Consider the following 133,341-nt stretch of genomic DNA (forward strand, 5'->3'; position numbering starts at 1 on the left):
TTCTTCTACCTTGATTGTTTCCTTTGTTGTGAAAAACCTTTTACATTTCATACAATCCCATTTGTCAGTTCTTGCTATTATTCCTGAGCTGTCAGAATCCTATTCAGAAAGTTACTGCCTATTCCTAGATCTTGAACTGTTCTCCAATAGAAACAAAAGCATCAGAGTAAGTGGGGAACTACTTGGGAAGACGAAGAAAAGGAACGCAGACAAGAGAGGGTAATAGAAGCATGAACATGATCAAAGTACATTATACTCAGGTGTGGACAGGCCGGAACAAAGCCCATATTTTGTACAGTTAACATAAAGGAGAGCAGATAAGACAGATAAAACAGAGATCTCTGCGTTCTGGAGAAGGTTTTCCAGGCCCCTTTGATCCAATTGGGTCCTCTTTCTGGGACCACATAAATGCCAATCCTCTCCCAAACCTTGAGTCTTGAGTTTGGTGGAGCTGAAGATGCAGCTGCCCCACCACTACCATGTTCATTTCAGCCTTTGCTCCTAAGCACAAAAGTGCTACTTCAGCCTGGGTTGGAGAGTCACTCAAGGGACCTATTCTAATGAATACCCAGAATGGCAGGAACATATTCTCAAGTGTGTAAACAGTGCCTCTGAAATGTTTGAGGGAACTTGGAAATAGCTTCTTCTCCTGAGTATCCTTTTCAGTTCAACAAAATAGAGCAGCTCTAACACTGCTTGTTAGGTGGGGGCTAAAGAAGATCCAGTAAGGAGCCCTAAAGTAGCTAAAACTGCCATTGATAGTTTCCAAGGAGGTCTAACCCGAGTTGAAAGCATTACAGATCTGCGTGACTCCCTCCCCATCCCAAGTGGAAATTGGGTGGGAATGGCCTGGATAGAGCACAGGGCAATGGGGAGTCTTGAGAGGTGAGCTTGGATTTCTGCAAGGCTCACTTAAAAAAAAAAAAGTGGGCGGACTTAGGCAAACACATGGAGTGGCAGTGCTTGAATTTCTAGAATGTGCTTCCCTTCACCCTCAAAAATGTTTCCCTTTGCTTTGGAGACCATCTTTCTGTCATCCTCTTGGAATGGAAGGGGTCTACCACCAAAGCCTTCCCCCTTCAGGCCTACCAATCAAAGTGCAGCGGCCTAGGACCACCCACCCAGGATGAAACTCAGGATTTGATGAACTCATGCACTTTGTTACTTAACTGTTATTTTGGAACTGGACCATCTCACGCCCATTGTCTGCTGGCTGCACTTACTAAGGATGACTCTTGTGAAGTCACCATGGAAAGTAACCAAATTGAATCAGTGCCTAGGAAGAGGCTATTAAGACCCTCCTGTGACTGGAAATGCATTTAGAGTTCTTAGAAAGGCTCAATCAGAATTTTATTTGAAAGAAGGAAAAAAACAGGTAGCAACAACAGTGTTTCCCTGTGCTCTGATTCTATGCTAATGAAGCAACTTTACTAGGTTTCTCAGCTACTGAAAAACCAATACTCAGTATATTCTGGTCCCATAATGAATGCCTCCCTAAGGCATAGTAAATGAGATTTATGGAGTCTGTGCCCATCTCAGGTGAATTGAGTTCGCCTGTTCCCAGGAGTGCAAGCATCACTGTGCATACAGGAAGTATGTAGGGGAACCTCCTAAACACCAGCTAGTGCAACAGCTTTGTGAGCTGCCTGTCCATTAGGACCCTGCCCCAGCCACCACTCCAAGACTCAAATAAGAGGTGTTTCTGCAACTTGCTCACCTTGGAGGGAAAAACATCTTAGTACTAACAGCTTAGAACCTTACTCTTAAGGGGTTTGGGGTGTAGCTCAGGTGATAGAGTGCTTGCCTAGTATGCATGAAGCCCTGGGTTCACTTCCCTTCACCACATAAATTGGTACTGTTCCACTTGCTGCTTATCGGAACCTGGCCTGAGATAGAACACTCTGTTTAAAACACACACACACACACACACACACACACACACACACACACACACACACACACGCACGCACAGAGTAGGGCGTGGTAGCACATGCCTGTAATCCCAGCACTCAAGAGGGTCAGTCAGGAAGGCCTCTGTGAGCTTGAGGCCAGCCTGGGCTACCTAGTGAGAGCCTGCATCAAAGCAAAGTTGTCGGAAGAAAGGAGCTATCAGAGTGAGTTTAGGGTTGATGAAGCTGCTGACATGGCGGGGCTTGGGGACCAGCTTGCAAGGACAGAAGAGAAGCAAAAAGATGAAGTGAGAGGTTTCTCTGAATGTGAAACACACGCTGCTGACCTGGACTGAGGCGGCGGCGGCGGCAGCAGCAGGAAGAGAGAACAGTATTATGGACACGAGGTGTAGAGAATTGTTTCTATGGAGTGTAGGACGCAACAGGCCAGAGGCTGAAGAACTCAGGGGGAAAAAAAATCCCTCACTTGGAGTTGGAGAGATTGCTCAGTGGTTAGGAGCTGTGTGTAGGGTTCTTGCAGAGGACATTGTTTCAGGTGCCTCCCCAACAGCCTGTAATGCCAGTTCCAGGGATCTGACCCCTCTGGCCTCCATGGTAACTGTACTCAAGTGTACATACCCACAAAAACATAAATAAAAATGAATGTTTTTTAAAAACCAATATCCCTCACTTCAGACTAGTAGTAGAGTGATTGCCCAACATGTATAAAAATCCTGGGTACTGTTCCCAGTACTACAAAAACATCCCTTAAATTCTCCATCAGGTAAAACTACAACCTTTGAATATTATTTTTTTAACCTCTGAGATAAACTAAAATCAGACCTGGGGGGGCGGGTGTATAGATAATCCTAGGGGAAAAAAAACAAATGGGAAACTACAAGGAAAGGGGGTCAGTGGCTAAGGGACAAAGTGTGAATACACAGATTATTTAAAGTATAAATGCAGTTAAAATGTAAATAGACATCATCACAATGAAGTCAGTAGCAAGCCAAGCGTGTCGACAATGTTGTTGCCAAACTCAGAATATTTGCTTGATAATCACGAGACAGGAGGAGCCTCACAGGACAATGTAGGGAGTGCTGGAATGCTATCTGTGTCCTTCTTCCTGTAATTCTCCAGCAAAGAACTGTTTAACTGCATGCATAGCCCCCCCTCTTTCTTCGTGTACGCATCCCACACCTTTTCAAGGAAAGCCACGAGTCTCAGCAATAACAAAGTCTAGATCCACATTTGAAAACAATATTAATTTTCCCTGAATTCAGACTCCCAGTGGATTCTGAGTTTTCTGTCATTTGCACAGCAGTGCCCTTCTTCTGTCTCTACTGATGCAGAGACCTGAGATCCACACTACAATGCCTTATCTAAAAACAGAACCGAAACCCCACTGACACAAACAAATAGAAGCCAGAGCGAGGAAAGGCAGTATCTGTTGGTTTTGCTCCTTTCCCCATGTTCTTTCTACTTGTATTCTTTGGGCCAGGTCAGATGTTTAGTATTAGTGTACACTAATCACCACCACCACTTATTCATGGGGAACACATTTCAAGGCCCCCAGTGGATACTTGAACCTGATATATATATAGATATATAGATATATAGATATATAGATAGAGAGAGAGAGATATGTATGTATATATACATACATATATATATATATATATATAGAGAGAGAGAGAGAGAGAGAGATAATGCCATCCTCTGTACATCACACCGTGACGAAGTTTATAATTTATGTGTAGTAAAAGATTATCAATAGTTAGTACTAAGGGAAAATTATACATTAAAACAAAAATTAATTAAAAAGTGTAAATTCTTCTATAACTTTTTCATGTAGTAATTCATTTTAGTATCAAACTTTGATTGATTGAAAGTGTAGAAAGTAAAGTCACTGGTAAGAAGACATTACTGTAATTTCACGCCCCGCCCCCACCTTGAACTTAGAAGATACGCTGTGGAACAATCCTTTTCTGCACTATGAATATGTACTACTCTCATTGGTTAATAAAAAGCTGACAGGCCAGTAGCTGGGCAGGAAGTTAGGTGTGAAAGCCAAACTAAGAATTCTGGGAAGGAGAAGGGCAGAGGCAGGAGTCACCCGCCAGACACAGAGGAAGCAAGAGGAGAATACCATACTGAGGGAAGGTGCCAAGCCACATGGCTAGACATAGGTAAGAAGTCTCCAGGGACCAAAACAGGGAGAAGAGAAAAAGTGCTGTCGGAATAGACAACAAAAGCTAACAGAGGGTTTTCTCTCAGTCTCTGAAATAATGCATGGAATCTTCTCCAGATAATTAGTAGTGATCATATATTACATTTTCTTCTGTATTGTATTTTAATGAAAACAAATCAGTATAAAGAACCATTATGTCATAAGAGATTCATCAAATTAAATCATCATATTTTTCTGCAAAACTGACTTGTTATTTTACATAGTTATTGTTATTTTTTTCATACAATATATTTTGATCATATTATGTCCCCTCCCTCAAGTCCTCCCAGATTCTCCCTGCCTTCCTACCCACCCACTTTATGTTTTTTCTCTCTGGAAGAAAAATTCCAAGAAAATAAGACAAAAACAAAAAAGGCAAAAATCACCAAACTATAACAAAAAAAGAAAAAACACACAAAAATATGAAGTCTGTTTTGTGTTGTCCAACTGCTCCTGCACCTAAGGCCTGATCTGGTACGTAGTTAATGTAGTCAGTGTCATTCCATGGGAGCAAACTGAGTTTCCCTCCCTCAGCAGCTATCAGCTGCCACTAACTTCTTGGTTAGGGGTGGGACTTTGTGCTCACTTCCTGTCTCCATTCTGAGATTTTTGTCTGACTTGAACCTGTGTGGTTCTTTTGCATGCTGTCACGGTCTCTGTGAGTTCCCACGTGTTATCAGACTTGTTGCGTCTGGAAGACACTGTTTTCTTGGAGTCATCCACTACTGCTGGCTCTTATAATCTTTCCACTTATTCCTCCACATAGCTCCCTGAGCCTTGAGGGGAAGGGTTTAATATCTGCCTGTACCAAACATTGCCTTAAGCGCTTTGAATACAGTACTAAATTTTATATTCACTTAGTCCAATAAGTATTATTATATTCTATTATAATAATTAATATATGGTATTATATAACAATATTCATAATATAATTATGTTATCCACTATAATATATAATATACTATTGTAATCCCCATCCTACAGATAAAGAAGCTGGTGTACGGTAGTGGTTAATAACTGGCCCAAGGGACTTAGAGACTTTTCTTTCAAGAAGTTTATATAGGATGCAAAGAGAGAACAGGAACTCACAGAGGAGCAGGGTGTTCAGCTCTTCTACCACTGTTATTGTCAGTATTGGATGCCTTTGTGATTTGAAGAAAGAACGTAGAAGGAGAGTGGAGATGCTTGATCTCACCAAGAAGGCCAAAGGGTATATCAAGAAAGCATATATATTCAGCTTTTTCTAAGAGAAAGGTACCTTTTTTTCTTTTTCCTGATTTTAATAAGTTATCATAATATTTTAAATTCATTTTTATTTTACTAAACTGCTATGACACTTAACCATCTAAAAGTTATTAGCTTTAACCCATCTGTTTAGTATCTATCCATCTGCTTTCATTTTCCCTTTATTGAGAATCTCATTCATATATGTAATGCATTTTGATTAACTCCACCCCCTCCCTCCCCTCCAACTTCTCCCCTATCCCCCGACTGCTTTTGATTCCCAAGTTCATGTGCACTTAAAAAAACTCACTGAGTCCTCTTAGTGCTGCCTGTATGTGTGTGTGTAGGACCATCTACTGGGCAAGGGTAGCCTCTCACGGGACTAGGCTCTCATGGGGCTAGCCTCTCAGGGGGCTAGCCTCTCAGGGGCTGCAATTCCTGAAGAAAACTGACTCTCCTTCCCCGAGAAACTGTCAGTTGTCAATAGCTCCTCAGCTGGTAGTGGAATCCCATGAATCCCCTTCTTATGCATACTGGGATTTTGGCTGACTTGGTCACGTATGCAGTCACTGCTGCTGTGAGTTCATGTGTACAATGTTGCTATCATGTCTAGCAAACACTCTTTCTCTACAGACATCCACTACCTTGGGTTCTTACAATCTATCTGCCCCTGCTTCCCCAGTGATCCTGAGCCTTAGGGGAAGGAAGTGTGATATGGCTGTCCCATTTCAACCTGAGTGCTACACAGTCTCTTAGTGTCTTCACGCTGACCAGTTGTGAGTCTCTGTATTTATCACCATATACTGTAAAAGGGGGCTTCTCTGACATCTCTAGGAGATGAAACAGCACACTTCTTGTTCCTCTGGCTCTTAGGATCTTTCTGTCCCTCTTCTGCTATGATCCTGGAGCTTTAGGTGCAGGAATTGCATTGTAGATGTTTCAGCTGGGGCTGGGCACCATACAGTCACTTGTCTTCTGCATTTTGATTGGTTGTGGCTTTCTATAATGGTCTCTGTTTGTTGAAAAGGAGCCATGTTTTTGATGAGGAGTGAGAGGCCACTTACCTGTTAGTATAAGGATAAATACTTAGAATGTAATTAGGCCTTGTGTTCTTTTAGTAGAGTGGTGGTTGTAGGTTCTCCTCCGAGATCCATGACTTCACTAGCTCTGGGTAGCTGGCTAGGTTTCCAGTACCAAGTATGATTTACCTCTAGTTGAAAATGCTTTAAGTCCAATCAGAGAGCTGTTGGTTACATCTAGGTTTGTGTGCCACCCTTGCACCCTTAGGGATAGTTTGCCATGCTGGTCGTTGTTTAGGTTCACGGGCATCGTAGCTGTATAGGACTACTGATTGCCTCCCTCCCTTGGAAGTCTGTACGACCTTTCTAGTGCCTTGAAATCTAGTCCTCAGGGAGGAGGCTAGAACCAGCTCAGATTTTCCAGGTCCTTCATTCAAAGTACATGGTGTCTTCAGTAGAGACTTAACCTTTCACCTCTTGAAGGCAACCTGGGGCAACTGCAATAGCTTAGAATGGTTTGGGACCTTCTTGGACAGCTCTGACAAACAACTCAAAAAAGAGCTTCTTGTGCCTAGTGCCTGGTATTGGGGGAGCATTGTCAGCAAAGAAGAGAAATTTTCATTTAGACTATGTATGTATATGTATATATAATTTAGGTAGATATATAATATGATTCTTTATGGCTTTTAAAAATGTCAGAAAAAAACTACACTTATGAAGTCTCATCAACCTGACTGCCTAAAAAAGACCTGAACAAGGACAACATCAATAGTCATGCTAACATGGAAGAAGGAAATCTCATGGGGCCTCAACCCTAAACAAAGAAGTACAAGCACTAAGGCAAGAGAGCTAGAGAAGTACTCTTTCCCAGGGAAGAGCCTCACCAACTGGTTATCCAATACCAGGTGACGAGCCCTGAAATAATAAATGCACAAATAACTTGCCAACTGAGAAGGTTGTGCTTATGTATTTATAACTATATATACATATATGTAACAACAATTAAATAAATAGAGACCATGAATTTGAGAGAGAGCAAGGGGTGATGCATGGGAAGGCTGAAGGGCGGGGAAGGAGGGAGGGAAAACAATGTAATTACACTTTATTTAAAAAAAATAAGGACATATATGGACTTATAAAAGGAAGCTTCTCTGGTGAGAACTGAATGATGAACTAATCTATGGGTATAATGATAAGAATTTAGTAGCAGTTTATTAATATGTCATTTAGCAGAATAACAGTATGGGGGTCTCCCCTAAGGCCTACGTGTTGCATTTTTTTTAACTCTGTGAAGCTGCGTTATTGTGCCTGTCTGAAACACCTGATGGTCTAACAAAGAGTGGAATGGTCAATAGCAAGGCAGGAGAAAGGATAGTTGGGGTTGGCAAGCAGAGAGAATAAATAGGAGGAGAAATCCAGCAGAAAAAAAAAGAACAAGGAGTGAGAAAAGAAGGGGCCAGCCACACAGCCACACAGTCAGACACGGAAAAAGAAGGAAAGAAAAGATATGCAGAAATAGAGAAAGATAAAGACCAGAGGCAAAAGGTAGATGGGATAATTTAAGTTAAGAAAAGCTGGCTAGAACTAAGCCAAGCTAAAGCTGGGAATTCACAAGTAATAATAAGACTATGTGTGTTTTTTGAGGGGGGGAGCTGGGTGGCGGGCTCCCCGCAAAGAGCAAAGAGCCAAAAGAGTAAAAAAAAAAAATCAACTACACCTATGACCTAGCCAATCATAGGTTTTTGGTCAGTTAACAGTACCAGACATGAGTTCTGTCTTGTAGAGTGGACCTTAAATCCAATAAGAAAGCTTAGTTATTCCCATAACATTTCTAACACTACTGCAGCAGTGGGGCATATCTTGTCAGACCAGTCATTATTATAACATTCCGGGTATACAGCTGGGTAGGTCTGTTATTTTTAATTGTGTGTGTGTGTGTGTGTGTGTGTGTGTGTGTGTGTGTGTGTGTGTGTGTGTGTGTGTGTGTGTATTCCATTTTCTTTATCCATTCATCTGTCGATGGATACATAGGCTTCTTCCACAAACTTGCACTGTTGTGAATAGTGCCCCATTAAACACGTGGTATGCTGACTTGGATTTCTTCTCGCATATATCCAGAAGTGGTATAGCTAGACCATAGTTAGTGGCTGCACTAGTTTACCACCCTACTGGCATCATATAAAGGGTCCTTTTCCCTCATCTTCACCAGCATTTGTTGCTGTTTGTTCTCTTAATGATAGCCATCTCGACTAGAGTGGGATGAAATCTCAATGTAGTTTCTCTTTGCATTACCCTGGTAACTAAGCATGTTGAACATTTTTTTGTATATTTACTGACCACTTATATTGTACTACTTCTTTTAAGACATGTGTGTTAATTCATTTGTCCATGTATTAATTGGATGCTTTTTTAATTCATAGATTCTAACTATCAATAAATACTCCATTGTGTGTATAGCTAGCAAAGATTTTTCTCCTGTTGTGTAGGATGTCTTTGCATTCTATTGTTTCCTTTTGTGTTCACAGGCTGTTTGATTTCATGCAATCTAATATTTTAGTTCTTCAAATTATTTCCTGTGCTATTGGAGTGCTTGTCAGAAAGTCATATTTATGCTTATATCTTGATTTTCTTTTCTCCTGGAAGTTTCAACGTTTCACATCTTACATTAATGTCTTTGATCCGTTTTGAGTTGATTTTTGTACAAGATGAGAGAGGGAATCTAGCTTCATTTGTCTACATGTAGCCATCCAGTTTTCTCATCATTATCTGTTAAAGGTGTTGTCTTTTCTCCATCTTTTTTTTTTTTGTTTCTTCATCAAAAATGAGTTCGTTGTAGCCGTGTGGGCTTATCTGTGTCCTGCATTCTATTCCATTGATGAGTATGCCTGTTTTTGTGAGAAGACCATGTTGTTTTAGTTACTAACGATCAATCACCACAACCTGCATGGCTTTGGCTTGGTCCTGGAAACCTGACTCCGGTGGCAAGAGAGTAAAGAAAGAACAGACACACACGTACAGAAAATCTGGGGTCAGGTGGGACATGTGCACTCTGTTAGAGTGCCACCGACTATGGCACAACAACATGGCGCCTCAGGCATTTGTTATGGACAGCACAACGGGAGGAGTTAGCTAGCCTTGGCAGGAGGACTCTGGAGGAGACCAATCTCCAGGTGAAACATCCAGAAGGAGAAAGCTGAGGTTGCTAGTTTGGCCCATACTGGTCAAGTGTTCACGAACCCTTGCACACAACGTCAGCATTACAGTTGGACTAGAGGAAGGCCTCACAGGGTGGAGGTGGGGAGGGGGTTGCCATTCCCATGGGTCTGAGGCACTGGTCATTGACATGGCTGTGCCCATGTCAAACAGTACATATTTACTCAGGACTTCACTCTTCACTCATTTACTCCAGGCGTCCTAGGGCCCCCACAGTCAATAGTTAAATTTGACGTCAGATACTGTGACGTCATTTCAGCATTGCTCTTTTTCATCAGGGTTAATTTGGCTATTGAGAGGTTTTTTGTGTTTCAGTATGAATTTTAGGATTGTTTCTTTCTCTTTTGTGGAGAATGCTATTAGAATTTTGATGGGGATTACATTGATTCTGTAGATCCCTTTCAATAATATAGCCATCACACAATATGGATTCTGTTGGTCCACGAGTATGGTATGTCTTTCTGTCTTCTAGTGTGTTCTTCAATATCTTTCTTCTTGTTCAGCCTTTCCTTTCGTTTCTTTCACCCTGAAAATACTCTGAGGTATTTTATTTGTGTGCAGCTCTTACAAATGCTTCCCCTTAATTGCTTTCTCATCAGGATTATTACATTGGTAAGAAAAGCTCTTGATTTTCGTGTGTTGATTTCACGGGCTCCCTTCCTTGCTGGCCCACCTAGGGTCCCTGGTTAGTAAAGACAGTCACTGACAAGGAATGTTGCAGTATGGAGCTGTATGCGTGAAGGAAGGCAATGTGGGAGTGCTAGGAGACAGGCACGGTACTGCTGCTGGAGCCTCCCTTGGGAGGCTCCGATACCAGTTACTAAAAAGACTAAAATATTCAAGAGAGACTTGGTTGATAAAAAAAAAAATCGCTTAGGAACCAACCAACTGCTTCAAATCTGCCTTGTTTTGCCAAAAGTGGGAAGCATCAGGTTCTGAACGAGTCCTCAGATGAACTTAGGTGAAGAAAGGCCTTATTTCTAAGGTGAGCTTCCTGGGGCACGCACTTAGAACCAGGTCTCCAGCCCTGGGACCAAGCTGCTATTGAGACTTTTGGTCTCTCTTTCTGTAGCTTTGCAACTGAATCCTGTTCCAGGTTCCAGTTAAGGGGGACAGAGACAGGCTGCGGAAGGAGCCAGAACCCAGGACTCATAAGAAACAGTTGAAGAGAAGATTCAAAGCAATGTAGTTCATACAGCTATGAAGGGGTGTTGGAAGTCAGGATGATCAGATGGTGTGTGATGGATGTTCGAGGGACAGAGTCAGGACCCATAAGCAGCTAGACACTATAAGGAGATATATTTTAGCTCAGTACCGGAAATTTACTTTCTAATAAAACTGATGGACCATAAATCAAAATGGACTTTTTGTGAGATGAAGAGGTCCCTAACTCTGGAGGAGTATACGCTGAGGTGGATGACAATTTTATAGCAAGGCATCCCATTAAACTTCGTAGCTAAAACATTCGTTCCCTGTGTTTAGCAGCGTAGTTTCATTCCATAATCCTTGGCTTTTGTAGCCCCGGGCTTTAAAAGGCTACTTTAACATCTGGTAACCAGGTCACATCTAAATATAACCAGGAAATGGATGTTGGGGAGCACTCTTGATTTTCCCATAGGCCCCAATTAAGTCCGTACATGTCTCTCCTTTCTGCTACCATCACCTCTTCACTCTCAGACTGCCTACAAAGTAGGACACCGTGCTCTAGTTCCCCGCTTTCCTGTCCGCCAAACAAAGCCATAGATTAGGATTTGGGATACAGAGTCATCAATAGATGACAAAACAGCCAACATGAGCAGGGAATCCAGAAGACTGAGAACTCTGACCAAGTTCCCAGAGCAGCTGTCCACGCACTAAACAGATGCTCCTTCAATTTCCCTGCCCAGGGATCTCATTACCATGCAGATTCTGATTCAGGACCTGGAGATTCTGCACTTCTAACAAGCTCCAGGCAATGCTGATGCTGCTGGTCCATGAATCTGATTCACATCAATAACAGGGCCATTATGGCTGCTATAGTTAGCATGGTGATTATCATTCCCTGTGCTGTGGCAGAATTGTAAAATGCTCGCCTGGAGAAGCATAAAGAGGTAAGGGAAAGCTCAACAGTTCTTAGAAGGGCATGAAAGGGTGAGCTGCTCTTCAGGTGCCTCTGGACTGACTCCCTAGGCCCCATCTTATTCCAGCCCCATTTCCTCCCCTTGCCCAAGTGAAGGCTTCCTTAGCACTTTTCTCACATTTCCCCCTTCAAAACAAAGGGTTTTTCTTCATTCAACATAAGCAGCGGAGGTGGGGGGGGGGTGAGGGGAGTCTGTCTCAAACCCTCCTCCTCACAAATACACCAAATAAAACGTTTGCTGTCATCATTTTTGGCTAGTAGGTTATAGGAACAACCCCACACTGAAGTGTGCTTCCACAAGAGACCCATCCAGTAAGAAAAAATGGTGATATTGGAAACAGCTTGGGCCTAAGTTTATCATCTTTGATAGGGACCCCACGGAATTGTCTTGGTGTCCTTGAAAAGTAGCTGTGGAGAATAGATCCCAGCTTACTCTGTAGAAGATTGACATTGCACTTCATTGTCTCCTACTCTCGGGCCCTCTTTCATAATAGAGCACAAATAGCTCCCCAGAAACAATTGTGTTAACTTTCAAGAGTGGGCACCTCATCATTGCACACAGCCTGCCTGGGCTCAAAGCCAACAAGCCTGCTGTGGGAAACACCAAGGATCTCAGGAGGGGAAAGGTTTCTGAGAACGGGCTGCATCCCTGGGGGAAGGAGGAGCTTCCCCGAGGGCCCCAGGACAGCACCCTCTCTTGCCTTCGTGCTGTGTTCCGTACAGTGGAAAGGTGGTGGACCTCCAGTCCAGTGGCATGTCCTGTTGAAGTGGCTGTGAGACCCCGTGAACTTTTCAGTGGCCTCCCCTTCACATTGTACTTCTGGGCTGTGTCAAACTTTTGGCTGGCTAAAATTTAGAGGTGCCAAGCCCTCTGCCAGCTGGCCCATCATAGATGTGCTGAGGGTGGTGATGGCAGCCCTAGCTTGGGCACGAAGGTAGGCACAGAAATGAAGACATGCCAGGACTTTCTGGTGACCGCTGCTTGATAGGAATATCACAACTGTCGCTGAAATGTTGTATTGAGTTTTAGCAATAGCTTACTTGGAGAATTAATCAGATAAGGTTGGAATTCCAGCTCCCCCATTTCCTAGGACTAAGACTTTGAGAAAGTTACTTTGCTGCTCCAGACCTCAGTTTCCCCATCTGCAACCTACTTTCTAATTGCATGACAAGGATGTAATGCTGTATCTGTTTACGAATACACTCATCACAGTGTATGTGCTTTGTCCTTTCCCTTGATGTGGAAAAATCCACTTATTACAGAAAGCGGAGACAGAGAGGCCAGTTGTAAAATTTGGACAAATGTCAAATTGGGGGCCTCTAGATGCCATGCCCAAGAAATAAATATTAAGGCCAGAAGATTAGACAAAACTTTTCTCTGAAGCTGGGCACAGCAGTGCACGCCTTTAATCCCAGTACTAGGGAAGCAGAGGCAAGCAGATCTCTGTGAGCTCGAGGCCAGCCTGGGCTACAGAGTGAGTTCCCAAACAGCTAGACCTAGAGAGACCCTGTCTCGAACAAAACAAAACAAAACAAACAGACAACAACAAAACGCTTCTCTCTGCCTGCTTCACAGTGTGACAGTGTGCTGTTACAAACAGCTAGTCTCCTTGGTTCATGAGCAGCTCGGGGAGGGTTCTTTATAGTCTGTCTTTCTTGTGAACAAAAGTCACTTGCAAGCCAGCTCGCCTGAGGAAAGTTTCCCATGTGAAGCTAATTAGGCCAGGAAATGTTTTCAGCTCTGCTCCCCCACACCTTGAGTCTTCACAGATCTTGTTCTTTGGTCCATTCCTATTCCCTGCCCTTCACCTGGCCAAGTTCTACAGGCTACCACCTTAAATGGCATTCAGACTACTAAACAGGCCTGGATACTTGGGCTTTGCCTCAGCACTGCACACACCTGCATGTAACCAAACCCTTTCCCACTAGAACGAAAGCTCTTGGCTGAAGGACAGTGACTATTTGTTTATATCATGTGCCTGGCATATGGTATGTGCTCAAAATATTTGTTGACTGTAACCTTGGCAGTCACTTTGAACTCTGAGCTTCTAGAGTAACAAGGACAGGCTACTCTCTCTCACACCCAATGGAACTGCTACAACTAAGCAACCGGAGTCGAGTCTGGAAAGGTCTTAGGAAACTGAAATGTCACATTCTGTTTCTTCTCGCCCTTCCTCAGTACATCCCTATTGAGGCAGTGACAGAATCCTTAACAGCCATTTGGCTTCCACAGCAGCGAAAAAGAATTAGCTCGCAATCATGACAGCTCTTTTGGGTTCTGACAAAGAAAGCAAGCCAATACGAACAGAACACCAGCCCTGGGAGATTCTGATCCCATCCAAAAGGTCCTAAATCCTGGATGACAAAGACCAAGTCTAACAACTCCAGTCTGGCATATATGTTCACAGGTTGGCAGATGTGTAGGAAAGGCCTAGATTGGGGAGTCAAGATGACTCTGGCTCTGACTGCCAGGAGAAATGAGGTTTCTGAAGTTGGGGAGTCAAGAAGTCTCCCTCCTGCTGAGTGTCAGAGTATCATTCCAGAGTGAACAGGAAGTACGAAGAGAGAGAGCCAGCCCAAGAGGTAGGCCTGAAGGAACCATCCATCAGAGGCTCAGATTGCAACTGCTCTTCTATGCATTGGCTTAAAAACCAAATTCCATTCTGGACAAATTTCCTTAGTGCATGCAAGCTGCTCTAATTTCAAGAATGTCAAATACACGGCCAAATGCAATTACATTTTAAGCACAGCACTCACTTGAAATATAGCACAAATTTCTAAACCAATTTTAATCACATTACAGAGAGGGCAGACATGCTCAGCAATCTGAAATTCCACCTTATCCAGAGAGCTTTCCCTGATTAGTTAGAAGAGTGGCCAATTCACTGTCTCTGCCCTGCCTAGCCTCCTGTTCACTCCACACTGTCAGGTACACACTTAGCCTTATTCTTTGCATTATGGACACTGTCCATTGTGCATTTCTGCCCTAGTACCTGCTCACTTGATTCTTCACGTTCACATGATGTCTGAGCAGTATCTTGGCCGTTTCACTCCAGTACATCTCTATGAGCACAGGCTTGGCCTTGGATTCCTTTTGTGTCAGGCTTATCCCATCCCCACCTGGCCCAGGTACCGAATAGAAATTATTTAAAAATGAAGGCTCAAAGATCCATGACCAACCTGGGTATGTGCTGAGACAATGGTATGACAAGTAAATCCAAGCCCTCTCCCAACCTAGATGTATGTCATTCCTATGAGGACAGTGTTTTAGAGTCAGTGTGCTTCCGAAGACTAGTGCAGCATTACCAGAGCTGTTTGGGAGCTCTTCAGAAGCCAGCATTACCAGAGCTGTGGGCTAATTCTAGGGTCTGAGACTTCCCACTGGGAAATTTAGGTTTTGTTCTTGGTTTGCCCAGAACATGTCAACATCGTCATCTAGGCCAGAAAGCACTCCAGACGGCCCACTGTTGTCTGTCATGTCCACTTCTGCTGGCTTGGGCTTAGTTTGTTCTTTTTTTTTCCTCTCCCTCTCCCTCCCTCTCCCTCTCCCTCCCTCTCCCTCTCCCTCCCTCTCCCTCCCCTCTCTCTCTTCCTCTCCCCACCTCCCCCTCTCTCCTTCTCTGTGCATATGTGTACCTGTCTCCGCCTTCTCTCGCTCCTCTGTGACTGTCATCTCTGGCTGCATCTCTTCATCTTAGTCCTCCCCTCCTCCTCTTTCCCCTGTGTCAATCCATGTCTCCCTCCACCCCCACATCTCCCTGGGTCCACGGTGTGTTCCCTCTCTCACTCTTCTCCTTCTCCTGTCCATCAGTGCGCTCAGATGCAGAAATGTGCATTTCTCCTTTGGTAAACCCACAACCTTAGAAAGGTAGTTTCACTTAGAAATTAGGAAAAGGTGGGCTGGGGAGCCGGCTCAAACTTGAAGAGTGCTTGCTGCTCTTGCAGAGGCTTGGGTTCAATCCAGAACCCACATGGTGGATCACAACCATCTGTAAGGCCAGTTCTGGCAGGGGGGTCCAATACCATCTTCTAACCTGAACAAGAAGTAGGCACGAACATGATGCCCATATAAACATATACATACGATAAAACAAATATTTTTTCAAGTTTTTAAAGGAGAAAGTAACACAGAGCACATATGTCAGCTTCGGTCAGGATACTAACGCAAGCCACCTCAGTTCTTCCCACATGTGCTGGGGTCTCACCGCCTCTATTCTTCCCATGTACACTAGGGTCTCAGGGCTCCAGCCCCCAGCTCCCCAAAGGCCCCGCTGGGCTATTCCTGAGAAAGATGGTAACTTAGCCAGGGCTCTAGCACAAAATGGAGGAAGAGTGGCATGGTAAGGCAGACTAAAGGAAATGGACAACTTTTCAGGTCCATCCCTAGATTCTGGGATTTTACAATTTTGACATTCTTGAACCTGAAATGACCAGACAGAATTCCATTGTGAGCATTATACACTAAGAGGAACAAACTACAATGTGTCCAGGTCAAAGTGAATAGGATGAAGCAAAGGCTGGAGACCTTGTCTTTGTCTCAAAATCAACACGAATTAAGTGCCCACATGCACTAGATAGCAAGCCAAATAGTAAGCATACAGATTAATGAGGTATAGACTTCTGATTTCAGAGAACTCAGTTGAGTGACCAATCCGGAAATGTCAGTTTAATACTAACCATTTACCAAGTGCTCGCCCATATGTCACCCGCTGCTCTAAAGCTTCTGCGTGTGTTAGTTGTTTTAAACTCCATTTCACAGATGAGAAAACTGAACAGCAGAAAGGTTACATTTGTTGACAGCATAGTACCATGAAGACTGATTATTGAAAGAGTTGGGGGTGCCTGGAATAGAACATTCAAAGGAATGCTGAGTATCTTGTCCTCAGTCTTCTGTCAGAGCCCAAGAGAATGGATGTATCTGCATTGGGAATCTATTCCCAACTGGATTCCTGGGGGACAGAGCTGGAACCCAAGACAGTACAAAGAGAAAAAAAACACATCTCTCTTAGGAGTCAACATTGTCTGTGGCTAGAACAGGCTGCCAGGAAAGGAAGAGGTGCCTAAGCAGAGGCTGGATGGCCACTCAGGAAGAGAAGAGGACTCTTGCAATTCTGAGGAGCTATGTGTTTCCATTTTCTGGTGGCACATTGTCTCGAAGACCCATAGGCCCTAGGTATCAACCATATGTTGACTGACAGATCAGCCTGCCCACTTCTGTACATGGGAAGGTACATGGTCTCCTCATGCTCCTCTTCCTATGTATATTTCCTATTTCTCTTCCTGTATTCCCTTCCCAAGGAGTTTTAGGCCTTGTAGGAGTTCCCGCACAGCCTTCTGCATCTCCTGCTTAGGCCTAGTGCTGATCTTATTGCTGTGGACTTGTAAACCAAGAGACAAGCAATAGTTGTTTCTTAGTGGGGTGCTCAGTCCACAGCAGATAGCCAATCGGCCAGTCACCACTGACAAGATCCATGTAGCCTAAAGGTTCATGCCTTATACAGGTATACTGTAATCACCTATTAGTTGGGCCCAGGAGCTCTTCCAACTGCCAAGGTACATACTCTGTCCTTTTCCCATGCTTGGCATACTCACAAACTCATATTGGAACTTAGCAGAACAGTGGTGAAAATACTCTAGAAATAACCAAGCTTGTGTGGCCAGACATTGTCCTCGAGGCCTGCAGGCTATTAGATCCAAGGCCCAGATTTGAGGGGAATAGAGCAATGGCCCAACTGAAAGCTCCTCAGCTTGTCAGAATAGTCTACAGCATTGGACTTCTGCATGCAGGGAAGCTATGATCGAGAGTTCTCAATCTCACTCCTCTGCCAAGAGAGCTTCTACGCAGAGAGCTGTAGGCCTCCAAAGGGGCTATGGTCAAGCCAACACTGACAGAGATCCAGGGATCAGTGGCGTATTGTGAAGATGTCTGAATTATACAGTCCTAACTTGTTCCTTTGAACGCTCAAATGCTTCCCTAGAGGCTTAGAAGGGGAGGAGGTACCACCAAAGGGCTCTACTTGGTACTCCGTGTTCCCAGCACAGGTGCGGTCCCTGTCTTGAGTTCACAGCTCCCAGCCTGGGCATAATCTCAAAGAACCAGACAGGCAGAACTGAAATAAGACTCTTCTGGAGATCCAGAGATACCAAGGAAGGACTGTGGAGGGGTAAAAGCTGGCTTCGGAACTGGTGATGCCATGAGGAGACAGTTCCAGGCCATCAGCTGAAGGGCAAGAAGCCTACCAAAAATGTTTCTTGGGACTGCTGCCAGCTGGTTTTTCTTTAGGTCAAGTTGGACATGCCAAGATAAAGACATTCCACTCAAGTTGAATGTTGTCTCATGACTGTGCCCAGTTCAATTCCACTTAGTCACCTCTGGGAGCCAACTGGCAGTCATTCAAGGTAGAGATAGGGGATTTGATTTTAGAGGCCAGGTAGTCATCAGACAGGTTAAACTGAACTAGATGGTTGGTGGGGATAGAGGTCAAAAGGTGTTCAGAAGCCAGTTCTGATTCATGCCTAACTCTAGAAACTGGTATGACCCATCCCACTTCTCATCTGAAGGTGACTACAGGCTACTGGGGCTCAAATGGAGCTGCCACAGGTTACAGAGGATGAAGATAAAGATGAAATAAAGGAAACCCCTGTCCCAGGAGACCTTGTGCAGCATGGGCAAGCCATCTAAGGCCTCTGCCTCAATTTGTAGAATGCCCTTATTGTCCAATGGCAAAGATAAGCTCCAAACTGTCCCAGGTACAACCAGACCATCAGGTGATTGTCTGAGGGATTTAGACTCTCCAAAGAACAGGGTTTAGCCACCTACTCCCTAATCAAGCCATCATCAAGGCAGTTTGGGAAGGTCTAGAATCCAAAGGTGACACAAAAACTGAGCTGCTCTGTGGTTAGCCAGAAGAGATGGCCTAGAAAACTGGGTGCTAGGATGAGGGATCAGAGCCAATGAACTTGGTGAAGGGCCTTGGAGACTAGAAACTCCAGCTGATTTTCTCTGAAGTTCAAGCACTGAAGCCTTGCTGTGGCCTCAGTGGTACTGCCTCCCCTTGCTCCTAATAGGAGTTAAATAGGTTGTGCTGCTCCGTACTCCGTGGGAGCCCTGCCAGAGAAGTGTGAAAGCCAGAGGTCTGGCAGAAAATATTCACCCTGGCTGTTAGGACAAGAAAGAGAGAAGAGTACCCTTGAGCTAGAGAAATAGTGGAGCAGAATTAAGGAGGAAGCAAGGAAGCTCAGTTCATGCAAAAGAAAGGCCTTGATCACCCCCTACCCCGTGGTGCTGCCAAATGTTTCCTCGCTCCGAGAGATGGCATGTGGGTTTTGCCTCATAGATGAAACAGAAACTCTGAGAAGCTAAGTGACACGGCTAGTGTAGAGGACTTTAACCCGAGTCCAGCTGATTCAACGCCTATGCCCTTTCTACTATTTATCTTGCCTCCCTGAGTATATCTTTTTCTAGCTCAAAAAGCTCTTGTTCCCTATGGCAACAGGAAATTTGTTTCTATCCACAAATGAATCAGGTGATCCTACAGTGCAACACAATTAATACGATCCTTGAATGCCTGAGCTGGAAGTGGCCTCAGAGGCCATTTCTCTCTGACGGGTCTCTCATTTTATAGCTCGAACAACAAAAGGGCCAGAGAGGGCTTGTCCTGTCTGTAGGAGAGCAAAACTGAGTTCCTGCGCTCTAGTTGCTCACTGGCTGAGGAAGGAAAAAGATACCGCTAGTACAGCGCATCCAGCTCTCATCCCTTGGGGTGGATGCTGCCTACCAATAGCCTCATTTCCTTGGCGATTGGGCACTCACCCAGAGCACAGAGAACGTACTTCTAGACTTTTCCTAAGGAGGTTCTCCTCTCCCAAGTGCCCATGAAGTAGGACTTGCTGGGTAAAAGGGGTCTGAGGTAAAAACACACACTTTAAGTCCTGAGTTCATCAACAACTAGCCTAATAATCTTAAACAAGCTCTGTGACGTCCGGAGCCTGCTTCTTCCTGGGCAAAATACAATACCCACTTCACATCATTGCTATGAAGAGTCAGCAGAGACATTTGTAAATAATTTACTACAAAACTATGCATCTATAATCATTGTCCCTTTCTTATCCCCTGAAAATTTTCACGTTTTCACCCTGGTCTAGGTCAGGAAGGTAAATTCTGGACCTTGTGGCACAAAGGCCAACTTCCTCCTGCTGCCTGGTTGGGCTCCTTTCTCCTAACTGTGAACACAGGACACTATGTCTTGGGTACTTTTTCTTTACAGGGATGTATTTGTGCCACGGGGCACACGTGGAGGTCAGAAGACAACTTGTGTGAGTTCTTTCTTTCTACCTTGTGGGCTCCAGGGATGGAACTTGGCCTTGGGAGTAAGCACCTTTTTCTGCTGAGCCATCCCACCTGTCCTGCCTTTTTAAAGAGGCCCATTTCAGGGCAGAAAGTGTTGATACTGGATGGAAAAAAAAAGTAGAGAGACCAGCATTCTCCCAGCCCCCTCCTCGACCCCCAGGTGTGGAATACAAGAAGGGTATAGTAAGAGTAAAGACCTTTGAAAGTACAGACGGAGCGGGGAGAAGTTACTGGGCTTTCTCAATGGGGTCAAAACTTGGGGAATTAAGAAATGAACAAACTGGAATGTCGTCTCTGGCTGCTCTGAAAGTTCCCTTAGTCCTTGAAGACTATTGTTAAAACAAAAACAAAAACAAAAAAAAAAAACCGCTATTGAAAGGAAACCCAAGCAGCTCTAAGTAAAAAATTATCATGGCATTCTGGCTCAGAGATGCAGGGATGTCAGAGGATAAAGAACCAGGCTGAAGCCAGGACAGGCCTTGGCATGTGGGTCTCTCCCTCCACTTCCATTAATCAGTGCTAGGCCCCATGGGCAGCAGGAGATCCCCAGCTCTCATCCAGATTTTAAAAACCTACACCAAAGCATGATTCTACTTTCTTATCTGCCTCTAGCTTTTCTCTGTTTCTCCGGTGGGCTTTTGGAAAAGCTTGCTGATGGATTTCATCCTCTGACAGCAAAACAAAAACAAACAAAGCAATTCATGAACTGCAGCCCTTCATCTCCATTCACACTGTAACTCCCCTAATCTTTCCCCAGCCTCCATCGTACACCTTCCCAGGCAGCTGGACCCCCAAAGGCATCAGCTGCAATCACTGCTTTCCCTGTTTAAAACTTGAGAAGTCTCCACCACGGCTTGGTCGAATTTGGCCTCTTTCACCTGGCACATGAAGCGTTACAATCTGGCTCCTGTGCATCTGTCTGTCTATACTTTTGCGTTTCAGTCATAATTATCCCCAGTTACGAAAATGGCTGAAAACAGCTATGGTTTCATACCTCTATTTGCATACCCCATGCTTTATTCCCAGAATACTCTTTCCAGATTGACTAGCCGGCATAATCTGACCTGTCTTGCAAGTTGCAGCTGATAGGTAATGTGTTTGGGGATGGAATTCCTTGACCTCTGACTTTTTCTGGGCTTCTCCCTTCTGGTCATCTTACTGGCACCATACATACACTCCCTGGCCAGTTCCTACCATGTCTCATCTTGTTTATTCTCATCCTCTCTCCAGATTTTCTTGAATTGAACCTTATTCTATACCAGGCATCCTGCCAATGTTGAATCCTCACACCTACTCTGTGAGTGTAGTGCTATGATTATCCCCATCTTGCAGCTGAGAAAACCAAGGCTTGATGATCTAGGTCAGTTGGTTACCGTCACCCAGAATGCAAGATTAATACGTGATGTGGTGTAGAACTTAAATTTTAACCGAGGTGCTGAAGAACTTAGCCTTTACTCATTTGAGGGCTACAGTAAATCTCAGAGGAGCTTGCTGGAAAGGTGGAAGCCAAATCTCTTTAGGGCCCCTTGTCTTATTGTCCTAGAGAATGTAGATAATTACCTTGAGGATATCACAGTGGCCAGTATCTGTAGCCTTTTCCATCTGAAATAGAGAACCCGGTGGAACAGGAAAAAAATCAGAACTTTTCTAAAGAAGAAAAAAAATACAAAGCTTCAGGTACTGATGGTGCCTAAGTTAGGAGTCTGAACAAAAGCAGTGAGCCAAACTTAAGGTGAGGATGTTAAAACAATAGAAAAAACAAACAGTCCTGGGCACCTGGGCTGGGCCGACTCGTGCTTAGAGAAAAGCTTGCGGTGAAAGGTTGGTGTGCAGGCAAAGCCAAGGGTGGAGATTCAGAAGTTCAGGCTGCAACTGCCATCTGGTGGTCAGCCTTAGAGAAGCAAATGAGTGGGTCTAAGGGTACATGTTTAAGGCACAAGCCAAGGAAAATGGGCCCTGGCTCAAGGCATTTATTCATTCACTTACTCATCTACCCATCTATCTATTTATTTCATTTCTTTATTCAAGAAAGGTGTTTTATAATAGACATATTCTGAAAACTAAGAATACAGCAGTGAATCATGAAGGGAAAAGCCTCGTCTCCATGAGCTCACATTGTACAGGTGAGAGACATACATATGAGATGCTGTGGTAGATGGTGAATGACGGAAAAAAAGAAAGGGGAAAGGCAAAATCCTCTCCATTCTAAATAAAGACCTGCTGAGAAGCTGCAATTTGAAGGAAAAAAAGACTAAGACTAGTAGGAGGTAAAGGAGGCAGCCACGATGATGCCTGGAGGAGACTGATTCTAGGTGAGAAAACAGTCTAGGAAAGACTTGAAGTTAGCAGCAAGTGTAATGTGACTGAAGAGCGAGCGATCAGGAAGCCAGTGTGGCTGGAGCAGAGGGAATAACATGAAAAGCAGGAGGATAGGTAAAGGAACCCCAATGAAGTGGGCAGAGGTTAGATCACATGTGATTCTGGAGGCCCATTCTTTTGTACTGAGTGAATGAGACAGGAAGCTGTGGGTGGTAATTTACTCAGGGCCACCTGATCCAGCAACTGGCATGTGACACTCTGTCTCAAAAGTCTATGTTCTGTAGTACTGCTAGAAATAGACACACAGGTAGAATAGAAAAGGGAACCCAGAAACAGACCTCCACACATTTGCCCAATTGATCTTTGTCTTCTGCAAAAGCAATTCCATGAAGGACAATCTTTCCAAAAAAAAAAAAAAAAAAAAGAAAGAAAGAAAGAAAAAAAAAAGGAAAGTAAATCAACTGGGAAACCAGAGTAAAAAAAGAAGCTACAGAGATTGTTCAGCGGTCAAGAGCACTTGCTACTCTTCCTGAGAACCCAAGTTTGGTTTCCAGCACCCACACAGGGTCACCACAAGCACCTGTAACTCCAGCTCCGGGGCATCAACACCACTATCTTCTGACCTTCGAGGACATTTGAACACAGGTGGTACACACACACACACACACACACACACACACACACACACACACACACCCCACATGCACAAATGCACACATACATTTTCATTTTAATGTAATATAATATTAATTTAACAAAAATTAATATTTTAAAAATAAAATAAAAATAAATCTTGACTTAACCCCATACTTTGTACAAAGATGAATTCAGCATGGATCATGCACTCAAAAAGTAAAATGTGGGCCAATCAGATGGTTCAGCAGGTGAACACATGAGCCACACAAGTCTTACACCTTGAACCCATTCACCAGGACCCATATGAAGGTAAAAGGAGAGAATCAACTCCATAAAATTGTCCTCTGAATTCCACACACATGTTGTGGCACAAGCATCTACATGTACACACACACACACACACACACACACACACACACACACACACACATCTTGCACATGCACAAAAATAAATAAATACATTTTTAGCGCAAATATACAGAAAAAAGCTTTGAGACCTAGGGCAAGGTTTTAGGTGATATCAAAAGCACAATCAATAAAAGGAAATTGTGATGCCAGATTTCATCAAAATTAAAACAGTTTTCCAGACAAGGTAGCACACACCCTTAATCCCAGCACTCAGGAGACTGAGGCAGACTGATCTCTGAAAGTCTGAGGACAACCTCGTCTACATAGCAATTTCCAGGACAGACTTTGTCTCAAAAAAAAATTAAAAAGTTTGCTCAGTTAAAGACATGTTTTATTCATATAAAAACAATACAGAAGCATAGCAGCTTTATTCTTAATACCCTAAATCTGGAAACATCCAAGATGTCCTCCATCAAGTGACTAGGTCAATAAACTATGGTATATCAGTGGAATGGTGCTCAGCAATAAAAAGGATCAAGCTATTGGTACATTCAACAATTTGAATAAATCCCAGAGCACTGTGCGGTGGGGCGACGGTGGGCGGGGGAGGCAGTCCCACAAGGTTACATACTATGTGACTTGATTTACAACATTCTTGAAATAATAAAATAATAGAGATGGAGACAAGAATGTTAGTTGCCAAGGTTTAAGAATGAGGAAGGAAATTGGTGAATGTGGTTACTAAAGGTCAAAACATGAAACCAATCCTGGTGATACAGTCCTGCAATTCTAGCTACTCAGCAAGCTGAGGCAAGAGAATGCCAAGCTCAAAGCCAACTCGGGCAATTTAGTGAGACCCTGTCGCAAGATAAAAAGTAAAAAAGAGCTCGGCGGTGGTGGCGCACACCTTTAATCCCAGCACTCGGGAGGTAGAGACAGGCGGATCTCTGTGAGTTCAAGGCCAGCCTGGGCTACCAAGTGAGTTCCAGGAGAGGCACAAAGCTACACAGAGAAACCCTGTCTCAAAAAACAAAAAACAAAACAAAAAAAAAGGAAAAAAGAAAGAGCCAGAGATGAAACTCAGTGGCAGTGTGTGTGCCTAGCAACTGTGAAGCCCTGGGTTCAATTCCCATTAGCAATAAATAAATATATAAGTAAGCAAGCAACACGAGAAATATTTGTGATGACTCAGTTCTGCATCTTCACTAGGGCCGTAGGTACTTGAATCTCCAGGTATGGTATTGTCACACAGTGCAGGGGTCTCTATGACCACCACAGCCAGCAGTATAATGATCTGTGGGAGGCAAGAAGATATTTTGGTTCAACATGACTTAGCCTGTGTTGGTTCAGACTTCGTGAGTCTGACCTCAAGTAGTTTATATTAGGCATATTTAAGCACAATTTGCTGAAAACTTTCCTGGTGATAATTAACTCAATCCTGTGTGCACAATAAAGCTTAAGACATGACTACATGTGATACTTTTCATAAAGATAGGTTCTATAGATTGACAAGCTAACAATAAGGGTCTCGGAGAGGATCTGGTGTGCTCTTAGTCACACAGATATCAAAAAGGTCATCAGGCTATTAACCATGTCTGCTCCCAGCCTTCTGGGTGGATAATAGGTTATGAATCTCTCCCTTTGAGAGGATAACACTGTGTGTTTAATGTTCCTGTTTCCCCTGGTGGCTCTCACAACACAGAATCACACCAGCATGCACACCCACACACATGAGTGAGTTAATATAAAGCTGATATAATTGCCACAAGCTCTATGGATTGTAAAGGTCAGCTGACTGGTTTTGATATTGGCAAGAAGAGGGTAAGGACAGGACCTCTGTGTAACTTTCTGTGAACTATTTCCAAGCCCGAATTTAAGACAAAAATACTGCATCAACTGGGCTTGGGTCCCTAAACCCTTGTATTAGGACAGGCCCATAGGGTAGAGGAAACTGGCTCAAACCAGTTGCCAAGGTATGCACATAACATACCTCCTCGTGAGCCAACCTGGAGTCTGCCTGAGGGCCTCGCAACAGGTGCTGACGGAGTTCCTGATTGCCGTCAGAGTTCCTGACCGTGCCCAGCCAATGAGGGACAACCACACAATGCCACTAGATTGGGACACAGACTGGGTGCTGGGAGGAGGGTGTATAAGGCCTTCCCCATTATTGAATAAACGAGTTTGCTGTTTGCCTTCAACTGACTCCCGGTGTCTGTGCTGTTGACACAGAGCCTTCTCACCCCCTCCCCTGAGGGAGCCGTCAGGATCCAGCGACAACTGGCTAGAACAAGGAATGAATGAAGAGAGGACAGACACAGAGATACAGTGAAACTGGGATGAGGTGGGGGTCTCTAACCATACTGATACCATTACCAATACTGCTACCACTGCCCCCACCATTGCACCCTGGAGTGGGCCCCTGTTTATCAGGTATAGCACAGCAAGAGAGGTTGGCTAGAGTCACTAGGAGGTCTCTGTGAGTGAGCAGTCTCAGGCTGTAAACATCGGAAAGGAGAAAGCCACAGTTGCTCCTCTCTGCATACACTGATCAAATATTCATAATCTGACTTCTGAGAAAAGCTTTGTCATTCCTCTTGGGCCTGCCCCATACGAGTAACAGCTTTACCAATTTCCATGCCCAATCAGTCTCGGAGTCCTCAACAGCCAAGCCCATGTCAAAACACACATTCAGGATTTTACTCGCTCAGGGCTTCCTCTGCTCCCTACCCCAAAACAAAACACCATGAGAAATTCTAAACAAGAAACTTAGGGTGTTAGATTAAAAAAAAGTGTGAAGACCTGCACTATCTCAGTTTTAAAAATCAAGTGGAAAAAAAAAAAAAAAGCCCTCAACAGATTTGCTAGCATTTGTGCCTGCAAAAGTAGTTCCTCGTGGAGAGCTACTTATGATCTGACTTTAATAAGTGGATACTCAAGATGACAGTTCCTCCAACACTTATTCTACAAGTGGGAAAAATAAGGCTCGGAGATAAGAGGCTACTTGTTCAAGGCTGCATGGCAAAGAATAGTAGAAATAAAATCTGCTTGCTTCCCCGTTTCTGTAAGGAACTCGGGAGGGATAAGGGCAAGTGGGCACCTCTGCCTCAAACTCTGCAGAGCCGCTAGTTACGAACTCCAGTACACTAAGTACCTAGCCCAGTACCTGGTACATAGTCAGTACTCTTTTTTGTTTGTTTGTTTGTTTGTTTGTTTGTTTGTTTTGTTTTTCGAGACAGGGTTTCTCTGTGTAGTTTTGCGCCTTTCCTGGATATGGCTCTGTAGACCAGGTTGGCCTCGAACTCACAAAGATCCGCCTGGCTCTGCCTCCCGAGTGTTGGGATTAAAGGCGTGTGCCACCACCGCCCGACCATAGTCAGTACTCTTTAAGCCGACAGTTTCCTTAACCTCTTGGCTGAGAAAGGGAGTGCTATGACTTCATAGTTAGGATGGACAGATAAAACTGCAGCTACCACAGGGAGCCACCTCCATCTCCTATCCCCCCCCCCCACACACACACACACACACCACACACACAGAGTTCTAGAACTCTAGCATACAACGAACCTGGTGATATCCTGAGGGTACTTACTGTCTAAGAGGGTCACCATGGAGATGACTGGAGAAGAGGGGCATTCAGTTTCTATGGTGACAGCCTGAGGAGCAAGGATGTGACTTGGAAGAAAGGCTGGGGTGCATGAAATCATTTCCATGGAGATGGGTAGGGGGCCTCTCTGAGATTCAAAGGTAGGGGAAGGTAATTTGAGAAGTAAAGCAACTTATCTCCATAGCAACAGATAAGGAAATGGTGGGGTCCTCCAGGGAACAGCTGTCAGTAAGGTTTTTGTCTCTGATGCTAGACAACTGCTAGAGGTTCTACTAGACAACATAAACTCATCTTCTGTGTCTCTAGTGTACCTGCATACTTGAGTGTAACAGACTCCAAGACCTTAGCACAACTGACACCATGTTTAAGGCACCATTCTGAATTTAGGACCCAGCACAGAGGCCCCAACAGCTGCCAAAAAATGGGAACAAAGTCCTAATCCATCAAAGACCTAGCCCATAGTTCCAAGATCCTGGAAAATCCTAAGTGGACTCACCTTGGTTTTTTGGCTTCTGTAGTCTTGCTTCTCACTAACCCAAATGTGTCAGTCAGGATGTGTACATACATTATGTTCATTTGTACATAAAAGACAAAGGATGGTGAGGCTCAGGGCGGCATGATTTGATGAGTTGTCCCATGCAGCTGCTGGCCAGGAATACAGATTTCCTATTTAGCTTGACAAGTGCCCATGCCTTCTCTGGTAGAATTAGCTCACAACATGAGGAAGACTAGTGGGTCCACTGTAAACTCTTTCAGAACTCTTGGTTGAAGCAGTACAGACATGATCTAAACTCTATAAAAATTACTCTACAAACAGAAGAGACACAGTAGCACTTGCTTGCCTTTCCTAGTCTGTGAGGGCAGGGATTTTTGTCTACTGTATTTATCCCAGGCCTAGAACAGGGCTTTGAACATAGCTGACATTCGATAAAGGGATGGCAAGTCATACATTTCTTGCTACTGCCATCAGTAAGTCTCCTACTATTGAAATGCGCCACATCCCCTTTGCATACTGCCATCAATCAAGACTCAGTTTGGGCATCATCTCTGATGAGAAGCCTTCCATTACCACCCCCGCCTCAAAGCCTCCTCATGGTGTTTCCATCCTAAGCTCTGGGTATCACTATAAAAGCTTTTATTCACTCAACACTGAAGTCTCTCCTCTCACCTGGTTGATACAGCCTCTGGTAGGAAAGCCCACACATATTTCTATCCTAGCAGCTAGCACAATGCCTGGCATATAAAAGGTTCTCAATATTTAACCAAATTAAACACCTTGCCCTGGTCACCTAGGAAAAGGATTCCAAATTGAGAAGATGCCTCTATAAGACTGGCCTGCAGGCAAGACATTTTCTCAATGAATTATTGATGTGAGAGGGCTCAGCCCACTGTGGGTGGTGCCAAGTCAGGGCACGGGGTCCCAGCACCTATAAGAAAGCAATCCCAGCAAGCCTTACAGTAGTAGGGAGTGTGGCCTGATTCAGGTCTATTATCTAACAAGCACTTTCTCTAACATGAGCTACCCTAACCAATCAGTCTTACTTCCTTTTACTTTCTATATACTTAGTAAATGTTAATTTTTTTCTTTTGTCCTTCACATCTGCAGTAGAGTATACTGGTTAAGAACACAGTCTCTGGAGTTAGAACGGGGAACTGATCCTGCCTGAAGTAACACTACTGAGCCAATTACATTAACCTCTCTGAACCACAGTTTAGCCATCTGTCAAATGGGTGTATGGCAGCACGTATTTCTTATGGTACTGGTGAGAATTTAGAAAATGTGTATGAAGTACTTTAGCACAGTTGCTGTCAAGGAGTAAGCACTTGAAGGTTAGGTATTTCTATTATTATGCAAAGTCATTCCTTCTTCAATGTGTCCCTACTTAACAGGTGGCAGGTGTTAAGCTGGGGTAAATCAAGATGAAGAATATACTCTCCAGCCTCCAGGACCCCTAGGTCTACTGAGAGACAGATGTAGTGAAAGATAACCACAATACTATCATTACAGGGATAAGAATAAGATGCTGTAAGAGCTAAGAAGAGGGCCGGGAATTCAGGTCCTAGTTTCAGCATCCAGTATGGAAGGTATTGGTGAAATTATCAAGGCCCCTCCACGTAGTTAAAAGGAAGATTTATTTAGTGGGTAACTTATAAATGAAGAGATCGGTAGGTCGCGGGGTCTGAGGAAGGTGTATCGCAGTCCAGCGGTGTTCTCTGGAGCTCTGCTCGGTCAGCCTCCACCATCCAGGGTCCAGGAACAGAGAGAGAGCTGGCCCATCCCGATCTCGGGTCTCCAGGCGCCTCCCTTGGCCCCGCCTTGTAGGCGTGGCAGTTGCCGAAGCCTCCATGGGGGTTGGAACTTCCAGATCAAAGCTGGAATGGCTACCCACTGCAGGAAGGTGAGAAGGAGCTAAGAGGAAGACCTCACCTGCAGAAGGAAGATCAAGAAATGTTGTCTTAGTTTCTATTGCTGTGATAAAACACCATGACCAAAACAACTTGGAGGGTAAAATGTTTATTTCCAATTGCAACTCTCAGGTCACACTCCATCACTGAGAGAAGTCAGGGCAGGAACTCAAGGTGGGAACCTGGAGGCAGGAACTGAAGCAGAGGCCAAACAGGAGCATTCCTTACTGGTTGCTCCCTTGGCTTGCTCAGGCTGCTTGCATATACCATCCAGGACTATCTGCCCAAGGGTAACACTGCCCCCCAAGTGAACTGGGGCCCTCCCACATCAATCATTAATCAAGAAAATGCCCTGCAGACTGGCCTACAGGCAACTCTTATGGAGGCATTTTTCTCAATTCATAGTCTCTCTTCCCAAATAACTAGCTTGGGTCAAGTTGGCATAAAACTAACCAACACAAATGTTTCTGCTCTAATCCCAGCACTCACGAGGTTGAAGAAATAGGATTGTGAGATTAAGACCTGCCTGGTCTACAGGGAGAGGAAAAGTAAGTGCTCCAAGAGGAAGTGATCTTTGAATTAAGTCATGAATAGTGAATAGAAATTTGCCTGGGGGAGAAGAACATTGAAGGCAAAAGGCACAACCCATGTAACTGCTGGGAGGCCTAAGAGAACGTGATAGGGAATTAGGAGTTTGCTACAGATCCACACAATGAAAGGAGGGTCGGCAGGCAGATCAGAAAGGCGAGATCTTAAGTCATGTGTAGCTAGAGTTTTTCTCTCCAGGTCCCACCAAGCCCTGGCAGTCCCGTAGCCCACTTATAAAATAATCATACAGATGCTTATATTATTTAAACTGCTCGGCCATTAGCTCAGGCCTGCCATTGTCTAGCTCTTACTCTTATACTCAGCCCATTTCTGTTCATCTATATGTTGCCATGTGTTCTGTGACTTTACCTGTTGCCTTTACATGCTGCTCCCTGGACGGCAGGCTGGCGTCTCCTCCCTCCGCCTTCCTATTCTCTCAATTCTCCTCTCTGCTAGTCCCACCTATACTTCCTGCCTGGCTACTGGCCAATCAGTGTTTTATTTATCAATCAATCATCCACAGCAGTCATGTTAGGGAATCTGACCTTTAACAAAATGTCTGCTACAGCCAAACATAGTTCCCTCATTCTTCTAACATACCATCATTCAAATACTTAGCAAATTACTTTGAACTCTTCCATTGAAGTCTAGGCCTTCTTAGGGCTCCCACTCTGCAAGATGTTCTTCAAATCCACAGTGCCTAACATTCAATTAGCACACAAGTCTAGAAATAGGGAAGAGACTTTTCCAAGATAACACAGCTATTCAACAGCAGAACTGGGTCCCCAAACCAGGACATAAGGTAGTTTGAGTGATGTATCACATTTCTCAGAGTTACATATAGAAACAGAATTTTTAAATGTCATTTAATGCAGTTGCCATTGAATTGGGTAATTTCTTCCTTTCATGAAATTCTTTCCACTAGACAGGGAGATTCAAGTCTCAGAAAATACTTTGTGAAGAGACTTTACTCAGTAAACAAGAATAATCGTTTTGAGAAAGTTACAACCTGGTTTTGGATCTTGGCATTACCCTGCACATACGCAGATTTCATTCAGTGCTACTGCTGGCAGTAAAGGTACAAATATCAGTGGTGCTGAGGCAAAACACAGGTCTTGCTCCAAAGGGAGTATGAGCTAGTTTATTCTGAACTAAACATGAGTGGCCATGACACAGGAAAGCAAATTCAGGTTACCCTTAATGACATGGTCCACTATGAAAGAGGTTGCATGAATGTTAATTGTCAAAGAACAAAAGAAAGTCACAAATAAATACATTTCTCAAATACATTGGTGGGGACATCAGGTAGCTGAGTTTCCTACAACAGAGTGGGAAAATCCCATCTATATGCTTCAGAGATGTTACCCTATAGCTTCAAAGTTGGTTGTAGCTACTGGTCAGCTAATTTAAACAACACATTCCAAAATGTTACCTAATAGTCACAAAGATATTAGTTTGGATGCAGAGGCTGAGAAGACTAACAATCAGCCTGAATAACTTGGCTCTTGATCTGTAATATTTCTTCTGACCCGATCATGCTTCTGTAGACAGTCAACCAATCTTTGTAATTGTTAGCACAGGTGTGGGTTTTTCAGAGAGCTACACTGCATTGTTGATTGTTACCCACTTAGGGCAAAAGAGCAGGAGACTCTTGAAAGCCCAAGAAGTTCTCAACTGCCAGACACATAAATTCACACAGGCAAGGGAAGAGCTGCTTTATAACACTCCTCTCGTGAATCACACAAGCTGTTATCCATTTTTTTAAAAAAAATTCTGTGGTAAGATTCAACACGACAAATGACCATCCGTCATCTCTATCACGGAGTCACATGGGAAAGTCCTTGGGAGATCATTTCATTTCCATAGCAATTCACAGATTGCTTAAAATATGTTCTGTAATCTCAGAGACTCCAGGTTTTCTTCCTTACAATTCAGCCTATATACTGTTGTTCAGTTCATCTTAGCTGCATGACCTTGAGCAAGTCACCTGACCTCTCCTAGCTTCCACTCCCCCCAATGCTAAGCAACGGGGCTGTGTAAGGTTAACTTCATAGCCCTCCCTCACAGATGCCTGGGGCACCACTATGCAGGGTGGGAAAAGGCACTGAGTGGGCAAGCCCCTGCCTGTCCTCTTCAAACCTGTCTGTAGACCCCTCTAAAATTTGACTTGGAAAAGACTTATTCTACTACAATGTTTAAGCACCATTATGTTTTCTTGAATTTTAAGGGTCTTGGTACTTTCCCTAAATGAACACTATGTAGTAAATCCTTCATCTCAACAGGAATTTAATATGATAAAGTGTTTTATGCAGAGAAACACAACAAACAACTCATTTTTATGACTTTTTTCTGAAACGTTGATATCATCATGAAATACAATGCTTAAAATGACAGAAATAATATATAATAGGCACTCTGAAAGTAGTTAGCGACATCTACAAAGGAAATGGCTTATGAAGGTCAGAACCAAATTAAAATTCTGTGTATTTTTCCCCTTTGGAAACAACAAAAGTGTGTCTTAATCCAAACAAATGCAGAAAAACAGTTTCTCTTTAGTGTCACAATTACTAAGTTTCCAAGTCTCCTCCACAAATATTATCTATCTTTTCTATATTTCTGGCAAAGGTTAACCCTGAAAGATCAGTTTACTAAGGTGACTCGAAGTATCAGAAAATCAAATGGGGAATTCACAAATGCTTCACTCTGCCTTGCGTTGTAAAACAGGAGGTGCCAGAGAGGGGTTGCTAGTATCATTGGACTAGACAACCTTTTCAACCTCTACTTAGGCCCTGGGGCCCTCTCACTCTTGCAAAGTACTGTGGTCTATTTGTTGATATCACATGAAAGGCTTTCTCTATCTTTATTCGTGTGTGTGTGTGTGTGTGTGTGTGTGTGTGTGTGTGTGTGTGTGTGTGTGTGTGTGAGGTGTGTGCAGGTGCACGTGAAATCGGGAAGAGAGAGCTTTCCATAATCTGGACCTGGAGTTACAGGAGCTTGTGAGCCACCTGACAAGGGTACTAGGAGCTGAAGGCAAGTCCCCTGAAAGAACAGGAACTGAGTCATTGCTCCAGCTTTCTCCAGCTTTCTAAATTGTACCCAACTGAAGGTTGGTGAGTAGAAACATCTGCGCTCAGAAGACACTAGCTTTGTCACACATGACTTGGTCAAGTCACCTGTTTCCTATGTAGATTGTTTTCCCTGATTTTGGAGGCTCCCTTCTAGCTTTCAAATTCCCTGACTGTAATTCTTATCTAAGAAGCCTTCTGAAGGGCTAGTGGGATGGCTCCAGGGTGCTTCCCCCAAGCCTGCTGACCTGAGTTTAATCCCCATGACCCTTATGGTGGAAAGAGGGAAATAACTCCCCAAATTATCCTGACCTACACACACACACACACACACACACACACACACACACACCATGGCATGTGTGCCCCCCAAAATAAATAAAGATGAAAAACAGAAGCCTTCTGAATGAACTACTTCTAAGCTTGGAGTGATTTGTCATGTTTTGGTTGTAATACAATGCTGCCCTGTATTGCCCTCTACTTTTTATATGGAAAAAAAAATCTCATCCATGTTTAGTTTAAAAGACTTATTTTCAGAGGGCAGGCAGTGTGTCTTCTATTTAACTTAAATCTCCTAGGACAACTCAGAGTGTGCCTGAAGTTAATCAATATGTACTTATAACTATTTGTCCAAAGCAATGATATGCTTTCCTTCAAAGCTCTGGAATTATATTTTACATCAATGCAGTATGACAGGAACATGGGAGCCACAAATGTAACTTTAAATTTCTAGCCAGCCAGATGGCAGATAAAGAGGCACTTGCTGCACATACCTGGCATCCTGAGTTTGATTCCTGGAACCCACATAAAGGTGAAAAGAGAGAACAGACTCCACAAAGCTGTCCTCTCACCTCAACACATGTGCCATGGCATGTGTGCCCAAACACACATACATTACAGGCACACATACAATAATAATAATAATAATAATAATAATAATAATAATAATAATAATAATAATAATAGATTTGGAACATATTCGCTTTAAATTTTCTTGTAGATTAGACCAGGAATGTAACTCAGTCGGTAGAGTGCTCATGTAGTATACACAAGGCTCTATGTTCAATCCCCAGCACCAGATAAACCAGGTATGACTGAACTCTGCACTACTGTGCAGGTGAAAGCATCACTCAGGAGGTAGAAACCGGGGATCACAAGTTCAATATCATCCTTGCCTACATAGCAAGTTTGAGAACATGTTTCATAAAAAGAAAGTAAAGAAGGAAGAAAAAATGAAAGAAGAAAGGAAGGGAAGAAAGAAGGAAGGAACTAGTTGGCACACGTTTTGAAAAATAAAATTTATTTTTAAGAATGCATAACTGAATATATGAAAATATTATTGGGGTGGAGCTCTAGGAATTAGCTCAGTTGGTAGAATGCTTGTATAGGTTGCAGGTATAGGTTGTGTAGGTTTGATCCCCATTACCACACAAACCGAATGTGGTGGTACACACTTATAATCTCAGCACATGGGATCAGAGGTTAAAAGTTATCCTTCTTCAAAGCCAGCCTGGATTACATGAGACCCTGTCTCAAAAAATATCATTCAACATGTAGTCAAAGTGTTGGGATATTTTATGTTTTGATTATGTCATCGAAATCTGACATGCAGTTTACTTTTTACAACACATCTCAATTTGAAAGAGCCACATCTAAGAACTAGGTAGCCACCTATTAAACAGCGCCATTCTGCAATGCTGGGGTGCTTTCCAAAGAGATCACTTTATTTTCTATTCGTATCAGGACTCTGGGTAACTTATTAAGTACTCAAGCCAGCTAGAATGTATCAAACTCATTCTGGTAAGGTGGATAGATTTGTAAATCACTAACTATTAATGCAGTGTGATCAGTGCTGTATGCATGCAGAGAAGAAACCCTGAAGGCTGTCTGAAAGGCGCGGAGTAGGGGGAATGAGATCGCACAGAAGTGAAGTTTGACTTGGGGCGGGGGTGGGGTGGGGCGGGAAAGAAACAAGAAAGGAAGGCAGCCGGCTGTTGACAGATGGGAGCTGTAAGTTTCCAAAGGTTCAGGATTAAAGAGAGAGGCTTCAGAGGGGGGCCGGCCCAAAGGGCATTCCAGTGTGTAAGGACAAAAGGCGGTGGCGGGAAGGGGAACCCAGCGCCTGAGGATCGGTTGGGAGCAAGCAAGAGTGGTGGAAGATGGAAGACTGACCGGAGCGTGCGCCCACTATGGCAAGCAAACCCACCAACCAAGAGAGTGGCCCCTAGCTGCCAGGACTCTACTTGGTAAACTGCTTGACTTGCGATGGAAGGCCGGCGTCTGACCCTCCCCGCACCGCACCCACGTTCGCCCTCTCACGCCGGCTAGCACTCGGAATTCAGCCCCGCCACTCAGAGTTCTCAGAGTCCTGGGAACTTGCTAGTCCAACTTCTGGCCACACCCAGCCCATCTTCAGTAAAACAGCACTTACAACTTTAAAACAGGCTGCCTGCTGAAAATGAGTCCATGGAAACGGTTGCTAGGGCCGGTAAACTACTACTCCCAGAAGTCATTTGGGACACTTTGGTAAAAAGCAATTGGCCAATGATGTAACTGTTTCCTGGGTCGTGAGTGCTTTGGGGCTCTTCTTTACTGAGTTTACCTTTGACTTCGGTCAGAATTGTTCCGGGTTTCTTTCTCCCACAAGATGGCAGCGTCTAAAGAGGAGTTACTGCTGCCGCGGCTTCCGGAGCTCTTCGAAACTAGCAAGAAACTTCTGGAGGAAGTGGAAGTGGCAACTGAACCCACCGGCTCCCGGACAATCCAGGATAAAGTGACCAAAGGATTGGACCTCCTTGAGAAGGCTGCTGGAATGTTATCGCAGCTTGATTTGTTCAGGTATGGGGGAGAGGGTCGTAACCGCAGAGAATGATTGGTTAGTAAGGGTGGAGCCATTGCGCCTGGGTGGAAAGGAACTTTAAGGCTAAAATCGCGCGGTTTCTGCTTGCTCACTCTGTGTGCATTCTTTTCACTGTCCACCTCTCTTCTGAGATGATTAATATCCCAGGACAATGATCCCTAGTGTACGGCTGACTGCCTCGACCACTTTCTTTTAATCTGGCCAGTTGTTGTCTTTGTAACACTCTCTCCAAACTCTGTTCTCCCCCAGAAGCAAGGGCCACAGTTTAATGCTCAACCAGGCTTCACGGCCTCCTCTTTGCTCTTTCCAGCCGAAATGAAGATCTGGAAGAGATTGCTTCCACCGACCTGAAGTACCTGATGGTGCCAGCGTTGCAAGGAGCTCTCACCATGAAGCAAGTCAACCCCAGCAAGCGTCTAGATCATTTGCAGCGGGCTCGAGAACACTTCATAAATTTCTTAACCCAGTGTCATTGCTATCATGTGGCAGAGTTTCAGCTACCCCAAACCAAGACTAACTCAGCTGAAAATAACACTGCTAGCTCCTCCGTGGCCTATCCAAATCTCGTTGCTATGGCATCTCAAAGACAGGCTAAAATAGAGAGGTGGGTCAATGGCTGTAATTTGAGGGCTGCAGTGCTGTTGGGGGTGCATGTGTGTGTGTGTGTGTGTGTGGACTACAGAATAGTGTATGTCATTTTCTTGATTTTCCATTGAACATAGGCCAGGGTGAAAGCAAACTTCCCTGAGTCTTGAGAAGCCTTTGCCATAGTTGAGGGGGTTGTACCAAAACTACAGAACCCCTCAACAGACACCTTATGATTACCAGTAGTAACAATGTTTATTAGCCTGACCTTCAGGATTGGCAAAGTATATCCTAACTTTTTCCATATCACTGCATAATGCTGGCTGTATGGGGTAAATATCCCAAAAGTACACAGCATTTTGTACTATTTATTGAGTGATTCTGTTGAGGAGTACAGGCTGAGATGTATAACATCCTAAATTAATCATAGCCCTGGTACAGCATCATGTAACCTTGATGTTGTTTATTCTTAGTTCAAAAAAAAAATCAATGAATGCTCAGTGTCTGAGAACAAAGTTAGGCACTGGGAATGCAGCCTGTCTGGGTGTTTGTATGAATGTGGGTGATCATTGTGCTCTGGTGAGGAGAAGTGGAATAGAAAGAGCATGACAGGAGAAGATGTATAAAGAGATGCATGGGGTAGTGTGAAGGCAGTCAAGGGAACAAGGGAGAAGAGTAGGCTTCCTAGGAAGGGGATTTCTGTTCTGAGGTGTTTTAAGAGAAACGGGAATGTTAGCCTGAGGAAGAGGAGAGAGGGGATTAGCTCAGGGAAGCTGTAGCATTAGTAAAGCCACAGAGGCATTAAACAGTCCTGGAGTGGGGTTGTGTGGGAGGAGAAAAGTGCCCCCTCCCAAGCAACAAAATAAGGCTAGAGCAAAATGGTGGCAGAGAGGGGGAAAGGATAATGATGAAGACTGTTGTAAGGTTCACATCATAGAGAACTGGGATGTGAGGAAGGTAAGGAGCAAGCTTGAGAAAGTGTTTGAATCCAAGCTCCATCAGTAGTTACTCTGTGATTTGGGGCAGGTGTAAAATTGAGATAATAAGTACTCTTTCATAGAGAATTTTATAGAAGACTAGCAGAAATACATACAGACTCTCAGCATAGCTCAGTAGCTGGCACAGTAGGACTCAAGGTCAGGTGTAGTTAAATATTTGTGGTTAAAAGTAAGATCACAGAATCAGAGCTCTGGGTTTGAGTTTCGGCTTTCCTTATGGGTCGTTGGACTTTTGGGTAAGTTATTTAACCTATCTAAGCCTCAGGTTCAGTCCTATGTGAAATTAAATAACAGTGGTACCTACTTAATATGGTTAAGAAGCAGTAATTGGCCCAGCACCCATGAGTAAATAGACAGTACAAATCGGGTTATAAATTAAAATAAATAAATAAAAGGACAAGGAGTTGGGAGGGAGTTAGAGTGAATCTGAGACGAGCTGGAGGGGAATATAATCAAAACATACTGTATGTGTGTATGAAATTCTGAAATAATTCATAAAAATATATTGACGTTGTAAAGCATAAATCAGGCTAGGGGAGAGCAGAAACTCAGTTCTGCAGCATGTTGAATTTGAGGTTCCTACTAGACAGCTAAGTAGAGATGTCCAGTAGCAGGAAGCTCATAGGTAAGGCTTGGACTCTAGAGGGTTGAGAATTAGTTAGGCTTTTGAACAAATACTTATTAAGCCCTTCACGAATGCCAGGAACTGTTCTAGATGTTAGAAAGCCAGTGTTGTCATGAAGCTTTGATTCCGGTAGACACAGACAATAAGCTGGTGATAAAATAAACTCAGCCTAGCGTGCAAAAGACACCGAGTTTGATTCACAGTGTGCATGCACGCACACACAAACATACAGAAAGCAGAAGAGAGAGGAGGGAAATTTATTTTTCCAAGTTCAGGTGCTAAGGGTATGAAGAGTAATGAAATGTAGTTAGGGAACTGTGAGTCACGGAGATTTATAACAACGTGGGCTAGAGTGATACAAAATAGATTCCAATAATCCTGTCTTTGACAACTGTGAACTGTGCCCGTAGGCATAGATGAGAAGCTGAGCCAGTGACTCTTGTGTCCAGATAATCACCCCCAGAAAGACTGGAAGAGAGGCCGGGGTGACAACCGAGTTGTCGAGTGGAGGGCTGAGGGAAAGCTTTCCGAACACAATGGCCTGTGAGCTGAGTCTTGAAAGATCACTAAAACTAGAAACTATAGAGTTCCTGAATGTGGAAATAATATTACTCATTGTTGAAAATTTGCAAAATAAGCCTTAATCTTAGCATTCATAGATGTCATTGTTAACTTTCTGCTGTATTTTCTTTCAGATATATAGTTATTTTAGTTAATAAATTATGAAGAATACTGTAAATACAGCTTTTTATCCTGTTTCTTAAAAACGAATATTGTGAGCATTTCCCGTGTCATTTGAAACCATATTTGATGGTTTTGTAATATTCCATTCTATAGTTGTACCATAATCACTTAAACTATTACTGTCAAGTATTTAGATCCTGTTTTTGTTTTGTTTGCTTGCATTTTGGGGTATGGTTTTGTTTGTTTGTTTGTTTGTTTGTTTGTTTTTGATGTGTGTGTGATTCTAAGTAATGCTATGAACAAACATTTGTGCTTCTTTGGTTACTGTCTCCTTGGAATAGATTCCTCTTTGAATATTTTAAGACTCTTGCTGTATGGCAATTGTTGCCTTCCACAAGAACAAAGTCTTAAAGTATTTCCCATTTCACAAGTCCTGGATGTTAACACTAGAAAATTCAATTAGTCAAATAGAAAAAAGTATCTAATTTTGATTTTGATTTCTTTGGCCTGTAATCTTGATCTTTGAACATTTAAAAAAAAAAACTATGTGACAGATGAGTTGTCAACACTACATTTATACTAATTCTCCTGGACTCATGTAACTATCCTATAATTCTTCTGACCATGGTTCTAACACCATTTATGGGTATTTCACGGTTGCTGGCTTTTTTCCTATTTCTTTCTTTTCCTTTTCTGTTGTGGTGCTAGGGATTGATTCCAGGACCTCATGCATATTAGGGAAGCACTCGACATCTCCAGCTCAAAGCCTTGGCTTTTCACTCCAAGTGTGCCCACATACCCAGGTCTTCACTACTTCAGTAAGTACACTGCCATTCACCTGGATGTGTAAGCAGGAAGCCTATGAGGTAGCTTCAAGACCTACCTTTTTCTGAATTTTGTCATCTAGTCCATCAGCAAGGCCTGTCAGTTCTAGCAGCAGAAGGTATCTTATCCTGTTGTCTTCCATCTCCACTAGCACACCTTGCTCTAAAGCCATCAGTGCCTCCCAACCTTAGGTAGGCAAGGCCCTCTGTAATCTGATGTCTTTCTCCAGTTTCATCGCATGTCATTCTTTACTTGTTTATTGGACCCTAACTACACTGGCTGCCATCCGGGTCTTTGAAGAGACCAGCTCCTTCCTTCCTTTGTATGTGTTCTTTTTATATTAAATTTTCTTCATATGGCCAATTCTTTATTGTTTAGGTCTCAGCTTAAGTGTTACTCTTTAGCAATCCCTTTCCACATCAGTCTCTTTAAGTAGTTAACATCTATCATTCTCTCTGCCCTCCATGTTTGCTTGCTTCATGGCATGTATGTAGCTCATGTGTCCATCTTCTCAGGTTCGTCTCTCTCCTCCTAGGATGTGTGCTTCATAAGGGTAGGAGCCGGTTCTCTCTTAGTCACTGTTCTAGACCTAGCCCAAGGCCTAGCGTCTACCAAGTGCTCCAACAATGTTTACTGGTGACAAGTAGGAGAAACCACATGAGCATGTCCCAAACAGAAGTAGATTGAAGTATGTACGGGGAATAAATAGATGGTAGTCCGGTTTGACAGAAGCTCTAAGAGTTAGGATGAGCAGAGGTCTACATGAAGGCCTGTCGACAGGATACTGAAAGGAAACAGTTGGGCCACAAGTTACCATCCAACTGGAATGAAGTGGTGAAAGGGAAGTTAGAGCTGTCACAGACCCTACTTTTGTAAGAAGCATTTATATGACTAGAAAAATTATTCAGGGCAAACTTGCCAAATGATAGAGTGCTTTCCTTGAACGCTCGAGGGCCTGGGCTCAATCTCCCATTCTGCAAACAAACAAAAACCCCCAATTATCCAGACTCTTCCTTTCTGTAACTCCTTCTGCCCGTGACACTAGCTACTGAGACTATCCTAAATAAAACACCTAAATGGCATGTCTTCTCTCATATCTGCTTCCCTGTGCATATTCTCTTAACCATCTTTCAGGACCAAGTGTGAGTGTGGTTGAGTAACAGCGCCTCCATTCTCTTAACAGAAATGAAAGAAGCCGGGTAAGTAATAAGACTGTAAGACTTAGTGGATTTAGGTTCTTAAGTGACAACTAGTGGCCACTTCCATAGACAAATGGAAATATGCGACTAAAACTTAGGAGTCTTGTGTTGTGACTGATGTAAAAAAAAATTAGGCACTCTCTACTGTGGTGAGTATAGATGTGTTTTCCAAGGAAAATATGTAGGAAAAACCTAAGAATTAAGCCTTCAGGGCAAGCTAGGAGAGAAAAGGGAAGGAAATAGCCATCAGAAGAGACCCAACAAAGTACAAATAGAAGAATTTACAGAAGCAAAATGTTATATCCAGTCTAAGGCCTCTCTTTACATAGCCCCCTACACATACACACACACACACACACACACACACACACACACACACACACACACACACACACACCCTACCTTAACACATATTTTAATTCATGCTGTTTAGCAGAGTATAATTATTTCGGTCTCTAGACTTGGAACTTCTTAAGGTCAGAAGCCTTGACTAGTAATGTATTAGCATTCTAACTGCATTGTAGCTCATGATTCCCAGCCCAGTAACTGGATCGTAGTTAAAGCTTGGAGGTATCTGGAGAGACAGATATAGAGTAGTATTCCAAAAAATGGAAGCAATACAGCATTGCAAAAACTGATTCTTTGGAATCAGACCATCTTGGGGTGACTAACTTCTACCGCTTAATAGATGGGCATGGTCTGTCCCCCTCCCCTCCCCAAGCTCATTTTTCTTATCTGCTAGTAATGTATGTATTGCTGTTTACGAAGACTTTTCTTGAGCATTTTTCCATTTGATCCTCTAACAGCCCCGTGAAATAGGTCCACATTATAAAGCTATGGGGATGTGCTTTTCAAATTGCCTTGACCAAAATTACATAACTAGGGGTCAGGCTAGAATTGAAAGTCAGGTCTTCAAATTTCCAGTTCTAGCACTGTTCCTTCTGAAGCATAAAAGAGTCACTTGAAAGGGAAGGAAGTAGGTTAGAGAAAGGCGATTCTAAGATGCGGAGGAAAACAATAGAGTGAAACCTCACAGCTATGAACAGTGAAGGCGGGTCGCTGACAGTGAGTCCTGAAAGAAGTGGATAGGGACAGAATGATCAAAAGCAGGATGGAGGAACAGATGAGGCATATGGAGGAAGCATGAAGCCGAGATTTGAAGATAGAGGGGCAATTAGTGTTATAACTGCCTGGCCGTCAGACAAGCCTGATGCTGGTATGGCATCTCCACAAAAGAGAATCATGTCTGATAATAGGCATTTGTGGTTGGCCCATTTGACACAGATTAGTCATTCCTTAGCACTGTGACTGCTTGGAAACAGCACAAGGAAACTCTGAGTCCGAGTGGTTATAGGGGTAAGGGATTCTAAGGCAGTAGTTGGTCCACACTGGAGAGCCTGGGACACTGATAGAGTCTAGGGCAGTGGTTTTCCGTCTGTCCTTCAGAGCCCTATAATTCCACCTGTGAATTATGTTAGGAGACTTCCTCTAGTTTTTCCAAGGCACATTTCTATTCATATATTACTTACTGGGGTCCTATTCAAATGTTCATTTGAAGAAAGTCCCTTATCTAAGAGAAGTTTTTGTGTGTTTGTTGTTTTTAAACCACTAGCCTAAAAGAACAGGTGCGGAAAAGCCAGGAGTTTAAAGGATGGAAAAGAGCTAAGTCACAGAAGCAAGGGATGGAACAGAGAGTGAACGGGCTGAGTGGTCATGGAGAAGGAGAAAAACCAAACAACTTTACTTACAGGACCACTAGACTCGTCCAGAATTCATCCTGGAGTAGATACACCCTAGGACCCTTATATGTTGTTTTCCTGTGACATAGGAAGAGGAGGAGGAGCTGTTTGTGGAACCAAGTAAACATTCTCAAGTAACAGTAGTAGTAGCATTCCTGAGCTAGGAATTGGCCTTTGTATTGTTTTACCCAGAAGGCTACATATGGTGATATTGTAACATAGAAGATGCTTTCTTGTTGGGTCAAAGAAGAGCCTAAGCGTTTTTATAACGGTGTCTACAGCACAGTGGTCCTTGACTTTGGGATCAAACCTCTTCTTGTCAAAATAAGCTGGAAAAGGAGAGCAAGGTGCTGGGGAGATGAGAGAAGAGGAAGAAGGCATATATGCAGAGGAAGGAACGGAGAGAATGCATACGCATAGAGTTCTGTATAAACTTTGAGGAGTTCCAGGACCACCCCCCTCACCTTAAACTCTCCATCGACTTGAAGCTAAGACCTTATCTAGGTACTCTAAAGAAGAGCTTCCTATTCTGGAAGTGAGGCGAGGGGTTCAGGCAGAGGGATTTGATAAGACTTCTCTCGGAAACCATGGCATTTTCACTTGGCTCTTGTGTGTTGCAAGCCTTCACATCCAACACATCAGCAAATGTTGCCTGTTTGGTGTTTTAATGCGTCCACCTCTGACCACCTGCACTGCCGTCTCCCTAAAGTTGTGTTGGTATCTTACTTCCTGTCCCTGCGTTCTGTGTATTCTAGACACTCCTCCATGCGCATCTGCTTTTCGCTTTTAGAATATTCTTCTGGATCTGAGGATCACTCCCTGCCTTCTTGTCTTGGCTTTGCTCAGGCCATCTCTTCAGAAGGGTCGCTTCTGCTCACTTTGTGTGTACTAGCATGCCTACTTCCACACCATTGTCTTACCCATTCACCTTGCTTCTTACTGCTTCGTGGTGTGTATCCCCATCCACCTTGTCATCTATTCCTTTTGATCTGTCTTCCTCCACTAGAATGAAAGCTGCCTGAAGGCAAGGACTGTCTATTATAAACTGTCTCTAGCACTAAAAGTGCTTGTCACGCTCTAGAGATAATTGACAGATGAATGATAGATGAGGTACCAGAATGCATCCTGGAAAATGGGAATCATTTTCAGCCAAGATCATTGATTCTTAAAGTTAGGTAGAGATGAGTCAGGATACCTCAGAAATGTATTGCATGAAAGAAAAAAGATGACCAGCTTTTCAGCAGTTTCATAAGAAGTCCTGCATCAGTGGCAGGTAAACAGTGACCTCTAAGATTTTGGCTTTCCTTGAAGATTTATCTTCGAAGTGGAGGACTTACAGGAAGCACTCTGTGGCACTGAATATCCAGCAGAGTGAGGATTGATATGGCCGGATGACTAGAGCATCTCATCCTGAAAGATAATGATAGGTCTTGCTGAGATCAAGATATGCCTAGGCCCTTTCTTGCTTTGTAGTCTGGGGATTGGCTCTGGATTTTAGAATCTAGTCCTAGACCATAGACTGTTTCCAAGGTAGGAATTGGCACACATGCTGCCTGGACATCTGCAAAGGCAGACGTCACTGTAGCCTTCTTTAGAAGAAGTCTGTATTTTTAAGTTCATGGGTAATGCTTTTCTGTGGAACAGATACAAGCAGAAGAAGGAGGTGGAGCATAGGTTGGCTGCACTGGAATCTGCTGTGGAAAGTGGTCAAGCAGATGATGAGCGTGTTCGGGAATATCACCTCCTTCACCTTCGGAGGTGGATTGCTATCAGCTTAGAAGAGATTGAGAGCATTGACCAGGAAATAAAGATCCTCAAAGAAAAAGACGCTCCAAGAGAGGTAAGCCTTGTCCTTGCCCACATAGCAATGGAAAGCTTCTGCCAGAAGTTCGAACATTCTGCACAAGTGAAAGCAAATGAAAACCCTTAGCCAGATGTAGTAATGCACACTTAGAATTCTGTCTACCCAGGAGGCTGAGGCAGAAGCATCACAGGTTTGAGGTCTGTCTGAGCTACATAGTGAGTTCAAAGCCAAAGGAGTGACTTGAGATACAAAACAAAAGATCTCAAAACAAAAATTGGAAAACACTTGGCAAAGTAACTCAGTGATGGAGAACTTGTCCAGCATGGGCAGAGCCCTCATTTTAATCCTCAGGACTGCAAACTCTAAATCTTTGTAAGTTTCCATAAAAGCATTGTTCCCATTGGGATAAGTGGGAAAGGGCTGTGGTTGGCCAGGGTAGCTTTGCAGTTCATTATAGCAACCGGCCCTGGTAGTTTGTAGTCTAAGGCACTTAGTTAGAACTGGGTAGTATAAAATTAAATTGGCTTTGACTGTGAAAAAAAGGGCATAAGGAGGGAAGGGGCCCTTTATAATCTACTTAATTATTGTAGAAAAGGGAAAGGTCAGGATTAGAATGAGTAAGAAAAGCAGAGCTAGGGAGTAGAGGGGGAGAGAAAGAGAAACAAGGGAGATGAAACAAGAGCAGGGAATGTGTTTAGGTTGGGGAAAGACCTAGAACTTAGCCTTACACAGTTGCACACTAAGAGACCAGTCAATACCCAGATAGGAGACCCTGCAGCGGGGGCATCGTCATGTACAGAATGCCCAGAAGACTACTTTAAAAAACCTGTAGAAGAGCTTTAGAGCATCTTTGACCATCCTAACCCTGTTCTGGAGCTTGCTCTGTGGTACAGGATACAACATGAATTGACTTGATCAGCTACCACAGTAATTGATCCTGAGGAAAACACCAACCTGGTCCTTCATGGTGAAGGACCAGAAAATGAACTTACTCTTCCATGGTCATAAGGACTCTTGAGCATTTACCTAGGGTAATGGTTCTCTGGCATTTCGAGGTTAGACTCTTCTGAGTCCTTCCTTGTCCCTGCCTTGTTAGGTATATGTGGTTTGGTTTGGTTTAGCTTTTTAACCTCTCATGTGGTACTGAGTTGGGCTCTGGAAGAGATTCAGTGAAAACCAAATGAGCACCTTATATTTAATCATACTTTTTTTCCCCGAGACACAGTTTCTCTGTGTAACAGCCTTGGTTCTCCTGAACTCGCTCTGTAGACCAGGCTGGCCTCGAACTCACAATGATCTGCCTGACTCTGCCTCCCAAGTGCTGGGATTAAAAGTGTGTGCCACCACCGCCCGGCTATTTAACCATACCATACATTGTTCTAGCATGCCTATATGCCTTTATATAAAACCCACTAGTCTGCCCTTCCTCCCTGCACAGACTGGCATCAATTTCTAAAATACCTTAGAGGTTCTTGAAAATTAACAGCATAATTACATTAGAAAGGACTTTTGGAAGAAAGCTCTTAGTAATTCTTTTCCACGGAATGTCAGGCTAAAGGAAAACACTTCAGACTCAGCTCAAGGAGCTTATGTGGCAGTAAGCTTTAGAATTTCCTTCTTTGGATGGGCCTATTTTGAAACCAAATAGTTTTTTCCGTGTGGTAAGAAGTTTCCTGAGAGGACTTGCTCTCTCTCATTTTAGCAAAGTACTTAATACCCTTCAAGACTGATAAATAGAAGGAGCCATCAAGATGGCTGATAACCTCAGTCTGTTCCCCAAAAGCCACAGGATGGAAAGCAAGGACTGACTCCTGCAAATCATCCTCTGACCTTCACACCTAACTCTCCCCCTCAAGAAATCAATACATGTAAGCCAAAAGCATAATGCTTGACCACTCTTAGTAGAAAGAGAGTGAATTTTGAACCCAGAGCTTTCTCAGCCCCAGAAGACTTGAAAGCCTGTATGATAAAATGGGGAATATGGCAAATGCATCTCTAAAATTCATTTTCTTCTTAGGCATCAACTCCTCACTCATCTCTTCCAGAGAAGCCTCCAATGAAACCCTTCATACTCACTCGGAACAAGGCCCAAGCCAAGTAGGTAGTGCTACACACTGACCGGCCTTCGCAGCCTCAGTTTGATGGTTCATGCAATGCTTGAGGAAAAGACAAAATGGACGTTTTTGCAAAGTTATGGCTTCAGCCATGAGTGGTGCTCTTTCCACAAAACACCTAAAGCTTTCCTGATACTTTCTCCATGTCTGTCCTCAAAAATACCCTTCACATCAAACTTTTAAAAAGCCAATAACACAGAAAGAAGTCAGTAAGTCGAATGCAGAATTGCATGCTTTCTGTGTGTGTTTCCTATTATTGACACTCTTCCTGCCTTCGTGAGCAGTTCTGAGAAGGACATCTGTGCCTACCCGTGATTTAATTCTGAGTTACTGGTGGTATTCCACAGAGTTGCACGAAAGTATTCCCCACATTTCAGAACTTGCCAGTGTTAATTGCTAACTCCCAGTGTTATTGTGAGCGCTGGCCCTTGGGATTGCTTATTGGGAGATGACCCTGGGCTGTCTACCCTCTCACTATCATGAAGGCTCTTGACTTTAATCCTTCCTTCTGGATGCCCCCTTTTTTGCATTGTTGCAGGAGATTGTACAAGTCCTCAAAAGATTGCCAGGTAGGGGAATGTGAATGACACAGATAGCCACCTCATTAAAGAGGAAAGAGGCTGTTCACTATTTCTATATTTGTTTAGTTCTCTAAACAGAATATGATTTTTGCAGAGTATTTGGAGCTGGTTATCCAAGCCTGGCAACTATGACGGTGAGTGACTGGTATGAACAGCATCAGAAATACGGAGCATTACCAGATCGGGGACTAGCCAAGCCAACACCAGGTATGAAGCAACGGGAGGAAGATGGTTGTGCTGCCGATTCCTTACACCTTCCCAATTACAACCTGAGCAGAGTTAGTCTAAGGCAAGAGTCTGACAAGAATCGCCTAGTCACTGTCGTTTTACCATTAAAACAGTAGCGGGTGACTCTGAACAGGGTCATTTTTTGATCTCTTCCAATTATGACATGAAAAGAGCAACCAGATAGCAAAATCACAGACCCACTTGTGGTAATGACAGAGCAGATTGTGTCACGCTGGTCCCTGGACGGTCAAAAATTACAAACTGAACACAATATTTTTAAAAGAACAATTCCCTACATGTACTTGGAAAGTGATCAGGAAGAGGCATAAACTGGAGGGCAGGCCACAGTTTGAAGGAGGGAGGGGAACTTAAAATCCCTTGGAAGCAGGCCTTCTGATGTTGTGTGTTCTTGGTGTCCAGTTTGGTGGTTAGACCACGGTAGGCACTCAGGCGTCTTTGAAAGGGAACGCTGGGCACAGGTTAGAGAAATGAGCATTATGTAGCAGGAAAGAAGTCACAAACACTACACTTTTGCTACTTCACAGGCGAGACATTGTCTACCCTCTGAGCCTCAGTTTCCTTGTCTCCTTTGTCTTAATTATGTGAAGAAAACATTCTTATCTCCATTTTAAGATGGAGATAATTGTCTGTAAGAAGTGATGTATCAAAAAAGAAAAAAAGAAGAAGAAGAAGTAATGTATCTTACCTTAACTAATACAATGGCCAGGCTAGGATTTAAATTCAAGCCTTCAACTTTCCAGTGTTAGTGCTCTTTCCAATAGAGCATGTACACACACACACACACACACACACACACACACACACACACACACACACACCCCAACACACACCAACATTAACCAGTGGCCATTTGAAAGGTGTTCTGTTTTGTTTTTTAATAGATTTTCACCTCTGGGCATGCTGTACTTCCATGACATAGAATAACTAAAACTCAGATAGAAATTTCTAGACTTACTGACTAAGGAATGAGAGCATTGAATTTAAGGTGACCATAGCAACTGCAAAGTGAAGAAGATATTCCAGAAAGGAGAGAACCACACAGGAGGAGCCTTAAAGAACTGGAGAATTCAACAGTTTAGCAATGCAAGGGAGAGAAATGGGCATTTCGGCTCCAAAGAGTTTCATGGTTTTCTAAAATTAAAAGTTACTACTCTAGAGGCTAGAAGTTCAAAATCTCTATGAGACAAATGCTCTTCAGCTTAGCACAGGGTCACATCTTGATTAGCCCATGGGAGCTGGAGAGGGAGCTCGGCAGGGAAAGCTGTTGCCACCAAACCTGAGAGCCGGAGGTCAGATGCCTGGCACCCCGTCAGTGCTGGGTGGCTGGGGTGACCCGCCTGCAGTCGCAGTGTTCATGAGGTACAGCTGGGGTTCCCAGAGCAAGCTAGTGAGGTGGACTAGCTGAAACAGTGGGCTCTGGCTCAAATGAAAGGCCTCACTCCGGTGTATAAGGTGGGGCAGTGCAAGTGACCTTTGGCCTGTACGTGCACACGTGGGCACACATCCCACACACGTGTAAAAAAGCCTTCAATACATTTAGCCCACTGAACATCGCAACTTAGGAGTATAGCACACTATGGAGAAGGCTTTGAACTTTGCCACTTACAGCACCTTGTTACCCAGGAAGTTTTTGTAACCATGTGTCTATATGTATATGAAATAGGTATACTTGTAGCATTGAGATGGCTCAGCAGGTAAAGGTGCCTGCTGCCAAGCCTGACGACCTGACTTGCATCCCCAGGCCCCACAGTGGAGAGAGAATCAATTCCCAAGTTGTCCTTCAACCTCCATAAGCATGATATGGTATGTGTGCCCTCATACACATATCCATACACAGACGGATAATTAACACAAGTTTTATTTTTAAAGAAATTTTTTTAGTTATATGTGTCTGCATGGGGATGTGTGCTTTCCATGCAGGCTTGAGGACCCGAGTTCAATCCCTCAAACTCGTGTTTTTAAAAAAAGCCAGGGTGGTGGTGCATACTCTGGAATTCCAGTGCTGGGGAGGCAAAGACGGGATCCCCAAAGCTCACCAGTGAGCCAGTCTAGCCAAACTGGTGCATTTCATGTTCATTGAGAGACTTCATTTGAAAAATAGAAGATACTCAGTGTCGACCTCTGGTCTCTGCACACAGACACGTATTCCCCACATGGGAAAAATTTGAAAGCATACAGAAATAAAGTCCACAGAGAGCTAAGACGGCATTTCTTGTTGATGTCCCATTAGAAAGAGCAGGAACCAGAGAGAGCATCTTAAAGTGAGGGGGAAGGCAGGAAATTGTAACCCTGTTCAATGAAGTGAGGACATGACCGCTCAAGGTGTGGTCGAGATGAAGGTTTGTATTGTAGTATTAGGAACAGTACAGCCATGTGGAGAGTCCAGAGAAGGGAGAGAAGCAGGAGACTGGCCATGACCGGCAGACTGAACTGGGCCATGAGAGGAGCAAGAGACCTTCACACACGTATGTGAGTACATGTACACACACGCACACAGAGAGAGCGAGAGAGGGAGAGGGAGAGAGAGAGAGAATAAGACAAGCTATAGACTGACACAAAATATTTTAAAAGATAGATCTGATAAGGGACTGTTATCCAAAATATTCTCTTAAGAGTCAATAATAAGAAAATGAACAGCCAGATGAAACAAAATTGACCAAAAAAGATCTTTATTAGATACTTCACTGAAGAAGATGTGCAGATGCTCCACCTCATGTCATTTAGATAATATAAATTAAAAGAGATGCCAGTACTCATCTATTGGAATGGCCAAATCCAGAACACCTTACATATAAGTGGAACAAACCTTCAAATGAGAAATCAGGGATTGATGATCTTAGCACAGCTGCCTACTGTCAATAGGAAATGGTGTGTTTCAAAATATAAAAAATAAAAATATCAAAAATATCAAAAATGAACAAAACTACAGTAATATTAGATGAAGCCGATGTCAAGAGAAAAGGAGAGTTTAAAAGATCATTTCGTACTGATAAAAGGAAGGGGCGAGTGCCCAGGAAGACACGTGAGTTATAACTGTATGTGCCTGTTACCACGCTTCAGATCACAGGAAGATAAAAGCAGGTAAATGGAGGAATAGACAAGCCCGCCATCACACTCGGGTGTTTTATGAACTCCACATGTTGAAAGCATGATGCCCAGTGCAGCAGGTAGGGCTCCGGCAAGTGAGTAGATCCTGGAGTCTTGGGCTTCCTCAGTGAACTGACCCACTGGTCGGTTTATAATGCGATGGGCTGTTAGTGATAGACGCTTAGGAGGTGGGGGCCTTGTCAAAGGGAGCAGGTCCTTGAGGGCCCCTTCTCTCATGCTCCCCGCTCTGGTCCCTGGCTGCCACGAAGCAAATAGCTTTGCTCCAACACATGCTCCTCACCGTGATGTTCAACCTCACCTTGATCCCAAAGTTATGGGGACAAATTACGAAGAATTGGAGCAATGAGCCAAAGGAAAACTTTGGTCCAATTGTTTTTTCAGCCATGTTGTCAGTAGTGAGAGGCTGACCTACACAGCTGAGAGTGTTCATACTTCTTTTAGTAATTGATAGAATTGTGTTTACCGGTTAGGCTGTAGAAAAACCTGATCAACACTGTCAGTCATCATACACCGTTTGGCAACAACAGCAAAATCAACATTTTCAAATAAATATGACACATTCAGCTTAGAGTATAGGCCATCATACATTTCCATTAATTTTCAGAAATTGAAATCACAGTGAATGTGTTCTTAGACAATAACATATCTGGGAAGTCCCCCAAATATTTAGGAGTTAACACATTTTTAAGTGACCCTCAAGTCAAAGGAAAATTATACCGGAAGAGCATCAGAGTTTGAGGAATAGAATCAAAGCTATGCGGAGAGGGAAATCTGTATAATGTTGAAAATACCGTGCTGGGGGAGAAAGACAAGAAAACCAGCAACCTAAGGCCCCACTTCAGTAAGTTGGGAGAAAAGAAAACAAAACGTCAGCCCAAGTGAAGGAAACAAGAAAGATGGGAGATCTAAGAGTTAGTTGATGGTGGTTCCACAAAAGTCGAATACAGATATACATCTATGACGTCATGGTTTCACTTCTTAATATAGACAGTGCTTCTCAACCTTCCTGATGCTGCGACCCTTTAGTACAGTTCCTCATGGTGTGGTGACCCCAACCATAAAATTATTCTCATCACTACTTCAAAACTGTAATTTTGCTACTGCTATGAATCATAATGTAAATATCGGATATGCAGGATATCTGGTAATGCATTGCCAAGGAGGTCACGACCCACAGGTTGAGAACCACTGGTATAGACCCAAGAGGAAGAGACAGTGCACCCATAAAATAACTGTGAAGCCATAGCATCGTTGTTTTTACTAGCCCACTGTGGATGCAGTATACTTGGATGCCCATACATACCAGAACGGATAAGCGAGTTTTGGTATATTCATATGATGAGCTGCCGTGTAGCTATAAGGTTAAACTAACTGTAGTTCTTCAGCTGTACGAAGCACACCTAATTATGTGTGGAAAAGCCAAATACAAAACATATATACTGTGTGATTTCATTCATATAATGTTCAAAACAGGTGAAACATGTATGTGCTGATTAAAAGCCTTTATTATTTACCTTTAGTGGGGGATCAGAAATGCAGTTGGACCTGAGGGGGTTTCTGCAAAGTTAGTGTTTTATATTTCTGTGTAGGTTCCAATTACATGAACTTGTTAAGTGTATTAACAACTCAATGATCAACACTCACATTTATTTTTCCATTTTTTACATGTATTCATACTTTTAAAAAATACGAAATAAAGTTGGACAATATTTACAACACACATAGATGACAGTGAATCCCTGTGAACCACAAAGTAAAGATAGGAAAAGACAGGTCATCTTTGCTTCATATAAGCAGGTTACTGGCATCTGCAGGAGACACCAGGGGCTAACCTAGAAAAGCCGACAATGAGTTTCAAAACAGTGTGTTCAGGAACGACAGCAGTGAGTCCAATTTAAAAACAGCACTCGAGACTAAGGGAGCTTTTGCTATCCAGTAAAATATAAGCCAATCTGGTGAGATGGCTGAGTGGGTAAAAACTAAGCAAGCAAAATCACCCATGATCGAACAACCTGAAAGGGGTAGAGTGGCCCAGCCCTTAATGAACTTGGAATTAACCCACCCGGTCTCATAGGGCAGGGGCCCACACTATTCAAATAGTATCTCCCAACTCATGTTAAAGCATTATTTCAGATTTGTCCTTTTTTGTTTTGCTCTGTTTTTATATTGCTACAAGTGAAATCAAAATTAGGACAGGAGCAATGGAGAAGACAGAGAAGGAGCATGTAAAAGTGAGACGCCATGCTTCTCCAGTATGTGTGAAGGCAACTGAATGGAGCCCCTGGGAAACTGGGATAAGCACCCCGAGTCACAGCCTTCCTCAAAGTTCAGACAAACTTCACACAAAAATTAGCAACAGATTGTGATGATGCTTGGAAATCTCTGAATGTACTTTTAAGTAGATGGATTGTGTGATATGTAGAATGTATTTCAGAACTGTAAGGAAAATCACCAAGATCATATCCCATATAAAACTAAGGGGCTAAAAGAGAAATTTGCAAGCACTCCAGAAGGCTAGGTCAACAAAAGCCAGGAGCGACCCTAGCACTTGGGAAGTGGAGGCCGGACAGCAGAGTATAAAGTCACCCTTAGCTACACAGTTCTAGGCCAGCCTCGGCTACGGGGAGACCCTGTCTCAAAACACAGCACACAAGAACAAATATGAAAGAGTGCTTTCCAATGAGTTGTAAGATACTATTTGAAAAGTAGCCTAGAGCACAGAGGGACCATCTGAAGTAGGGTAGACTTGGAAAGCTGAAGTAGTGGGAAAGAACAGTGAGTTAAAGCCTGAAAATGCCTTCCCAGGTAAAAAGGAAAAGAATACGAAAATCAACAAGAAGAGATGAAAATCAAAACAGAGGTGATACGGAGTTGGGAGAGAAGAAAATGTGATAATGTGTTGTATGAAAAAAGATTAAATACTTTTTAAACAAGGAGAACTATAAACTAGAGAAACTGATCAAGAGGATTTGGGATAAATATTAAATATTAAAGATAACAAAGAAGAGCTTCCATATGGATAATGGAATTACCTAAACAAGAAAACCAAGGCAAGGAGGGAAATTGAATATAGGGCTGGGCATTATAGCACACACTTATAACCTAGCATTCAGGCTGAGGCAGGGGGCCACTCTGGGCTACATAGGAAGTGTAAGGCCAGCCTGCAGGATATAGACCCTGTCTGAAAAAAACAAAACCAAACAAACAAATAAAAAACATACTATATTCCTGGAATTTTTCACCCAGAATGACTAAGACTAGTTCAAATAAAACTAATTTTTTTTTAAAAAAATGTAAATGTCATAGACATCTCAGTATTTTGCGTGTGGTTTACTTCTGAAGGAAAAAAGTCTTAGCTTGCCTGTGAACTATGACATGCTTCATGTTGTGAAAAAGTAGCAAATATTTAAGATCCCCAGAGAGGAAAAATAGGAGCCAAGAACATTGTATCTGATAAAAACTTTCAAGTATAAAGAGTCCAGATAGTTTTCAAAATCCAGGAAGTAAGAAATACCATTGCCATGGTCCCTCCCTGAAGAACTTGCTAGAGAATGAGGTTCAGACAGCCACAGTGGTGACTGGAGATCAGTTATTCGTAGAACTGATACTGAGAGTTAAGAGGGGGTGCATATGTAATACTTACAGGCTTGGATAATGTGCATCTCTAATGCAACCACTTCTTAAAGTGAGGAAATAAGAAAAGTGTATGAACAAAGCTTTAACAGTTCTCAGTGATTACGGTGGTGGCAGTGTTGATGTAATTAATTAATTCAAGGCTGTACGATATAAAGGAGTATAAATGAGTAATTGTCTGATAGCCTTACTCTGTCCTGTCTTTGAGAACACGGGTGTAACTCAAAAGAGTTTCAATTTTAAAAAGGAAGTAACAGCAAGCAATGCTGTAATCCTGATAAAAACACATGAAAATGTAGATTTCATAATAAATGCATAGACCTTTGCTTAAGGCACTGAAAAGACTAGAAACAAAGAGTAGCCTCGTAATAAGCATACCTACTAGCCTAAATTGTGGCACTGAAATACCATTCCCAGCCTGGCACAGTGGCACTGGCCTGAAATTCCAACACTCAGGCAGCAGGTAAAGACAATGCAATGTCAAAAGGCCAGCCTGGTCTACACAGTAGGGTCCTGTCAAAAACAAAAACAACAACAAAAAAAACCCATTCTCATCAAAGGAAAGCAGAACATCTTAGAGAAATAGCTGTTTCGAGTTCTGAAGGGAAAAAGTCAAGATCAGGTTAGATAACGTGTTGAGAAAGATTGTTTCCACTAGCCAGTTCGACTTCAGAAAGGGTAGTGGGGATCAGGAATGGAGCTCAGTCACAGAGCTCCTGCTTAGTATGTGCAGTGTTTGCTCCCACCCCCAGGACCACAAGATGAAAAAGAAAACGGAGGCTGCACGTGGAGCTCAGTAGAGCTCCTACTCAATGTTTATAAAGCTTTGGGTTCATTCCCCAGCACCCCATACAAAAACGCCAATTGTCTGTAACATAAGTACATTTACCAACCAAACCTATCCTATCAAAAAATTATTAATTGACATAGAAAGCAATGTACAAACTTATGGGTATCATGCAGTGTTTCAGTATACATGTATATTGTATAATGTTTTCAAAACAGGATAAACATAGCTGTCTCCACAAACATCATTTCATTTCATTAAAATATAAAAATAGAAATACCATATGATCTAGCAGTCCCACTACTGGGCAGATATCCGAAAGAAAGCCTTCAAAATCCTAGCTTTTCCCTTCTCTTTCTGTGGCTGTAGGGATGGAACCTTGGGCTTCCTTCACATATGCTAAGCAAGCACTCAGCACTGAGCTTACCGTCCAGGCCTCCCATAGCTTTTATTAGTATGTTATCATTATTTAAGATGGTAATTCTCTGCAGTAGAATACCAAAACCGTTCCTCCAGTGCAACTGTAACTTAGTACCCATTGACCATGCTTTTATCCATCCCTCCCTCTCCTGTCCTCTTTCCAGCCTCTGGTAACCACTCTTCTCTCAATTTCTGTGCTGTCGACCTTTTAGATTCTATGTATGAGTAAGATCATGCAGTCCTTTCCTTTCTATGGCTGGCTTATTTCATTTAATGCTCTCCAGTTCCAGCCATGTCACTTCAAATGATAAGATGCTCATCCTCTTTAAGTCTCTGTATTTGTAACACATTTTCTTTATCCATTCTTCAGATGATGGGCACATGGGTTGATTGCATTTTTTTACACTGCGAGTGAACATGAGTGCAAATATCTCCTGGACAGACTGATGTCATTTCTTTTGGATATTTGCCCGGTAGCAGGATTGCTAGAGCATATGGTAGCTCTGCTTTTAATTTTTAGGTAGCTTTCCTAATGTTTTCCACAGTGACTATACTATCTTATAACCCATCAGTAATGAACAAGGGTTCTTTTTGCCCACATCCTTTCCTGAACTTATTTTTTCCCTTTTTGATAATAAGCATTCTAAGTTTCTGAAGTGAAGCTGGGTCTCATTGTGTTTTTGGTTTATATTTCTCTAGTAACTAATAATGTTGACCATTTGTTCATATATTTATTGGTTATTTGTATGTCTTTTGAGAAATGTCTACTTAAGTCTAGTGCCCATTTTTAAATTAGATTATTTCGAGGGTTTGGTTTGGTTTGGGGTTTTTTTGCTATCGAGTTTTCAGAGTTCCTTATATATTCTGGATATATACCCCTTATCAGAGTTCCTTGTATATTCTGGATATATACCCTTATTAGAGTTCCTTGTGTATTCTGGATATATACCCTTATTAGAGTTCCTTGTATATTCTGGATATATACCCTTATTAGAGTTCCTTGTGTATTCTGGATATATACCCTTATTAGAGTTCCTTGTATATTCTGGATATATACCCTTATTAGAGTTCCTTGTGTATTCTGGATATATACCCTTATTAGAGTTCCTTGTGTATTCTGGATATATACCCTTATTAGAGTTCCTTGTATATTCTGGATATATACCCTTATTAGAGTTCCTTGTATATTCTGGATATATACCCCTTATTAGATGGAGACTGTTCTCTAAACTTGTAGGTGGTCTCTTTACTGTTGATCTTTTTTTTTTCTTGCTGTGCAGAACCTTTTTGTTATGGTTTGAGATAATCCCATTTGTCTGTTTTTGGTTTTGTTTCCAGTGCTTTGGGGGTTTTACCTAAAAAGTCCTTGCAGGCCAGCAAGATAAAGGCTGATAAAGGCATTTGTCACCCAAGATTGATGACCTGAGTTCTAACACCAGAACCTACATGGTGGAGGAGAGAACACCCCCCACAAGTTGTCATTTTGTGGCAGCCCCCCCCCCCCACAGAAGCACACTAAATAAATAGAAAAACAAAGAAATCGATTTTAAAACCCCTACTTCTTCCAATGTCTGAAGTGATTTCTCCTGTTTTCTTCTAGTAATTTTATATTTTCAGTCTGATATTTAACTATTTTCAGTAGATCTTTATAACTGAAAGATAGAGGTCTAGTTTCATTCTTCTGCATGTAGACAGTCAATTTTCCCATATAATTTACTGCAAAGACTGTTCCCTGGGTGTGTTCCTAGCACCTTTGTTAAAGATCTATGGCCATAGCTTCTTGAATTTACTTTCTAAGGTCTCTTATTTCATTCCTTCGGTCTGTGTATCTGTGTTTAGGTCATTACCATGCTAGTTTGGTTATTATGGTGTGTGTGTGTGTGTGTGTGTGTGTGTGTGTGTGTGTGTGTGTGTGTGTGTGTGTGTGTGTGTTTGTGTGTGTGTGCGCCTGCCTCTCTGTCTGTGTCTTTGTATGTATTATATGTGTTTGTGAGGGTGGATGTGCATCTAAGTGGAGGTTGCCCGAGGTTGACATCAGGCATCAAGTGTCTTCTTCAGTTGTCATCTCTTACTGAACCTTCAGCTCGTCAGTTTGACTGAGCTAGCTTGCGAGTAGGCACCAGAGATCTGCCAGTCTCCGCCTCCCCAGTGCTGGGACCACAGTCACGGACTGTTGTGTCAGTGCTGGGGATCTGAACTCAGGGCCTCATGCTTGTGCAGCTAGCTCCCCAGCCCCAAAGGAGACATACTTTTCTCAGAAAATGGTGTGGGTGTTGTGTTATTGACATGTGAACCGAGAGAAATGTGAAGACATTTCTTTAAGCACAATTAGAGGAAAACTGAAGACCTCCAGCAATCAAATTCCAACTCTTGTTAAACATCTTTCAAAGAATGTGAAATTACACAAAGCACACAAATCAACTATCAGAGTAGATGCGACTGTCCATGGCACCATGTCATTCATTTGATTCTTAAGCATGGCTGACAGTGTGAGAATTCTGTAACATTAACAAATTCAAGGAAAAGGAAAAACGTGGAAAGATCATGGGACTATAGTAAAGGAAGCTGGGGCTGGCAAGATGACTCAACAGTTAAGAGCTCTCACTGCTCATCTGCAAGAGCAGGTTCAGTCCCTAGTACCCGTGTGCTGCCTCACAACAGCTTATATTTCCAGTTCCAGGGGATCTGCCATCCTCTTCTGCCCTCCGAGGGTTCCTGGGGCTCATAAACTCTTACAGAGATACATATACCTAATTTCTTTAATCTTAAAAAAAATGAATAAAGCAAATTGGTAGAGCAATAATTACCTGTAATGCTGCATCCCTGGACATTCACAAATCATACAGATTTTTTAACTTCTATGATTTCGGGTTTCTAGGGTTTTTATTTTTGCTGATGGGTGGGATTTGGGGAGGGGTTGGTTTTATTCGTTTGTTTTTGTTTTGATGAAGGGATTGTCGGTCATTTAGCAAGAATTCTTTCCCAAAATAGAATCCATTTGTGGAGGACACCTCTATGATCTTGGCTTCTGTGAAAACGTCTGGAGGCATCTTTACTCGCTACCGTGGCATCGTGTCTAACATTCAGTAATAGACATGTCCTTCCCATTTGCGCCATGCCTGGGCGGCTAGCTGTGCTCTCTTGCCGTTGTCTGCTTGTGTTCAGAGCGGAGCGGAGCGGAGCTCCCCAGTGTTGTTTATCTGCATGTCTTCAGCTTCTCTCTCCTCTTTCTCACTCTCCTGGGTTAGCTGATTTCACTCGAGCAGCTCCACAGCAGCAGGATCAGGAAGAAAAGGATGACGAGAACGAAGAGAAAGCTGTGCACAGACTGCGAGAGTGGGACGACTGGAAGGACACCCATCCCAGAGGCTATGGCAACCGGCAGAACATGGGCTAATCCTCCTGAAGGGCAGAAGGACCACGTGGTGCGCACCAAGGACAACCTCAGCAGGGTGCAGTGAAGGCAGCCGTGCAGAGTCTTGCTTTGCATTCAGTTGTGTCAAATAATTGCTTGTACCCTAGGTAATGACCAGAGATTTTGTTTGGCTTTATTAATTCTCATCATAGTGATTTTAACTGGTCAGGAAAGAGCACTAAGAAATGGCTCTCTATAACCTATGATAGTATGAATTCATTCTCTTAAAAAAAGTAATAAACCCCCCTCTAATATGTGGGCCTATGCACAAATGTGGGTATCAGCTGATTTTGTTGTTTGTGGTGGAGCAGCAGGGTTCGACTATGGGTCTCGGGGTGTCTGGAAAGCCTTGTCATATGCCTTTATTCTGAGCAAGAATTGCCCTGGGTCTGAACTGCCCATACTTTCCCCCTTCCCACTAGTTGTGGTGTGACCCTGTGAGCACCACCCATACTCTGGAATAACGCTAGACAAGCAGAAATGGCAGAAGAGCACCTCCGCTCCAAGGCACTGCTTTCAGAAATTAGAGCTGTGGGGAAGGGACCCTTAAAGAATTAGTCTCATGAGTATGTTGGTTCGTACCACTCAGCTCACCACTTGGGAAGTAGAAGGAGGAGGCTCAGAAGGTCAAGGCCATCCTTAACTACACGAGTGAGGCCAGCCTCAGCTGCATGAAATTCTGTCTCTAAATAAATAGAAGGCCTCTGTTATAAAATTCCTGCCTACCTAGTCCTAGCCCTGACTGTGAGAAATGGGAGTTCCAGAGAGACTGCTCTGCAGAATCATCCTTTACCGTCACGGGAACATTAGCCATTAAGGTGAACACCACCTCCAAGCCCACTGGACCTCCTTGTCTCTGTGGCTCCAAACCTGGTGTAGTAGGAATGTATGGCTCTGTTAGCTGGCTGTTTAGTACACGCCTGCTGATTAGATAAGTAGAAGTGGAGAAGAGGGATGATGCCCATGATGCTGCAAGTGGGAACTCTCTGGGATGGAGGGGTTGGTACCCTCTAAGAGCAGCCTATGATCTGCTCCGAGAACATCCTTTTGTTCTGTGGCTCCAGTCCACTTTGGTTTCCTTTGAAGAGGAAGATGACTCAGCCCTCCTATTCTAGCTCCTGCAGTCTGAGGAGAAGGCTTTGCAGAGACTCAATTCCCTCTTGTTTATAGGGTGGGAAGTGGAGGGCTGTCAGGTGCTGAGGAGGAGGTTGTTTCGTGGGTGGTGACAGCAAGAAGGCTACCAATAATATATTTGTATACTTCCTAATAAAGGATCCATCTCCCCCTCACACAGAGGCTCCTGAAACTGGTAGCGCATGGATGACATTTCCTCCAGAGCTAGAAGCAGTGTTCCCAGCCCTCCTCCAGTTGTTCCCAGGCTACCTCTAGCCACAGGTTTGTCTTCTGCCCGTAGAACCCCACCCTGAAGTTTATTTACTTATAAACTAGCCAGGTTGACTTACACCTTGGTCTGAGTCTTAGAAGATTGTACTTTTTGTAACCTCCACCTTCATTGAGCCTCCACACACACAGACACCCAAAGAGGCAGACCACACAAGGTAGGTTCGAATCCTGGCTTGGACAGGTGGAACCTGTGTGAGTTCATGCAGTAAAACCCCAAAAGTGTCTGTCTTCTGTTGATGTAGAGGATGTCTCCTAGGTCTGGGATGATTACGTAAATCATGACCACCACTGTAATAAAGTCAGGCAACTGAAGAATAAGGTTTTCACATTGGTATCAGGGCCGTGACTGGGCTGTCCAGGAAGAAGGGAAAGGAAATGGGCAGGTAACAGGCCTTTACTGTGAGGCACTTTCCCACTCTCAGTACAAAGGCCTTGCAAAGGCAGGCCTACTGTCCCCATGCTACAGAGCAGGATGGGCCAAGCAGAGTGGCTTCATCAAGCCCGCCTTGCGCTTCTGGGTTCCTTATGCTTTTAGTCATGTGTCTTCGGGCAGCTTCCTGGTGGGAGCATCCTTAAAACTAAAACTGCCATTTGAACACCACTGGACCTCTACAGGCTCCTTCTCTGTTGACTCAGCAAAGGAAAGGTTGTGCCAGTTTCCCGCCTCTACTCCCTCAGCCAAAGCCAGAGGGAGGTGATGAGCAACCCATCTCCCTCCATTCTCCTCAGCACTATGTGTCTGATGCCTCACTGCTCAGAAACCAAAAAAGCACCACCTTCTCTACGCCCACCAGAGCCAGGCCTTCCAGGGTCCCGGAGGCAGCTAGTTTGGGTGAGTTCCAGGAACCAGGCTTCTCGATGCTTTTGACAGGTAACAATACTGCTTCTCAGTTCTGCCTCTCGTGCGCATATATATGGATGCCTGCATTTCTGTGCTTATACCTATGCTGTTTTTGTTTGTGTTTCCACTCTCACACCCTGTCGGGCAAGCTATATCCTCATGGTCTAGTGAAGGAAGCTGTCTCAGAGAGATGAGTCAGTGACTTCGCACCGCCACACAGCTAAGCAAAGCCGTGTAGACGCTGAAGTTGAGGGAAAGCCTTTGTCTTCTGGGGCTCTCACATAGAGGGCAGTTTGATCTGCAAATGGTGGCCCAGGGCACTGTGCACACCTCTGATCCCAACACAGAGGAGACTGAGACTGAGACAGGAGAGCTTCAAGTTCAAAGCAAGTCTGAGATCCTGTGGAAAAAAGAAAGTCCAGTATGGTGGTACACAAGGATAATGGCAACACTTGGAAGTGGAGGCAGGAGGATCAGGAATTCAAGGCCAGCCTTAGCTACATAGCCAGTTGAAGGCAGCCTAGGTTACATAACAGTAAAAAGAAAGAAAAACAGGTACTGAGAGAGGAAGATAAGGCAAGGAAGAGGAGGAGCAAGGCGGGGGGCGGGGGTGGTTCACATTCATCTTTTATCTTTCCAGTTTTGTTTATTCTTGAGTGGCCTTAAATTCTTGCCTCACCTGAGCACTGGGATTCCAGATGTGTACCATCATTACCAATATAAAGTAATGTTTCTTCTCGAGCTGGAGCGGGGTGGTGGTGGTGGTGGTGGTGGTGGCGGCGGCGGCGGCGGCGGCGGCGGCGGCGGCGGCGGCGGCGGCGGGGGGGGGGGGGGGGGGGGGGGTGGTGCACACCTTTAATCCCAGCACTCAGGAGGCAGAGCTAGGAGGATCTCTGTGAGTTCGAGGCCAGCCTGGTCTACAGAGTGAGATCCAGGACAGGAACCAAAACTACACAGAGAAACCCTGTCTCAAAAAGCCAAAAAATAGTAATGTTTCTTCTCAAGACATTCCATACTGAAATGTCCTTTCCAGTTTTGCACCTCTCAAGACCCTCTTGAGGAAGAGAGCAGGGGCTAAAGGAATGCTATAAAACTGAAAATAATTAGTGTTCTGGGTTAGTTTCAATTCTTGGGAATCTGTCATCTGAAGCAAAAGGTTCACTTTTGTCACTTAAAGCAACGTGAAAAGGAGGGACTTTTGAAACTGAAATGAGTTTGTTGGCATCTGAACTCCAAAAGAGTTTCCTCCACTTCCTCTTGGCCTCAGGTTGGCTCATAGGCACAGTTGGCATGTTACCACTCACCCTATGTCAATAGGACATTGTTACCATGGTCTCCCTGCAAAACACCTGCACGTTTCCCCAGGTTCCTTTCTACACACTGCACGGACAAGCACACCTCAAGCAAGGCAGTTCATTCCGGGTCCATACCAGGGATGCTTGAGCTCTAACCCCAGCTCGTCACTGTCCTAGCCTCTCAGAGACACAACCCTACTCAGCGCACAGGCTGGAAACAAACACAGGAAAGCAAAGGATCCTTTGTTTTCAGTCCAGTGCTTTGACAGTACCATTTGCGTAAAAGAAACTTTCTATTTGAAAGAATGTCTGTACAAAATAGTGTTATGAGAGGACACAATAAAGCTTCATTCCCCTATCAGACAGCTTCAAGGGTTACCCCCAACTCATTATTGACCTTCCTCCATACCTCCATCCTCCTGAACCCATAGAGTAAGAGATGGAGAACACCAGGCGCAACACTGAAATTTGATGATACAAGGAATTGTTCATTTTATGCTATGATACTTTTTTAAAGTCTGGGTTTTATTCTGTTGCACAGGCTCGTCTCAAATCCCCAGGCTCATGTGATCCTTCAGAGGGCTGGAGCTATGGGCATGTGCCACCAGGCCCAGATTGTGCAGGTTGTAAAGGGGAGTTTGGATCTTTCAGAGATACCCTCTGAAATATGGGTAGACAGAATGGGATGATGCCCAGAGTCACAACGTCAGTGTTTTCTCAAGCTGTCTTCTGCAGATCAACAGCAGCCAAAAGGTTTGTGGCATGATTTTCTTAGTGTGCCAAAATAACTACTGAAGGAGAAGACTCTAGGTGGTAGAATCTGAGAGCTGGGTTTCACACATCCAGCCCCAAGGCTGCCTTTGACAAATCTATGGGGGAAAGTAATGAACCAAGTCTTAGCTTTCAGATTCTTTGTCCCTCAATGACAGTAAAACTGAGCAATGTCTTAGGCCACCCTACTCTAATGTGGTAATAGCAATAATGCTAATAGCTACTGTATAGTAGACACCTAGTATATACTAACAGCTTTGTACAGGGCATTTCTAATCCCTAAAACTGCCCAAGTTGCGTATTACCAAAGCCTGAGTATATAGATGAAAACAATGAGGCTCAGATAATGAATGTCCAAAGATCACTTAGCTCTAAGAAGCCTGGATTCCAATTCAGCTGACTCCAGAACAGCTTCCAGTGGGCTGCACTGTCTCCAGGAAGCACCCAGCACATAAGGCATGTATGTGAAGGCAGAGAATAATGTCCCGGTAGCAAACTGCTCTCTGTTCATGTTTTAAGCAACAATTCTCTAAGTTTTGTTTGTTGAACCTCTCAAGGACACATCTGAGATCTGCTCACTGGGAAATTCTTACACACACACACACACATGCACGCACACACATGCACGCACGCACGCACGCACGCACGCACATGCACACACATCATCCTTTCTACCACCTCATTCCTCAACCTACAGGGAAAAATATTCCTGTTCCTTGCCTGTTCGGCCAAACCCTCTCTATGTCCAGCCCTGGAAGATCTTTGCTTAAGGCAGAGCTTGTAGACTTTCTGTGACAGCCTCACTCTGGGACGCCTGCATATTTTGTAAGCCATTCAAAGCCTCCTTCATCTCCCAGGCCTTCCAGAACAACAAATAGCACACTGGCCATGATTGCATGCATCTGCTGCCCTAGGCCCTGGCTTCTGGCCCTCACTCCCGGCTCTGGCCCCAAAGAATTGAGAAATATTTTTTGAGACTTCTTTGCCAGCTCTAATTAATGTCCCCTCTCTCTTCCTTGTCTGTCTCTCCCTCTTTCACCCTACCTTCTGTGTCCCAGATCATTTCTGCCTCATGACTGTTGCCTGCCCTGACTTTTTCACCTAAATTCCAGGCCTGTCTCCTGTCATGTGCGAGACCGCTCCTCTTGATGTACAAACAGAACTAGAACTTGACAGACTGGAAGTGAACTCAGCCATTCCCAATCCTCTCTCCATCAGGGCTTCTTGTGTCCCCCATAACCGACTTGTGCTCATCCTAAAAAGCTCACCATTGTTTCTGGCTTCTCCCTACTGAGAAAGCGAGTATTCAAACATTTGCTGAATGGATCAGGGGATGAATGAGTCCTATCATGAATCACACTGCTTCATCAGGAAGATTCACAATAATCCAGCCTCGTTCTTTTCATATTCAAACAACTTTGCATAAAAGACAACTCAGAATCTCTTCACCTTAAAGCTGCAGTCATCTCCATAGCTGGCAGACTAATGGAGCATTTCAGCTTGTTCTGAGGAGACTGCTTTTCCACTAAATGGAGCTCACTCTACCTTCTCTTTGAAAGCTTAGTAAATAATACAGCAGTGCACGTTGAAGTAATTTTCTTGCCTTACTGACCACAGGATAGTCTATCATGTTAGTATGCCATTGCTTATGTAGCCATCCTCAGATTTGGAACATTTGGACTGCTTACAGGATTTTAGCGCATTTTATTTTATTTGAATCAGTTAACCAAGCAAGTGGCCCAGTTTGCTAATACACAGACAAAGTGGCAGTAAAGCAGGGAGGGTGGTAGGGATGCTACAGGGCAGGAGTGAAAGGAAGCTTCCCATTGAATGCCCTCCTGAATTCTGAGCCCTGTGAGCACACAAGCTGAAGGCTTATTGTCTACCAAGTGTGGCACTAGAACATGCCTGTCAAGATGGGGTCTAGGCACACAGCCTAAGTTTTTGGTATGTGCCCTCCCAAAAGTACATATAATGTGCCACGGGAACTCAGAGAGCTCAGTGGCTCGGGGAATAACATTTGCACTTCACCTTCAAATATGGATAAGACAGCCTGATCTGAGACAAAAAGGGCAGATTGAGGAACAAGGCTATATGTGGTTTAGAAAATGAACGCTTGAAAAATATAAAAGATGGGGTCTCCCTATGTAGTCCAGGATGGCCTAGACCTTGCAGTGATCCTCCAGCCTCGGCCTTCTGAATGCTGAGATTACAAGTATGTATCACCAAATCTGGCTGTAAATGAGACTTTTAAGGAGGAAAGAAATGAGTATAAAAAGGGGTCCAGACCCAGGCTCTCTTCTCTGGCTTGGAGTTGATCTCCAAGGCAACAGCATCCTTGAAAGATTGAAATAGGCCAGAGATCCAGTAAAAGCGTTTTTGTTGTTATTTGTTTTGTTTTTATTCTCTTAATTTCTTTTGTGATAGGATCTCATTAGATAGGCCAGGCTGGCCTGGGTTTCACTGTGTAACCCAGGCTAGCCTGGAACTCATCCTATAGCCCAGGGTGGCCTCAAACTCCCAATTCTCCTGCCCCAGCTTTCTGGGTGCTGTGATTACAGATGTGTTCCACTGTGCCTGGCTGTGAGGAGCTGCTGCCTCTGCAGCTGCTGCTGCTGCCTGCTTGCTCTGGTCCTCATTGTGTACAAACAGTCTGACAGCAGTGCGGAGGCCAGTGGACAGCGAGCTGCTCCAGTACAGGAACCATCGAGAAGAGCAGGAGCTGGAAAGACTCATTGTTCTCTTTGCCCCAGGTCATAGCCGCTTCGTCCACAAAGCTCTTGAGCCTGGACAACTACTCAGTCTCAGGCAACAGGAATGTTTGCTCACTCTCACCTAGGCACTGGAAGCCACTGTGCTGGCCTGCTCTAATAAGTGACCCAGTGACTCACGATTCCAGGGATCCTGAGAGCCCCATCTGGGCTGCCCTTTACCCTCTCTGAGCCCTTGCCCAACCACAACTCCTAAGCCCCCTTCACTATACTGTAGACCCAGGGGCCTCAGACACAAAGGGACTCGTGAGCAGCTCCACTAAATCACCTCCCAGGCGTCTCTTTTCTCCTGCTCCCTAAGCCTGAAGCTTTTCTCAAAGGCAACTGTTCCCTGCATAGCAGCAAAGCTCTGCATTTTTGTGTGTGGGATCTCCACACTCTAAGAGGTCAGGCTCTTCACATGGAATATTAGATCCTACTGCACATGCCGCTCCCCACTGCCAAATTCCAGTGCCATGGAACACTGTGGGTGCCAGACACCATCTAAGGGGCTTTCCAAGCCTCACAACAAATCCTCACAGCAAATGGATTTGAGTAATCTTTTTTGTTTAGTTGCTTTTTTGTGTTGTTGTTGTTGTTGTCTGGCTGTCCTGGAACTCACTCTGTAGACCAGGCTGGCCTCAAACTCACAGAGATCCGCCTGCCTCTGCTTCCGTAATACTGGGTTTAAAAGCATGCACCCCTACCACCCGGCTTTTGTTTTGTTTTTTGAGACAAGGTCTTACCTATCCCAGGATGGCCTCAAACTCACTATGTAGTCAAAGATGACCTTGAGCTCCTAATTCTCCTGCCTTTACCTCCCAAGTTCTGCGATACAGGCATATGCCAACACACCCAGCTATGTGTGCTTAATATCTTCTACCAAATGAGAAAACTAAGACTTGGGGAGTACATACATAATCTCTTTATTCGGCACATTTTAATTTTTTCTGTTTTTATTTTTGAGATTACAATATAATAACATCATTTCTCCCTTTCCTCCCTCCAAACCTTTCCATATACCTCTCTGGCTCTCTTTCAAATCCATTACCTCTTTTTCATTATTTGTTGTTACATGCATAGATGTATATGCATTCCTAAATATAACCTGCTCAGTTCACATAATGTTGCCTGTATGTACGTTTTCAGGGCTGACCATTTGGCACTAGACAACTAATAGGTGTGCTCTTCCCTGGGGAAGAACACCTCTCCCACCCCCAGCTTTCCTCAGTTGCCTGTGGTTCTTTGTGTAGGGTTGAGGCCTCCTGGGCTTTTCCCTGTTCACTTTGGCATGTGTATTGGTGTCGTCCCACGTATGTTTAGATAGTCATGTTGAAGAGACTTTATGGGTGTAGCTTCTGACTTTCCTAGGAGAAACAATCTCACAGCAAACTCCCTGATCCTCTGGTTCTTACAGTCTTTCTTCCCCCTCTTCCACAATGTTCCCTGTGCCTTAGGTGTGGGAGTATTTTGTAGATGTATCCACTAGGAATGAGCTCCACAACTCTGCATTGGTTGTGGTTTTCTGTAGTGGTCTCCGTCTGTTGCAAAGAGAAGTTTCCTTGATGAGAGGTAAAGACTACACTATCTATGGTGTAAGGATACATATTTAGAATGTACTTAGGGATTATGCTGGTTTAGTAAAGTGGTGGTTGTAGATCCTCCTTCTCTAGCACTGAGTAGGTGGCACCAGTATCAGGCATCATTTCCCTCTTGTTGAATTGGTCTTAAGTCCAATTAGGGAGATGCTGGTTACCACCAAGGTATGCATTCCACTGCTGCATCCTTCGAGTTATCCTGTTATGTTTATCAACACATTTTAATTAAGGTCATATGTACCATATGCTTAGTATTTCCCTGGGTTTCAACAGCATGTATTCTGGGTCAAGAGTTGGGTAGTGAATGATAGGAGTCTATGTGTCACCAGTAAATAGATTAGGGCCACCAGGGAAGTCAAAGAAGATGGAAGAGAAAGCTCTTAGCTGTGTGACCTTTGATGAGATACTTTTACCATCTTGGAGACCAGAAACTCTAACCTTCTTCATTGGTTCCAGCAGCATTTACTTGAGTAAAGTTTACCCTGTGCTATATGTTAGGGACACGGAGATGGGAGACAGTCTGGCCCTGCCCTTGTTCTGATGCCATGTGTTACCTTGAGGCTCACCTAAATTTTCTCCATATCCCCATCTAAAAGTGAAGAGGTGCAGAGACCTGATCAGTAAGAGCCGCAGAGCTCTTGGAGTGGTGGGTCTTGTCTGTCATGGGCTCCCCAGGCCCCTTCGTATCTGCTTTCCCCAGGAGAGCCAGGCTTTCCTCCCTTTCCTCTCTCTCCTCCCCTGAAAAATTCTCAATAGACATGGCCCTCTATGTGGCCAGGAAGCCCCAGGAAGCAGCTTGAGCCCAGCTTTCTCGGGAGGAAGAAAAGAAAGAATGGGCTGATGTATCCGGGAGCTTCTAGGTACATTTGACAATGAAAGTGACTCAGCAGAAAGTGTCCTAAGCTCGCCTCTGAGGGGTCACATTAATTAGTCCGATCAGCAGTGAGAGCTTGCATGCTCCCCTCGGCGGGCCAGACAGATCAGTATTCTCTCACACTTGTAGGACATTGGATATCACTCTTGTTTGAGTTTTGCAGCCACGCTTTTAGTTACACTCAGCGGGAATTTTTGGACTGCCTTCTGTATTCAAGGCCTTATGCAGGGGATATTGATCTTTTTCAAATTCAAGTGTATGGACATTTTCAGACACTGCCTGTCTTCTTCCTCACTGAATTCTTAGTACATCACAACAGTGACCTACAAACAATATCAATCCAATAGAGAATGACAGGAAAAAATTAATTCTGAGATAGGGATCTTGGAATGGCCTTTAATTTTGCAAAGACTGGTAAACAGAAGCATGACCCTTAACCAGGAACAAACAGATGGTCAACAGACATAAATTGAAAAGAATGGTAATTGTAGGAAATAATTACCAACTGTGTACCAAGCCTTGTGCTGAGTACCTCATGATCATTCACTCATTTAATTCTCAAGATAACTCTGTGAAGCAGGCATTCTCATTGTCCCCATTTTACAGATGGGTAAACCAAGGCATGGGGAGTCACTAACTTATAAGTGTCAGGGCTCAGATCTGAACTCCTGTTGTCTTGCTCTGAAGTCTATGATTCTACACACTATACTGCCTTCCAACATAAATTTTCAAAAGGGAGTAGTCAGGGGCATGGAGTGTTGTGAAGCTGTGGCTTTAAGCAATGTTTTTTCTGCTTTGCTATCTGGTGTCTGGCTGCTGATCCAGAACCCCAGCCTGGGAACACAGGCACAAAGAGGACTTGGAGAAATGTAGATATGCATGCTGCAAAACAGCTCTATTGGGCTCAGTGGCTCTCAACTGAAGGAGCCAGATTGGCCACTGGAGCAGAAGCAAATGTGGCCCCTAGTTACCTTTTCTGAAGCAAGTACTAGCAGCAGGCTGCTTTGCAGAGCTTCTCGATAAGGTGAACAAAGTCATTCTTTTCTCCTGAACTACTTAGAGGTCATCCAACAGCGAAAGCTCCCCAAGGCTACTGTTGCCTCATCAAAATCAGTGGTCCATGGACAGAAAGGAAACATTCTAATGTGCAACCTTCTGTGTGTAGGAAGTTGGGGCGGAACAAACTGGAGGAAAGGTTCGGGCAAGCCTGACAAAAGCTTGACGGTTAAGCAGCCCTGATGATAAGAGATTAGTGCAGAGCGTCTGACATCAGCTCCATCTCAGTGGCTTAGGGCTTCTGCTTGGGCTTCTGGCCACAGGGAAGCAGCCCTGAAACCATGGTCTTTTTCTCCAGACTAGATCTGCAGGAGGGCCTCCGAACACTCTCCGTTTTACAGTGGATTCCACTCTATGTCATTTTAGGTGAGTAAACACCAAGGGCCAGAGAACAGATTCAGAAAGAGGCCAGGCATCCCCACATGAGGAAGGCTCTGGGGCCAGCACCTGCTTGGGTCCCTCTACCGGCTCTGGGGAATGGACTGGCATGGAATCCCCGAGGCCAGGGGAGAGCCTGTAGCTGTTATGGTCTAAATATTATCCCAGTCTTCCGAGGAGTTGTCCCCTACACATTATCCAAAAAGAATCATACTGAAGAGTGGGCCAGAGTGGTGGTTGCTTGATAGACTGGTGTTACTGGAAAGATCTGAGGTAATTCCCCTAGTATAAGGGTGTTGTAAAAGAATTCTGAAAAGTCCGAAGACTGTGTGAGTGACATTAGATCTTCAGGAAAAGCTAGCTCATGTTTGATGGACTCAATCAATGATCAGCGTTAGACAAATGGGCTCACAGAATCAAGCCAGAAGCCAAGGCATTCTGGGAGATCAACTATAGAGGCAAGCAAATTATATGACCTGTTAGAGCAGAGGGGTTTTGTTGTTTGTTCGTTCGTTTGTTTGTTTGTTTGTTTTCAAGACAAGGTTTCTCTGTGTAGCCCTGGCTGTCCTGGAACACACTCTGTAATCGAGGCTGGCCTCGAACTTACAGAGATCTACCTGCCTCTGCCTCCCGAATAAGAGCAGAGGTTCTTAAGCAGCAGGTTGTAGAGTAAGAATTCAGGGGTAGCTTGGTGGGAAGAAATGTGGCTTTCCTGTCATTCGGCTCCTGTTGGGATGTAGCCATTCCTTCAGTCATGAGTGTAGGCGATAAGCCTCAGACATGATAGCAGCACCCGTGATGATTGTCAGGAGCAGACATGGCAGCGATTTGCATTTCATCCAAGTGATTGTTTGTTAAAGCCATCTCCAAACTTTGCTTATGCTGATGATGACTTCAAAATTCCAGTAGTTATTAGAACTTCCGTTAAGGCTGGTTTCTTCATTCATAGAACAAGAAGCGTATATGCTGCTGGATCACATTGTGAGAGATGTGATAGCTGTGGTTTAATATAGTGCCCTGCCTTTGTAATGTCGGGTATTTTATTGATGCACTTAAGCATATTATTCAAAGAAGGGTTTGTATACTTCATCAGCCTGTCAGAGGGGACCTATAGCCTCTAGAAGATGCAGACTTTCTAAGCTTCATTAAAATCAAATCCTGCCGAGCTCATCATTTGTTTAACTTTAGCTGTGTCAAGAAAAGGACGTTAAACCTGGTGAGTTTCTTCTCAGCAGGTAAGAGGTCTTGCTGATCAAGCTGACTTCAAGCCCCTGAACCCACAGTTGAAGGCAATAACTGACTCCAAGTTGTCTTCTGACCTCCACACACACACACACAACATGGTACATGTGCCCCTACACTCTCGTGCATCACACGTCATACACATACACAAATAATAATGATGATGATAGTAAATAATAATAAGAGATAAATACATTTTCAAGAAAAGGAAGTTAAAACCAGGTAGGACTAGAGCCTCAAACCTGTAATTCCATCACTCAGGGGGCCTGGGCAGAAGGATTACTGTGAGTTCAAGGCTAGCCTAGGCTACACAGTGACTAGTGAGTTCCAAGCCAATATGATCTATAAACTGAGACCCTTTCTCAGGAAGGAAGGGAGGGAGGAGGAGAGAGACAGACAGACAGGACAGAGGAAGGGAAGGAGGTACAGGGAGGGAGAAGGGAAAGAGGAAGAAAGAAATAAAGGTTATTTGGGGGCAGAGCTTTTGTTTTTATTCCTTCATAGTTTCTTTCTGTTTTCCTCTGCATTTTGTTTTAATGTTCTCAGAAAGCCCCCCTTGGATAAATTCTTCCCCTCCAGTAGAAAAATATGGGACAGAGGAAGGTCAAAAGAGATGTGGTGTTGGGTCTCAAGCCTGGACCTCAGAAAGGGTGAGGGAAAAGGGCTGAAAGAGCCCAGGAATGGGGAAGAGGAAGAGGAGGAGGGAAGATGTGTGTGCCTGGGGACTTTCAGACCTGACGGCACCTTGGTATGGCGCTTGAACACATGTGCTCATATGTCTGGCTACTCTGGATGGCTATTTTCAGTACAGTAGCTTTGCTTTGCTCCCAGAAAATAATTCTCAGGCTTTCTTTTTCTTTCTTCCTTCTTCCCTTTCAAAGGCCACTGTCTTCCAGCAGGACTAGAGTAGACGGTCCGTCAGGCGATACCATATGTAAGAGCTCAAGAAGACAAGGGCAGCAGCCGCCTCCTCCCCACTAAAGCTCACTGGCTCCCAGTCATCCTGGCAGAGTTGGAGGAGTGGAATGGGAATGCTAGAGACACATGATGGCACCATTGTGTCACCAGTGAAAACACGGAAGCATAAAGTGCAATTTTTTTTTTGGTCTGTATTTTTTTTTTCATTATGACAAATATAGAGAAAAGAGAATTCCTTGTTTTAAGCGGCAGTTCGGTTGCATTAACTACTGTGTTACACAGTGTTCTACAACCATGTCCAAAATGTTTCATCTTCCTAAACTGAAACTCTGTACCCATCAAACCTTGACTTCCTAAGTTCCTCTCCCCCCAGCTCTGGAAACCACCATTCTAATTTCTGTTCATGTGAACTTTCCTATTCTAGACGATCATGTCATGGTCACTGTTATTTCACAAAACAAAACCTTAAAGTTTATTCATACAAGCTTTGCGCAGTGGCAGTATCATAGCCAATGAGGTTTATCCGAGGCGCGATTATTGCTAATTGAAAAAAAAAAGTTTATTCATACAATAGCATATGTCAGAATTTCCTTTTTAAATCAAATAGCACTTTTATGGCTACACTAAATGTCATGTATTCATTCATCTATTAATGAGCATTTTCCCCTCTCGGCTATAAGGAAGAATGCTATTTTAAGTGTGAGTGTATAACTTCTTTGAAACCCTGCTTTTGAATGTTTAGGATATACAAAAAAAGAGGACTCTATGGGCTGTTTGGCAGTTCTGTTTGGTAATGCTTTGAGAAACTGCCAACCTGGTCTGCACAGTGGCTGCACCGTTTTCTTTTTCTCACAACAGTGCAGAAGGGTTTGGGTTTCTCTGCATCATCACCAATACTCTTAGCTTCGGGGTTTATTATCATCTTAATGGGTGTGGGATGAAACCTCACCATAGTTTCGATTTGCGTTTTCCTAATGACTAATGAAACTGAGCATATCTTCATGTGTTTCTTGACTTGTTTTAGACTGATTATCATTCCATTTGTATAGCATTCTGTTTCTGCTCTTTAGCTGATTATGTTAAAAATCTCAAGAATGCTGGGTCCTGCAGATTACCAAAGCAATCATCCAGTAGAGTAAAATGTCCACAGAGGTGCCAAATATATTCAAATCTGTTCATCAATAGTTATAGGGAAAATATTCATTATAAGACCTTGAGCTGCCTTTGCTGAGACGGTAACAATGAGCTAATTACAGGCTCCTTGTTATCAACTACAGAAACAAACGTTTCAACCACGGTACACGTTTCAAATTACTATACTGTAATGTGGAGTATAATAAGTGAAAGAGCCATGAGAAAGGAATATGAGGGTGCCAGGTAAAGAAAATCTTACAGCAGGTTGAGGAGGCTGAAGGGGAAGCAGCCTGGCATGGTGAGCGGCTGGTGAGTCCTGGGGTAGTACATCAGAGTGGGATTACAGTTCAGTGCGGGACTTTGGCCAAGGGTGGGACTGCTATAAGGCTTAGTATCATCGTCCCCTTCTCTGGGTTCACAGGCGATGTTCTTCACGGAAAAGTCTCCCTCCCTCCTCTTTCTCCCTTTCCTTTATTTGTTCTGAACCTGGTTGGTGCTTCTGTCTGAGTGATATTCAGAAGCATAGCCAATATCAACTGCCAAGGGATGTTAGCTGGAGGAAATGGGAAGACAGGAAGGAGAACAGACACAGAGACAAGTAGGATGGAGAGAGTGAGAAGAGACGATGAGAAGATGAGTTAGGGAACATAGAAGCTCTGACGGCCCTCTGAGGTACAGCTTTCTTTCCGAGGTTTGCTCTCACTGTGTCTCTTCTGTGTTGTGGAATATTAGTTTAAGATGTGTTGCGTTTGTTTATACTGTAGAATATTTGCATTCTTTTATGTTGCATTTGTTTAACTCTGTGAAGCTGTGTTACTTTGCCTGTCTAAAACACCTGATGGTCTAATAAAGAGCTGAACGCCCAATAGCAAGGCAGGAGAAAGGATAGGTGGGGCTGGCAGGCAGAGCGAATATATAGAAAGGAGAGAAGAAGATGGGGAATGAAAGGAGGAGAGGAGGACTCCAGGGGCCAGCCACCCAGCTACACAGCAAACCATGGAGCAAGAAGGAAAAAAGGTGTATAGAAAGGTAAAAGCTCAGAGGCAAAAGATAGGTGGGATAATTTAAGAAAAAGCTGGCTAGAAATAAGCCAAGCTAGGGCCACGCATTCATAAGAAAGAATAAGCCTCCATGTATTTATTTGGGAGCTGGGTGGTGGGCCCCCAAAGAGTAAAGAGCAAAGAGCCAACGAGTTCAAAAAAACTAACTAGACTTTTGGGCTTGGACTTCCCATCTCTCAGAGCTATGAAAAGTAGTTCTGGCCTTCTAGTTTCTAGTCTCCACCCTCTCCAATCCATTCTGCATGCTCCCTCAAGTCTGTCTGTCTGTCTTTCTTCAGTCTTGGGTATTAAATCCAAGACCTAATGCTCCCACTGAAATAGATTCCCAGTGCCTAGAACCTTTAAAAAAACTGTTTATATACCTTTCCTGTTCAAAAATAATGATTTCCTGTGGCTAGCTTGATGATGTACAAGATTAGTACCTGGGCATCCTTGACCATCTCCACTCTGGCTCTGACCCTGCATCAGCTCATCTCCCTGTGCAAAGCTTGTATTTCAAGCAATTTACTCACAGGGGTGGGGGCATACCCCTTAACTTCTGCCTAGTTCCTTGACTGGATCGTAAATGCCCTTCCTAGACTGTCAATGCCTCTCCTTAGGGAAAATACTTGACCCATATCGTCTCTGTAATTCGTTCTAGACTGTGCCACTTTGGAAGGCCTAAGGCACTTTTCAAGAATAAACTGGACAGCATCTCTTAATCTTAAAAAATTATACCCACAACATTACATTTTAGTTATAGAAGTTGAATTAACTTTCAAACAAGGAGCAGGGAAAACAAATTTTTCACTAAGGCATTCTGGAGAGCATTGAAGTTGAAAAGCATGGTATCCAAATCAATACATTTCAAAAGGTTGTGACCCATCTAGGCATGGTGGCTCAAGCCTGTAATCCCAGCACTTGGACAGTTGAACCATGAGTTTGAGTCTAGCCTGGGCTACATTTGAGTTCCAGGCTTGTGAGCACTATATAGCAAGACCCTGTCTCAAAAGAAAGACACTTATAAAAAAAATAAGTTACTAAGGTATGTAGTATTTTACCAGAACCTACTACCCTTTATCCATTAAATTGTAACATTCAAGGACTTTACTGGTTGCAGACCCCAGTTGTCCCCCTCTATCCAGCAAGCTCCATGAGAATAAGAACTGATTCTTTTCTTTTTCGTAGGAGCAAACTTGACATTAAATATCAAATTATCTTCCTAGATTTCATCTTCCTCGATAAAAAACATTAGCTCCATGTTTCTGCCTTCCTTTAGTCATCCTTTTTGTGGGGGGTACTTGCCGCCTTCTGGTTTTTGATTCTACAAAAAATAGGACATAGTCTTGGGTGTCAGAGAGTTCAGCTCTGCCACTTACTTGCTACAAGATCCCATGCACGAAAGACTGCTGTTTTCTATGTGACCTCAAGCGGGTCAGAAGTCCCCTCTACCGTAGATACAGTACATCTTTCCTGACGCTTGTGGCTGTTCTGCAAACCAACAAGGTGAGAAAATACTCAATTCGTGTTCATTTTCTTCCTTTTTATTATAGAAACTGACATCATTTGGAGCTCCACTGTCCCATCTGTCTTTATTTTCTGTTGCTATAGCAAAATACCACAGTCTGAGCAACTCATACATAATAGTATTTTGCCTAGGGTATTGGAGAATGGAACACCCAGTATCAAGGTGCCAGCATTGAGAAAGGGCTGTTTTGTGTCATCCCCTGGTAGAAATTAGAAGAATGAGAGAGTATGCATGAAAAAGAGAAGCAAGAGAAAGCAAAACTCATCTTTATCAGGAGCCTGCTCCAGAAATAACAACAGTAATCTATCTTAAAGGCTCCATCTCTTAAAACCTGTACATCGATCTAGTTTCCAACACATGAACTTTCAGTCATACATTCAGACCACAGTACAGCCTCTTAAGACTGTCAGCCTTGCCATTTGATCCACAGAGACATGATGAGTGCTTCAAACACAGGCAACCGAGACTCTGATCTCATTGTACCTTCAAGAAGAGTGATAATGGAGTCCTAGAAAACTGAACATATTTGATGCATTCCTGCAGGCCCAGACAAGATATCCTTCACTATGCCCTAGCATTCCTACATCCAATTAACTGCATTGGGCTGAAAATTCTCAATCCCCATGGCATCTTTCCCCCCCCCCTTTTTTTTTTTGAGACAGAGGCTCACTATAAAACTCAGCTTCCCAAGCACTGGGATGACAGGCATGTGTCATCACATTCGACTTCCCTGGCAGTTTTCAAATTGGTTAGAGAACCCATAGCCTTGTTCAGATTTCCATTCCCAGTCATATGAGTCCCAGAACCCCCTTCACCCAACTCCCTGACTCCAGTTTCTCCTGTTCCCACAGTTACCCCAAACCCTCTCTGTGTTTAATGGGATCCTTACCATTTCTCTGCTTCTTATCTTTTCCTGACTTACACCCTTCAGCATCAGGACTCATCTCTGCAGCTTTCTTCCCAGATCCAACTCATTCCATGGCCCCTTTATGTACTTCAGTGGGTTAGGACGTTACTCACAGACCTGGGGCATTACTGTTTCCAGAACTTCACTCAAGCTCTTCCTTGCTCATTTCCTCTGCCAACTGAAGCTCTTCTTGGGAGGTATCTTCCACATAAGAACTAGAGGTTCTGGGAGGCGGGAACTTTGTTTTCTATGTCTATTGATATGAACTACACAGAGAAGTTCTTCAAATAGCTCTTGTCCCATAGTGTCAGATACTTGGTAGAGACCCAACAAATGTATTCTCCTTTTTCTCAAGACTTGGATATGTGCCTTCTCTGAGCCTTCATTCATTCATGTGTAAAGTGAGGTTCTAAGTTATTCAGTTATTATTACAATAAGATAATAAGTCATTACCTCCCAAGGCAGTGAGAGGATTAAATAAGAACGCACACTGGGTGCTAAATAGCACTGTTGCACAATCAACTGGTCAGCACTCCCTATTTCAGGCCGTGTTAATTTCCACTTCCACTTTTAATCCTTTCACCTTTCTCTTCCTGTCCTTGACAATCTCCTCCTGATCTTTAGCATAGAGATTTCCGAAGGGGTAGGCTCAGCCAATGCTTGTTCAGTGATTTTATTCACATCTACTCTGACAAGTAGTATTTATCATTGACTTAGTTTCAATTTAAAAAAAAATCTAAAAAAAGCACAGAAATTTCTTTTGGATAATCTAACTCCGTTCTTGGATTTCTGAAAGCACTGAGCCAACCGCCAACTCTCAGACTTTGGCCATTGCCCTGAAGCATGAGGTTTCTACCTAGAAGGGTTTGGGGCTAATACTGAGAACAGCCAGCCACTATAGCCTGACAAGCACACAAAGCTGTAGAGGGCATTTCCTTGTTGAGAATAAGGTCACAGGTGTTTTTCATCCTGTTAACTTTCACCTGCCACTTGGAGAATGTGGAAATCCAGGTGATACTATACAACTCTATGTAGCAACAGTTTATCGTGAGCCATTGCCCCATGCTTCGCGATGTGCTAATCGCTGTCTAATGGGGAGCGAGCCAGACAGATGTGGTACTAATTACACAAGGAAACACAATAAAACAGTGACAGAGGCACAAGTGTTATGTTGCAAGTGTGCAGAGAAGGAAACTTTTCATCCTGCCTGAGGAACCATCAAAGATATGATATCCAAGAAGTATTTTTGAAGGTAAGCCTTGAAAAATGAAGGAAATTTGGTAGGCAGAAATTTGGGGAGCAAGTAATCAAAATAAAAGAACAAAATGGCTGCATACATATGTGGTAAGTTGAAGGCTGAATGAGAAATGGATTGAGGTGGTTGGACACCTGATTCCTCTACTTCAGCCTTCTGGCTCTTTCTGTGTGTACCATCTATGCTACTTAACATAATGCTTTTGTGAAAGGAACAATTTCTGTAGTCTGAATAATTTGTTTTAACTGAAGTCTTTATAAGACTACCATGAATTCTCTTTTAGTCATTATATGTTCAAAAAAAAATCCCATCCATCCACTACCACCTCGTATCACCCGGTGTCCCTGCAAGTGGTGAGGGGACGACAGGCTGAGAAATAATGAAAGCAGCATAGGAAGTGTGAGGGCAGATACTGCGAGACAGGGCTAGGAAATACTTGAGTCTAATCAGGAGAGAACTCAGGAAATATGCTGAGACTTGATTTGCTCAGCAATGGGAAAGTATTGGTGGCTTTTGGAAAAGGCAGACATAGAACTGTGCATTTCGGAAATGTTGAGCAGCTTCCGAAAGCAGCTGCAGACAGACGGAAGGCTACAGTGGAGACCGGAAGGAATCAGCTCTCAGAGCATAGAAGTAGCAATGGAGATGGGGGGCGGGCGGGGGCGGGCATGAGTGGAAGAGATTTCTTCATTTAGGAAAAGGGAAAATGTCAAAGGTGGCCTCAAATTATTGAACACATGACATTTAGCCTGAGGTCTGAAAAGTGATTAGGAGCTAGCCAGGCAAACAGCTAAGGAAATGGCAGGCTGGCAAAGAAGCCAACATGCAGAGAAGCCCTGAAGTTCAATATCAGGAATAGCTGAAGGGCTTAAAACAGTACAGTGGGAAAGCCAGGGACTGGATCACAAAGGGCCCTCTAGACCAAACTCGAGAGATGGGGCTTCTTTCATAACGGACACTTTCCTAACACATCCGTAAATCCTCCCCAGCGCTGCAATTAAAGGCATACACCGCCATACTTAGGCCATTTATTCACTTCACATTTATAGCTAAGTGAGAGCCAATAAGTACGCACAAAGTCACAGACATGCCTTTTTGACACATCCCCCTGCTCTGTGCAGCACAGTGACAGAGTCCGATTTAAATTCACTGTACTGGCTGCACCCGATCCAAGAGAAAGCAGGGAGTTGCCTTCAAAGACACTGGTGCTCACCTAGAGAGATAATGATGGCTTTGACCAGGGGGTAGCCTGGAAGTGAGGAGCAGAATCATTTGGACGATATTAGAACTGGCAGAAATCATTAACTGACTCAAGGGAAGCTATGGTTCTAACTCAGTGTAGACAGTTGTATTATATAGTCTCAAAAAGAAATCTAAAAAATCAATAAAATATGTAGAACGAAGGAGCTTGGGCAAGGGTTCCACAGATAAAGCATTGGCTGTACAGGCATGTAGATTGAAGTTCAGATCCCCAGAATCCACATGAGAGCCAGGCAGATGTGTCAGCTGCCTGCCATCCCTGCACTCGGGAAGCAGAAACAGGAAACCCCTGGCGTACACTGGCAAGCTCAACCAGATGTGGCTGGGTTCAGAGAGAAAGCCTACGAGCAATCAAGGAAGACAAGTGACATCAACCTTGTGCATACACATGTACCCACACATGTGTACCTACACATGTGTACACATGCATACACATACATGCATACCACACACACCAAAAGAAAAAGCAAGACCAAAAAAATTACCTCTCGGCAAACTAGAACTAGAAAAGAACATTGTCAAACTAAAGAAAAAGAACCCCCACAGCTACCATCACTACACTTGATGAAAGACAGAACACAATCTCTAAGACTGGGGAGAAGCACCTTCAGTACTTGTATTAACGCACTAAAAATTCTAGCAAATGCGGCCAGATAGTAAAAGGTTTGCAGATAGCATGATTACCCAGAAAGGAATTTATGGCCTATTCATGTGCTTGTGTATTTTTGTTTCTGTTTTTTCTTCTTTTATTTGTTTTTTAGGCATTCAGCAGGCTGAAGTAGGAAGATTGCTAGGTCAAAGCCAGTCTAGACTGACTGTACAATGAGGTCCCATTTGAGGGGGCTGGGGGGGGAGGGAAGGAAAGAAGGGAGGAAGGGGAGAAGGGAGGGGGATCAAAATAAAAAGCAACTGAAAATAGATATTTAAAAATCAGTGCCATTAAATACTTCCTCAAATCAAATACTTATAAATCCAACAAAAAGTTTATGTAGATAAGCACCTACCTAAAGACAAAATAAAGATCTCAAATAACAAGAAATTTAAGTTTCTACCTCAAGGGAATTGGAAGCAGAAAAAGCCAGGTTCACTGACAATAACACAAAGAAGAAAGAACAGAGATCAGTGTATAAATAAATGAAATGAAAATATCAACAAAATCAAAAGTTAGTCTCCTGAAGATAAAAATAAAATTAGCAAAGGGTTAGCTGATGAACCAACAAAGAAGGGAATATTAAATGAAATTTAAAAATTAAAGAGACATTATAGCTACCACCAGAGAAAGAGTGGGCATCTCAAGAGACTGCTATGAAAGGTATCATACAAACAACAGATTGTATAACCTAAACGAAGTGGACAGATCTCTAGACATACACAGCCTAGCAAGTATGAACCACAGAAAAACAAATAAAACTATAGCAATCAGAAAATGTGCGTATACTAATTAAGAGTCAGTAATCAAAAACCTCTCTACAAATCAAAGGCCAGAACCAGAGGACACTGTCTCTGAATTCTACCGAACACTCAAAGAAGAGTTATCAACATTTCTTAAACTCTTCCCAAAAAGCTACAGAGGAGAAGGTGTCTAACTACTTTACAAAGTCAACATCACTGTGCTAGAGTACTACAAGGGAAATAGAAGCCCATATCGCTGGTGAGCACAGAAGCAGGAGTCCTCAGCAACACACTGGCGACCAAAGCCAAGAGTCTGTCGACACTATTCACCATGATCAAGTGCCATTTATCCCTGCGATGTGAATATGTACAACTTCAACATGTTAAAGTCAGTAAATGCTGGTCACAACATTAACACGAAGAAAAATAAAAATCACACAATTATCTCAATAAATACAGAAACCAGAACGTGACAAAATTCCATTTTTATTCAAGGTAAAATTTCTCACCAAATTGGATATAGAAGGAATGTATCTCAGCATAGTGAAGGCCACATATAAAAAGCCCACAGCTGCAATCATACTCAGTGTACAATGAGAAGATGATTCTTTTTCCACTCATCCTTTCTATTCAATAGAGTACTAGAATTCTTAGCTAGGGCAATTTGGAAAGGAAAAGAAATAAAGGACATCAAAACTGAAAAAGAAGTGGAATTGTCTGTTAGTAGATGACATGAACTTATCTGGAGAAGACTAAAATTCCCAACAAAATAGGGTTGGAAATAAGAGGTAATGTGAAGCCTCCCAGGAAATGGGTATACCATTGCAGTTGGCCAGGGCCTGCTTGCCTGTCTCCTCCAAACCAGAGAGGTTAACCCAGAGCCCAGATGTGTCCTCAGACAGCTGACTGGGTTGGCCTCCTGACACTCCTACATCCTCAGTGACCTGCACCTGGATTCTGTGCAGGATATCTGGGTGCTGCAGGACAGCTGCTGCTGGCTCACACCATTGTTGGATGGTAGCAGTTGCTGCTTGCACATAACTTTCTTCCTGTGAGGGCTTTGCAAGCCAGGGCCTATGGATCCTGGTTTGGCTGAGATGGGGAACTACCAGTGGTCATGCCCATCAAAGGCTACCAAAAGTTTCATGTCAAAAGAAATTGGGTTGATACCACTACACTTCTACAAAGTGGGAAGACTGGGAAATGTGGCCTGGAGCTGCTTTTTGCGCAGACTTTATTTGGGTCATATGTTGGAATGGGCTGAAAGGTGGCTGTAAATCACATTTTTAACTGCAGGATGGGTGCTCTAACTCTTAGGAGGAGATGAGCCACCCTTAGAAGATTCAGACTTTCAGCCTGGGGACATAGTTTAGTGGTAGAAAGCTTGTATAGCATACATGAGGTCCTAGCTTCAATCCCTAGTAGCCATGAGGGAAATAGAATTCAGAGTTTTAGAAAAGCTTCGTTTGGTTTTTTTGTTTGTTTGTTTGTGTTTGGCTGATCTGGAACTCACTATGTAGATCAGGCTGGCCTCAAACTCACAGAGATCCTCTTACCTCTGCCTCCTGAGTGCTGGGATTAAAGGTAAATGACATCACCCTGACCACAAAAGCTTTTGTCTACTGAAAAATAACGACAAAAAAAATCATAAAGGTAAGAAATTTCACAGAATAGTGATGTACAATCACTGTCATTTTATTATTAATTTTATTACACTTTAATTTAGTTTTGCAAGTGTGTAGATAAGCATGTGCCACAGTGCACATGTGCGAAAAACAACTTGGAACAGCCCATAGATCTAAAGGTAAAACAAAATTTTCCATTTTTCAGTAGGAAACATGGGAGAGCTAGGCCTGGTGGTATAGGCCTATAATCCCACCCATTCTGGAAGCTGAGGCAGGAGAACCACAAGTTCAAAGCTTGCCTGGGCTACAGAATGAGTTTCAGGCTAGCCTGGGCAACTTAAAAGAGGTTTCATTTTAAAATGAAAACAGAACCAGGACTATACCTCAGTGGTAGAGAACTCCCAAAAGTTGTCCCCCACAGATACAACACCAGCGCGCGCGCGTGCGCGCGCGCGCACACACACACACACACACACACACACACACACACACACACACACACACAATCCAGCATCACTTCCTTAGATATCCTTATGTCCTGGAACTTCTTGTTCCATGATCTTTAGCTTTCCCATGTTCTCTCTCTTCCCTTCCCTTCCCTTCCCTTCCCTTCCCTTCCCTTCCCTTCCCTCCCTCCCCTCCCCTCCCCTCCCCTCCCCTCCCCTCCCCTCCCCTCCCCTCCCCTCCCCTCCCCTCCCCTCCCCTCCCCTCCCCTCCCCTCCCCTCCCCTCCCCTCCCCTTGAGATAGAGTCTCACATAGCCCAGGCTCATGAGGTATCCAAAGATGTCCTTAAAGTCTTGGTCCTCCTGCCTCTACCTCCCAGTTGCTAAGATCATTAGTATCCACCACCACACCAGCTCTTCTACCTCTTGAAATTCCACATTTGTGGTCAGAAGATGGTGGTGACATGCAGGAATGGTCTGCTAGAGTCTACGAGAAGACTGGAGACTGGAGACAGCTGAAGAATAACCATCAGAAGAGGTGGGTGGTGCCCGGGTAGTTCCAGCTTAAACAGTGAAGTAAAACAGAGAACTTCACAAGGCAGTGGAGGAAGTTTAGAGTCTGTATCAGAGGGGTTGGCATGATCTGGGGAGCTCCCCATTCCCTGGGAGTAGGAGCGCTGACAGCAGACTGCCGTGGAAGTCAGAGAGGCTTAGAAAATCTGCACCTCGTAGACATCTTGAAGGGCTGGGGCAAGGCCACAGCAGCAGCGTCACAGCAGCACTAGCTGAAGAAACCATCAGGAGGAAAACCTCTCCTCTTCATACTGGCTCCTCAGCCCTGGATTGACTAGCCCTGAGGCACCATCTCAAAAACACCCCTGCTGTGTTAGTGTCTTTGCTTGTTTGTTTGTCTGTTTGTCTGTTTGAGACAGGGTCTCACTATGTAGCTCTGGCTGTCTTTGAACTCGCTCTATAGACCAGGCTGGCCTCAAACTCACAGATACCTGCCTGCCTCTACTTCCTGAGTGCCAAGGTTAATGGTGTGTACCGTTAACCTTGGCTTATGTTGATGTCTTGACAACATAAGGGTCTCTGTAAACTGCACTCTGGAGCAAGTGTCCTAAGATTTTATGCTGATTTAAAGTGGAACCCATTGCTGAGGATGTAGTTCAATGGTAGAGCACTTGTCTGGTATGAACAAGGTCCTGGGTTCTATCCCATTAGAAATAAATAATTCAATAAATTGTTTTGTTTGTTTGTTTTATTTCATAAATAAATATTTACTTAATAAAAATTGTTGTTTCTGCTCTAAGACATAGCATGTTTGCATTTTGTAGTCTGCCATGTCTCTTTGCTAACAGAGTCACATTTTCCCTCTTCTGAACATTTTGCAACCCTTTGAAGGGGACAAAATAAATACAGTGAAGCAGTTTCTAATCTACACTTTCTTCTCAGCATCAAACTGTCTGGACACTGCAGGTAGGCCTCTACCTTCAGAATGTATGGTTTTACCAGTTCAACAAAGTAAGGAAAATCAAACTTTTATAAGGAACTTTCTGAACTGCCAGGGTGAGGATAATCAGCCACCAGCCCAATGTGCTTCTCTTTCCTTTTGCCAAGCAGTTCTGCCCTTTGACTCCAGTCAAAGACCTCCTCTGAGAACTTCGTGGTTTCTGCTGCTTCCTTGGACAAGATCTCAGACTTCAGGAGGACCCATATCCAAGGACCCAGAAAGCAGCCTGAGCCAGAACAAGGGATAGGCAATGGCTGGGGGGCACGGGAACAGTCCCCATAGCAGCCTTACCTGCTCTCTTAGTGTAGAGCTTGTGAGAGGTGTACCAAGCCTTGAGAGAAACTGAAGGACATATATTGGTTGTGTCTCCTCAGGAACTATTCCCATCTTCGGTATACCCTATTTCCTGCTGTTCACTAGCTTATGGCCCTTATCTGTGCTCTCCTTAGCCTGGCTTTTCTATGACTGGAACACCCACAGTCGAGGTAAGAGATGTGAGCAGAATTGTGGTCCCTTCTGTGCTAAGGGTGGAGTCATAGGGACAGGGAAAAGAGAGGTGGATGGAGCGATGAGAAGAGGAGAAAAAAGTCTGGCTGCCCATGAAGCTGTAAGAGACTAAAAAGGAGGCTGCTTCTGTATCTTGAGGAGCATAGGCTGAACTCTTCGCCTCTGGGAGGGGTAAAGGGACTGGCAATAGCCCGCTGGCTTGTCTCTTTTTTCTCTGTCCCCAGATGGTAGGCGTTCAGCTTGGGTACGAAACTGGACCCTCTGGAAGTATTTCCAAAGCTACTTCCCAGTAAAGGTAACCACCTTTCCTCCGGATGCCCACCTTTCCTCCGGATGCCCACCTTTCCTCCAGATGCCCACCTTTCCTCCGGATGCCCACCTTTCCTCCGGATGCCCTTGCTCCTTATTGCTTGAACTCTTACTCCCTATTGCGATCCAGGTTTTCAACGGCTCTGATGGCCAGCAGTGAAGGTGAAGGCCTAGCAGCATAATGTAGAAAATAAACCCAAAATAGATGTGCAGGTGGGGAGACAGGAACAATACCTCCCCACAGTGTCAAACCCAAGCCAGCTGTCTCTTAGCACCAGGATCCCTGGGGATCTTATGACAATAACATCCTAGCGAGCAAGGAGTTAAGGCTGTTGGCTTGGCTCTGAACTTTTAACATCCTTTCTTCCTTCTGCTTGATCAGTCTCTCAATCTTCCTTTAACAGCTGGTGAAGACCCATGACCTTTCTCCCAAGCACAACTACATCATTGTCAACCACCCCCATGGCATTCTCTCTTTTGGTGCCTTCATCAACTTTGCTACTGAGGCCACTGGCTTTTCCAGGATTTTCCCATCTATCACTCCCTTTTTAGCAACCTTGGAAGGGATCTTCTGGATCCCTATTGTGCGGGAGTATGTAATGTCCATGGGTGAGTACAGGAAATCATCCCATTCTGAAATCCAACTCAAGATGCTACCCCAATAAGCCCCAATAGTCACTCTGTGATAGAAGACTTGACTGATTTTTTTAAAGAGTCCAGCCAGTATCAGGAGTATGTGTCTCAGCATCAGTTTCTGTACAAAGTCTGAGAGGCAGTTTGATTGGGCAGCAGGGGAAGTTATAGACATTCACAAGTTGCCAGGATTCCTTACAAAGGGTAATCAGAAGGCTAAGTGCAGAATCAAGCCCAAATGGAAAGAAGAGAGTAAAAGCCATATATTAAACATAAATACAGGGAAAACATGCCAGATTCTTTTCTGGGATGACAACTGGCTTATTTCAACTTTCATGTCAAGGAACCTTAAAGTTATTATAAAGTCTCTCATACCAGTTAGTACATACAATCTTGGTCCATGTCCTGCATCTCCTGGGAATCCCTCAATCCTTGCTTATGTCAAAGGATAAAGGACAATTATCCATCAGAATTCAGGACAACTTCCCAGTGCCTCAAACCAGGGTACTATGACAGGTTCCTTTCTCTCTGGATGAATATCTTTCTGGACATCAGAAAACAACTGAGGACAAACTAAAGGTAAGCTACATTTATCTTGAGGGGAATCCCAGAAGATGTTTCAGCTCTCCTCTTAGGTTAGTATGGCCATGTAGCAGGTGTTTCTCTCAACGGCTAGACCTTGGATGCAAATTCTGCCATCCCAATAGAGAACAGAAGATGAATTCAATGCAAAAATGGGATTTCAAAGTGATGAACATCTGCAGCTTTTGTCAAACAACAGGATGCCATCCACAATCCATTGTTCATCTACATTTCAATTTGGCTTGGTCTGCCTGCTCACCCAAAATCCTACTTAATGGATCCTTTTGGCAGCTTGCTCTTAGGAAGGAAGCACACTGGTAGTGGCTAGCCTGATCACCTCCAGAAGATATGCCTCTGGAGGGTTTCTGGAGTGGTCAGCCTGGACAGAGAGAAAGATAGCTCTACAGTCTGTGGGTAGAAATGGAACGGGTTCATATGGAAGACAGGAGACCATGAGTGGGAGCAGGTGGAGAAAATCAGGATAGCCCTTACTGGAGAGTCCTACCAAGGCAAGCAAGCAGCTGCCACTAAAGATACCTTCTCAGGCTAGGGTAAACCCAAGACATGAAGACCAAAGGCAGAAGGTGGTAACTGTCTGCAGCAGGAAGAACCTGGGAGAAGCCTTCTTCCACACTTACTTGACTCTTTGCTTTCACAGGTATATGTCCGGTGAGTGAGTTGGCCCTGAAGCACAAGCTGATGCAGAGAGGCTCAGGCAATGCTGTGATCATTGTGGTGGGTGGAGCTTCTGAAGCCCTCTTGTGCCGCCCAGGAGTCTCCACAATCTACCTCAAAAATCATAAAGGTTTTGTGAAGCTAGCACTGAAGACAGGGTGGGTCCCTAGGTTCAAGGACTCTCTTGTCATGGTGCCTTAGGCCCTCTGTAACTCTATCTACAATGACACCCTCTCTGGGAAACCTGCTAGATACCGCTATTTTCCTCTGATTACTTCCTTTTACCCTTCGCATTATGCCTTGGGGGTATTTGGACCTCTAAACATTTGGTGGTTAGATCTTGAAGTCAGGGAAAGAAGAGCAGAAAAAGGTCCATTAGTCTGGGGCTCTAGGAGAGAGTGGCTTTGTTCTGTATTAACTCCTCGCTGGGAGGCCCTGAGAACCACCCAAGGGCAGTGAAGGTACTGGCTGGGTATTCAGGGGATGGATGCTCAGAGGATGCCCCCAGAGAGTGTTTTCAGCAGCTGTCAGATACCTACTGTGTGTCAGGCTTAGTATGGGACATTGAAATACAGGAATAAACAATACCAGGTGCTTGTGGACTCACCGTCTAATGTAGATGACAAATACATGCACATATCATAACAAAACATATGTAGAATCCAGCTACTTGCCATCTCAACTACCATCCCCATGGTCTAAGCACCCATTATCTCTCTACTGGACCACTTCAATACTTGGAACTGCTCTTTCTGTTTCTGTTCCTGCTTCCCTTGCCTCAAAGATTCTATTTCCAGTTGTAGCTAGAATGATCCTGGTAACCATGAGTCAAGTTATATCATATCTCAAAATGCTCCAATGACTCCCATATCAGAGCAGAAGATCTTGAAGAAACTGGTCTTCAGCCACTACCCGAACTTCACTCCTCACTCCTCCCCATTGCCTGCTCCTTCGCTGCTAGTAAACACCATGAGTATGGAGATTTTTCCTCATCCCTTGTGTTCACTGGTGTATCCCCATGACCTAAAACAGTGCTGGCACATAAAAAAGAACTCAATGGAAATGTGTTGAGTAAATGATGTATGATAAGGGAGACATAGAAAAATTGCTATGGGGGCACCAATTTATAGAAAGACCTTGGCCCAGACTGGAGGCTTCATCAGAGAGTGACATCTGAACTGTTCTAAAGTTAAAATAAGAGTAAGAGTTGCCAATCAGACAAAAATGGGAAAAGAGCCAGACATTGTGGCTCTTGCCTGTAATCCCCCTTACTCTAGAATCTGGAAAAGGAAGACTACAATTTCAAAACTCCAAGCCTGGAGAAGTTGGCAAGATCCTGTCTCCAGCTTAAAAAAAAAAATTATAGGTCTGGGGTTCCTTCTAGTGATAAAGTGCTTACCTGGCATGTGCAAGGTTCTGGGTTGAATCTCCAGCACTTCAAAAACAACACAGTAAACAACCGAACAAAAGTGAAAACTCAGGCATTCGATGAGGAACTAGATGATATATACAGCACTACCCTAGACCAGACCCCAGGGATTCAATGAGAACCGTCAGGATTTTCACTTCTGATTGGTCAGGAGAGGACTGTGAGGCAGGGTTACGGAGTGGGGGAAGCAGGATAAAGGGGGCACTAGCTGACGGATGACAAATACACAGTGGAAATCAGGGGTGACCAATGATTTCTTTAAGGAGATGTGCTTAGAAGAGAGTACTGAAAGGCAGAATGGCATTTGCTCCATAACGAGAGAACTGCAGAGGGGGTAGAACCCACGGACCAAGTGAGAGAACACTTGGCACACTTACTGTGCTTAAGTATTGGGGAACCTGGCCACACAGGAAGGGCCAGGACACTGAGCTTGTGCTAAGCAGTGAGGGCTACAGTGAGGCACTCTGGGAGAGCTTCCAAGAGAGGAGTGTCATGCATGCTTGTGCAGTTTGGGGAGCTCATGCTGGATGCTAAATGAAGGTGCTAAGTCTCCTGAGCTAAGGTCCAGCAGCCAGACTGAAGTTCCACCGGAGGAAGTGGTATGGAAGGAATGAAACACAACACGAGGCTGGGGGTGTCTGGGTGCCTGAAATCTTGTCCTATTGTTTGGAGGTTGGGGATGTTTCCCACCTCAGAGAGTGTTGCTGGGGGGAGATTTTGCCTCAATGAAGATCTAATTCTGCTGTCCCTCTCTTTGCAGGGCATATATTGTCCCTTCTTACACCTTTGGTGAGAATGAGGTTTACAACCAAGAGACCTTCCCTGAAGGCACATGGCTAAGGTTCTTCCAAAAAAACTTCCAGAAAATTGGCAAAAAAATCCTAGGCCTAAATTTCTGTACTTTCCATGGCAGGGGCTTCACTCGGGGATCCTGGGGCTTTTTGCCTTTCAATCATCCAATTACCACCGTTGGTGAGCTTTCTACTTTTTCTAGGCCACTCAAATTCTTGGTCTACCACCGCAAGTCATCCACCAATCCCCAGGCAATCTGGCTCACAACCAGAGTACCCTAAGGGAATGGCAATAGGTGCGGCTGAAAGCAGGGTAGGAAAGACAACCAAAGAGCTAACACTTGGGGCCATCACAGGGGGGCCAGAGCTCACCTGCTGTCAGAGAAACATCCTTATTCAAGTATATTCATTCACCTCTTTCCTGTGCTTGCATTCATTCTCTGGAACATTGGTGAAATGTGAGTGACCAGAGAACGCAATCCAGAACAAAGGGAAAGAGTGAAGAGAGGGGAACAGCCCCAGAGACTGTGGGAATGTGCTCCCCTACTGAGGTGTGGGTAGTGTCCTTGGAGTAGGGACTCTGATACTTGTCTCTTCTCCTCCATAGTTGGAGAACCCCTGCCAGTCCCCAAGATCCATGATCCTGACAAGGAGACAGTGGCAAAGCACATGGAACTTTACATCAGTGCCCTGCGCAAGCTGTTTGACCAACACAAAGCTGAATATGGCTTCTCTGAGACCCAGGAGCTGACAATTATATAACACAAATCCGAATCTCTGTACTGCTGTGGGATATCATTCTGTATGCTGTGAATATGTGTTGCTCTGATTGACTGATAAATAAAACGCTGATTGGCCAGTAGTCGGGTAGGAAGTATAGGCGGGGTAAGCAGATAAAGAGAATGCTGGGAAGAGGAAGGCTGAATCAGGAGTCACCAGCCAGACACAGAGGGAGCAAGATGACAAGGCAGAACTGAGGAAAGGTACCAAGCCACATGGCTAAACATAAATAAGAATCATGGGTTAATTTAAGTGTAAGAGCTAGTCAGTAATAAACCTGAGCTAATGGCTGAGCAGTTATAATTAATATAAACTTCTGTGTGGTAATTTGGGAAGTGGCTGCTGGGTATTTGGGAGTTGTTGGTGGAACAGAAACTTCCACCAACAAAAGTGAGAAATAAACGCTTTGGCACAGGAGACAACTTTCTGAACAGAACACCAATAGCACAGGCACTAAGATCAACAATAAATGGGACCTCATGAAATTTAAAAGTTTCTGTAAGGCAAAGGACACCATTAATAAGACAAAACAACAGCCTACAAAATGGGGAAAAATCTTCACCAACCCCACATCTGATAGAGGACTGATGTCCAAAATATATAAGGAACTCAAGAAACTAGGTATTAGGCTGGAGAGATGGCTCAGTGGTTGAGCATTGACTGCTCTTCCAGAGGACCCAGGTTCAATTCCCAGCACCCACATGGCAGCTCATGGAATTACTATCTGTAATTCCAGTTCCAGGGGACCGGGCACCAATGGCAAAACACCAATGCACGTAAATAAATTTTAAAAAAAAGAAACTAGGTATCAACAAACCAAATAATCCAACTAAAAAATGAGGTACAGATCTAAACAGAGAATTCTCAAAAAAAATCAAACAGCAGAGAAACACTAAAGGAGATATTCAACACCCTTAATCATCAGAGAAATGTAAATCAAAACAACTCTGAGATACCATCTTACACCTATCAGAATAACTAAGATCAAAAACACAAATAACTGCTCATACTGTCAAGGATGTGGAACAAGTGGAGCAAGGGGAACCCTCCTCCATTGCTGGTGGGATTGCAAACTTGTACAGCCACTTTGAAAGTCAGTGTTGTGGTTTCTCTGAAAACTGGGAATCAACCTACCACAAGACCCAGCTATGTCGCTCTTGGACATATACCCAAAGGATGCTCAATCATACCACAAGGACACATGCTCAACTATATTCATAGCACCTTTATTTGTAATATTCAGAACCTGGAAACAACCTAGCTGTCCTTCAACTGAGGACTAGATAAAGAAAATGTGGTACATTTACACAATGTAGTACTACTCAGCTGTTAAAAACAAGGACACCGGGATATTTGAAAGCAAATGGATGGAACTAGAAAAAAAATCATCCTGAGTGAGGTAACCCAGACCCAGAAAGACAACGTGGTATGTACTCACTCATAAGTGGTTTTTAGCTGTAAAATAAAGGATAACCATGCTACAGTTCACAGACCCAGAGAGACTAAGTAATGAGGAGGGTTCATGGGGGGACACCTGGATATCCCTGGAAAGGGGAAATAGAAGAGATTTTATAAGGCAGGTGGGGATAGGAATATGAGTGATCAGGGTGGGGAGGGAGAGTACTGAAAGAGAATACTGGAAAGGGAGGTCATTTTGGGGTTAGGTAAAAATCTGGTGCAAGGGAATCTCCCAGGAATCTACATGGATGACCCAAGCTAAGACTTCTAGCAATAGCCTATAAGTAGCAGTTTCTTGATTAATGGTTGATGTGGGAGGGCCCAGTTCACTGTAGTTGGTACCATTCCTGGCCTGGTGGTCCTGGGTGCTATCAGAAAGCAGGCTCAGCAAGCTATGGTGAATCTTAGTTTAAAAGTTCTAAAGTTTTAGCCTATTTTTTTCTCCATTAAAAATGTTTGGCTTTGCCGGGTGGCGGTGGTGCACGCCTTTAATCCCAGCACTCAGGAGGCAGAGGTGGGTGGATCTATGTGAGTTCAAGACCAGCCTGGCCTACAGAGTGAGATCCAGGAAAGGAACCAAAACTACCAAAAAAAAAAAAAAAGGTTTGGCTTTATTGAGAAAGACTTCATTATGTAGTCTAGGATAGCTCTGAATCCATGATCTTCCTGACTTAATCTCTCATATAATGATGAATTTTATGTTGTGTGAATTCTGTCTCAAAGAAAGAGGCCTATTTAAGGAAAAGTATTGCCGCTGGGGGATGAGATGTAGCTCAATAGAACAGTGCTTGACTAGTTTTATGAGGTTCTGGGTTCAATCCCAATTAGTGGCAAAAAATAAAAAAGAGTCTTAAAGGAAAAATAATCACAGTAAAATTTTAATGCTTTTTACTTTAAAATAACTTGTCAATTCACCAAAAGTCACAAGAGTAGAATCCCTTGAACATTGGTCTGGCTTCCTGCAATGATGATATCTTATAGAAATGTAGTGTAATATCAAAATAGGCAATTAACATGGTACAATATTGTTAACTAGGCCTTATTCTGTTTTCACTATATTCACATGCATATTTTGTGTCTGTGAGCACATGTATGTGCACAACTTGGCTCTCTCTATAGATTAGTGTAGTCATTATGTCCATCATAATATAGAACTGTTTGATCACAACAGAGAAATGACCCCATATTATCCAATAAAATACCACCTTTACTATTGTCCCCTACTACTGTCTTCTCCATCTCTAAAGCTTTGTCATTTCAAGGATGATATGCAAGTGGGTCATATAATGTATAATCTTTTGAGATCTGCTCTTTTCACTAAGCACAATGGCTTAAAGATCTAAGTTACCATGTATCAAAGTAGCCTTCCTTTAACTGAGCAGTAATTGTTCCATGGCCTGATTGTGCCACAGTTGTTTAACCATTTATTCACTGAAAGACACTGTCTTAGTGTGTGTGTGTGTGTGTGTGTGTGTGTGTGTGTGTGTGTGTGTGTGGTGTAGGAGTCAGTTCCGCCCACTCTAGGTGGTTCTGGGGCTCAAACTCAGGTTGTCAGGCTTGTACAGCACTTGCTTTTATTCTCTGAGCCAGCTTGTTAGCCCATAGATTTGTTCTTCAATACCGAGTTTTGTGGGTCCTTTATAAATTCTAGATACTATTTGCTCAATGGACATATGGCTTGTAGATATTTTTTCCTAGTCTGTGCATTGTCTTTTCAACTTTTTAGATGAAGAACCTTGCTATGCAGTCTTCCTTGTCTCAGCCCCCCCCCCCCCCCCAAATGCTGGGAAAACAGGTGTGCTTCACGACATCAAACTTCTTTTCAACATTTTAAAAAATAATTTACTTTTACTTTATGTGCACTGGTGTTTTGTCTGCATGTATGTATGTGTGAGGGTGTCAGATCTTGGAGTTACAGATAGTTGTTTAGCTGCCATGTGGGTGCTGGGAATTGAACCTGGGCTCTCTGGAAGAGCAGTCAGTGCTCTTAACAGCTGAGCCATCTCTCCAGCCCTCTTTTCAACATTTTAATGGGGCCTTTTACAAAAAAAATCAGTTTTGTTGAAGCCCACTTATGAACTTTTTTTCTCTTGCATGAATTGAATGAGCTTCCTTATTGAAACTGCTATTAATTGCTACCAACTTGGTGACTCTATTTTTTGAAACAGGATCTTACTCTTTATCCTCTGGCTGGCCTGGAGCTCACTATATAGATCTGTCTGGCTCCAAACTCACAGAGACCCACCTGCTGAGATTACAGGCATGGGCCACCATGCCCAGCTTTGGCGACCTTTAAAACAACTAATCTGCTAGTCTTGAAGGCCAGAATGGATGTCACTGAGATAGAATTAAGATGTTGCTTTATTCTTTCTGGGTGCTCTAGGGAAGATCTATTTATTCCCTTGTCTCTCCTTTCTAATGACTGTCTGCATTTCTCAGCTCTTGGCTTTCTTCTAGCAGAGACATTACTCCACCTCTGCCATTGTCATCAGATCTCCTTCTAACTCTGATCTTTCTGTCTTTATGTTCTATGAACCCATGTGATAACACACATGGTAACGCATATGATCTCCACACAGAAGATCCTGGATAATCTCCAGATTTTTAAGTGAATCACTTCTACAATGTGTCTTTAGGGAAGGTGCTGGTTCACCGTTTCCAAGGATCAGGGTATGGCTGTAAATGGAAGTTTCTTGTTTTGACTGCTTATTCCCAAATAACCACTCTGAGGCTTATATTGATTATAAATGCTCAGCCAATAGCTCAGGCTTATTACTAACTAGCTCTTATATTTTAAGTTAACCCATATTCCTTACTTATGCTCTGCCACATAGTGGTACCTTTATTAGCATGGCATATTCATCTCCTGCTCCTTCTGTGTCTGACTGGTGACTCCTGACTCTGCCCTTCTCCCTCCCATCATCCTTAGTTTGGTTGCCCCACCTATACTTCCTGCCTGGCTACTGGCTGATCAGAGTTTTATTAAACCAATTCAAGTAACAAATTGTTACAGTGTACAAGAGGATTATTCCATAGCATATGGCCATCTTTGTAAGAGTCACTCTTCAGCCTTCTAGAAACATCTTGCTCTTGGTGTCTTGTCTATGAACTTCACTGAGTTCTAGGCTGTCAAAATTTTCTCTTAGGTATGTTTTCCCTTAAAAATATCATGTCTTATGCTCTATATTTAATCCCATTATTTGTCTTTCATTAATTGTTGTATAAGGTACGAGGAATCAATCCAGTTTTGATTATGTACAAAGTATGATCCAGAACAATAGAACCAAAGTAACTACCCCAAAGAAGGCCACTAAGATAGCTGCTCTTGCCAGGCGGTGGTGGCACATGCCTTTAATCCCAGCACTCGGGAGGCAGAGGCAGGCGGATCTCTATGAGTTCGAGGCCAGCCTGGTCTCCAAAGTGAGTTCCAGGAAAGGCGCAAAGCTACACAGAGAAACCCTGTCTCACAAAAAAAAAAAGATAGCTACTCTTTCACGTGTTTTCACTAATGGTGGAGCCAATCTGAAACAAAAACAGCACACGTGCCAAAAGGGATGCCATAGAACAATATCACTTATAAATTAACATGTAAGCATTTCAAACAAGGTAAGAATAAATTGAATTCAGAATCCCCTTAAAACTGGGCTGTGGTGGTGGCACATACCTTTAATCCCAGAGGCAGAGGCAGAAGATGGAAGAAGAATAGCATGTATATGTATGAAGATGTTACAATGAAATGCATTATTTTATACAATTAATATACACTGATAAAGGTAAGTCCCTTACAGAATTCTGCATCACTAGTAAGGTCTTATTCAACTACTGAAATATGGAAAACAATTTCTATAGTAGCTAACAAAGAAAAAATTCACATTTTTTTATACTGGGGATTTAACTTCAGGCCTCTCACAAGCTAAGCAAGTGCCCTCCCACTGAGCCCCAGCCCTCTTTTTACTGTTGATTTTGAGACCGGATTTCACAAAGTTTCCCATTCTGGCCTGGAACTCATTCTATAATCCAGGTAGGCCTTGAACTTGTGATTCTCCTGCCTTGGCCTCTAAGGAGCTGTGATTACAGAGTGCACCACTATACAGGACTCTCTAATATATTTTAAAAATATTTTTGTGTGGGGGTTGTGTATGTCATGTTAGTGCTGGGGGCCCACAAAAATCAGAAGAGGTAACTGGATCACCTAGAGACCTGGAGCTGAATTTACAGGTAGTTGTGAACCACCCAACATGGGTGCTGGCAACTGAACTCGGGTCCTTTGAAAGAGCAATATATGCTCTTAACCACTGAGCCATTTCTCCAACCCCTAATATTTTATTATATGCTAAAATAATGATAAAAATACTTAAATGTGGGCTGAAGAGATGGCTTGGATTTTAAGAGCACTTGATGTTCCTATAGAAGCCCCGGGTTCAGTCCCCAGCATCCACATGAAAGCTCACAACTGTCTGCAACTCCAATTCCAGGAGACCTGACGCCCTCATCTGGCCTCCACAGACTCTGCATGCATGTGGTGCACTCACATAGATGCATACAAAACACTCATATATAAAATTAAAGTAAGTAAATAAAAAGAAACAATAATAACTAAATTATTAGAAGTGCTAGAATTAGGACACACTTTCATGACAGCAAAAAAGATCTCTAGAAGGGTTTAAGCAGAGATGGGGATGAGGTACAGGGAGAGAAGAAAGAAGAAGGGGCTACTGGGGACAGAAAGATTTAAGTGGGGATAGGATGGGATGTAAAGAGGAGCAGACACTTGAGAGGAGGGGTTGGGAGACAGTTAGCCAAAGCTAAGGCTGTATGAAAAGCCTATGGAAACCCATATGTTTGTAAGCTAATTCATATATATATATATATATATATATATATATATATATATATATATATATATAAATTAATGTGAAAGGCAACTGCTCTTGGCACACTCAGAAGTTTAAGCATTAGATATTGCAGACAAGGGCCATTAACTGACCTCTCAGTTCTTTATCACAGAATTCCCCCTGTGAGAGAGCTGAACGGTTTTCAGGATCAACAGCCACTTGCCCAAAATATGATCTCTGAAGCTGAAATGTCTGGACCTGGACCTCGTAGTCAAGGCTTACTCAGACTTTTTAAAAAATGTAAACTAGAGTAAAATTAAAAATTATATTATGATCCAGTTAAATATATATATATTAATATATACATATATGTATTTTTTAAAGGAGTTTGAATGTAGGTACCCTGGATAGGTGGATAATGCTGCTACAAGAAATCATGGTTTATTAAACAAAATCTCAGTGCCATACATGGAACACTTCCTATGAGCAGTTGGTCAGAGGGCCCCTGCCCAAGCAATATGGGCTCTTGCTGTTGCTTGCCACCAGAACTAGATGATAAGAACCTATTGCTGGAGTCGAGCAGTGGTGGCATGGTGCACGCCTTTAATTCCAGCACTCGGGAGGCAGAGGCAGGCAGATCTCTGTTAGTTCGAGGCCAGCCTGGTCTACAGAGTGAGTTCCAGACACAGAGAACCCCTGTCTCAAAAAGCCAAAACAAAACAAACAAACAAACAAAAAAACCTATTGCTGAAGACACCAAAAACTTGGGTTTCAGGACAAAGAAAAGTCAAAGTCAACATAGAACTAACCTGGAAACTTCCTTTCTGTTGGCTTGTTGAAAGATGCTATGCAGGCCACTGGGGGGCAAAAATCATCAATGCTCTTACTCAGTGCTGTATCCGGCATGCTATAACAATACTGACCTGCCAGTCAAGATACACCTACTGTTGCAAAAGTGGCATGCATATTTCTGATTAGATTTGAATCCAACTCCATAGGAGGGAATTCATGCCTGGCACCATAAACCAAGTCAAAAGCTCATAGATCTCAGCAGAGAATTAACTACTGTTGGTTTGCTAAATGAAGATGTTGTCAGACTACCTTACAAATACTTAACATTTATACCCACAGATTTTAGAACTGCTCCAGTCTTCGTAAGAGAAGTTTGCTTTTGTCACAGGCAGCAGATAATGTAGACACATGGTGTAAGAATGAGTGACTGTTGAGCATTTAGTCCCAAACAGGCATCCTCCTCACCCCTGTCCTCAAGGCTCAGAGAACACTGTGGAGGAGAGGAAACATGTAAGAGCCAGAGGATTGGAGGGAATATTGTGAGACACTGTCTTCTGAACACAGCATGGCCATTGTACTCATGAAATCGCAGCAACTATGGTTACCAACACCAGGCCTGCAAGAGATCTGGCCTCCACATATGTGCGCACAAATGTGCACACCCACACATGAGCTTACACACACACACACACACACACACACACACACACACACACACACACAGAGAGAGAGAGAGAGAGAGAGAGAGAGAGAGAGAGAGAGAGAGAGAGAGAATATGTCTGTCAATACAATTATTTACACTTTTTTTCTAATTGTGGCCACAGTGTGTGTGTGTGTGTGTGTGTGTGTGTGTGTGTGTGTGTGTGTGTGAGAGAGAGAGAGAGAGAGAGAGAGAGAGAGAGAGAGAGAGAGAGAGAAAGAGAGAGAGAGTGAGTCTGTGTGAATAGAATAAGAAATAAGAAAGCAACAGTTACATTTATAGGCAATCCTTTTTTCTCACAAGTAAAATCCTCACAGTGAGGCTCAAAGTCTGGTTTGTGCTGATAACATCAATGTTTACAGGAGAACTAGAGGGAGGAGACTGGTTTAGGGCTAGGGAAAGCAGGTGTCAATTTACATAGGGTCTGGGCAAGTGCTTGGGATGGTAGTCTAAGTTATTTCATAAAGATTTATTTTCTTATTTTAATTATGTATAAGTGTATGTGGGTATGTGTGCATGTGTATGGTGGTGGTTCCCCAGGAGGCCAGAGATATCAGGTCCCCTGGAGCTGGAGTTACAGTGAGCTGACCAGTATGTGCTGTTAACAACTGACCCATCTCCCCAGGCCCTGTTCCTAGTTACTTTAGGAAGCCACTGAAAATCTGAAATGGGGGAGGTCATGAAATCTGACCCCTTTACAATATTCTTCAGTTATTTTGGTCAGTTTCCTTCAAATTGAACAACTTTTCAATTTTCCAATATATGAGAAATGTCAACTATATTTAAAACATCAACAAAAGTTATGATAGCACTGAAATACACTCCTTTGATTCTGGACTCAACTAGCAGATAATGAGCCAAGCAACTGTTTTGGCAAAAACATTGTTTCTCTTTGCACATAAAAATAAGCAGGGTGAGCTATCACAGGAAGGCGTTTCATCTAGTGTGACAGCTACTTGTTGGGTAGAATATCAAAACCGAGGAAAAGTATCCACAGACACCAGCAGAGATCACTGGCCTTCTGGCAAGGTTAATAGAAATCGGCCAAGAAGACGGCTGTTATTTGCAAGGAAGTATCAATGAAACCAAACTGAACATTTTGTTTCCTAGTGCATAGAAATACAAAGCAAGGCCTAGAATTATTAGCAATTTAGCCAGGCTGGCTAGCTGGCCACTCCAGATATCCTCCTGTCTCACCTTCACAGCTCTGACATAACAGACACTTGCTGCCTGGCTTTTTATATGGGGGCTGGGGATCCAACTCAGCTTCTCATGCTTGTTAATCAAGCACTTTACCTCCCCAACTGCTTAAGATTTTCTTTAATAGCTATATAATATTTCTTAGATTGCTGTTGCTTTATGAGATGTATACTTTTTTACTCTGATATTCTTTAATGTCTTTTGCAAAAGCAAGTTGCCCCTTGCCGGGTTCACTTCTGAAAAACAAACGTGTAACATTAAAAATATCTGAAATGCACTTGGAAGGTTCTGGGGGTAATAAAGAAAGCCCTTGACAACACTCATCAGGAAATTGTGACATCCTTGTTCTAAATTTCAGTGACACAATGCTATTACCCAAGCATGCAGCACAATTATTGGCTAATATCCTTTAGAATGTGTGGAGCTCAAAAGAGTTGAATGGAGTCTCTGCCCAGGTATCCCTAGGGTGCAAAAGGCCCCAGTTGAATTCTGTCCTGTGACTGCAGAACATGAAAGGATGAAGCTGGACAGTGGAGAAAGTATAGAGGGAAAGTGGATGGGGGAGGGGCAGAGTTCCTTGTTAAAAGAGGCCTTCAGACTTACTACCAGTCCCCTGACAGAAGACTGTCATGGAGAAAACTATCCAGAGCATAAATCTCCACACCACAATCTTCAGACATACTGTCTAAGGAAGAATAAAAAAGGCATTTAGGGCCTGTAGTATGACTCACCAAGACCTGATAGAGCTTTTCTCAACAACCAGCTTTCTTGTTTACCATAGTTACCAGAAGAAAATAGATCTTAGGCATGGCCTGGGACAGGAACTGGGTGAGCCAGGAAGCAGCGGTTAGGCTGATAACTGGAGGAGAACTCCACCCCCTTTACAAACCTGGCTGCCGGGAGGGTCAGCCGTGCAATAGCACCAAAGCATCTGTGCAAACAAATCCTCCCTGAAGACAAGCAGAGTTTGCTGCTAGATGCCTTATCTTTATCCCCAAGATCGCCCATACCATATGACATACAGAGGTCAGGCCGGCACACTGTGTTCCTGGTGTGGTGCGTCATGTCTTCAAGCTCTCATACACTCTTCTAATACAGAATTCCAGAATTCCCACTATGTGGCAGGCACTGGTCGGGATGCTGGGCTGGTAGCTGAAATGAAATAAGGACCAGCTCTAACTGGACCGGCAGACAAGAAAGCAGCACTATCGTGTTACTATTGGTTACTGCCATGAAGAAAATTTAAGAAAGTTTAATGAGTGATTCGTAAGGTGGCAGGGAATCACATTTTAGCTATAGCAGTTAAGAGAGTCCCCCAGCAATATATTACTTGAACAGAGATCTGAATGGGAGGACATAGTCCTGCTCACTCCAGGGGAAGGATAGTCCAGGCAGGGGGATCAAAATACCCAGGACAGTCTGCTTGCCGTGAAACTTTCAGGGAACAGACAGATAGTAACTGGAACAGACTAAATAGGAGAGGAATGGACCAGAAGGTCGGACAGAGGTAAATGGAGGCCTGATCAAGTCGGACCTCCTCGACCCCAGCGTGACTTTGGATATGTTTTCTTATCTAAATAAGGAATGGAAGTGAAAGCTTTTTAACATATATCAAAGTAGGGAGAATAGGATAATAAATCTCCTTAGTCACCTGAATTCAGCACTTAGCCAAATTTTACTGTTCTCACTTGCTCTAGCTTGTCCATCCTTCTGTATATGACATCTAAAAATACAATCGATACATTTTCTTACAATAAAAATAAAGCTATTGTCACACCTAACAAAAACCAACCATTTCTCCATGTACTATGACACTCGTTGAGTTGTTACGGTTGCCTTTAAACCTTTTTTCCCAGGTGGGGTATGGTGTCCTATAAACTATCTGTCCAGGTTGTTTCACTCCGCTTTGTTCATATCAGTGATTTCTTGAAAAAACAAAAATACAAAAAACAAACCTACATCCTTGCTCTATAAAAACAAGTCCTATATTCCTGATTTGTCTGTTTGCCTCCTTGTGGTGTATTTTAACTTGTTCATTTATTTTCCCTATTTCTGCAAAATAAAGTCAGCTGGAGGCTTGTAGATTCAGGTTCATCCAAGGAAGCACAGAGTTATCTCTTTAGATACTCTAAGATTTTCATCAGTAGTGCAGATGCTAATGGTATAAGTCTGTCTTCCTTTCTTTCCTTTTTTTTTTTTTTTTTGAGACAAGTTCTCATGTATCCCAGACTAGATTTAAACTTGCTATAAGGCCCAGGATGACCTCAAACTCCCAGTGTTCCCACCTCAGCCTCCCACGTGCTGGGATTACAAGTGTAAGTCACCATCCACGCTGACACTTTTCATTGTGACATTCCAAAGAAACCTTTCACCTCGTGATTTTAGCAGTCATAATAATGACCATTCATTGCTGACACTGTTGCTTCTTCGGAGATTGTACAATAATGTTTTTCTAGTTCTGTCATTCTCTCCACACTTATTACTGATGTAGCAAAGTATATTCAGAAAAGTCTCATTTCCAATAATATCCCCCTACCTAGTTCCCTTCCACTCACTCCCCTCAGCTGTCTTTGTTAATTTGGTGTTTTATTCCTTTTAAGTTTCTTTTAGCAGTTAAAAAAAAATCTATGTATGTGTGAATGTGTGTGTACATATATATTCATAGGAATTTGTTCATATACAAATTTGTGTGTATATACAAACTCTAATACATATACACACATTTCTTATGTGTATGTGAATATGTACATATTCCAATTTACCTCTTCTTGCACAAAATGTAGCCTTTATATGCTATATTGTATCATACTTTTTTTTACTTAAACATATCCTAGAGGGCTGAGCATAACGGTACACACCTAAGTCCCAACAGCACTCAAGAAGCCGAGACAGGAGGATCACAAGTTCAAGTGCAATCTGGCCTACATAGTGAGACCTTGTCTCAAGAACTAAAACAACAAGAAAAAAAAAACGTCCTGAGAAGTTCTCCACGTCGTCATCTAGAAATAATCCTCATCCCTGGAGAGATTTTGAGTGGGGAAATGGCGAAAACCGACTCAGTTTACAAGCCTTCCTCTAACTGCCTGTAGAAAATGAAATTTAAAGAGACAAAGACTAAAGCATGGAAACTACTACAGTGGTCTAGAGAGTTGTGATACAGCCAGTTTGGGTCCTGCCGATAAAATGAGACCATAAAGTGAGACAGCCCAGCCCCAGAGCGGAGCTACCACTCATAACACAGAAACAAAATACATTCAAAGGAGCTGTTACAAAATCATTCTACTACAAATGGGCTCATTCAAATGGGCTCACATCACTGCAACTAGGAGTCGAGACGAGTGGCTTCTTTTTTCATTTTTCTTTTGTGTGTGTGTGCCTTGGGGTGTGTGTGTGTGTGTGTGTGTGTGTGTGTGTGTGTGTGTGTGTGTAGGTATACAGGCCTATGTGGAGGCCAGCGGTCAACATCAGGCAGTGTATTCCTGTATTGCTCTCTGTAAGAATGTAATGGTAGGATCCAGCTGCTGCTAAGGCCAAGGTACTTGAGGCAGCTCTCCCTTTCACAGATGTTGACAGGCACCCTATTAAGGCAGTGCCTGTGAGTCCCTAGCTTACCGATTTGATTTCTGGGAGCCAGAATCTGTCGTCTGAGAAGTGAGTTTACATTAAAATGGGTATTAGATTAGTAGCACACCCTGCTCACCACACCCTTTCCTACCTCCCACCTGGAAATCAGAGAGCCTGGTGGCAGGCTTCTGCTGTATAACCTCCCGCATCCTCAAAAAGGTATCAGAAAAAGACCCCATTTCAGCCACATAGGTTTTGATTCCTGTCTTCAGAGACCCCACCAAGCTGTCTGTCTCTAGTGCTGGGAACCCCCACCATGCTGTTGTCTCTCTGTTGATAGTATTAATAACTTTTCTAATAAACTCCTTACTCCTCAGTAATCAGTTTCAATGTCCTTTTTGAGACAGCCCTCGGCTACGCAATCTTTGAAAATTTTCACTCTCCACCGTATTTATTTATTTACTGGAGGTTTTGTTGTTTGCTTTTCTAGACAGAGTTTCTCTGTGTAGCCCTGGCTGTCCTGGAACTTGCTCTGTAGACCAGGCTGGCCTCGAACTCAGAGATCATACTGCCTCTGCCTCTCGGGTGCTGGGACTAAAGACCTGTGCCACTATGCCTGGCTCCCCTTGTTTTTAAAGACAGCACATCTTGCTGAGCCTGGAGTTCACTGACTGAGCTAGACTGCCTGACCAGCAAGCCCCCAGCTTCGTCCTGTCTCTAGTTTCCAGTCCAGGGACCAGAGGTACACACTGCCACTCCAGGCCTTTTACGTGGGTTCTTGGGCTCTGAACTCAGGGCCTCGTGTTTGCACAGCACGCTGTCTCTTCACTCAGCCACCTCCCAGCCCAGTGACTGGCTTCTAATCTGAGCTGGTTCTGTGCTAGAAGAGGTATCTCAAGTAGAGGAACAACACAACACGGGGAAGGTTTCAGAGACTGGGAAATGCAGCTTTTATCTCATTAACAACAGTCCCTGGGAATGAATAAAACCCAGCCCTGGGCTTTGCTTTGGCTCAACAAGCATTCACTGATGACTCAAGATAACTTATTTCTTCACAAACTGGCCATGATGAAGGGAATCCCCTGCTCGATCTCACTCAACTTCCTACTGTTTATTGTTGCTCACTACACTCCAACCACACTGGCCCGCGTGCTGCTCCATGAATAGAGCCTTTGTAGCCGCTGTCTCCTCAGTCAGTGATAACCTCTTCCTCTAGATCCTACATGTCTTCCCTGATCAACCTAGCTAAACCTGCAGCTCGTTCTCCATCCTGCTCAGCCTGATTGATCCTATTTTACCTCCCAGTCCACACTATCACTTGGCATTACTATACTATATTGGACATATTGTGCTGTGTGATAGTTGCTGTCTTCTCTCCCTACAACGTAAGCTTCGTAAAGACATAGGGTTTTGTCTACGTCCCTTCCGCAACCACCGCACTTAGTGTACTATGAAGCCCAGCACAGGTAGCACATAGTAAATACTTGAATATTTGTTGGACAGATGAATGAGATATAAAATATTTTGCACTAAAGTCCTTGGCCTCATACTTCTTCCCAACAGGTCTTAGCTAGAGAAAATATGAGGCATCAAGAGTGAAGAGTTTGGGGGTGAGCATGGAAGTTCAGTTCTGACTTGAAATCAAGGGGGAGGCACTTCCAGAGGGAGCGGGAAGCTGAGCTCCAGTCCGCTTACAGACTGAGAAGCACTCAGGCCAACTTTTGTGGAGATTAACCTGTTATTTTTCAGTCCCCCTAAAGTAATAATTGCTGTGGAATATTCCTTTACACTGTGTGAATATATGTCACTGTGATAGTTTAATAAAGAAGCTGACTGGCCAATAGCTGGACAGAAAGAGATTGGGCAGGAGAGCCAGACTAGGAGAGTGCTGGGAGGAAGAAGGGCAGAATCAGAGGAGTTGCCAGCCAGACACAGAAGGAGCAGGAGATGAACGTGCCATGCTAATAAAGGTACTGCCACGTGGCAGAGTGTAAATAAGGAATATGGGTTAACTTAAAATGTAAGAGCTAGTTAGTAATAAGCCTGAGCTATCGGTTGAGCATTTGTAATTAATATTAAGCCTCTGAGTGAATATTTGAGAGCAGCTGCAGGACAGAAACTTCCACCTACAAATTATTTTTTTGAAGAAAACCAAAAGTTCAAACCTTTGAAATAATGTTTAAAAGTCTTCATAATCTCAGGGTGAGAGAAAGGGTTTATGAAATTATACCCAAAAAATTCAAACTTCAAAGGTAAGTATTATCCCAAATGGTCAGCTCCAAACACATGCACATATAAGCAACACTAAATTTGACTCAGTAGGGTGTGTGTGTGTGTGTGTGTGTGTAACAATAATAATTAAAGAAGAGGTCATGAATTTGAGAAGTAGTTATGGGCACAGGAAGAGTTGGTTGGAGTGGGTGATGCAGAGGGTAGAAATGATGTAAATACAGTACTAAAAAAGTAAAAATTAAATTTAGGAAAGGAAAAGAAAGGGTTGATAAATTAATAACAATAAAATTAAGAACTTAAAAATCTTAAGGAAAGCAAAGGCAATCTACAAACTAGGAAACAAAGAACTCAAACACCTACTATGTGCCAGCAACTATCTACAGACCTGCGAGTATGTCAATGTGTGTGTACAGACAATCCTGAGGGTGGTGGTTTTCACTGAGAATGACTCCCGAAGTTTGATCCTCAGTTTAGTAGTATTGGGAGATGATAGAGCTGAGGGGAGGTGGAGCCTGGTAGAACACAGGTCATTTGAAGTGGATATTTGAAAGGGTTAGTGAGAATCTGGCCCCTTCCTGTCTGTCTTCTCTGCCACACTCTCCCACTGTGACAAAGGCCCCCAAATGAGCATTAATTAAAACATCTGAAACCACGAGCAAAACTAAAGCTTTCCAGGAGCAAAACTAAAGCTTTCCTCTCTATAAGCTGGTTATCTCAGGTCTTTCAACACAGTGACAGGAAGTTGACTGTAAAGACACTGAGTTCAATGGTGATTTGACTTGCAGTCCTTCAACTTTGACAGTACAAAATGACACACATTAACTAAAATCTGTATTTTGAATTTTGAGACTTTTCCCAGGTCAGTGATTCTCTTTTGTGATACTTAGCAGTGGCAGTGACTCACCCCTCCCCGTGAGCCACACAATCAAAAAGAAAAGGACCTTATAGCCTGTGTTACTAGGCTATAATGCTTGGCAGGTCAGGGGTATTAAATCCATTTTAACTTACAATGTGTTTTAGTTAGAGTGAGCTTATCAGTATGTAAAATAATCATAAGTTGAGGGATGTCTATATCAAATGAAGGTAAACTTAAATAATGTCTGTTGTCTAGGAGACTTACATGCCTATGGGATAAAGTTACAGATACAGAAGAATAGACAAACATCGATATAGTGGTTGCTCGTGGTGCAGGTGGATAGAGCAATCATATGAGGGAAGAGCATAATAAGGGCATTGGAAGTTACTAGCACTATCACTTTCTTTCCTTTTGGATTTGTTTTACAGTATGGGCTATCAAACCAAGAGCCTTGTATGTGCAAGGCTCACATTCTGTCACTGAGATAAGCCCCCCCCCCATCCAGTAACATTTATTCTTGGTGATAGAGACATATATGTTTACTTATTTTTCTTTTAACTCTTTATATGCATGACGCATTCATTAAAGCACAAATAAAATAAAAAAGAGAGAACAACATGAGCAGATTTGTAAAGGCTTATATACAGTTTGCAGAAATAAGATGGATGGGAGGTAACTGGAAAGGCCACGTTAGTTTCTGCTGGTTCACTTTGTTCCATGTCAGATCATTAGTGTTGACTGGAATATCAGGACTTGTTCAGGCATGTCTGTGCTTCTTTTTTTTTGTTTTGTTTTTTTGTTTTGTTTTGTTTTGCTTTGTTTTTGTTTTTGTTTTTTTCAAGACAGGGTTTCTCTGTGTAATTTTAGTACCTGTCCTGGATCTCGCTCTGTAGACCAGGCTGGCCTCGAACTCACAGAGATCTGCCAGGCTCTGCTGCCCAAATGCTGGGATTAAAGACATGTGCCACTACCACTCGGCCCATGTCTATGCTTCTATCCCAACCATCCCTCATTGTTCACAAATCTTGGGGCAAATCTGAAGTTTTGTTTTGTTTAGAAAGCATGGTCATCCTTTTTAAACTTAGAAATGCTTCTGAAAAATAAGACATGCATACATATGTATATATGTGCATATAAAGAGGCAAAATAAATATGCATAATATTAGCAAGTACTGAATTTAGGTAGTTGGTGATATAACAATAACAAATCCTTATATTATTCTTTTAATTTTCTTGTATGTTTGAAATTGCTTAAAATAAAAAAGTTGGAAGGCCTTTAGCAGCATCTCTCTGGGTCATCACCCTCCTATCATCCCTTAAGACTGTCAGTTAGTTCCTTCATTTCTAGTACCTCTGGTCCCTAAAGACATTGGTGTTTTCCACCTCCAGCTTAGCTTAGTTTTCCTGACTCCTGCATGTAAACAAATCATAGTGTTGGGGCATGATAAGGTTTTCCTCACTCCCATTAGCTGAATAATCCATACACAAAGCTTATGTTTTAAAACAAGTCAAGTACAATAAAAGATGATATAATTTCCCAGTACCCTACAGTGACAGACAGCCACTCCCTCCCAGCAGCTACAGTGATTGTGGAAGGTATACCGTATCTTATAATAGAAAGGTGGAACCTTGGAAGAATCCAGTCATATCAGCTAACTTCTCTACCAGATTAGACATATATGTTTTTATCATTGTTTATGACTTGTCTCTCTAGAACCAATGCTGGAAAGGCTGAGAAACTAAGCTCTTCCAGAAACATCAACTGGGTAAGTAACAAGGTCGTTCATCATATTCTTGATACAGTGTTGCCCGACGTTGTTACCTACCCAGTGGTCACAGGCAATGTCTCTAAGGAGTCCCATGAAGGTGCATAGGCACCAGAGAGTTTGTAGCCAATAAGCTTCGCCTTTAGGCTGGGTGGCTTCTAGTCCCTTACAGTCTAATCAGCTTAGACAGGACTGAAGCGAGTTTCCCAGTTATCGGTTACGTGGCCACATTCTAGGATGCCAAGTTCACTCTTCACAATCTGTAGTTTACACCCTTGGAGCTGCCATGCTGCCATGAACAAATCCTCAGCCCTTACTACCTCCAGCTTGGCTACTTCCCACCCACCATGCAAAATGAATTCATCCAAAAAGCTTAGAGGAATCTGCAGATTGCCAGAGATAGAGTAACACGAGAAACAAGTTGAGATTGGCCAGTGACATCACATGGCAGACTGGCCAGCTTTCCGAGGCAGGTAAGGAAATGGTAAAATCTCAGTCTGATTGTTTCCAATCACATGGCTAGAGCATGATAAAGTTAATTTGCCCTTCTGAGCTCTAGTAACCTTTACTTGGACCCGTGTAATTTCTCCTGACTGTCACTTTGGGGAATGGCTTTGGCTTTGGCTTTACTCTCAGCCTTCCCACACTGCTGACCTCTTACCGCTCACCTTACAGCTTCCACCTGTTTTTTTTTTCTTTTTTTTTTTTTTTTTTGATATCTAGATCTCCATATGACTAGGCATTGGCTCAGGAGGATGTTGACACCTATCCAGCCTCCCCTGTGACCTAATTTTGCTGGCTTCTGCCCACATGCTATTTTGACAGAACTCACTTGCTCATTTGACACTGTTCTGATCAATCTGTAGAGGCTGGGACTTGAAAACAAGACAAGTAAGAATCTACTTCCAAAGCTAGAGCACCAGAAAGAAACCTTCAGCCTTCAGAGGAAGAAGTTAAGGCAATACTAGCCAATGAGCTGCTAAACTGTAATTCAGGGGCAAGTGGCACTTGCCATGTGTAGTTCTCAAGGAAGAAATTCCTCCCAGAAATTGTTCTTAGCACACAGATGTGTGTTGACAGAATCTGAGGGTAATAGAGATAGGCAGTGTAATGTGGAGGAATAGCATGTATCAATAAAGACGGAAGGAGGGAGGGAGGGGGGAAGGAAAGAGGGAGGAAGACCCATAAAGTGATAAGAGTGTGGTGTACGTCATCAAGAGCCAGGTGTGGTTGCACAGCCTGTAATACCATCGTTCGGAAGCATGGTAGGAGGATCAGGAGCTCAGGCCAGCCTCATCTACATAACAAGTTTGAGGCCAACCTAGGCTGCATGAAACCCTTGTCTCATAAAACCACAAAATCAGGAGAGCAGAGACTATGCCATCAATAAAAGATTATAATTAATACAATTCAATGAGGTCACATTAATAAAAACAACAAGGAAGACAAAGGATTAGTGTTCTTACTAACAACCAGGTCTCCATATCCTCAGGTTTCCTAATCTCTTTTGGTTATTATTGCACTTCCTTTAATACAATTCAGGGCAGCCAAGTATACCCACATACCAAAAAAGTCCCTGGATGTCCCAGATATTCTGGCTATGGAGATTGCAAAACACTCTCACTGTTTTAGTTCAGGTGAAACTAGATTCATTTTCTTTCTTCTCAAAGGAGAAAGAAAATAATATGAAACACAGATATCTTACTCAAGTCTATTCTGAGTACAGACTGACCTAAATGATCCATTGCTTAAAAATCCTATTTTTCCATGTTTCACATCCCAGTGGGCCTGGCTAGCATTTAATTATTTTTAGGTGAATCTAAAAAGCAACATTACCAGGTATAGTAGGATTAGAAGGTAAGAGGGATGTGTGTGTGTGTGTGTGTGTGTGTGTGTGTGTGTGTGTGTGTGTGTGTCAGAGAGAGAGAGAGAGAGAGAGAGAGAGAGGGAGGGAGGGAGGGAGGGAGGGAGGGAGGGAGGGAGGGAGGGAGAGAGAGAGAGAGAGAGAGAGAGAGAGAGAGAGAGAGAGAGAGAGAGAGAGAGAGAGAGAGAATCTACTTGCCCACCTGTTTGTAGAAGAGGATCATGGTCTCTCCTCAGGCCCAGAGTTCTCCTTACAAGGCGATGCAGCCTAGCTCCCTATGCCTATGCCTATGCCTATGCTGTACCTACACATGTCAATGGAGGCCTAGGAAAGCATCTGACTCCTGCACAATGCTTAAACTCCTAAAGTTCACTGGGGAGAGGACACTGACCATCATAAAGGAGGCAATGCTGATCAGCAAGGAACCTTTCACTTACCAATAAAGGACCCAGAAACCTGACTAGAGTTCAGAAGGTACTTAACTAAAAGCTAGTGATTCTGAGTGGGCATGGTAGCCCACACCTGTGACTTCAGCAGCCAGGAGTGAAGGCTACAGAACCAGGATGAGTTCAAGGTCAGCCTGGGCTATGTGAGATATTGTCTAAAAATGAAACAAAAGGGGCTGGAGGGATGATTCAGAGGTTAAGAGCTAGTTCAGCTCTTCCAGAGGACCCACGTTCAGTTCCCAGGACCCAAATCAAGCAGTTCACTCACAACTGACAGCAACTCCAGCTCCAGTGGATCCATGCTCACATGCCCACACACAAATACATGCGCAGCCACATAATTAAACAGAAGAGAATTTTAAAAATGAAACAAAAATAAATAAACCAGGTTTTGTGGTTCAAGCCTTTAGTCACAGCACACAGAAGGCAGAGGCAGACAAATCTCTGTAAATTAGAGGGGGGTCTACATAACAAGTGCCAGGACAACCAGGACCACATAGTGAGTCTTGTCTCAAAATTAATTAGCTGATTAATTATTAATTAAGAAAAATAATGCTCCACATACAATAGAAGTTTGATGAATGAATCATGGCCTGGCCATACAATGAATTGTTATATATGATGCTATAGTAACATGAAATAATGTCACAGTATACCATTTCATGCAAAACAGTTTACAAAATGGAATAAGGGATATGGTTCTATTTTGGTTAATTATTTTAAATAACCAACATTGAACTTTTGCATTGTTGTTTCATTTATGGAACCTTTAATATGTGCAAAGCACTGAGTCAAGGACTCTGCATGAATTATTTATATAAATGGGTCAATATTTAATCTTTACAGATGACAAAGTGGAAGTACTAAGCACTTAAGTCACTTAAGTGAGATCTCAGATATACATCTTGATGTGTGGACTCACAATTCCAAACTCAACAGTAATTTTATATTGATGACCACATTTGTATAGGGAAAAATACTCAAGAAAAATGGACACCAGGATGTTTGCAGTTAATAGTGATTACTTGTGAAAGGTGAGGTTATATGTAGCTTTTGTTTCTGTTGTACTTTCCTGAGTCCTCTGAAAACTGACTGATTTACATGGATTATTTCCATAACCAGGAAAAAGGAAATAAAATTTTACTTATTTTATTTTCATGTGTATAGGTACTTGGTCTGCATGTCTATCTGTTCGCCATGTATGAACCATGGAGGCCAGAAGAGGGCACCGGATCCCCTGGAACTAGAGCTACAGATGGTTGTGAGCCTCCGTGTGAGGGATGGGAATCAAACCTGGGTCCTCTGGAAGAGCAGCCAGTGCTCTTAATCACTGAGCCGTCTCTCCAGCCCCCATAAACTTTTATTTAAAAAGAAGCAAGAAGCCATTGTTCACAGCCTATAGGAAGCAAACTGCTGAAGCATGAGGGAGTAACTTCATTATTACGGAGCATTTTCTAACATAAATAAGTAGCATCTTGCACAGCTATTGTTTCAAACAGATGCAAATACCATCATAATCTATGCACACAGCAGGCTCAGTGTGTCATATGTTATTCAACTGATATTTAAAACACAATTATTATCATATGGAGGTCCATGAAATTTTATATACAAAAATACTAGTGCAAGGGGTGGGATCTGGTACTAAATGTAATAAAAATTTTCTGTAGTTTAAGCATCTTCTAAACAACCTGACTTCTTTTTTTCCAGGGGACAGGAGGAAATAGAAAGGAATACTGAGACTTCGCACATTATTAAAAAGTTTAGCTAGGAGGCTGGCTTCCTGGAGAAAACAATTTACAAGGATGAGAAAGTGTAGGTAGGAAAGTGATGTAGGACATTCTCTTCCGGAAAGAAAGTGTGCCAGGAGTGAGGCCTCGTCCTGAACCCCAGCTGGCATCACTACCTCAGCAGAGCAACTATTCAGCAATACCTAACACTTGCCCTGGGGCCAGGATAGTTTCTAGACCTGGAGGTGGAGGAGGGAACTCTGGGATAAGGGAAAGCAAAGCTTATGGAACTTTCCTTAACACCAAACTGCCTCAAAGGTCTGTCGGCACCTGCCTTCCTCTCTTGCGTTCTTCCCACTCCCCTTGTGGAATGTGTCCTTTGGTTTATCTATTACTGTGCATCTTATTATTCCCCATTAAAGTCCCCACAACAAACGCCTCCATAGGATTCCAGTGATCTCATTGCACATAAGCAATCATCTGATCACAGAAATCAACAACGAACCACTCAAGATTGCACACTTGACATCCATGGCCTAGAACTTTCCAGACATTAAGAATTGTCACACTACTAGGTATGTAGTTCAGTCATTGAGCATGTGCCCAGCATGCTCAAAGTCCTGAGTTCAGTCCCCAGCAAAACACACACACACACACACACACACACACACACACACCAGTTACACCGGCAAATAAAAGGTGATCCTTATCCCTTTAGATACATAGGCAGGAAAAGTGAAAACAACACACACTACAACGGAACATGCTATCATGGGTATAAAGGTACAAAGTAAGAAAAGGGAGGCAGAGAGATGAATGAGGACTTTACCTCACTCCCTGTTCGGCCTGTAATTAGGTGCCACCTAGATTCCAACCCTTAGGAAAGAAAAAAAACTGGAGGAGAGACCTGTATATTAAAACAGACTTGAGAGCTAGTGAGATGATGGTTCAGTGGGCAGAAGTGCTTGCAGTACAAGCCTGATGACCTGAGCTTGATCCCAGGAGTCCACGTGATGGGAGAGAGAACCTACTCCCACAAGTTGTCTTCTGACCTGAACACACACACACACACACACACACACACACACACACACACACACACACACACAAATTCAAAATAAACAGATTTGAGGCTCATGCTTCTCACGCTTGTAACTCCAACATTCAGGAAGCAGTGGAGTTTCTTGCATTCTTCCCACTCCCAGCCTGGCCTACATAGAGACTTATAGGTCAGCCAGGGCTAGATAGCAAGACTCCATCTCAAAACAAAATGAACTTGAACGCTCCAAAAGTGCCAACATCAAGACAGGCCAGGGAAGACCGGGAAAGTGCGGAGATAAAAAGACAATGGTTAGGCGGAATGTGGACTCTTAATGGGATCCTGGAACAGAAAATGGACACTAGTGAAAAAGTAGCCACAATTCAAGCAACAGAGAGGGCAAGCCGGGTGAAAGGTAGAGGGAACTCGCTGCACTGTTTGGTAACACCCTTAGAAACCTAAAAAGAAGAAATCTTAAATTTTGAATGGCCAACAATAAATCATAGTTATTAAGGGATTACATCTGGACAGGGGACCCATAGAAAATCATGAAGAAGATGACGCTAGGTTTTCAGATAATGCTTACTTGGAGAGGAGAAAGGATTGGGGCGAGAATAGGGCACACAGAGAGGGGCTGGGCTAAGTAGAAAAGTTCTGTCTTCACCTAATGGTGGCTACCAGGTGCTGCTTGATAATAACTCATCAAGGCATACATTTATTTAAGTGATTTCTGTATCTGGGTTTACCTTACAGAGAGAGTAAGGGTGCAGCTGAAAGAGATGCCCCAGTGTCCAAATATAATCCGTGACTCTTGTTTAGAACTAACCAAAAAGACATTTGCCTATGTGTTGAATATTAGCTATTGTTAGAGAGTTATTGCGTTTGTTAAGAGTGACAGTGGTAGTGGTACTGTGGAAGAAAGCATCTGTCGTTCTATATCCCCATAATGAAGGATTTGGTGATGAAATGGCGTCCCACAGTTGCTGTAAAATACTCCTCCCACACAAGGAGACAGATGAAACAAGTATGCCAAAATGTTAATAGTTGGGGTTTTTGTTGTTTTGTTTGTTTTTCTGGTGCCTGGGTTCAAACAATAGTTAACAATAAATATAAAGATGAAAATGGGCTCCAGTCTCTACTTTTGTGTATATGTAGGAAAAGTGTGAGGCCAGACAGTCTTGCATCACTCTGCTTGAGGGCAACAGAGACTCAATTCGAGGTGTCCCTCACTCTATCACCCCCAGAAGAGTCTTCCCACCAGTCACATCTTGCAGTTTACACCTCCTGTGGTCTCTGAGTGGCCTGTGAGAGAGTTGTCCCCTCTCTGGGTATCTGTCACTTAGACTTGACGCCAGTCATGCTCTCATTTCTTCACCCTGATGTCCCCATAGTCACAGGAAAGAGTCAAAGGGCAGTGGGTGGGGCTAGACCTGTGAGGGCAGTCCCCAGTGTTACTGCAGTGGGTGGGGGGTGGGAGTTAGGGGAAAGAGGAGAGAGGGCAAGTGTCAGCTCTTCATAGTCTCATGCAGTCACTATTAAGTGAGCTTGCAGAGGCTGGCGGCACCTTTCCTTGGAACAGGCTCTGGGATCTTTACCTCCCTCGGGCTCCTGGGCATAATGCCTTGCTCTAAGAAGCCTGATTACTTACAGGGTTTGAGCCTTCTGCAGTGGCCCTTGAGCTACCTTGCCGTCTGTGAGTACTGAACCAAGAGTGCACAGCAACCCAAGAAGGCAGGGCCAGACCTGGGTGACGGTCTTATGATCCTGGGAAGTCTCATTCTTGGTCTTTTGATCGACTTAGATAGCATTAGAGAGTCGAGCCATGGAGTCTTATACTCTGAATGGAAAGGAAGAGATGAAGCCCTAGGGTACAGTGAGAAAAGACGGGAGTGTGAAGCACAGTCACCATAGATATGACTGTGCCAGCTAATTCCAGCCGCTCCTTAACCTGCACTACCTTTAGAGGGCAAATGTGCTTACAGGGGTTGCCTTGGGAGCACGGCCTAGCACAGAGGAACAGTTAGCATTCTAGGCTTAGAGAAGTGGGGCCTGTGGAGGTTTTGCTTCTTTGTTCTCTTGAGTGCCCTTGTTTTGGTGATGGACTGGTTGGGTTTTATGAGACAAGTCCATACTCAGTGTGGTCTCTAACTCATTATGCTCTCGTCTCAGCTTTCTGAGTGCTAGAATTACAGGTGCATGCCCACATGCCAAGCTACCTAGCCAGCGTTTGAGCCAGAGAGTTTTTTACTCGGAGAGCAGAGTGGTAGTGTGGAGAGAGAGAAAGACAGTGGAGGAGTGTTGACTGAACAAGAGGACAAGAAGGGCAGGTAGGAAGCAGCATGGGGATGGAGAAGTTGGCTGCAATGGTCAAGGGAGAGTATGAGAACAAAGGAAGGGAGACCCTAGCCCAGATCCTGGGATAGTGGCCAGGAAGCGAGAGAGGAGACAGGAAGGGAGAATTGATAGCTGAATATGAGCAGTAGATAAAAAGCTTGTTCTAGGCACAGAGCCAAAGCACAGGGATGGCGACTAGCCAGGGAGTCAGAGGAACAGGATGAGAGGTAGGAGGAGAACTGGGGATTGCATATGGTAGAGGACAGGAAAAATTTCTGAAGGGTAAATGTCAGGACCTAGACTGTGCTGAAGCCCAGGATCAGAGTGTGGGCGCGGCCGAATTCTGCGACCAGCACAAATTTGGTCTGGCCTACTCTCTCCTCAGTTTGGATCGGGCAGCCGTTGTTCATTTGCTTGCTGTTCACACCCTTGTGGCTGCTACCAACACTTTACTTTGTCTGGTTATTCCTGGACTGGAAGACTCCAAATCAAGGTAAGACTCATGAACCTAGGAAAAAGAATGTTCCACCATAGCCTAGAACCCTGCTTGCGGGAAGGTTCCACTCACCATGCCACAGACCCCTCTTCCAAGTTCTCAGAGCCACGAATGCCAGGCAGCTGGAACCATGCTGGGATTTCTTCCTTCCCTACCTCTGTAGCAAAGATGTGGTCCTCCACGTTGCTAGGGAACCCCTGGGCGAGTCAGAGGTATGGAGTAGCAATACTAACATCATCCTCTCCTGGCGCTTTTGTCTCAGGTGGCAGGCGTTCGGCCTGGGTAAGGAACTGGTCTATCTGGAACCACATCAGGGACTATTTCCCTATTACAGTAAGTATCCCTTCTCCAGTGTCCTCTCAACACTCAAAACACAGGCATTGTACCAGATAACTAAGAGTCTCCATAAAAAACTCATCACCTTGGCAATGTGTCAGCTCTAGCTAGAGTACAGCATGGTCATCTGTACTTTGCTGGAATATTTTGGACACTCTTGGCATGACCTGTCATATGACATCGGCTGAATGAAAGTATCATTCAAGTTAACAAACATGATTCAAAATCTTCCACTAACCACATGTTTGGGCTTCAGAAAAGTAACTACAATGTGATTCTGCATGAGCAAGAAGCTCACATCTGATGGGGAGAATGGGTAAGTGCATAAGTAGGTGCAAGACACGAAGTGATTCTGATGGAGGATAGAAAAGAAATGCATCACAGACGTGGCAGTATCTCAGCAGAGCTTTCACTGTTCACTGGAAGTTTCCGAGGCAGATACTGGGGGCACGTGAAGGAGGATACAGCAAGGAAGAGGTCCAGAAACGGACTGCTCTGAGGCGCCTTTGGGTAATCTTTAAAGTAGATGACAGACAAGCAGTCAGTGTTTGGCTTTTTAAAATGTTTTTATTTTTATTTGTGTATGAGCATTTGCTTGCATGTATGTATGCATACAGCATGCATTCGGTGCCTGAGGAGACTAGAAGAGAATACCAGATCCCCTAGAACTGCACTCACAGGTGGTTGTGAGCAACCACGTGGGTGCTGGAACCCAAAATCAGGTCCTCTGCAAGTGCAGCAAGTGCTCCTAACTGCTGAGCCGTCTCTCCAGCCCAAGTCCTGATTGTTTAGAGCAGAGAGAGCTTCCTGGCCATGACATCCAACCTAACGTTGCACAAAGAAAATGATAATGTGCCCAAACAGCTCATGGACACAGATGACTGACACTGCTTGAAGCCACAAGCAAGAGAAGAGGTTCGTTAGTTCCAGTTGCCCTGGGTCCTATCTTGTCAGCCCAAGGCTGTGGAGATCAAGGTCCAGGCCTCTGGAAACCCTTGTGTGCTTTGTCTGTCAGGCAGCTGTTTCAGAGAACATCCAAATTCCTGACATGTCTTCACCTTGTTGCTCCCTGTGAGCTCATTCCCCCCTCGATGCCATTTGTTTCCATTGGTTGCAGATCCAGAAGACAAAGGACTTGTCGCCTTCCCAGAACTACGTCATGGGGGTCCATCCCCACGGTCTCCTGACCTTCGGCGCCTTCTGCAACTTCTGCACTGAGTCCACAGACTTCTCGAAGACCTTCCCAGGCATCACTCCTCACTTGGCCACACTGTCCTGGTTCTTCAAGATCCCCTTTATTAGGGAGTACCTCATGGCCAAAGGTGCTTCTGATCATACTCACTGGAGCTTCTGGTCCATTTCACTGTAGTTCTTTCATAAAATGCACCCCGTTAAGCCTCTTCACCCCCACTGCACCATTTCTTTGCCCCCACAATCATAGTGTGGAAGTCAAAGCATCCGTTCTGGAGTGAACCTTCCCAGGCTTCAATCTTGGCTGTGTTGCTTACTATAAGATCATAGACAGATTAGCTAACTTCTAGTGGACTCAGCTTCCTCACCTGAAAAATAGCACTGAAATGATTAAAGAAGAATTCTCTTAAGTATAGTATCTTAAATAAGTAAAGCATTCAATGTAATGCCTGATACAGAGTATGTGCTCAATGAACAATAGATATTACTATTAATGGAAAGAAAGGAGTAGAATCAGATTTGAAATTCAGAGAGTTTTATTTATCCTACTGAAAATCGCCCTGCTGCAGCTTCCAGCCAGTGCTTCCTATGGACATTGCCTTCAAGTGAAACGCGCTCTCTCTGTCCATTGCCTTCTCTTCTCCACACTTCTGTCCCATCTCCTTGAGCCTTTCCTCCTATGGGAATTTGCTCCTCTCCTGATGCCTGTGTCCTCTCTGTGCCTTGATTCTCTCTAGGAGTGTGTTCTGTGAGCCAGCCGTCCCTTGACTACCTGCTGAGCCATGGCACTGGAAACCTCGTGGGTATTGTTGTGGGAGGAGTGGGAGAGGCCCTACAGAGTGTGCCTAACACCACCACCCTCATCCTCCAGAAGCGCAAAGGGTTTGTGCGTACGGCCCTCCGACACGGGTAGGTGTCCCCCAACAGGAGGGGCAGATGTCCCTCTCTGCACATTACCCTGTAGGTTGTGACAAGACGAGTACCATTTGAGTTTTGCCCCCTAGGAACTTATGACTGAGTAGGAGAGATGGGTGTAGAATTCTTTTTAAAGCTTTAGGCCATCTGCTTCCTCTCAGTGAGCTGCACCAGTTCCCAGAAAGTCAGACCATGAACACTGGTACAATGTCCAAGGCAGTTAGGCTCAGGCTAGCATGTTAATCACGTCCACATTTCTCTGTGACTAGTAGTTATAATCCACATTTGTCTGTTGATAATGAGTGCAAGGCACACTGCAGAACAATGAGTCTGTGTGAAGAGATGGAGTCTGGAGCCTGATTTGAAATCCTGGCTCCACAAGGCTTGAAGTATAGTTCCGTGATAGAGCAACTGCCTAACATGCATGAGACTCTGGGTTCCATCCCAGCACCAGATAATAATAATAATAACTATCCTCATCATCGTCATCATCCCTGGCTGTATGACTTACCATGCATATTGGGACATCATTCTGAACTTTGGGATTTTCATCTTGCTAACATGGCTACTGATCATTGTTCCTCCTGCATGGGGTGACTGGGCTTTAACTTATGATCCCCCTGCCTCAGCTTCCTGAGTAGCTTCAATTATAGATCTAAGCCACCAGGTCCAATGAGTTATTAATTAATTCACTCATATAAAATACCTACCACGTACCTTAAACACAATGGGTGATTGATTAATGTTAGGTGCACTGTCTTGGGAAATGAAGGGGAAAAAAGCTGGTGTCTGGAGTAACAGGGAGCCTAGCAGTTCAGTAGTCTAGCTCACTGGACACAGGCAATTATCCTATTGCACACTCAGGGAGGACATGAACCTGTCTTCAAATGACCTCATCTGAGGGGCCTATCAGTCTGGTGTATAATATACAGGGAGAGCTCTGAGTTGGAGCCAGGAGACCTGGGTTCTAGTCTAGGACCTGCTACTCTCTGGCTGCCTGAAGGACTTTGCCTTTTCTGGACCTGGGCTCATGTCCTCGCTATTAGGAGGAACCAATCAGGTAACACATACCAAAGTTCTGTGTTCTCTTTTTTCTCATTTAAAGGCTGTAAGGAGCCTGATAGCTTTCCCTAGAGCACTCACTGTTCATGGTGGGTTCTTGTGCCCTTTAAAAAAGAAATAATGTTCTCTGCTGGAATCCCATGAGCCAAGGACAGAGTACCTTATGCTTGGTCTCCTTCAGGGAGGGGCATTTCAAATATGTGCATCTATACACATTACCCACATCTTGTGATTTCTCTAACAGAAACTTAGATGTTTCATCCTTGACACTCGCTGGAAGCTTTGCGCCATGTGGCTGAGTGTCTCTTCCAAGCGCTTCTTTCCTGTCTTTATCTCTGTGTCTTGCCCTTATAATCTAGGCTAGAGATAACACTCTCATCGGCCTAGAAATTTTCAAGACAAGACATACTAAATAGGGAACACTGTGAAGTGCAAAAAGAATGTTCTAGGCCTCTAGTAGTGTATCTTAATGGAAGAGTGCATGGCCTTGAACTAAAGTCTAGCGTAGTTCTCATGATAGCCTGTGTCTGAGAAATGAGGATTTTCCTACAGGGCTCATCTGGTCCCTACCTTCACCTTTGGAGAAACTGAGGTATATGACCAGGTGCTGTTCCATGAGGACAGCTGGATATACAAGTTCCAAAGCTGCTTCCGCCGGATCTTTGGTTTCTATTTCTGTATCTTCTATGGACAAGGCTTCCATCAAGGCTCCTTGGGACTCCTACCGTACCACAGACCCATTGTTACTGTAGGTGAGTGCTGCTCTCAGCCTCGGGGCCATCTACACTCTTTCTCCCATCTATCTCGCTGCATCTTACCCTCCTCCACCAAATAAGAGGGCAGCAGAGTGGGAGAAGCTGAGAGCTGACTGGAGTGGCCAGAGTATCTGGCCCTGGAAAAGAGAGGAGGGGAGAAGAAGTGAGGATTCTGGCACTTTGACTCTTCTCTTTTTTCAATCTGTTTTGACAGTCGGGGAGCCTTTGCCCCTGCCCCGGGTTGAAAACCCAAGCCCAGAGATGGTGGACAAATACCATGCACTCTACATGGATGCCCTATACAAGCTGTTCGACCAGCATAAGGTCCAGAATGGCTGCTCCGACACCCAGAAGCTGCTTTTCGTGTGATGAAGAGACTCCACTTGAGAGCACCGAAGCACCTGCTTTGGAGAGTCCTGGGAAAGGAAGATGAAGGAGGCCATGTGCATGGTCAGAGAGGAGACATTAAGAGCTCCTTTCTGACCATAAGACTGCCCCTGGCCACTCCCTCACAGGAGCTGTCCCGAGGAGCTCCACCCAAACATTCTTCAGAGGGGAGCATCCTGAAGCCCCTCTAGTCTCAGGCCCTTTCTGAACCTGAAATCTTAGATCCTGAAGGACTCAAATGATGACCAGGCCGTCACCACTCCAATTTTTAAAAATCTTAATAAAAAATTTAAATTAATGTGTACTTTGCATACCATAAATTTAGTCAGTTTGAAGTGCAAAATCCAGCAATGTTCAGTGTTTTCAAAGAGCTGTACAATGACCACTACAAGCTCCTTTGGGAGTTCTTTCGAGCACTGCTAGAAGCCAAGTACACATCGGCAGTCACTGTCTGCAGCCTCAGCGCCTGGCAACCACTGATTTACCTTGTCTCGAAGGCTTTGCCGGTGTGCACATTTCATAGAAATGGAACAAAATAGCACATGTTATTTCATGATTGGCTTCTTTCTTTCAGCATGTTTTCAAGGTTCCTCTATATTATAATATGTAGCAGTGTTCCATTCTTTGTGGCTGAAAAAGAACCTACTGCGGATAAACAGCATTTTGTTGATCCAGTCTTTATTGGAAGGACATCTATTTTTCCCCCCACTATTCAGCTACCATGAATAGTGCTATTACAAATATTCATGTACAATTTTTTAAATTATCTTCTGTCCTCAAACACAAAGGCTTACTTCCACACCACTGCCAAGCATGATTTTAGATAGATAGATAGAAGGTGTCTTACTTGAGGTCAGTTCTCAGGTGGCATAAGCATTTCACATTTATTTTCCTTGAAAGGATCCTTGGCTATCTTAATCCTTACAAAATCCTATCTATAGGGGTTTTTTTCCCTAAAAGCTGTACTCTGAATATTTTCTTTTTCTTGGTTTTGATTGTTTGTTTGAAATGGTGTCTTGTGTAGCCCAGGCTGCCCTCAAACTTTTAAGGTATCAGAGGATGACCTTGAACTTCTTATCCTCTTGCCTCTATCTCCTAAGTGCTGGGATTACATGAGTGTGCCACCATGCCTGGTTTATGAGGTGCTGGGAATGGAACCTAGGGCCTAGAACATGCTCAATGAATATATGGGAACATGGATATCTGTGTTTCATGCTACCATCTCAAGCTCCTGAATTCTGTAAAAGAGTAAATAAAAACAAAGGTGTTGCCGGGCGGTGGTGGCACACGCCTTTAATCCCAGCACTCGGGAGGCAGAGCCAGGCAGATCTCTGTGAGTTCGAGGCCAGCCTGGACTACCAAGTGAGTTCCAGGAAAGGCGCAACGCTACACAGAGAAACCCTGTCTCGAAAAACCAAAAAAAAAAAAAAGGTGTCTCTTACTTCAGAAAATAAGAGACATTTTGAGGAGATGGAGAGATAGCTCAGTGGTTAAGAGTACATATTGCTCTTGCAGAGAAAGGAACCCAAATTTGGTTCCCATCACCCACATTGGGCAATTCTACAACCGTTGGTAACTCCAGCTCCAGGGAATCAAACGCCCTCTTCTGGCCTCCTCAGGCACTTCACTCACACACACAAAGGTACATACATATATATGCCTTCAATTCCAGCACTGGAGAGGCAGAGCCAGGCAGATCTCTGTGAGTTCAAGGCCAGCCTGGTCTACAGAGCAAGTTCTAGGACAGGCTCCAAAGCTATACAGAAAAACCCTGTCTCAAAAAACCATAAATAAATAAATAAATAAATAAATAAATAAATAAATAAATAAATAAATAAGACATTTAAAAATTCACCAAATAACCCAAAGTTCAAGGCCCATTTAGACTTCTTTCCTTTTTGCCTTTGCTTGACTCTTAACTGTTAGGCCTTCTCCTATTTTACATAATTTTGGGTCTATTTCTAACCCAAACTTCCCTCATAAGCAATAGCCAAATGGATCCAATTTACCAGTCTCTAACAAACATCTTCCTCTTATCCCTATCCCAAGCGAGTCATCTTCTTCCTCCCAATTCCCATTGTATCCCAAAGTCATATCAAATTTATTACGTTTTGTTAATCCAACAAGCCCCTCCTCTCCTCTACTACCATAAACCAGTCTAAGACCTTACCAAAATTCATTGACTATTGTTACTCCTTCTAGTAAAATCTCCTCTAATCACCCCTTCCATCAGACTACCTTGCTGAATCTTAAATCTGATTAGTCACCCGCTACTTAAAATCATTTCTTGCTTCTACAATGGCCCTACCAATATATTCTAACTTATGCTCCAGGTACCACTAATATGCTTAGGTGCTAATAATTACTGCATAGAAGATAATAGTAAAAATGAGTGTAGGAGGTGCTAGAGTCGATAGATGTACTTACTGAAGTGTTTTTAAAGTCTTTAGACTTTAGTTCTAAAACTCAGAACATTAACGGACATTGTAATTTTCTTTTAAAAGATGTTTTATTAATTTGTTGAGAATTTCATGCATTATGTTTTGCTCATATTCATCCCTTCCCCCATATCCTCCAAGATCTACCCCCCCATTCCATACCCACCGATTTTGTGTCCTCATTGCTTTAAACCATCAAGTCCCATAAGCACTTCCAATATATTCTTGGGTGTGTGGCCATCCATTGGAGCATGTTAAACCTACCAGGCACCATGCCCTTAAAGAAAGACAGCTCTTCTTTTCTTGACAGATGTCAATTACCAATAGCTCCTCAGCTAGAGGTGGGACTTCACGCCCACCTCCCACCTCCATGCTGGGGTTTTGTCTGGCTTACGTGTATGCAGGTCTTATGCATGCTGTCAGAATTGCTGTGAGTTCATATGTGTAACTCCCCTGTGTACAAAAACATTGATTCCCTGTAGACATCCACCCCCCATGGCTCTTGCAATTTCTGCCTCCTCTTCCACAATGACCTCTGAACCTTAGGGTGTAGTGCGGGGCTGCATATACATGGCCCATTTAGAGCCGAGCACTCTGGAGTCTCTTACTCTCTGAATCTTGCCCAGTTGTGAGTCTCTATGTTAATCACCATCTACTGCAAAAAGAAGCTTCACTGATGAGGGGTGAGAGATACATGCACTAATGTGGGATCCAGAGAACAGGGGCATGACACCCAGTCTTCAGGCAGATCATGGGGGCAGGTGGAGTTGGAAGAGCGAGTCTGTACATTATGATTTTCCAAAAGGGAGTATTCAGCATCCCATAAACTTATCTGGAGATAGAACCCTTATTTCAAACAATATCTATTAAAATTTCATGGGACATTTAGAGTTTCTCTAAGTATCATGCTGACCTACAGGATGAAGTTCAAACTCCTCAACATGGCACAAAAGGCTGCTAGCAATACGAAATTGCTGATTTGCTTTGGAATCCTATCAGATTGGGGAAAATGTTTTGTAAAAGTAGGTTTACAGAATGAATCAAAACATCATAGGAAGTGTTGGAATTCCTGGCCACTCCCCTAGCTACATGACCGCACATGCGCTGTCCAGTAGCCAGGCAAGATGCTTAGTGACTTCGAGACCTTTCATCCTACGTAATACGTGCGCTGCATGGTCACTAATTTGTGCTCAGTATCATCACGTAATCTATGCACATGCGTGGCATAGCTATGTAAGCCCATATGCGCATGTGCAGGGGAATCCATAAAAAGCGGGTCACAGACCCCTCTCCCCTCTCCCCTCTCCCCTCTCCCCTCTCCCCTCTCCCCTCTCCCCTCTCCCCTCTCCCCTCTCCCCTCTCCCCTCTCCCCTCTCCCCTCTCCCCTCTCCCCTCTCCTCCCCTCTCCCCTCTCCCCTCTCCTCCCCTCTCCCCTCTCCCCTCTCCTCCCCTCTCCCCTCTCCCCTCTCCCCTCTCCCCTCTCCCCTCTCCTCCCCTCTCCCCTCTCCCCTCTCCCCTCTCCCCTCCCCCTCCCCCTCCCCCTCCCCCTCCCCCTCTCCCTCTCCACGACCATTTCTCACAAGCCTAAGCTTTTGTTCCCTTCCCCTAATAAGAGTGTTTTGTTGTGCCTCATGACTTTTCTTGCACAGTGAACTGCCCGGCTTAATGAATAACACAATGCCGCATAATAACTAACAGGAAGTGATCAAAATGTAATTAAATCAAAGGATAATTGGGTTTGAAGTGTACTCAATTATTTCCGTTGGAAGTAATAATGAAAACAGAATTTTTCAGAAAAGTTCCAAGGTCACAACATGGAAGCAAGGTTATCTATATTTAATGATCGTAGATCCCTGGAAGAGTGAAAGAACAAATGGGTGGAAGTTTAGCCCTTGACCTTCTTTTTGGCATATGCATGTTATCCCTCAATTTCCCTGTATCTTTTTCCTCATTTGCACCCTATCCCTGACAATATACTATCCATCTCCATTTCCATATCCTTATGTCTCTCAATATTTTGGGGATACATTAATACCTTTTCTAGAACCATGAATAAGTAAATGGATAAGTAAGTAAATCTTTTATGAATAAACTCCAACTTTACTTCATTTAAAAAAACAGAAAGCCAGCCCGGCGGTGGTGGCGCACGCCTTTAATCCCAGCACTCGGGAGGCAGAGCCAGGCGGATCTCTGTGAGTTCGAGGTCAGCCTGGGCTACAGAGTGAGTTCCAGGAAAAGGTGCAAAGCTACACAGAGAAACCCTGTCTCAAAAAACAAAAAACAAACAAAACAAAACAAAACAGAAAGTCATAATGGCTCAGGCTCATAATCTTAAGTACTTTAGAGTCTGAGACAGAGGAACAAAAGTTCAAAGCCTTTCAGAGCTACAGAATAAATTCAAGACCAACCTGGGCAACTTTTTGTCTCCAAACAAAAAGTAAATGAGGGCTGGAGGATATAACTCAGTGGTAGAGTGGTTGCCAAGCCTGAGTGAGAGTATGCACTTCATTTCTAGTATACAAAAACAGATACAGAAGAGTAAGAACATATCAAAGGGACCTAGAAGCAAAATGAACAGTCCCTCTGTTGTAAAACCTGTGCCAATGTGAGTCACAGGATAAATAATATAGCACTGCATTATAATCTAAAACATAATATACATATAATGAATTTGTATTACATTCTAAACAATATCACAATTTTATGACTTATCAATATCATTTACAGTATTGTTAGTGATGCTTTGTTATAAAATAAAAATACATATGTATATATAATAGATCCCATAGGTGTTTCTTTTCAACAATTAGTAGTCTCTCTTGATAAGCATTTTTTGTGCTTTCTGGACTTTATTGTTGTGATGGTTTGAATGAGAAGGGCTCCCATGAGCCCATATGTTTGAATACTTGGTGTAACTGTTTAGGAGGGATTGGGAGGTGTGGCCTTGTTGGAGGAGGTATGTCACAGGGCCAAGCTTCAAAAGCCTCCTATCATCCCCTGTGTGTTCTCTCTGCCTCCTGCTTGTGAGATATGAGCTCTCAGCTGCTGCTCTAGCTGCCTGCCACCATGCCTTCACTCTGCCATCATGGACTCTAACACTCCGAAACTGTGAGCCCATAAGCCCAAAGCTTTATAAGTTGCCTTGAACATGCTGTTTTATCACAGCAATAGAAAAGTAACTAAGGGCTAGAGAGATGGCTCAGAGGTTAAGAGCACTGACTGTTCTTCCAGAGGTCCTGAGTTCAATTCCCAGCAACCACATGGTGGCTCACAACCATCTGTAATGAGATCTGATGCCCTCTTCTGGCTTGCAGGAATACATGCAAGCAGAACACTGTAAACATAATAAATAAACAACATAATAAATAAATAAATATTAAAAAAAGAAAAGAAAAGTAACTAATACAATTACCCAAAATAATTTAGACAAAAATTGAAAATCTGGACAGGCAATGGTGGCGCATGCCTTTAATACTAGCACTCTGGAGGCAAATGAAGGCTGATCTCTGAGTTCAAGGCCAGCCTGATCTACAGAGTGAGTTCCAGGACAGTCAGGGTTACACACAAAAACCCTATCTCGAAAAACAACTGAAAACTGAAGATAGTACATCATTTTTATTTTTATTTTTTACTTTATTTTTTGAGATAATGATATAATTACCCATTTCCCCTTTCTTTGTCCTCCCTCCAAATCTTCCCACATACCCCTCATGCTTTCTGTCACATTTGTAGCCTCTTTTTTCATTAATTTTTGTTATATACATACATAAATATTCCTAAATACATAATGACATCCAGTTCAGTGTGTGTGATGTCACTTGTGTGTGTGACATATATATGCATTCAGGCTGACTATTTGGTATTAGATAACCAACTGATGTGTTCCTCCCTGAGGAAGACCATTTCTCCCACTCCCAGCATTCCTTAGTTGCCTGTAGTTCTTTGTGTAGGGTTGAGTCTTCATGGGCTTTCCTCAGTCCATGTTCATGATACACTGGGGAATGAGTTTTAAGGACTCAAATCCTTCCCCTCAGAGCTTAGGCAACCCTGCAGAAGAGGAAGCAGAAAAAGTGGAAGAGCAAGAAGGGATGGAGGACACCAAGAAAACAAGACTCTCTAAATCAACTAAGCAAAGCCCGTATGAACTCACAGACACTGAAGCAGCATGCACAGGGCCTGCACAGGTCTGCACTAGGCCCTCTGTGTACATATTATGGGATTCCTGAGTGTGTGAATGATTGGGTCTCTGATTCTTGTGCCTTCTCTTGGGTTCATTTCCTTCTGTTGATTTGTCTTGTCCAACTTCGATGTGATAGTTTTATTTTTATTTTACCTTACTTTATTTTATTATTATATTTTTTTTGGTTTTTTGAGACAGGGTTTCTCTGTGTAGCTTTGCGCCTTTCCTGGATCTCGCTCTGTAGACCAGGCTGGCCTCGAACTCACAAAGATCCACCTGCCTCTGCCTCCCGAGTGCTGGGATTAAAGGTGTGCGCCACCACCGCCCGGCAATTTTATTATATATAAAAATAAAATGAATGAAAACCTAGCCACTAGATTAAAGGTTAACAATTGAACTGTCATTTATACCTTCTGGGAGAGGGAAAATCAGTTTTCTTCAATGGAGTGACACTGGGTATGTGAGTGACACTTAAGGGAAAGTCGTATGTTCAGATATCAACCACTCCAGGACAGGTCTCATGTTCAGAACTAGTTGACCAATATACAATGGATTCTACAGTTGTTTTGTATGTGTGCTTTTATTTGGTTACAGTTTAGTTGTTTTTCTTCTTTTTTTTTTCTTTTTGAGTGATGTTTTATTTTGTTTTCTTGGCTTTAGGGAGTTTTGTTGTTGTATTGGGATTTTGTTTGCTCTTTGAGAAAGAATTTAAAGTTGGCTAGGTAGGGAGGGGGAGAGGATCTGAAAGGACTTGGGGGAGGGGAACAATATGATCAAAATATACTTAAATTAAAAATTGTATTAAAAATAAAAAATGCAACAATAAAAAGAAAAAAATAAAAATGAGTTTTAAAGAGAAAGGCAAAAGAGGCAGGTAGCTCTTTTTATCCCATAATATCTGGAATGAATACTATCAACATGTATCCATGCTGATATTGACCCTGATCACTGGCTGAAACAACGTCTATCAAGTTTCTCCTCTTAAGAGTTGCTTGTTCCATACTGTACCTGGGAAAGCGTACTGGCAAGTTGCCTCCAGTAATTAAAAATGTGTAATGCAGCCTAATTTATCAAGTCATTTTACATGACTGTGATTTCCTGACCCTAAGAAAGCATTGCCCACTTCATGAGATTGTTTTGCTTGCCTGTATCATCTGATTCTTCTGTAAGAAGGCTGTGTTGCTTCATAATAATGAGAAACAAAGGTTTTACAATTAGATGACAAAAAAATCTGTAACTTTTAAAGATGTATTTTCATCTTACATTTTTGAAGTTTTATTTATTTTTATTACAATGTACTTATTCATGGGATAGGAGGAAGGAGGTGGCACATACAGAGGTCAGAAGACAGCGACATGAGGCACCAGGTTCAAATCCCCTAGAAATGGACTGTATCACTCAAAGTAGAAAGAATAGAAGCCTAAGCTCGAAGGTGGTGGCGCAGCCTTTAATCCCAGCATCCAGGAGACAGAGGAAGGTGGATCTCTGTGAGTTTGAGGCCAGTCTGGTCTACAGAACAAGTTCCATCAAATAAGTAAATAAATATTTTAAAAAGCAAAAGAAAGAAGCCTAAAGTCCAAACTGTTGTTTCTTTTCTATTGACACATCGTTTTACTATGTATCTTGGACTAGCCTCCAACTCACTATGTAGGGAGGCTAGCCTTGTATGCACATCTTCTTGCTTTAGACTCCTGAGAGCTGTGCTACAGGCAGCATCCATCACTACTGGCATAACTGGGTTTTTTTTTGTTGTTGTTTTGGGTGTTTTTTGTTTGTTTGTTTGTCGTTTCCTTCCTATGAGGGGAATGGCCTCTTCCTTCACATACTCCCACTACTATGCTATTCTGCCTTATCTTGTGTCCAAAATCAACAGAGCCAAGGACCAGTGGCTAAAATAGGTCTTTGCTCCTTGAGGCTGTTCTTTTAGGCAATTTGGTTTCAGACAGACAAATGCGACTAAGATATTCCTTTCTTCCTGTGCAGAACAGAAAACTCTTCAAAGATGAGCAGCCATTTTGCAATCAAAAGGATAAACACAAAACTGAAAAGATGGCAAACGAGTGCCTGTAAGGGTTCTCCAGAGCAGCTCTGCCTACCCTGTGTTGCCAGCCTGGGAAGTTTTTGTTAATAAACAAACAAAATTCACATGTTTTACTGGGCCTTCACAAGAGTTTCTGTTGCATGCAGATAAATACAGTCCAAATTGATAAAATACTTCTTCAAAAGGAAAATTTCCAGGAAGGACTTTTTTTTATTATTAAGAAAGTGGCATGGAGGTGGTGTCTTCCTTCTTATTTGGGGAACAATGAGATTGCCTGAGAAGTATAAGAAAGCATTGTCTACATTTTTTTTTGTTTTTATGGATTCTTTTTATTGTTTGGTAGTGTCATACATTTATAGAAAAATTTTAGCCATTTTACCCCCTTTTCATCTTGTCCTAGAACCCTTTATCTCAACAAATCCACTGCCTATCTTCATGTCTTTTTGTGTGCAACCCACAGAGTTTCTTTTCTAAGTATGGGTGAGGGGTTATTTACTGGAGCAGGGGCTACACTAATGAAGAAACTCCGTCAACAACCAGTAACTGCCTATAGTCCTTCAAGGAGGGATGGAGCATCAGGAGCCCCTCCCCCATTCCTGGCTGAATGCCGACAGGCTTCATCTTATATAGATCTTGGGCAGGTGACCACTACTACAGTTAGTTCATAAGTACACCAGCAGTGTCACATCCAGAAGATATCTTTTTTTTTTACTGCACATCTTGCCATCATATGACTCTGACATTCTTTCTACCCCCCTCCTCCACAATGTTTTCTGAGATTTATAAGGGTGATAGAGCTGTCCCATTTAGGACCAATCACTCAATCATCACATATTCTCAGCCCTTTGGCCAGTTACAGGTTTCTGCATTAACCACTGCCCGCTGCAGTAAGAAGCTTCTCTGATGAAGACTCGACACAGCACATTAATCTATGGCAATAAACTTGGGTATTTGGAAGGCAAACCTGACTATTCAGCGAAACAATCGTAGTAAGTTTCCCATTAGCGCCTATGACTTACTTCCCCAACCAAGGACTCTTGATCCAGTTTTACAGAAGCAGGCATGAATTCCCTCTGGAAAAAAAAGTGAGAAATAACTTTCTTGTCCCCTCCACTCATTCCCCACTTTCTCCAGTTCTGGAGACTTACTACTATAGGGAGGGCCTCATACATGCAAAACAAATATTCTAACTATTCTAGTTGTACCCTTATTTTATTTTGTTGTCTTGAGACAAGCTTTCACTGACTGGACCAGGCTGCCCTGGAACTCAGTGTAGCTTAGGCAGGTAATCCTCCTGCCTCCTGTGTAGCTGGGGTTCCAGGTCTGCACCACTAGACCAGGTTATTTTTTTCTTTTTCTTTGATCTGTACTTGCTCATAATGGAAAGAAAGAAATCTAGAGGAGCTGAAGACATAGGACAATTTGTACCTTCTGGTTAAGTGGCTTCAGTAGGTGTCCCTTCTTAGAGAGGCATTGACTAAATTGTCTTGATAGTAACTTCTTGGGATGTGCCAAGGGGAATAAAAATTACCCTGGTCAACAAGTTCAGAGAAAAATGTATGCTGTGTTCTAATGTGATTTTCTCCTTCAAAACTTACACTAAATTTTATTTCCAATGTAAAAGTGTTGAAAGGTGGTAGTATCTTTAAGGGATGATTAGGTCATTGAAAGGGAATGACTTAATTCTCAAGGGGCTGTGTTTATTAACCTGAGAGCATAGCAGTATAAAGCTTGGTTTGCTTGTGTTGTGTTGTGTTATGCCTCTGCTTGCACTCACACTTTGTACCATAAGTAGAAGCAGCACAGATTCTTTGTCATTGTCACACTCTAAGACTTCCCAGCCTCTAGAACCGTGATCCAAACCAAACCTCGTTCTTTATCAATTTCCCAGTCTCCTATATATGCATATTTCCTTCTCCATTGGAATTCACAACAATGGGCATTATGATATTTATGATTCTTAATAAAACTGGTAGTGAAGAAACATGTTTACAGTTCTTTAACCCATACCCTTAAAAGCATAGTAGCACCTATTACTATCCTGGAAAATGTTCTTTGGGAAGTTTCATTAGAGAAAAGGATGAAGACAAAAACTTTTTAAAAAGTCAAACTGTAATAACTTAAATTGTCAGAGATCAAAAATAATGACTACCCTCTGGAAAGGAATCTCTCCAGATTCAACGTGGGTTATATTTTATTGCTGTTAGAGGTAGAAGGGTATTGTGTAGTAAAGAGAGTGAGATTTACAAAGAGCACTAAGTTAAATATCATTGAGAGTAACACAAATTGAGTGGATGCCATCATCCTGGTAAGACGGTTAGTTTTTCTCCTGAGTTGCCCAAGCACATTGAATTTTTTTTCTTCTCTTGAGTAGATCCAAGAACATGATTAGGGCTCCGATAGTCCAGAATTGATGGTGATAATCAGCCAGCCCCAAGAACTACTTCATCTTCTCTCTCTTAGAGAGTCCCTATCTTTTAATAATCTACACTTGAGCTCAAGGATGAATCATTTGTCTTCGTCCCATTTCGTAACCCAAACACATTGTCTCTGGCAACCAAACACACCAAGGTCCCTCATAGACAGACTAGCTCTTTAGTTGCACTCAACTACTTTTTTAAAACTTTCTTTTGGTGACAAGCTCCACCTCAGCTCATGCTGGAAATGTCAGCCCTATAGATTACACTGCTGTTCAGTGGATTCTTCTGAAGAGTGTGCGAAGAAGTAGGGAACTTAGAAACTCAAGGTGAAAGAGGACTATAAAAAGCATGAAGAAAGATCTTCATTAGAAAATTTATTTAGCCAGACAGTGGTGGCACATGCCTTTAATCCTAGAACTCGGGAGGCAGAAGCCGGTGTATCTCTGTGAGTTCGAGGCCACTGATCTCCAGAGCGAGTTCCAGGACAGCTAAGGCTACACAGAGAAACCCTGTCTTGAAAAACCAAAAAAAAAGAAAAAAGAAAAAGAAAAGATAAGAAAATGTATTTAAGGCCAGGCATGGTGGTGTGTGCCTTTAATCCCAGCATTCAAGAGGCATAAGTCCAAACTCAGCCGCTCTACATATGGAGTTTCAGAACAGCCAAGGCTACATAGTGAGATCCCATCTCAAAATAAATAAACAAATGGATAGATAGATAGATAGATAGATAGATAGATAGATAGATAGATAGATAGAAATAGATAAATTTGGAGCTGAAGAGATGGCTTGGTGGTTAAGAGTGTGTACTGCTCTTTCAGAGGACCTGAGTTCAGTTCCCAGAACCTACATCAAGCGGCTCAAAACCACCTGAACCCCAGCTCCAGGGGAATCCATTGCCTCTTGCCTCTAAGGGCACCTGTATTCACAGGTACACACACACACACACACACACACACACACACACACACACACATGCATATACACATAATTAAATTTTTTAAAAGAAAGTTTATTTAAGAATGATCTCTTTAATCAATGTCACTGGCTAATTTTGGGTCCATAAATCCAAACTGGCAGGTAATAAAGTAAGTTTTCATTTTCATTTCGTTCTGAGTGTCTTATACTTGCTAAATTCTCTTGGGCACTCGACACAGCTGTTTATTTCCTTAATCTTTTTTAATTCAAATGTCTTTAAAATTGGTTATAAATCTCTCTTTTTAAAACTCCTTTCTCTCTTGATGCCAGAAGTTTGACTTGCTTCCTTCCAACCCATCACAGTGTCATCCTTCAGTGACCAACCTGCAGCCCTCTGGCTTCTCACAAGGGTTTGTTTTGGTCATGATCTTAATCATCCCTTCTAGGCAGACCGAGACCAAAACTTGGGCTGCTCGTCTTGTTTCGTTAAAGATGAGAACTATCGCAAAGGGGTCTCACCAACAGGAACTGTAAGTGACGCTCTTCATTCATTACTGCATGGACTCTTCATCACAGCCCTGTCAGCTACATACTCCTGTCTTAATTTAGCAATGAGGAAACTGAAGCTCAGAGAGATCAACTAACCTGGCCCAGTTAGCTAGAAATGATAGGGTGAGGGATGTAAAACGTGGGAAAAGTGGAAGTTCAGCTTTACCACCTCTTTTCTCATCCAGGTTAGCTTGATACACAGGCCAAGGAAATCTGAGAGATTCTGGATAGGCTTTTCCCCCCTCCAAACATTTTTTAAAATGCTTGCCTCAATCCAACAGTTCCTGAAGCCCCTTTAGCTCTTTAATTCCTTGAGATTCATGGAAGCATCTTAAAGTGGACAGTATCCAGGAAAAGAAACAACAAACTGAATTGCTAATATGTAATCATACATTAAATAATTATTAAGCACCATTTATTAAACAAATAGAATGCTATGATAACAGCGACTTATATTTGCTTAGCACTTCAGCTTTGCACAGCCTTACTATATCCTAAAGAATTACATAAAGCTGAGATTACAATCTTCATTTCATAGATGATGAAATTGTGGCTCAAAGAATTTGAATGACTCATCCAAGGTGACACACTTGAGTCCCATTTTCAGATTCGAGGCTCAAACCTGGGCGTTCTGATCTTCAGTCCTGTGTTCTTCCCTTTATATTACGTTAACTTGAGAGGTTTATAGGTGGGATACACAAGGCAAGCATGCATGAAGAATTAACTGACAATTCAAAATAGTGTCCATCATGTAAAGAAATGCTAAAGGTGCTACTTGACTAAAAATTACAGAAGAAAAGATCACTGTTGGTAAGAATCAACAGAGAAAGTCTCAGAAATTATGAGAAACCTAAGCCAGGCCCTTGGAAAATATGTTTTAAAAAAAGGACAACTTGGGGGTGGCATTTCAGTACAGAGGACAGAGACAATGAAAGTACAGAGGTAAGAAAATGCAAATGTTGCCCAGAGAGAGAAGAAAGACACTCACTTACCCAGAGAAGTCTAGAAATGTAGCTCACTAATACAAGTGCAAGACCTTGGGCACCACACACACACCAAACAGACAAACACAAAAACCTAGAGAAGAGACATTTGTATTGAGGGAGAATTGAAAATTGATTTAAAAAAATCTTTTTGAATTTCTTCCTAAATTATTTTGACTTGTAGATAATAAAAAAAATCATTGAAGATTTCTAAAAGAGTGAAATTTTGAGAGAAGTGTTGGACAGATTGATCTGACAATGTGCATTTGTGTGGAGGGAGGTTGGAGGTA

At 43.2% G+C, this 133,341-nt stretch overlaps 3 protein-coding genes and 1 pseudogene across 4 annotated transcripts; all 4 read left to right on the forward strand.

The window, feature by feature from the left end:
* The first annotated feature begins 35,630 nt into the window (after window positions 1–35,630).
* On the forward strand, window positions 35,631–58,908 carry Igbp1 (immunoglobulin binding protein 1). Of its 2 annotated transcripts, none has more exons than XM_052733445.1 (6): window positions 35,631–35,848; window positions 36,181–36,474; window positions 44,170–44,365; window positions 46,347–46,426; window positions 47,119–47,231; window positions 58,213–58,430. In XM_052733445.1, exons 1-6 carry the CDS (start codon window positions 35,658–35,660, stop codon window positions 58,299–58,301), a joined length of 963 nt encoding a protein of 320 aa, XP_052589405.1. In that variant the 5' UTR covers window positions 35,631–35,657; the 3' UTR covers window positions 58,302–58,430. The 2 variants fall into 2 exon arrangements, with proteins under 2 accessions (XP_052589405.1, XP_052589396.1); XM_052733436.1 differs by lacking the exon at window positions 58,213–58,430 and adding an exon at window positions 58,470–58,908 and having other exon boundaries at window positions 35,634–35,848.
* Window positions 58,909–59,031: 123 nt separating this feature from the next.
* Window positions 59,032–89,916, forward strand: Dgat2l6 (diacylglycerol O-acyltransferase 2 like 6). Its single transcript, XM_052733458.1, has 8 exons — window positions 59,032–60,872; window positions 62,718–69,591; window positions 84,236–84,346; window positions 84,593–84,663; window positions 85,082–85,286; window positions 86,551–86,725; window positions 88,757–88,968; window positions 89,395–89,916. Exons 2-8 carry the CDS (start codon window positions 69,507–69,509, stop codon window positions 89,547–89,549), a joined length of 1,014 nt encoding a protein of 337 aa, XP_052589418.1. The 5' UTR covers window positions 59,032–60,872; window positions 62,718–69,506; the 3' UTR covers window positions 89,550–89,916.
* On the forward strand, window positions 72,247–72,453 carry LOC128118391 (uncharacterized; annotated as a pseudogene).
* A 23,750-nt stretch (window positions 89,917–113,666) lies between the features above and the next one.
* Awat1 (acyl-CoA wax alcohol acyltransferase 1) lies at window positions 113,667–119,507 on the forward strand. The gene is made up of 7 exons (XM_052745529.1): window positions 113,667–113,742; window positions 114,769–114,876; window positions 115,142–115,212; window positions 116,333–116,537; window positions 117,144–117,315; window positions 118,936–119,135; window positions 119,353–119,507. Exons 1-7 carry the CDS (start codon window positions 113,667–113,669, stop codon window positions 119,505–119,507), a joined length of 987 nt encoding a protein of 328 aa, XP_052601489.1.
* Window positions 119,508–133,341: the final 13,834 nt, after the last annotated feature.

The sequence above is a fragment of the Peromyscus californicus genome, unplaced genomic scaffold (genome assembly GCF_007827085.1).
Source record: "Peromyscus californicus insignis strain IS unplaced genomic scaffold, ASM782708v3 Scaffold_10__1_contigs__length_136768540, whole genome shotgun sequence".
In the NCBI taxonomy this organism is placed as follows: domain Eukaryota; kingdom Metazoa; phylum Chordata; class Mammalia; order Rodentia; family Cricetidae; genus Peromyscus; species Peromyscus californicus.

What these genes read in the sequence shown, in the direction of transcription:
- Igbp1 (XM_052733436.1), top strand. Translation starts at nt 35,658, where the DNA reads ATGGCAGCGTCTAAAGAGGAGTTACTGCTGCCGCGGCTTCCGGAGCTC. An exon ending in TCGCAGCTTGATTTGTTCAG is followed by an intron (nt 35,849 to 36,180) that starts GTATGGGGGAGA and finishes TGCTCTTTCCAG; the next exon opens with CCGAAATGAAGATCTGGAAG. An exon ending in AGACAGGCTAAAATAGAGAG is followed by an intron (nt 36,475 to 44,169) that starts GTGGGTCAATGG and finishes TCTGTGGAACAG; the next exon opens with ATACAAGCAGAAGAAGGAGG.
- Dgat2l6 (XM_052733458.1), top strand. Translation starts at nt 69,507, where the DNA reads ATGGTCTTTTTCTCCAGACTAGATCTGCAGGAGGGCCTCCGAACACTC. An exon ending in AAAGCTACTTCCCAGTAAAG is followed by an intron (nt 84,664 to 85,081) that starts GTAACCACCTTT and finishes TTCCTTTAACAG; the next exon opens with CTGGTGAAGACCCATGACCT. An exon ending in GGAGTATGTAATGTCCATGG is followed by an intron (nt 85,287 to 86,550) that starts GTGAGTACAGGA and finishes TTGCTTTCACAG; the next exon opens with GTATATGTCCGGTGAGTGAG.
- Awat1 (XM_052745529.1), top strand. Translation starts at nt 113,667, where the DNA reads ATGCCTTGCTCTAAGAAGCCTGATTACTTACAGGGTTTGAGCCTTCTG. An exon ending in CTTGAGCTACCTTGCCGTCT is followed by an intron (nt 113,743 to 114,768) that starts GTGAGTACTGAA and finishes CTCTCTCCTCAG; the next exon opens with TTTGGATCGGGCAGCCGTTG. An exon ending in GGAGTACCTCATGGCCAAAG is followed by an intron (nt 116,538 to 117,143) that starts GTGCTTCTGATC and finishes GATTCTCTCTAG; the next exon opens with GAGTGTGTTCTGTGAGCCAG.